This window comes from Capricornis sumatraensis, chromosome 15 (genome assembly GCF_032405125.1).
Source record: "Capricornis sumatraensis isolate serow.1 chromosome 15, serow.2, whole genome shotgun sequence".
NCBI classification, from domain to species: Eukaryota; Metazoa; Chordata; class Mammalia; order Artiodactyla; family Bovidae; genus Capricornis; species Capricornis sumatraensis.
Window position 1 is genome coordinate 4,198,627 of NC_091083.1, and position 144,179 is coordinate 4,342,805.

The window sequence follows — 144,179 nt, forward strand, 5'->3', positions numbered from 1 at the left end:
TCAGTGAAATTCTAACATTTATCAGGGTGGGTTTGACATTCTACCACTGATGCCTCAGCCCTTCCTTCCCTTTGTCCCATCTAGTCATGTCTCAAACCAGCACCAGGATTTCTTTTTTTCTTTTTTTTCTCTTTTTAATTTATTTTAATTGTAGGCTAATTACTTTACGATATTGTGGTGGTTTTTGCCATACATTCACATCAATCAGCCATGGGTGTACATGTGTTCCCCATCTTGACTCTCCCACGTCCCTTCCCATCCCATCCCTCAGGGTCATCCCAGTACTCCAGCCCTGAGCACCCTGTCTCATGCATGGAACCTTGACTGGCAATCTAATTCACATATGATAATATACATGTTTCAATGCTATTCTCTCAAATTATCCCACCCCCGCCTTCTCCCATAAAGTCCAAAAGACTGTTCTATACATCTGTGTTTCTTTTGCTGTCTTGCAGATAACACCACCCTTATGGCAGAAAGTGAAGAGGGACTAAAAAGCCTCTTGATGAACGTGAAAGAGGAGAGTAAAAAAGTTGGCTTAAGGCTCAACATTCAGAAAACGAAGATCATGGCATCCAGTCCCATCACTTCATGGGAAATAGATGGGGAAACAGTGCCAGACTTTATTTGAGGGGGCTCCAAAATCACTGCAGATGGTGACTACAGCCATGAAATCAAAAGACGCTTACTCCTTGGAAGAAAAGCTATGACCAACCTAGATCGTATATTCAAAAGCAGACACATTACTTTGCCGACTAAGGTCCATCTAGTCAAAGCTATGGTTTTTCCTGTGGTCATGTATGGATGTGAGAATTGGACTGTGAATAGGCTGAGTGCCAAAGAATTGATGCTTTTGAACTGTGGTGTTGGAAAAGACTCTTGAGAGTCCCTTGGACTGCAAGGAGATCTAACCAGTCCTTTCTGAAGGAGATCAGCCCTGGGATTTCTTTGGAAGCAATGATGCTAAAGCTGAAACTCCAGTACTTCGGCCACCTCATGCGAAGAGTTGACTCATTGGAAAAGACTCTGATGCTGGGAGGGATTGGGGGCAGGAGGAGAAGGGGACGACAGAGGATGAGATGGCTGGATGGCATCACTGACTCTATGGACGTGAATCTGAGTGAGCTCCAGGAGTTGGTGATGGACAGGGAGGCCTGGCATGCTGCGATTCATGGGGTCACAAAGAGTCAGACACGACTGAGCGACTGAACTGAACTGATGCATGGTTATCATTACCATCTTTCTAAATTTCATATATATTCGTTAGTATACTGTATTGGTGTGTTTCTTTCTGGCTTACTTCACTCTGTATAATAGGCTCCAGTTTCATCCACCTTACTAGAACTGATTCAAATGTATTCTTTTTAATGGCTGAGTAATACTCCATTGTGTATATGTACATCTTTCTTATCCATTTGTCTGCCGATGGATATCTAGGTTACTTTCATGTTCTTGCTATTGTAAACAGCAGCACCAGGATTTCTTATACTCAGATACCTCCTAGGTTGTGCAATTGCCTAAATATAAAGTCTAGACTCTCCAGCCAAACATTCAAACTTGCCTACTCTCCCATTCCCTCTCCAAAGGAAATCCTAACCTAATTTCCCAAGTATCTTTCCCGCTTATTCTTTATTTTAAAAGTCACATTGATTGTGTGTGTGTTTTTTTTTTTTTTAGATTACTACAGATGTGTTAATTGCCAGATCCCAAAGCATTGTCCAAGTTCTTATCTTCCTAAAGGCCTCTACATTGTTTGGCATCTGAAAACTACTCACCAGTCCTGGTTTCTTAAATGTTTCATTGCCTTTCCTCCTACCATTCTTGTTTGGGTTTTGTTTGTTTTGTTTTATTTTTGTCTGATTTTTTAACAGCTACACTCCATTCACCCTTTCCCTAGCTCTTCTTTCTTCTACCCATTTAATTCATATTTTATAATAATCATAATTGACACTATTAAGGGCCTTGTGGGGCCCCTGGGCACAAACACTTTGTGTCCCTCATTTCTTTGATTATAGCCCTTCATTCAGCCTCCATGACCTTCCTTGAGTTCCAGTGGGTAGATTCAAGAAGTTGTCAATTAGAGAAGAAGGAAACAGGAGACCATGAAGAAACAAACAATAAACAGCAGCCTTGAGGCAAGGTCCTATTTCCCCGAGAAAAGATACACACATAATCTTTGAGCTATTTTGCAGATACTGAAACTCCTTCTACGTGGGTGAAGTTAATGATTCATAAGGCGTGCTTGTCTATGTCCACAAGCATATAGACATAAAATTAGTTGGAAATGAAGGTTGACAATGTGGACCCCTACTTACCTCACCACTAACGCATCAGAATAATGTCCATGAGCTGATCATGCCCTCTTTTGAACAATTACTATAAAACTTATCAAACTTGTCATTATCTTCCCCAAATTGAGACACTTGGTTTTGAAGTCATTAGTCTGCTGGAGCCCACTTTGCCTGGAAAAGCAATAAAGCCATCCTTTTCTACTTAACGCAAACTCTTGTCTCTGAGATTTCATTTGGCATCGGTGTACAGAGAAGTAGCACTCCTTGTCTCTTTCCTACTGCCTTGTAAGGGTATGCCACCATAATGAGAAGTACCAGTTCAATACACTTCCTTCCAGGAAAACATCTGTGTATTTGCATTGCTGGGACAATGCAGGGAAATATGCTGGGTTTGAAAATGCTAATTTCGGTCCACTGGCAAAAAAAAAAAAAAAAAGTGCTCTCATCATGTGAAAGCTAGCATGTTTCATTCTAAAACACACTTCAGAAAATTCCTTGGGTTCTGATTCTCTCTGCAGTATAGTTAATGCCCTGTACAAGCTGGGAAATTCTCTGCAAGGAACACTGTGCTTGGATTCCTGACTAAGAGTGCATCTCCTAGAACTCCTTGATTCCTACTGCCTTGTATGGGTATGACACCACACTGAGAAGTACCACCTCACAACACTTCCTTCATGGAAAGCATCAGTTTGTCCCCATTTTGTAGTTTCACTGCTGGGACAGTGCAGGGGAATACGCTAGGTGTGAAAATGCTATGGAGACATTACTTTGCCAACAAAGGTCCATCTGGTCAAAGCTGCGGTTTTCCCAGTAGTCATGTATGGATGCGATTGAGAGTCGGAGCGTAAAAATAGCTGAGCCCCAAAGAATTGATGTTTTTGAACTGTGGTATTGGAGAAGACTCTTGACAGTCCCTTGGACTGCAGGGAGATCCAACCTGTCAATCCTAAAGGAAATCAGTCCTGAATATTCATTGGAAGGACTGAGGCTGAAGCTGAAACTCCAATATTTTGGCCACCTGAAGTGAAGAACTGACTCACTGGAAAAGACCCTGATGCTGGGAAAGACTTAAGATGGGAGGAGAAGGGGATGACAGAGGATGGGATGGTTGGATGGCATCACCGACTTGATGGACATGAGTTAGAGCAAGCTCCAGGCATTGGTAATGGACAGGGAAGCCTGCTGTATTGCAGCCCATGGGTGGCAAAGAGTCAGACACAACTGAATAAGTGAATGGAACTGAACTATGTCAAAGCTAGAATGTTTCACTCACAGACCCACCTTGGAGAACTTCTTGTGTTCTGATTCTCTCCACAATATAATACCAAGTGGAAGCAGTGGCCTTCTCCGAAAGAAATACTGTGTGTGGATCTCCTGCCCAAGAGCACATCTCCGAGAACACTTAGGTTCCTTGTATGGGTATGCTGCTCACCAACAGAGAACAACCAGTTCACAGCACTTCCTTCATCAAAAGCATCAGTAGTCCCAGTGTGTATTTTCAGTGCTGGGACACTGCAGGGAAATATGCTGGGTGTCTAAATGCTTATTTGTTGTTTTCTGGCAAAAACTGTTCATACAGTCTGAAAAGCTAGAACCTTTCAATCCCACCTAAGAAAGCCTCCTAGATTCCAATTGTCTCTTCACAAAGTTAATTCTCAGCACACGAGTTACTTTTCTAAAGGAAATCCAGTGCCTGGACGTCCTTACTAGGAGCTCATATCTTAGTACACCTAGCTTCAGAAGACATCATATGAGTATGCCAGGGGCCACATGGTGAATTACAAATTGACACCACTTCCCTCATGGAAAAGACCAGTTCCCCCCAAGTTTATATTTTTGTGCTGGAACACTGCAGGAATACAGGGTGGGTGTGAACCTTCTCATCGGGGTCTGCTGGACAAGAGAGTGTTCTAACTGTGTCAAAACGGGGTCCACTGGAGAAGGGAATGGCAAACCACTTCAGTATTCTTGCGCTGAGAACCCTATGAACAGTATGAAAAGGCAAAAAGATAGGACACTGAAAGATGAACTCCCCAGGTCAGTAGGTGCCCAGTATTGTACTGGAGATCAGTGGAGAAATAGCTCCAGAAAAAATGAAGGGATGGAGCCAAAGTGAAAACCAGGCCCAGTTGTGGATGTGACTGGTGATGGAAGTAAAGTCTGATGCTATAAAGAAAAATCTTGCATAGGAACCTGGAATGTTAGGTCCATGTAATCAAGGGAAATTGGAAGTGGTCAAACAGAAGAGGGCAAGAGTGAACATGGACATTTTAGGAATCAGTGAACTAAAATGGACTGGAATGGACAAATTTAATTCAGATGATCATTATATCTACTACTGTGGGCAAAACCCTTTAGAAAAAACGGAGTAGCCCTCAGTCAAGAGCCTGAAATGCAGTACTTGGGTGTAATCTCAAAAACAACAGAATGATCTCTGCTCGTTTCCAAGGCAAGCCATTCAATTTCAGGGTAATCCAAGTCTATGCCCCAATCAGTAATGCTGAAGAAGCTGAAGTTCAATGGTTCTATGAAAACTTACAAGACCTTCTAGAGCTAACACCAAAGAAAGATGTCCTTTTCATCATAGGGGACTAGAATGCAAAGTAAGAAGTCAAGAGATACCTGTAGTAACAGACAAATTTGGCCTTGGAGTGTAAAATGAAGCAGGGCAAAGGCTAATAGATTTGCCAAGAGAATGCACTGGTCATAGCAAACACCCTCTTCCAACAACATAAGAGGACACTACAAATGGACATCATCAGATGGTCAATACCAAAATCAGATTGATTATATTCTTTGCAGCCAAAGATGGAGAAGCACTATATAGACAGCTAAAACAAGACAGAGAGCTGACTGTGGATCAGATCATGAACTCCTTGCTGCAAAATTTAGACTTAAATTGAAGAAAGTAGGCAACACCGCTCAGAGAAAGTGATGGCACCCCACTCCAGTACTCTTGCCTGGAAAATCCTATGGATGGAGGAGGCTGCAGTCCATGGGGTCACGAAGAGTGGAAAACAACTGAGCGACTTCACTTTCACTTTTCACTTTCATGCACTGGAGAAGGAAATGGCAACCCACTCCAGTGTTCTTGCCTGGAGAATCCCAGGGACGGGAGAGCCTGGTGGGCTGATGTCTATGGGGTCGCACAGAGTCAGACACGACTGAAGCAACTTAGCAGCAGTAGCAGCAGGCAAAACCGCTAGACCATTCAGGTATAACCTAAATCAAACCCCTTACAACTATACAGTGGAAGTGACAAATAGATTCCAGGGATTATATCAGAAAGACAGAGTGCCTAAAGAACTATTGATGGAGGTTCATGACATTGTTCAGGAGACAGGGATCAAGACCATCCTCAATAAAAGAGATACAAAAAGGCAAAATGGCTATATGAGGAGGCCTTACAAAAAGAAGAGAAGGGAAAGGAAAGGAGAAAAGGAAAAATAAACCCCTTTGAATGCTGAGCTTCAAAGAAGAGCTACGAGAAATAAGAAAGCCTCAGTGATCAATGCAAAGAAATAGAGGAAAACCATAGAATGGGGAAAACCATAAGTCTCTTTAGAAAAGTTAGAGATACCAAGGGATCATTTCATGCAAAGATGGGCACAATAAAGGACAGAAACAGTATGAACCTAAAAGAAGAAGAAAATATTAAGATGAGGTGGCAAGAACACGCAGAAGAACTATACAGAAAAGATCTTCATGATGCAGATAATCACAATTATATGATCACTTATGATCACTCACCTAGATATCCTGGAATGCAAAGTCTAGTGAGCCATAGGAAGCATCACTATGAACAAAGCTAGTGGAGGTGATGGAATTCCAGTTGAGCTATTTCAAATCATGAAAGATGATGCTGTTAAAGTGCTGCACTCAATATGCCAGCCATGGCATATTGGAAATATGGAAATTTGGAAAATGCAGCCATGACCACCAGACAGGAAATGGTCAGTTTTCATTCCAATCCCAAGGAAAGGCAGTGCCAACGGATATTCAAACTACCACAGAATTACATTTGTCTCACAGGCTAGCAAAGCAATTCTCAAAATTCTCCAAGCCAGATTTTAAGAGTACATGAACCATGAACTTCACGGTGTTCAAGCTGGATTTAGAAAAGGCAGAGGGACCAGAGATCAAATTGCCAACATCCACTGGATCATACAAAAAGCAAGAGTTCCAGAAAAACATCTACATCTGCTTTATTGACTATGCCAAAGCCTTTGACTGTGTGGATCACAACAAACTGTGGAAAACTCTTCAAGAGATGGGAATACCAGATAACCTGACCTGTCTCCTGAGAAATCTGTATGCAAGTCAAGAAGCAATGGTTAGAACTGGACGTGTAACAACAGACAGGTTCCAGATTGGGAAAGGAATACGTCAGGGCTGTGTATTGTCATCCTGGTTATTTAACTTATATGCAGAGTACATCATGCAAAATGCCAGGCTGGATGAAGCACAAGGTGGAATCAAGATTGCCAGGAGAAATATCAGTTACTTCAGATATGCAGATGACACCACCCTTATGGCAGAAAGCAAAGAAGAACTAAAGATCCTCTTGATGAAAGTGAAAAAGGAGAGTGAAAAAGCTGGCTAAAAACTCAACATCAAAAAAATGAAGTTCATGTCATCTGGTCCCATCACTTCATGGCAAATAGATGGGGAAACAGTGACAGAATTTATCTTTTTGGGCTCCAAAATCACTGCAGGGGGTGACTGCAGCCATGAAATTAAAAGACACTTGATCCTTGCAAGAGATGCTATGACCAACCTGCTGCTAAGCTGCTGCTAAGTTACTTCTGTTGTGTCCGACTCTGTGCGACCCCATAGACAGCAGCCTGGCTCCCCCGTCACTGGGATTCTCCAGGCAAGAACACTGGAGTGGGTTGCCATTTCCTTCTCCAATGCATGAAACTGAAAAGTGAAAGTGAAGTCTCACAGTCGTGTCTGACTCTTAGCGACCCCATGGACTGCAGCCTACCAGGCTCCTCCATCCATAGGATTTTCCAGGCAAGAGTACTGGAGTGGGTTGCCATTGCCTTCTCCATGACCAACCTAGACAGCATATTAAAAAGGGGAATCATTACTTTGCTGACAAAAATTCATCTAGTCAAAGCTATGGTTTTCCAGTAGTCATGTGTGCATGTGAGTGAGAGCTGAACTGTAAAAAAAGCTGAGTCCCAAAGAATTGATGATTTTGAACTGTGGTGTTGAAGAAGACACTTGAGAGTCCCTTGGACTGCAGGGAGATCAAACCCATCAGTGCTCAAGGAATCAGTCGTGAATTTTCATTGGAAGGACTGATGTTGAAGCTGAAACTCCGATATTTTGGCCTCCTGAAGCAAAGAACTGGAAAAGACCCTGATGCTGGGAAAGACTGAAGGCAGGAAGAGAAGGGGATGACTGAGGATGAGATGGTTGAATGGCATCACCGACTTGATGGACATGAATTAGAACAAGCTCCGGGCACTGGTGATGGACAGTGAAGCCTGGTGTGCTGCAGTCCTGGGGTTGCAAAGAGTCAGACACGACTGAGCAAGTGAATGGAACTGAACTGTGTCCAAGCTAGAATGTTTCACACACAGATCCATCTCAGAAAACTCCTTGGGTTCTGCTTCCGTCAGCAATATAATTAATACTAAGTGGAAGAAGGGGCCTTCTGTGAAAGAAGCACAATGTTGGATCTCCTGCCTAAGAGTGCATCTCATAGAACACTTAGGTTCTTCATGCCTTGTAAGGGTATGCCGCCACCAACAGAGAAGTACCAATTCACAGCACTTCCTTCATCGAAAGCATCAGTTGGTCCCCGGCATGTATTTACAGTGCTGGTACACTGCAAGGAATATGCGGGGTGTGAAAATGCTAATTTGGTTCTGCAGTCCAAATGCCTATTCTCAACATGTGAAAGCTAGTGTGTTTCACTCTGAAACACACCTCTGAAAACTCCTTGGGTTCGGATTCTCTCTGCACTATAGTTAATGCTTGGTGCAAGCAGGGGAATTCTCTGTAATAAACACTGTGCTTGGATTCTTGCCTAAGAGCGCACCTCCTAGAACTCTTTGAGAAGTACCAGTTCACAACACTTCCTTCATGGAAAGCATCAGTTTGTCTCCCATGTGTAGTTGCACTCTTGGGACAATACAGGGAAATATGCTAGGTGTTAAATGCTAACTTGGGATCTCCTGACAAAAACGAAGTTCACCCCGTTTGAAAGCTAGAACGATTCACTCTCAAATACAGATAGGAAGACCTCCTAGGTTCTGATTTTCTCTTCATTATAGTTAATTCTTGGCCCATAAATGTCTTTTTAAAGGAAACATTGTGTCTGGAATTCCTTACTGGGAGCTCATCTCAAATAACATTTAGGTTCATAAGGTGTTGTATGGGTAGGCCACTGGCCACATAGTGAATTACCAGCTCACACCACTTACAGAAAAGACCAGTTCTTTCCAAGTGTGCATTTTTGTGCTGGAACACTGCAGTGAAACATGCTGGGTTTGAACCTTCTCATTGGGGTCTGCTGGCATTATGAGTGTTCTCATCGTGTCTCAGCTAGGATGTTTCCCTGTCAAACCCACCTTGGAAAACCCCTTGGGTTCTGATTGTCCCCACACTGTAGCTAATTCTTGGCAGAAGCAGGGGACTTCTCTGAACAAAACGCTGCCCTTGGATCGCCTGCCTAAGAGAGCATCTCCTAGAACTTGGGGATGCCACTCACTAACAGAGAACTACCAGTTCTCAGCACTTTCTTCACAGAAAGCATCAGTTTGTCCTTCAAGGGTCCTTTCAGTGCTGGGACACTGAAGGGAAATATGCTGGGTGAGAACCAGCCGATTTGGGTATGTTGGAATAAAGTGTTCTCACCCTGTCTGTGAAAGCGAGCATGGTTCACTCTCAAAAACACCTCGGAAAACTTCCTGGGTTCAGATGCTCTTCTTACTATAGTTAATGCTTAGCAGAAGCAGGGGAATTCTCTGCAAGTAACACTATGCTTGGATTCCTGCCCATAGAGCACGTCTCTTAGAATTCTTCCGTTCCTACTGCCTTGTATGGGTATGAAACTGTACAGAAGTACGAGTTCACAACACTTCCTGCATGGAAAACATCAGTTTGTCCCCAGTGTGTTTTTGCACCCCTGGGACAAGGTAGGGAAATATGCTGGGTGTAAATGCTAATTGGGATCTTCTGGCCAAATGAGTGTTCTCAATGTGTGAGAGCAAGCATGCTTCGGTGGCAAACATGCCTCAAAAAAGCCTTTGGGTACTGCTTCTCTCCACACTATAGTTAAGGTTTGGCACAGCAAGAGGATTCTATCAAAGAAACACTGTTCTTGGATTCCTGCCTAAGAGCATATCTCCTAGAACTCTTTGCTTCCTACCGCCTTGTATGGGTATGACACCACACTCAGAAGTACCAGTTTATAACACTGACTTCATGGAAAACATCAGTGTCTCCTCAGGGTGTATTTGCACTGCTGGGACAATGCAGGGAAGTAGGCTGGCTGTGAAAATGCTAATTTGGAGTCTTTGGACAAAAACATTGTTCACACCATCTGAAAGCTAGAATGTTTCACTTTCAAAGCCCATTAGGAAAACCTCCTAGGTTCTGATTCTCTCATCTCTGTAGTTCATTCTGGGTACAACAGAATGGCTTTTCTAAAGGAAATACTGTTCTTCATCTTACTGTGAGCTCATCTCAAAGAACATTTAGGCTCCTAAGGCGTCATATAGGTAGGCCACTGGCCAGATGGTCAATTACCAGCTCTCAACACTTCCCTCAAGGAAAAGAGCAGTTCCTCCCAACTGTGTATTATTGTGCTGGAACACTGCAGGGACATATGCTGTGTTTGAACATTCTCATTGGGCTCTCTTGGAAAATAGAGTGCTCTCACCATGTCAAAGCTGGAATGTTTCACTCTCAAACCTCCCTCAGAAAACTCCTTGGGTTCTGATTCTCTGCACTATAGTTAATTCTTGGCACAAGCATGGGACTTCTCTGATAGAAACACTGTGCTTGTATCTCCTGCCTAAGAGCGCATCTTCTGAACTCTTAAGTATGCCCCTCACTAACAGAGAACTACCAGTTATCAGCACTTCCTTCGTGGAACGCATCAGTTTGTCCCACACATGTAGTTTCAGTTCTGGGACACTGCAGGGAAATACACTGTGCATCAACCTGCCAATTCGCCCCTGTTGGCAAGACCAACATTCTCAGCCTATAAAAGTAAGAATATTTCACCCTCAAACCCACCTAGGAAAACACCTTGGGTGCTGATTCTCTCTTCACTACAATCCATTTCTGGTGAAGCAAATGACTTTTCTGAAGGAAACACTTTGCTTGCATCTTCTACTAGGAGCATATCTCATAAAACACGTAGGTTCTTACTGCCTTGAATGGGCATGCCATTCACTACAAAAGTAACTACCAGTTCACACCATTTCCTCCATGGATAAGATCGGTTTTTTCCAAGTGTGTATTTTCAGTGCCGTGACACTGCAGGGAAATACGCTGGGTGTGAACCTGTCAATTGGGGTCTGCTTGCCAAAACAGTGTTTTTGCCTTGTGTCAGCTAAAGTGTTTCACACCCAAAATATCTAGGAAAACACTCTGGATGAAGACTCTGTTCACCACAGTCAGTTTTTGCCCAAGCAACTCACTTTTCTGCAAAAAGAATCATTCAGGATCTCTTTCTTAGCAGTCATCTCATAGAACACTTAGGTTCATAATGCCTTGTACTATTCAGAAAATAAGTCTGAGAGACTATTCTGTACAAGTGGACAGCCATGCCTTTTGTTACCCTGATTGGGTGAAACTGTACTGTCAGATGTTTTCCCACCAAAATGTGGCAAGCAGCCTGTTTCTTACAGAAAACTAACAATTACTTCAAAATTTTTGTTGTAATTAAGAGAAAAAGAACCCATGTGTTTGTCTCACAGATTTGAGGCTGCCACTATCCACCTTTCACAGTTGGAAATACTTTTTGTCATCCAGCTACCATTCTCAGGTTCACAAAACATGTTTCCCTGACTTTTCAGAGCTTTGTAATGGCAAACCTAAGAAACTCTGTAACATTCCATGAGAAAAGTGGTTAGGGGAGAATACTTTTTGAATGTTGCCTGCCATACCTGACGTTACCCTGATTAGCTGAAATGGTAGTGTCAGATACTTGTTCCCAGAAAGAAGTAGGAAGCAGCATGTTTCTTTCAGAAAACTCAAAAACGTGACTAGAGTAGTTGTAATAAAGAGAAAATTGAAGCAGTGGGTTTTTCTGGCAGGTTTGAGGCTTTACAGGTGGAAAATATTGCTTTTACCATAAGGGCCCTATTCACAGTTTCTCAAAAGCATGTTTACTAGCTGTTTTAGAGTTGTACAAAGACACACCAAGGGCACAGTGGACAATTCTATGAGAAAAAATGTCAGAGGAGAGTGTTCTGTGAGCTTTGACTGCCATACTTATTGTTCCCCTGATTACGTGAAACTGTACTATCAGATCACTGTCAAGCCAGATGTAGGAAGCAGCCTTTTTATTTCAAAATCGTGACCACAGCTGTTGTTGTAATGCAGAGAAAGAAACACTATGTTTTTCTGGCAAGTTTAAGGCTGCAACTCTCCAGTTTTCACCTGGGAAAAATAATTCTTTTGCTATCAGGTCCCAATTCCCAGATTCAAACCTGTATGTTTCCCTGCAGTTTCAGACCTGTGTAAAGACACTCCTTGGACACATTGTACCATTCCATGAGAAAATATGTTAGGGGAGAGTGTTCTGACGACCACAACCTTTTTAACTCTGATTAGGTGAAGCTGTACTATAAGATGACTCCCCAGCAAGAAGTGGCAAGCAGCCTGTTGCATTCAGAAAACCAAAGACTTGGCCAAAGCTGTTGTTGTAATGAAGAGAAAAATGAACCCCCATGGTTTTGTCTGGTTTGAAGCTGCAATTATCCAGGATCCAAAAAGGTAAACTATTGGTTTTACCATAAGGGCCCAATTCCCAGGTTCACAAAAACATGTTTTCTGGCTGTTTCAAAGTTGTGTAAAGACATACCTAAGACATGCTGCACCATTCCATGAGAAAAAAAATGTCAGGGGAGAGTGTTCTGTGAATTTTGACACCATAACTGTTGTTACCCTCATCTGGTGAAACAGTACTGTTAGGTGACTTCACAGCAAGAAGTCAGAGACATCCTTTTTATTTCAGAAAACTCAAAATCATGACCAAAGCTGTTGTTGTCATGGAAAGAAAAATGAACCTGTGTGTTTTTCTGGCAAGTTTAATACTGCAACTATCCAGCTTTCAGTGGGAAATACTTTTTTTTGCCATCCAGCCACAATTCACAGGTTCACAAAAGCATGTTTCTCTTCAGTTTCATAGCTGTGCAAGACACTTCTAGGACACACTCTACCATTCCATGAGGCTTCCCAGCCAGAAGAAGGAAGCTGCCCATTACTTTCAGAAAGCTCAAAAACTTGATCAAAGCTGTTGTAATGAGGAGAAAAGTGAACCAGTGTGCTTTTCTTGCAGATTTGAGGTTGCAATAATCCAGCTTCCACAGGTGGAAAATATTGCTTTTACCATAAGGGCCCAATTCCCAGGTTCACATAATCATGTTTCCTGGTTGCTTCAGAGTTGTGTGAAGACACACCTAGCATACACTGTACCACTCTATATGAGAAAAAAGGTTACAGAACACTGTGAGTGTTGGCTGACATACCTCTCATTACAAGATTAGGTGAAACTGTAGTGTCAGATGACTTCCCAGCATGAAGTAGTAAGCAGCCTGTTTTTTCCAGAAAACTCAAAAAGCTGACTAAAGATGTTGTAATGCAGAGAAAAATGAACCGGTGTGTTCTTTCTGGCAGGTTTGAAGCTGCAATTACCTAGCTTCTACAGGTGGAAAATACTGCTTTTACCATAAGGGACCATTTCCCAGATTTACAAAATCATGTTTCCTGGCTGCTTCAGATTTATATAAAGACACACCTAGGATACACTGTACCATTTTATGAGAAAAGAAGTCTGGGGAGAGTGTACCACGAGTGTTGACTACCATACCTCTAGATTAGATGAAACTGTACTGTCAGATGACTTCCAGTGATAAGTAGCAGCCAGCCTGCTGCCTTCAGATAACTCAAAACTTGACCAAAGCTGTTATTACAATGGAGAGAAATGAACCAGTGTGTTTTCCCTCCAGGTTTAAAGCCACAAATATCCAGCTTTCACAGAAGGAAAATACCTCTTTTGCCATCAGGCCCCAATTTCAGGTTCACAAAACATGTTTCCTTGCACTTTCAAAACTGTGAAAAGAGACTCCTAGGACACATTGTTCCATTCCATGAGAAAAACAGTTCAGGGGAGGATTTTTTTGAGTGTTGACTGCCATATCTCTTGTTTCCTGATTAAGTGAAAGTATACTGTCAGACGTTTTCCCAGCAAGAAGTGGCAAGAAGCCTGTTTCTTTCGGAAACCTCAAATACTTGAACAAAGCTGTGATTGTAATGAAAAGAAAATGAACCAGAATCTCTTCAAGACAAACACAATATTGGTCAGGGATTTGAGTGTTTTGAAACAGGCTGCCTGCGACTTTTAGTTGGGATGGATGTCATCTGACAGTACACTTTCACCTAACCAGAGTAACCACATGTATGGCAGTCAGTACCCAAAGAACACTTTCCACTGGCCTCTTTTCTCATTGAGTGGTACAGGGTGTCCTAGGAGTGTCTTTACAAACCTCTGAAACTGTGAGTAAGATGATTTTTTGAACCTGGGAACTCAGGCCTAATGGCAAAAGCAATAATTTCTCCCTGTGTAAGCAGGATAGTTGCACCCTCAAACCTACTAGAAAGACACACTGTGTCATTTTTCTCTTCATTTCAACAACACATTTAGTCAAGTATCTGAGTTTTCTGGAGGAGAAATGCTGCATGCCACATCTTGCTTGGAATTCATCTGACAGGACAGTTTCTCCTGATCAGGGTAACAACAGGTATGCCAGTCACACTCACAGAAGACTCTCCCCTGACCTCTTTTCTCATGGAATAGTACAGGGTGTTTATGGGTGTGTTTACAAGGCACAGAAACCCCAGCGAAGCATGTTTTTGCAAACCTGGGAATTGAGGCCTGATGGCAAAAGAAGTATTTTCCCCTGTGAAAGCTGGATAATTGCCTCCTCAAACCTGCAAGGAAAACACACTATTTCATTTTTCTCTTTATTACAGCAACAGCTTTGGTCAAGCATTTGAGTTTTCTGAAAGTAACAGGCTGCTTGTCACTTCTTGCTGGGAAGTCATCTGAAAATACCGTTTCACCAGATCAAAGTAACAACAATTATGTCAGTCAACACTCACAGAACACGCTCCCCTGACCTTGCTGCTCCTGAGATGGTGCTGTGTGTCCCAGGAGTGTCTTTACACACTTTTGAAACTGCTGGGGAACATGATTTTGTGAACCTCGGAATTGGGGCCTGAGTGAAAAGACAGTATATTCCACCTGTGAAACCTGGATAGTTGTTGCCTCAAACCTGCCACAAAAACACTCTGGTTCATTTTTCTTTTCATAACAATGACAACTTTGGTCAAGTGTTGGAGTTTTCTAAAACAGGTTGCTGGGAAGTCATCTGACAGTATCTTTTCACCTAATCATGGTAACAATAGATAGGGCAATCAACGCTCATTGAACACTATCCCCTGTCTCTTTTCTTGGTGTCCTAGGAATGTCTTTACACAACTCTGATGCTGCAGGGAAATTTGCTTTTGTGAACCTTGGAATTGAAGTCTGATGGCAAAAACAGTATTTACCCCTGTGAAAGCTTTATAGGTGTGTCCTCAAACCTGCAAAAACACCCTTGTTAATTTTTCTCTTCAAAACAACTTTCTTCATGTATGAGTTTTCTGAAAGAAACAAGGATGCATGCAACTACTTGTGGGATGACATGACTATTATGTTTCATTTATTCAGGGTAACAATAAGTATGACAGTCAATACTCAAAAAACACCCTCCCCTCATCTATTTTCTCATGGAATGCTACTGAAATCCTAAGAGTATGTTTACATAGCTCTGAAATCACAGGGAAACATGTTTGTTTTTTTTTAACCTGGGAATTAGAGCCTCATGGCAAAAGCAGTATTTTCGCCCTGTGAAAGCTAGATAGTTGCAGCCTCAAGCCTGCCAGAAAAACAATCTGGTTCATTTCTCTCTTAATTACAACAACAAATTTGGACAAGTATTTGAGTTTTCTGAAGAAAGAGCCTGAATGTGATTCTTGCTGGGATGTCACCTGACCATAAGGTCTCACTTAATTAGGGTAGCTGCAGGTGTGGTAGTCAACACTTACAAAACACTCTCCCTTGACCATGGAATGGTACTGTGTTTCCCAGGTGTTGTTTTCCCAGCTCTGAAACTGCAGGGAAATGTTTTTATGAACCTGGAAATTGGGGCCTGATGGTAAAGCAATATTATACCCCTGTGAAAGCTGGAGAGTTGCACCCTCAAAGCTGTCAGAAAAACATCCTGATCAATTCTTCATTACAGCAAGAACTTTGGTCAAGTTTTGAGCTTTTGAGTCTTTTGAAATAATCTGCTTACTTGGAACTTCTTGCTGGGAAGTCATTTGACAGTACAGTTTCATCTTATCTGGTAACAATTATGGGAGTCAACACATACAGAACACACTCCTGTAACTGATTTTCTCTTGGAACTGTACAATTCCGTGTGCCCTAGGCATGTCTTTACACAGCTTGAAACTGCAGGGGAATATGTTTTTCTGAACCTGGGAATTAGGGCCTGATGGTAAAAGCAGTATTTTCCTTCTGTGAAAACCTGCAAGAAAAATACATTGATTCATTTTTCTTTTCATTACAACTTTTTTCAAGTATTTGATTTTCCTAAAAAACAGACTGCTAGCCACCTCTTACTGGGAAGTCATTTGACAGTATGGTTTCACCGAATTAGCATAACAAGAGGTACGGCAGCCAACACTCACAGAACACTCTCTCCTAACCTCTTTTCTCACTGAATACTACAGTTTATCCTAGGTGTGTTTTTTCACCACTCTGAGAATGTGAGAATCTATCACATGTTTTTGTGAACCTGGGAATTTGGGCCTCATAGTAAAAGCAGTATTTTTATCTGGTGAAATCTGGATAGTTGCAACCTCAACCCTGACAAAAAATATACTGGTTCATTTTTCTCTGTATTACAACCACAACTTTTATCACATAGTTTAGTGTTTTGAAAGAAACAAGCTGCTTCCACTTCTTGCTGGGACATCTGACATTGCAGTTTCACCTTATCAGGGTAACAACAGGTATGGTAGTCAACACTCCCAAAACACACTCATCTAACATCTTTTCTCATGGGGATACAATGCACAATTGTGTCACTGAGTGTCTTCACACAGTTCTAAAACTCCAGGGAAATATGTCTTTGTGAATTTAGGAATTGGGGCCTGATTGTAAAAGCAGTATTTTACTTCTGTGAAATCTGGATAGAGGAGAGTGAAAAAGCTGACTTGAAGCTCAACATTCAGAAAACTAAGATTATGGCATCTGGTCCCATCACTTCATGGGAAATAGATGGGGAAACAGTAGAAACAGTGCCAGACTTTATTTTTTGAGGCTCCAAAATCACTGCAGATGGTGACTGCAGCCATGAAATTAAAAGACGCTTACTCCTTGGAAGGAAAGTTATGACCAACCTAGATAGCATATTCAAAAGCAGAGACATTACTTTGCCAACAAAGGTCCATCTAGTCAAGGCTGTGGTTTTTCCAGTAGTCATTTATGGATATGAGAGTTGGACGGTGAAGAAAGCTGAGCACCAAAGAATTGATGCTTTTGAACTGTGGTACTGAAGAAGACTTTTGAGAGTCCCTTGGACTGCAAGAAGATCCAACCAGTCCATCCTAAAAGAGATCAGTCCTGGGTGTTCTTTGGAACGACTGATGTTGAAGCTGATATTCCAATACTTTGGCCACCTCGTGTGAAGAGTTGACTCACTGGAAGAGACCCTAATGATGGGAAGGATTGGGGGCAGGAGGAGAAGGGGACGACAGAGGATGAGATGGCTGGATGGCATCACCGACTCTATGGACATGGGTTTGGGTAGACTCCAGGAGTTGGTGATGGACAGGGAGACCTGTCGTGCTGTGATTCATGGCATCGCAAAGAGTTGGACACGACTGAGCCACTGAACTGAACTGAACTGAACTGAAGCCTCAAACCTGCCAGAAAAAGCACTGTGGTTCATTTTTATCCTCACTAAAAAAACAAATTTGGTCAACTATTAGAGTTTTCTGGAACAAACAGGCTGTTTCATACTTCTTGCTTGGAAGTCATCTGACATTTCAGTTTCACCTGAATATGGTAGCAACAGGTATGGCAGTCAGCACTCACAGAAAAGTCTCCCCTGACCTCTTTCCTCCTGGAATGGTTCAGTGTGACTTAGGAGTGTCTTTACACAGCTCTGAAACTGTACGGAAACCTGTTTTTGTGAACCTGGGACCTGGCACCTGTTGGTAAAAGCAGTGCTTTTCTCCTATAAAAAGTGAATAGTTGCAGCTTCAAAACTGGCAGGAGAAAGCACAGTGGTTCATTTTCCGCTTCATTTCAAAACAACTTTGGTAAAGTATTTGAGTTTCCTGAAAGAAATAACTGCTTACTATTCCTTGCTGTGACGTCGCCTGACATTGCAGTTTCACCTGATCATGGTAACAAGTATGGCAATCAGTACTCACAAAACACACTCCCTGGACATTTTTCCTCCTGGAATGGTAGAGTGTGTCCTAGGAGTGCCTTTACAGAGTCTGAAACTGTAAGCACACATGCTTTGGTGAAACTGTTAATTGGGGTCTGATGGCAAAATTAGGATATTAACCTGTGAAAGTTGGATAGATGCACCCTCAAATCTGCTTGAAAAACAGTGGTTCATTTTTCTCTTTATTACAACAACAACCGTGGTCAAGTATTTGAGTCTTCTGAAAGAAAGAGGGTGCTTGCCACTTCTTTTTGGGAAGTCATCTGACAGTAAAGTTTTACCTATTCATGGTAACAATAGGTATGGCAGTCAACGCACACAGAAATCTCTTCCCTAACCTCTTTTCTCATGGAATGTTACAGTGTGTCCTAGGATAGTCTTTACATAACTCTGAAACTTAAAGGAAACGTACTTGTAAATCTGGGAATTGGGGCCTAATGACAAAAGTCATATTTTCCCACTGTGAAAGCTGAATACATACAGCCTGAAACCAGCAATAAAAACACATTGGTTCATTTTCCTCTATATTACAATGAGAACTTTGTTCAAGTATTTGAGTTTTCTTTAAGAAATAGGTTGCTCTTTGCTGGAAAATCATCTGACATTACAGTTTCACCTTATCGGGGTAATAACAGGTAATGTAGTCAACACTCACAAAACACACTCCCCTGACATCTTTTCTCATGTAATGGCACAGTGTGCCCTAGAAGTGATTTTAAACAGTCTGATACTGCAGGTAAATAAGTTTTTGGAAACCTGAGAACTGGGGACTGGTGGTAATAACAGTATTTTCCTCCTGCAAAAACTAGATAGTTGCAGCCTCAAACTTGCCAAGGAAAAAAAATAAAAACAGTGGTTCAGTTTTCTCCTCATTACAACTACAACTTTGGTCAAGCATTTGAATTTTCTGAAAGAGACGGGCTGTTTTCCATTTCTTTGGGGATCTCATCTGATAGTATAGTTTCACTAAGCAGGATAACAACAGGTATGGCAGTCAATACTCACAGAACACTCTCCCTTCATTATTTTTTCCATGGAGTAGAACAATGTGTCCTAGGTGTGTATTTACACAGCTCTGAAAGTGCAGGGAAACACTTTTTTTGGATACTGGAAACTGTAACCTAACGGTAAAATCAGTATTTTCCTCCTCTGAAAGGTGGATAGCTGTAGTCTCAAACTTGCCAGAAAAACACACAGGTTCATTTTTCTCCTCATTACAACTACAATTTTGGTTAAGTGTTTGAGTTTTCTGAAAGAAACAGGTTCCTTGCCACTTACTGCTGGAACTCGTCTGACACTAGAGTTTCACTGATCAGGGTAACAATAGGTATGGTAGTAAACACTACAGAACACGCTCCTTGGCCTCTTTTCCCAAGGAAATGTACAGTGTGCCCTAGAACTGTTTTTAGACAGCTGTGAAACTTCAGAGACACTTTTTTTGGAACCTGAGAATTGTGGCCTGATGGCTAAATTAGTATAATATCCTTGTGAAAGCTGGAAAGTTGAATCCTCAAACCTGCCAGATAAACACATTGATTTATTTTTCTTTTCATTATAACAACTTTCATCAAGTATCTGATTTTTCTGAAAGAAACAAGCTACTTGACACATCTCCCTGAGAAGTCATCTGATAGAGTTTCACCTAATCAGGGCAACAACAATTATGGCAGTCAACACACAGAACACTCACCCATGATCTCTTTTATCACAGGATGAAACAGTGTGTCCTACTTGTGTCTTTACACAGCTCTGAAAGTCCAAACATGTTTTTGTGAAACTTGGAACTGAGCCTGATGGTAAAGGCAATATTTTTATTCCTGTGAATGCTAGATATTTGAAGACTTACTTGTGGGGAAAAAAAAAAAACACTGTCATTTATTTTTCTCTCCATTACAACAACTGTGGTCATGTATTTGAGTTTTCTAAAGTAGCAAGCTGCTTGCCACTTCTTACTGGAAATTCATCTGACACTAGTTTTACCTAATCAGTTGGTGACAAGGATGGCAGTCAACACTCACAGAACCCTCTCCTACTGTGAGGGAATGTTTAATAGGAGGATTCCTATGTGCTGTTTCTCATAAGTCCTCTGTTCCTTATCAGTTTCTGGCAACATAAATGAGTGGAATGGCATGCCACTCCCAGGACTGAGGTCATAGGATGAGACAGGCTTGAATCTCCTTCAGTAAACATTCTCCTTATGACAAAACTGTTTAGTCTCGATCCTCTTTCTTGAGATATGGATTGTCTCCTGACCCTGTGACCATTATTAATCCCTTGCTCCCTTGGTAATGGTTGCTGTATGTTTGGTTTTCTGATCTTTATCATTGTCGAAAGAAATTTCTTGTACAAAGGCCTATATATACTCACAGAAAGATCATTAAAGCACCTTTCCTCCACCAGAGGCTTGTGTCCCCATCTCTCTCTCTCTCTCTCTCTCTCTCTCTCTCTCTCTCTCTCTCTCTCTCTCCAGCTAATTCTCTGGAGCGTAGAAACCCGCCGAGCTCATTCTCCTGCCTGGGCTTCCAAGAGCTCCTCGAGAGGACACTCTGTGCCTTCATGAGTGGTGCAAGTCCTGTTCAAGGGTTTTATTGGTTCTCTGCATAAACAAAGAACCCCTTTGTTCTTTCTCTCTTTCGCTTTCTTATTGTTGACTCTGGACTGCCAGGTTCCAGTCCATTAAAGGACTGCAACATCCCACGACCACCTTTGTTATGAAATGATATAGTATATCCTAGGTGTGTCTCTACAATGCTGAGAAAGTGCAGGGAAGCATATTTTTTTGAACCTGGATTTGGGCCCTAATGGCAAAAGAAGTATTTTCCCACTGTGAAAGTTAAATAGTTGTAGCCACAAACCTGCCAGAAAAACATCCAGGTTCATTTTTCTCTTCATTACACTAATAACTTTGGTCAAGTTATTGAGTTTTTTAAAGATACAGGCTGCTAGCCACTTCTTGCTGTGTGTCATCTGACAGTATAGTTTCACCTAATTGGTTTAACAACATTACAGCAGTCAACACATCGAAAACTCTCCCCTGACCCCTTTGTTCATGGAATGGTTCAGTGGATCCCGGGAGTGTTTTTACAAAGCTCTGAAACTGCAGAGAAACGTGTTTTTGTGAACATGGGAATTGGGACCTGGTGACAAAAGCAGTGTTTTCACCTTATGAAAGTTGAATAGTTGCAGCCTAAAATCTGTCAGAAAAAAAAAAAAAAAACAATCGTTCACTTTACTCTTCATTACAACCATAACTTTGGTCAAGCATTTGAGTTTTCTTAAAGAAACTGGCAAGCGAGAGGTGCTCACCACCTGTTGCTGGGTAGTCATCTGATAATACAGTATCAGATGTTACCCTAATTAGGGTAACAACATGTATGGCATTCAACCCTCACAGAATACTCTCCCTGACCTTTTTTCTCATAAAATGGTACAGTGTGTACCTAGGAGTATCTTTACAGAACTCTGAAACTGCCAAGAGACATGCTTTTTTGAGTCTGGGAATTGGGCCTGATGGGAAAATTAGTATATTCCCCCTGTGAAAGGTGGATAGTTACACCCTTAAATCTGCCAGAAATGCACACTGGCTTATTTTCCTCCTCATTAAAACTACAACTTTGTTCATGTATTTTAGTTTTCTGAGACAAATTGGCTGCTTGATACTTCTTGCTGGGAACTCAAACAGTACAGTTTCTCTTAATCAGGGTAACAACAGGTATGGCAGTCAACCCTCACAGAACACTCTCCTCTGACCTCTTTTCTCATGGAATGGCACAGTGTGTTCTAGGTGCATTTTTACACAGCTCTGAGACTGTGTAAAACTTTTTTGGGGAATCTGGGAACTGTGTGTATTTTCCTCTTGTGAAAAGTGAATATTTGTAGCCTCAAGCCAGCCAGAAAAACACACTGATTTTTCTCTTCATCACAACAAAAATTTGGTCAAGTATTTGAGTTTTCTGACAGGAACAGGATGCTTGCCCCTTCTTGCTAGGAAGTCCTCTCACAGGACAGTTTCACCTAATCAGGGTAACAAGAGTTACTTGTACACAGGTACACTTTCCCCTGACTTCTTTCTCATGGGTTCTTACAGTGTATACTTGGTATATCATTAAGATCTCTGAAACTGCAGGTAGCACGTTTTTATGAACCTGTGACCTGGGCCTAATGGTAAAAGCAGTGTTCTCCCCCCCCATGAAAGCAGGATAGTTGCAGTGTCAAACCTGCCGTAAAAATATACTGGTTCATTTTTTTTCTCATTACAGCAAATACTTTGGTCAAGCATTTGACTTTTGTGAAAGAAACTAGCTGCTTGTCACTCCTTGCTGGAAAGTCATCTTTTATTACAGTTTCACTTTATCAGGTAACAACAGATGTGGTAGTCAAAGCTCACAAAACACACTCCCCTGACATAGTTTTCATGGAATGGTACAGGGTATTTTAAGAGTGTCTTTACACAGTCTAAAACTGCAGGAAAATATGCTTCTATTAATTGGGATCTAATGGCAAAATTAGTATATTCCCCCTGTGTAATCTGGATAGCTGCAGCCTCAAACTTGCCAGAAAACACACTAGTTCATTTTTCTCTTCATTACAACAACAGCTTTGGTCAAGTATTTGAGTTTTCTGAAAGAAACAGGCTGGTTGACACTTATCGCTAACAAGTCATCTGACAGTACAATTTCACCTAATCAGGGTAACAACAATTATGCCAGTCATCACTCACAGAACACTGTAACCTGACCTTTTTTTCCTCATGGAATGGTAGAGTGTGTCCTAGGTGTGTCTTTACACAGCTCTGAAACATCAGGGAAACACTTTTATTGTGAATAGGGAACTGGGGCCTGATGAAGGAAGCACCTATTTTCTTCTTGTGAGACCTGGATAGTTGCAGCCTTAAATCTGCCAGAAGAATACTCATGTTTAGTTTTCTCTTTATTACAACAACAATTTTGGTCTATTATTTGAGTGGTCTGAAATAAACAGGCTGCTTGCCATTTGCTGCTGGAAAGTCATCTGACAGTACAGTTTTACCTAATCAAGGTAACAACAGGTATGGCAGTCAACACTCTCAGAACACTCTCCCTTGATATATTTTCTCATGGAATAGTACAGTATTTCCTAGGAGTGTCTTTACACAGTTTGGAAACTGCAAGAAAACAAGTTTTTGTGAAACAGGTAATTGGGGCCTGATACCAAAATACTATGTCCCCCTTTGAAACCTAGATAGTTGCAGCTTTAACCCAGCCAGAAAAACACACTGGTTCATCTTTCTCTTCATTAAGCAACAATTTTGATCATGTATTTGAGTTTTCTGAAACAAACAGGCTGTTTGACTCTCACTTCATTCTGGGAGTCATCTGACAGTACAGTTTCACCTCATCAGGGTAACAACAGGTATGACAGTCAACACAGAGCACTCTCCACTGATCTCTTCTCTCATGCCATGGTACAGTATATCCTAAGATTATCTTTACACAGCTCTGAAATGGCAGGTAAACATGCTGTTGCGAACCTGCGAATTGGGGCCTGATGGCAAAATTAGTATTTCTGCTTTGGAAGCTAGATAATTGCACCCTCAGACCTACCAGAAAAATACATTGGTTCATTTTTATCTTCATTACAACAACTGGAGTCAAGTTTTAGAGGCTACTTGCCACTTACTACTGGGAAGTAAGCTGACAGTACAATTACACCTAATTAGGGTTACAACAGGTATGGCAGTCTGCACTTACAGAACATTTTTACTTAAAGGTTGTTGCTGAACCACGAAAGATGCTGGGATTCTTGGCCTCCAGAGGAGAAGAATTCAATCCAGGGCCAGTGACGAGGATTGATCACTTAGAGATTTTGTGTAATAAAATTTTCTTAAAGTATAAAAGAGATAATGCTTCTGACATAAACACCAGAAGGGCGTCCCCCTGCTCGTCTTTAGCTGGATGTTATATAGCTACTAGCAGTCTGCTAATTAGAGAAAGAAAATGTCTCAAAACTCAGAGACTGGCACCAGGCCCCTCATCCACAACATGCATCTTGAGATAACATTGGCACAAAGTGAGTTGTCCAGGGCCTTAATCTGATTGACATGAATCTTGAAGAAAAGCAGGTTGCCAAGCAAATACAGTCTCATTAACATAACTTAAGAGAATATTTGCGAGTAAAACATACTGGTTTGTCAAGTTGGTTCTGAGTCTTAGGGAAGAGACTTGAAGATGGAGTCTAGGGTAAATAACATAGGGTTCATTAACAAAGCTTAAGAAAAACATTGCCATAAGAAAAAATGCATTGGTTAGCTCAAGGTTTGAGAAAAGTTAAGTTCAGGTGGAGCCAGGTGGCAACACAGAATTTTTAAGAGAAATCTCCTTTTAAATTTGTATAGCGAAGGGGAATAAATCTTAACACTTGTCGTTTGTTTCCTCCTGCTGCTTAAGAGAGACATAAAAAATGTCTGACACTTAAGCCTATTTCCTCTGTTTGGAGACCCCTGGCCTTCCTGCTTGTTAACCTCTCATTACTTGATATTTTTTCTCATGGAATGGTACAGGGTCCTAGGGGTATATTTAAACAGCTTTGCAACTGCAGGGAAACATACTTTTATGAACCTAGGAACTGGGGCCTGATGGTAAAGCAGTAGTCTCCTCCTGTGAAAACTGGATAGTGGGTACTTCAAGTCTGCCAGAAAAACACCCTGGTTCATTGTTCTCTTCCCTTTCAACAACAGCTTTTGTCAAGTATTTGAGTTTTCTGAGTGAAACAGCTGCTTGCCACTCCTTTCTGGGAAGTCATCTGACATTCCATGTTCACATTTTTAGGGTAACAATATGTATGGTCATCAATGATTACAAAACACACTCCCCTCACATCTATTCTCATGGAATGGTACAGTGTGCCCTAGGAGTGTCTTTACACAGCTCTGAAACTGCAGGGGAAAAAAATGTGTTTTTGTGAACCTGGATAAAGGGGCATGATGTTAAAAGGCATATTTTCCTCCTGTGAAAGCTGGTTAGTTGCAGCCTCATACCTGCCCCCAAAATATCCTGGTTTATTTTTCTCTTCATTACAACAATTTTAGTCACGTATTTATGCTTTCTGAAAGAAACTGCCTGCTTGAAACTTATTGCTGGGAAGTTATCTGAAAGTACAGTTTCACCTAATCAGGGTAACAACAGGTATGGCAGTCAACGCTCACAGAACACTCTCCCTTGACATCTTTTCTCATGAAATAGTACATTGTATCCAAGTGTGTACTTACTTAGCTCTGAAACTGTAAGGAACCATGTTTTTGTAAACCTTGGATTTGGGGCCTGATGTAACAGGCAGTATTTTCCCCCTGTGAAAGCTGGATGGTTGCAGGCTCAAGCCTGCCAGGAAAACACAGTTTCATTTCTCTCTTCATTAAAACATCAACTTTGGTCAATATTTGAGCTTTCTAAACAGTTTTCTAAAGAAATAGGCTGCTTACCACTACTTGCTGGAAATTTTCTGACATTACAGTTTCACCTTATCAAGGTAAACAAAGTATGGTAGTCAACAATCACAAAACAACTATCCTGACAGAATTTCTCATTGACTGGCACAGTGTGTCCTAGGAGGATCTTTACACAGCTCTTAAACTACAGGGAGACATACTTTTGTGAGCCTGTGAATTGGGGTCTGATGGCAAAATTGGTATATTCCCCCTATGAAACCTGAAAAATCATACCCTCAAACTTGCCAGAAAAACACAATTTTGATTCATTAAAACAATAACTATGGTCAAGTATTTGAATTTCCTGAAGGAAACAGGCTGTCTGACACTTTTTGCTGGGATATCATCTGACCGTACAATTTCACCTAATCACAGTAAAAATAGGTATGGCAGTCAACACTCACAGAACACTCTCCCAACTTCTTTTCTCAAGACATGGTACAGTGGGTCCCAGGAGTGTCTTTATACCACTATGGAACTGCAGGGAAACATATCTTTGTGAACCGGGGAATTGAGGCCTGATACAAAAGCAGTTTTACCCCCTGTGAAAGCTGATAATTGTCTCCTCAAACCTGCCAGAAAAACACTCTATTTCATTTTTCTTTTCATTACAACAACTACTATGGTCAAGTATTTGAGTAGTCTGAAAGAAGCAGGCTGCTTGCCACTTCTTGTGGGAAGTCATCTGACAGTGGAGTTTCACCAAATCAAGGTAACAACAGGTATGGCAGTCAACACTCACAGAACACTCTCCCCTAACCTTTTTTCTCATGGAATGGTACAGTGTGTCCAAGATGTGTCTTTATGCAGCTCTGAAACTACAGGCTTGCTTTAGTGCTTGAAAATTGCTCAGTCATGTCTACCTCTTTGTGACCCCATGGACTATACAGACCATGGAATTCTCCAGGCTAGAATACTGGAGTAGGTAATTTTTCGCTTCTCCAGGGGATCTTCCCAAGTCAGGGGTCGAACCCAGGTTTCCTGTATTGCAGGTGGATTCTTTACCAGTTGAGCCACAAGAGAAGCCCTTCTCATTCTTATGGAATGGAACAGTGTCTGAAACTGCAGGAAAACATCTTTTTTTGTGAACCTGGGAAATGGGTCTGATTGTAAAAGCAGTATTTTTACTGGTGGTGAATTCTGGGGGATCTGGCTTCTGGCTGCTGTTGTGGGAGTTGACTTCAGAATTTTGAGCCACCAGAATAAAATAATTGCCCCCAGAACATTGTGAAATCTGTGGGAAATACCATGCCAAGGAAGGGTCAAGTGAAAAACATAGTTGTAATTTGACCATTCTACTAAAATGATACAAATATGCACAGACACAGAAATAGTGACATGCTATAACATCTAACATCTGACACCATGACTGACTTAGGAAGTCAGAAGCTATACAAGCTGCAATTAATGTAGAGTGGTTTTGTTTGAGGGGATGTGCCCATATGTGGCAGAAAGTATACCTAAGGTGGCCTGTCTGCCAAGGGTGATGGAATGAGGCTTGGCAAACCTCCTGGTTGGAACAATTAGGTGAGGGAGCAAAATTTGCTGGATTTTAATCTTAAAGCAAGAGCCTCATGAATTCTCTCTACTGGTGAAAGAGACCTAGGCTGAAGAGGATAAAGAAAGAATATTTATGGCCCTTAGGATCACCTAGCGGGGCTCATGCCAGAGGCCTGGAGTAGAATTAGGGAACTGGAAGTCACAGCAGGGATACTCCCTCTCATTGAAGTTTTCTCATGGAAGCATAAACAAAACCCAAGTCCCAGTCAGAGATCCTGAAAGACAGCTCTTCTCACAGGGTGGGCACTAACGTGCTTCCAATGCAGTAGTTTTCCAACAGCAAGTGGAAACCAGAAAGAAGTCAGCAGGGGTGAGTCCACGCAGGGCTCACCCTCCGCCTCTGTGGTTGGACCTGGAAGGCCGGGTGTGCCCACTGCCCCCATCCGCCATGGAGGAGAGGGGCATCTAGTGGGGCCTCTGCCTCGAGGAGGTTTGTCAAATGAATCAGACTTCCCTATCTGAAGAATGGGCACTGGAGAAGGGGGCCTGAGATTCTCTGGGGAGGCAAGGGGATTTGTTACTCAATCTTACATGTTTCTAGAAACTCCATTAGTGACTTTTCCCATTTTATGCCTCCAGTGATGAATGTTGGCAGAAGCTGCTGAATTTGACAGTGTCTCCTGACAGAGACCCCCTGACAGGGATTTTGATCTTCCTGGTATGAGCCAGGGAAGTTGTGGGCTGCAAATGGAAAGTGTAATCAGCACAGTTTCTTTTGACACATGACCTTGCATAGCCTCTCTCCCACTTCCCCTCACAATCAAGCAAAATTCTGGCAATGTCATTTTGGTATTTACAACTTTCCTGGACTACATGGCCTAACTGTACAGTGAAAAAAAACACTTAGGAGCTGAGATGGTGTATCTCTATCAGAAAGGATCTGTAGAAAAAGGATCTTTCTCCAGAAAGGGTAAGAAAGGAGAAATGGTAGGTGACAGGAAAGTGTAGGTGAGGTGAGATTGATTAATGCTCAGTCTTTGGGAATAGCAGAGAGAATTATTTGGGGATAGACTAGAGATTAAAAGGAGGGAATAATGTTGACTTGTGGAAGGGGATTGATTGCTTTGGGACTAAATGAGGCAGAGAAAGAAAGGAATATATGGAAATCAGAGTTTACTTTTGATTGCTAGATTATGGTCCTTTGAATGCAATAATCCACAGGGCTTTATGAGACGCAGGATTTATTTAGATCATGAAATCCTACCTCACAGCAAAGTGAAAAATGCAAGAGAGCTCTCCACTCTACTTAAGAGCTAAGTCATAACCAATTTCTTCCTCCAAGGATTTGCATTTGCCTCTGAGTCACAGCATTCTGTTTTCAGGAACTGGATAGACCAAGGCTGTGCCTGCTTCTAGTTCATTTCTGCTGTTCGTCCTTTCAGAGATCCAGCCCAAACGAGGGGATTAACAGGCCATCCTGTCTTTAGCCAGTCTCTGACTCCTCAGAGAGACTGCACTCTCAGAAAGATCACTCAGCTTCTTAACACACCTACCATCTCCACTTCTAGAAACAGCAAATGCCCTCAGTAGAAAGCTGTTTCTGTCTCCCTTAGATCGTGACCTGGGAATCCTTCATTAACTTATAAACTCTGATGCTTTTAAGCAAGATGTGTGTGTGTGGATGTAAAATGTTTCTTACTATCTGAACATTTACATACACATAAGAATGGAATGGCTGCCCCTCCATTATTCTTGCCTGGAGAATTCCAAGGACAGAGGAGCCTGGCAGGCTATGAAGGGGTCACAAAGAGTTGGACACAACTGAGTGACTAACACTTTCATATGTATTCATATGCATGTGTGTATATGTACATGTATATGTATATACAAAGCGACTTTTCTAGTTGTCCTCATTAGGATTGGTTAGAATTGTCTAGAATGTCATTAATGGATGTGAATGTCCCTTTACATACCCACTGTAATGATGAGGCACAGAAAAGTTAGATAACTTGCTTAAGTTCAAATCTTGGCAAATGGTGGACCTGGGATTCACCCCAGGAAGACCTGCTCCAGTATCTGCTGCCTGCAGGGGTAAAATACATTGCCTTTTGGTGACATAAGAACAAATCTTGGAAAATCATGAGGAAAATATTTCTGGTATTCATTCCAATATTTCTATCAAAGATAGTTGTTGTTGTTCAGATGCCCAGTCCTGTCTGACTCTTTGTGATCCCATGGATTGCAGCACACCAGGCCTCCCTGTCTCTCACCATCTCCCTGGAGTTTGCCCAAGTTCATGTTCATTGCATCGGTGATGCCATCCACCCATTTCATCCTCTGATGCCTTCTTCTCCTGCCCTTGATCTTTTCCAGCATCAGGGACTTTTCCAGTGAGTCATTTGTTTGCATCAGATGACCAAAATACTGGAGCTTCAGCTTCAACATCAGTCCTTCCAGTGAATATTCAGGATTGATCTCCCTTAAGATTAACTGGTTTGATCTCCTTGCTGTTCAAGGGACTTTCAGGAGTCTTCTCCAGCACCACAGTTCGAAGGCATAATTTCTTTGGTTGTTCTGCCTTCTTTACGGTCCAGCTATCACAACCGTACATGACCACTGGGAACACCGTAGCCTTGACAATTCAGACCTTTGTCGGCAGAGTAATGTGTCTGCTTTTCAACACACTGTCTAGGTTTGTCATCACTTTCCTGCCAAGAAGCAACTGTCTTCTGATTTCATGGCTGCAGTCACCGTCCCCAGTGATTTTAGAGCTCAAGAAGAGGAAATTTGTCACTACTTTTAAGCCTTTTCCCCTTCTATTTGCCATGTAGCAGTGGGGCTGGATGCCATGATTTAGCTTTCTTTAATATTTAGTCTTAAGCCAGCTCTTCCACTCTCCTCCTTCACCCTCATCAAGAGGTTCTTTGCTTTCTGCCATTAGGGTGGTGTCATCTGTCTATCTGAGGTTGTTGATGTTTCTCCTGCCTATCTTGATTCTGGCTTGTAGCTCATCCTGCCCAGCAGTTCTCGTGATGTGGTCAATGTATAGATTAAACAAACAGAGTGACGGCAGACAGCCCTGTCATATTTCTTTCTCATCCCTGTCATATTTCTTTCTCATCCCTGTCATATTCCTTTCTCAACTTTGAACCAACCAGTTGTTCCATACCGGGTTTTAACTGTTGCTTCTTGACCCTCATACAGGTTTCTCAGAAGACATAAGAACAAACCTTGGAAAATCCTGAGGAATATATTTCTGATATTCATTCCAATATTTCTACCAAAGATTACTATAATAGTAAAGTAATTCAGGAATATGTCATAGTCAGAAGATAACACGGGCCAGCCAAAAACTAGAAGTACTCTGCATGTCTGTTAACAGAAGAATAATATGTTGCATATTCATAAAATGAAATACTACACACCAATAAAAAGGATTGAATTATTGATACCTGCAGCGTGGATGAAACTAAAATACATTATTCTAAGGGGGGGAAAGTGCCCTCTTCTTTTATGCTTTAAAAGTTTAAAGTTTTTAATCTGATATTATCTCAGGGATTAGGGCAAATCTAATCCTTGTGTCTGGTGAAAAGTCTCCTTATGTAATTTGTAATTTTGAGTTGTGAATTAATCTTTAAGTGGGCTTTATCAATGAAATTTTTATGCCCGGTCAACAGTGATTTCAAGAGTACTTAGTTTTGTCCTCCTTTTACTAGTATACCCTCCTGCCCCCAATTTATGAAAATTTTTTGACTGGGGGCCTTTTGAGACTATGAAGCTTATGTAAATCTGAACTTAAATTTGTAAAAGTCAGGCCTGTGGTTATGATTTCCCAAGGAAAAGTACTGTTTTCTATACAGAGATGAGGCCAAGACAGATAAGCTTTCCCCATGTGCTAGTGAGTAGACTTTTTTGTTTCACTGAGGATGTAATTGGGAATTTTACAGTTTTGGTTCCAACTTCCCACCTTGGTACTGTCAAGACCTTGTATCCCATAGCTATGTGGTCAAAAAACCACACACTCTCTGGTTACCTAGGGCCACGGCTTCCAACACTAACATCACCCCCACACCACCACCGCTACTAGGGCAGTCCCAGTACCAGGCCGTGTTTATCGGCTTCATGGTTTTTGACCCCTGTGAATTTTCCCTTCTTTAGTGGCTAACTTTGCCTTAAAAAGATGTCAGCTACAGTTTAGCCAAGATTTCTAGTTTTTGTGGTGGGAGAGTTTTCAGATTTTCTGTTCCCTCAATGTTGTTCATCAAATAAGTTTTAGAAATGCTAAACTCACCTGTTCCTTGGAGATTTTTTCCCTTCTTGTTCCTTGGAGATTTGCGTCATTAACTTGCAAAGGACAACAATTTAAACCTTTTTTGAACAATGTATGCTAAAACTTCTCTTGTTGTGGGTTTGCCCCTGAATCACTGTGTTGTTTGCATAATATGAATGAGGCAGTCTATTTCATGAGAAAGCTCATAGACGGTCATGGGCTTAACTGTTTCTTGAGGTCACTACTTTAACCTGTCAATAGGATTGTGTTGTACTCACAGGATGGAGGTGGGTAGGGAGGTTGCTTTCTGCTATAGCATGAAAACAGGTAGCAGTTTTAAAACAAATGTCAACACTATTCATATGTGCTTGGAAGCACAGAAGAAAAAAATCGCCCTATTTTATGCCATTTAATAGGACAATTTGACTGTTAGGAGGTGACACTTTTCCAGAATCAGTGGAATAAAGGCTGTGAAGGAGGGTCAAAAACCCTGATGCCACAGTGTAACTATAGCTTTGCCCACAGCTGCTTCCCATCTAAGAAGGAATCAACGATGTGAAAAGTCTTAGAATATCCTGTACAATATTTTTATTAGTCAAAACAGTTGAAAGTCAATGCTTAATCCATAACCTGCTTGTTTCTAATGCTACTTATTAGATCAAGACTCATGCTCAGAATTTATTGCACAGAGAACTAGAGATTGAAGGACAATTCCATAAAGTGACAGCTCTGTAATCTTGTAAACTTGGCAGGTTGTTCCTCTGATTCTGGGTTTATCCTCTGAACTCTATCAAAGTAACTAATTATAATTTTAGGAATTATATGCCCCAACAGGGACAACAGAACACAAAGAACTTTGATGGTATAAAATTTTCCAAAGTATAATTTTTAAGGTTAACATGATTAATCAGACATCTATTAATTAGAAACCCATTTAGGAAGATTTGTAAGTTACTGATTAGGTATCAAAGATATAGAAATGGGAGAAAAATCTTATGCAAGGGTTAACAAGAAACTGTTCCTCTCTCATTCCCTAAAAAAAGGAAAATGAAATCCAGAATCCACTCTGAATACTTAAGAATCTCCCATTGAGATAAATGCTAATCCTGTTTTTCAATATTTGCAGCTTAAAAGTTGCTTGTGTTCATCAGAGGGGTTCCAAGTCCATATCTGCCTTAGAAACTCCTAATCTTTCCCTCCTGGTCACACATACCATTCAAACTCTCCACCCAGACTAGGTTCCTTTCTTATAAACTCACATAGCATCTCTTAATTCTTTTATTTGTCCTTCTTATTACACTCATTAATTTCCATCTCTCAAAACATGAACTCCATGAGAACATACCTCTAACATTCTGAAAACTCTGGTATCTTGAAGACCAATGATCAGAATGTTCAGAAGGAAGCCAGCCCTGGGCCTGCATGTGTTCTTCCCTCTCCGGTGACACTGACATTCATATTACTAACGTTTCTCATGAGCTTACCTTTCGTGAGGCACTTGAGTTACAGAGATAGGTAAGATAAGTCACTGTGGCAGAGATGCTGGCTCGCAATGCTCACTTTTCTTGAGCACATGGCAAGACGACACAGCCCAACCCCACTGCAAGTTGGCTGTGACCTCTCCCAGGACGTGTGCACAGAAGGGACTCAGCCCAGCTCTAACACCCCCTGGAAGCACTCCTTGTGCTCTCACCTCCACAGCAACTGGGGCAGAGTGAACACAGCTGCCTCAGAAGCCACACATTACACAGCCGGAGTATCCCTTGACCTCGGTCGTGCAGAGGAAAACCTGCATGACAGACTCTCCTGTCTGGGACGGCTGAACTCGGTGAAACAGTAATAAAATTCTCCTTGTTCTGAAAACCCCTGAGATTTGGGAGTCTGTTAACACAGGTTGTCTAGGATGGTCATAACTTTCCTTCCAAGGAGTAAGTGTCTTTTAATTTCTTGGTTGCAATCACCAACTGCAGTGATTTTGGAGCCCCCCAAAATAAAGTCAGCCACTGTTTCCACATCTATTTGCCATGAAGTGATGGGAACAGATGCCATGATCTTCGTTTTCTGAATGCTGAGCTTTAAGCAGACATTTTCACTCTCCTCTTTCACTTTCATCAAGAGGCTCTTTAGTTATTGTTTTTGCCATAAGGGTAGTGTCATCTGCATATCTGAGGTTACTGATATTTCTCCTGGAAATCTTGATTCCAGCTTGTGCTTCATCCAGCCCAGTGTTTCTCATGATGTACTCTGCATATAAGTTAAATAAGCAGGGTGACAATATACAGCCTTGATGTACTCCTTTTCCTACTTGGAACTAGTCTGTTGTTCCATGTGATTTTTCCAGTGGTCATGTATGGATGTGAGAGTTGGACTATAAAGAAAGCTGAGCACCAAAGAATTGATGCTTTTGAACTGTGGTTTTGGAGAAGACACCTCAGAGTCCCTTGGACTGCAAGGAGATCCAACCACTCCATCCTAAAGGAAATCAGTCCTGGGTGTTCATTGGAAGGACTGATGTTGAAGCTGAAACTCCAATACTTTGGCCACCTGATGGGAAGAGCTGACTCATTTGAAAAGATCCTGATGCTGGGAAGATTGAGGGCAGGAGAAGGGGATGACAGAGGATGAGATGGTTGGATGGCATCACTGACTCAATGGACATGAGTTTGGGTAGACTCCGGGAGTTGGTGATGGACAGGGAGGCCTGGCGTGCTGTAGTCCATGGGGTCGCAAAGAGTCAGACATGACTGAGCAACTGAACTGAACTAATACAGGCTAGACTGTCTAATCCTGTTCTAAGTTTCAAGAGGGTCACATGTCCTAAGAAGACATAACCTATTATTGTGGAATAGATTTCAAAGAACCTCGAAGACTGGAGCAAAGAAGTGGATTGCATCTCAGTGTTTGTTTCAAAAGCTGCAGGCTTTGCCCCAACCAAGCATGTATGACCAAGTTCAAGTAGGTCAAGATACCACATAGTGGATGTTCTTCCATTAGCATGCTGAGCGAGTTTCTCTAAGGACTTGGTCGTATGGAAGTTTAATTATTTTGTTCTTACTACACATCCCTGTGTGCTTAGTTGTTTAGTTGTGTCCAGCTCTTTGTGACTCCATGCAGCCCGCCAGGCTCCTCTGTTCATGGAATTCTCCAGGTAAGAATACTGAATGGTTTGCCATGCCCTCCTCCAGGGCAGCATCTTCCTAACCCAGGCATCGAATCCAGGTCTCCCACATTCCAAGTGGATTCTTTACCATCTGAGCCACCAGGAAAGCCCAAGAATACTGGGTAGCCTATGCCTTCTCCAGGAGATCTTCCTGACCCAGGAATTGAACCAGGGTCTCCTGCATTGCAGGCAGATTCTTTACCAGCTGAGCTACCAGGGAAGCCCACACATGTCCCAAACATCTTTCAAAAATGAAAACTCTAATTCCATTGTTTCACCCCAGTCTCTGAGGGAATCTGTCCTTTGGGCTTTTCCACTGCTACACTGACAGGAAGGGTCAGGTGCAGTATTCTGAATGGCCCAGGAGACCAGGTCAGCTCAGTGTCCCAAAGGGTTAGTAGCATCCCTTGCCATCTGCTCCAGTGCCGGCCACTTCCAAACCTCAGGAAAGAGGGGACCTGAGGGCAGTGAGTTTCCATAAGCAACACAACAACTGATGAGGAGAAAGCCTTGGATCTTTACACTCACTCCTGAGTTTTTGTGAACCTCTCAAAGAAGCTAAAGCAAGGGTTCGGGATTCATCAAGTCAAAGAGGAAGAGAGGAACAATGAACAGACAGGATGGAGGATGGACACATATTACTTTTAACAAAGTAATATTTTTCACTGCCTAGGCAAATGACTTCTGTGAATTTCTTGTATGAAAAATAACTTTTGTTTTCTTTTTACTTAGTTATCACCATCATTAGGTTTTGATGCAAGTGGAAATTTACAATAAAATGAAAACAAATAGCATCAAGGATCACATACAATTCTGTGATAAGGTGATCTGTAATTCAGGCAATGTACTGCTTGAGGCTCATATCTTGATCTCTTACTCCAGTTGCTGCTGATGCCATTTGAGGAAAATACAGATGAAGAGAAAAATAAGTATCACTAGGCTAAAAAATTAGACAATTACAAGAATATAAATAACAAATTTATAATGGATTGCAATACAAATAAATAGTATTTTTAGTATAAAGCTACATTTGCAGGAAGAAGCTACATTTGCACTGCTTAGTAACATATATGATTAAAATACACCAGAAACATGTTAAAGTTGTATGAGTCACATATATATGTCACAGTTCACATGAAGTTTCACTGAGAATAAGCCATCTGAAGGCCATGTGTCCTGATCTGAAACTATCAAAGGCCTTTCAACCAAACCTCATGGCTCAGAAAGATGTTCAAAAAGCTGCCCTATACAGATCGATCTGACTTGACTCCACTTTTAGTTTTCAAGATAAGCTATAATCTTCTAAAGGGGATCATAATGTAGACTGATGTAAACAGATACTGAACAAGAAGAAACTTTTCTGTTGGCACAGAAGATTTACATCACCATTTTCCCAAATGTTATTATTTGAAAGGATGGGTGAACCACACATTTATAATACTGGCAGAAATAACACTTTAACACTGAGATAAAAGACATAGGAACCTACTGATACACATTTTAAAAAGCACCAGTCTCCCCTTCCTTTTCTTACTTCACGCCAATTTAAGGTTTTAGTCTAAAAGCTCAAGTACGTCTTATTATCTCTACTCTTCTTTGGACTCTTTAATGTTTCTCATTCTGTAAATCAGGCTCCACTCTTAAAGGACTTGGTAATAAAAAGTCACATGCCAAGTACCTTAAAAGACACTTCTATCATCTACCCAAATCACACATACCCAAATCTTGTAGAAATACCACAGCTATCAACAAGGATTTGGGCCATAAAAGAGTCAAAATTTGGCTTCCTCCACCATCAGTGTCAGCCTGACCAAAGCTTGCTTGCTTTTTATCACAGTAGTAATTTTGGATTTCTTCTTGTAGTCAGAGAGGCTTGTGGCTAACTGGGACCTTGTGCCAAGATAAAGCAGCGGGTTTGTACTCACAGGTTCAAGCCATGTGAGTTGAATGAACCAGCTTCTCATCCATTCACACTTACAATTTAATGGGAAAGAAAGAAGTAGACTGCCTACATGTTGCTTCAGAATGAGAACTCTAAGCAAGCTGGGGTCATTTGCCAAGAGATAAATAATAAAAGGAAGAAATCAAGGAAACAATAACTTGGAGGTTTCAAACTTTCCCTCTAACCAGTGAACAGACAGTCTGCTCTCACTTCTCACACAGAAGGCTCTGCACCCATTCCCAAATGAAGTTTATTTAATTTACCTAACTTTGATATTCTATAACTAAGTAACTGATATTGCAATACAGGGAGGTATGATAATTTATTTTTTGAATCAAAATCATATTTCTATGCACTTGACTTCTGGATTAAATATATTACCTACAGGAAAAATCTATCAACTCCTATTGAAATGTTAATCTAATTTTAAATTATTTTGGGTTGATATTTTCCTTTAGTTTTATATTCAGGAGGAACTTAAAATGAACTTAAAAGTTGCAAGTGGAAAGAAATTAAATTTGATTGTGTACATCTCTCATCAGAATATTAAAAAAAAAAACAAAACTGTAAAAACAGTCCCCATAGCAAATACTTCAACTTTTAATGAATCCACATCTCCAAACTGTTTTCTCCTCTTCCTCTATTTTTTTAAAGTATTGTTGAGAAAGAAAATACATTTTTCTTATTATATAATTAAATACTATCAGAAGTCCAACTGGAAATTGGCCTTACATTTATAAAAAGCCAAAGTAGATTTTATTTCTTCATTCCGCCCCCTTTAGTAAAATACTTCACTTACAGAAAAAGAATTATTTCAATATGAGGGAGGGGGCTTGGGGCGAAGTATCATACAGAAAAGCCAAACTATGAAGCCTTTCTTATTCCATACTGTTGAACTTGAATTCAATTATCTTTGAAAAATTTTTTCAGCTGATTAGAAAAGAAACAGAATCCAGTGCCAGGAGGGCAGGTTCAGCTTGTCTCTGCTCCAGAAAGGCTTCCTGGTATCAGGGAGATGGAGCTGCCTCCCTGGAGGTACCATTGGAACTGGTGCTTTGGGTGAGGTGTCAGAGCCCCAGATGGTAGTCGGGCGAGAAGTGAGCACAAGTCAAGGTTTTCCCAGCCTGTGAGTTCTGTGATGGCCTCAAACTCGAGATTGTGTTGCTATCTAAAGAGAAAAATTATCAGCAACTTTTAATGTCATCACACTGGGGGATGAGACTATCAGGTGACTAAGTGGGAAAGATAAAAAATAACCAACTCTAAAAACTGGATTCTGTCAGAATAAAAACTCCCTTTGTGTGAGGCTTGCAATAGACTCATTCAGCCACATCAGGGCAGAGTTTCAGAACCTCCCCCTCCTCCAGTGAGCCCATGTTCAAAGTTAATACAAGGTAAGGGTTATCTAAACAGCAGATAGCAGTGTACTGCATATTTCTTCTTAAAGATGACAGAGTAACATGGAAATTTACATTATCATATGTAAACTAGATAGCCAACGGGGATTTTCTGTATAGCTCAGGAAACTCAAACAGGGGCTCTGAATCAACCTAGAGGGGTGGGATGGGCAGGGAGATGGGAGGGAGGTTGAAAAGGGAGGGGGTATATGTATACCCATGGCTGATTCATGTTGAGGTTTGACAGAAAACAACAAAATTCTGTAAAGCAATTATCCTTCAATAAAAAATCAAAAGAAAAAAAAATGACAGAAGCTTTTTGAATTCCATAAACCTGTACTATCTGGACTCAAAGGGTGTACAATAAACTTCAGACACCTTTCATAGCTTGGAATCTAATATTATGAAATTATTCTAAGACATAAATCAGATAGATGGATGGATTTTTTAAAGGACATGGGGCCCCCTGGGTACTTTTAGCAGACTAAGTATTGAGATTTATAGCAGTAAAATTCTTTACAAGATTAAGGAAGAAGGAAACGAAATCAAACCTTTCATTTTCAGATACACACTTTCGTTAGTTCTTTCATCAAAAGCATATCAGTGAAGGAAAATCAGAACTGTTTTTTCAGTTATTATTAAACTGGTTCAAGAGCCAGGGAACCCCTTGAAATGGAAGCAAAACAACACAGTATTCAAGTTTTCATCATAAGATTACCTTGTACTGGCAAGACATAGGAGATTTCCGGCTTCAAAGAATATTGCTAAAGGAGCTTTTGAAAAACGTTTTGGCTAAAAACAAGCAAACTCTCTCCTGTGAAACTGCTACTTCCTTTGGAATCCCCAAGCTTACATTGTGCTTGAGACGCTTGGCAGTCATGGCTTCATGGGCTGTGCCGCTTGATTCTCTAAACCCTTAAGGCAGACCAAATATAGCTAATATCGAGCTGACTGCTGCCCGAGTCCTCTCACTGAGGAGGTGTTGCTCAGAGGGTGAGGAGCCCACAGGCCCATGGTAGGAAAACTGGAAATGTTAAAGGTAAGAAATTAAACACAAGAAGGGAGGTTCAGAGTTAGGAACATTTCCAGGCTATTTTCTATAATAATCTCCAAGGCCCTCTCAACTTCTATTTCTAAAAAGTATCCCTGTATATGGCACCTGATGTTTCTTACAGTTTGACAAAAATCAATACTCAAACAAGAGGAAGCAAGATGTCTGCTACACTCAGGGTGCTCAGCTTGCCCTGCTCTCACAGTAAGGGCCTGCAGCCCTGTCTGTGCCCGTAACAGTGCTCCTGACGCTGGGGACCATGTTCTCTGGTCAGAGCTCTGTAGCCCCGAGTAAACAAATGTGTGCTCACCTCAGCCCCAAACAGACCCTAGCACCATGTTTGCTTTTCTGCATCCTGATTGTCATGCCTGAAAGATTCTCCCTAACATACACGAGGCTTAATGCCATGAGACAAATGGCTAAAGATTATTGTTTAAGAGAAGCTTGCTCATTCAAAAAGAAAATAAGAATTTGGTTTAAACGGCAGACAAAAGGGGAAGTTAACATATTCTTTTGGTCTGTATTCTTGGAAACAGTGTCCTTAGGCCGACGGTCCCTTATCAGCATGCTGACTTTTGCGCTGTCTCAATGAGTCTCCCAGCGCCTCTGTGCTAGCTGGGCAGGGCTGCTGCAGGCTGTCGTCTCCCACCTCCCCGGGCGCCTCGTCCTCCCGGGCCTCCCTCGGGGGCTCCGGGTCCTGGGCATCACTCTTCTCCACGTCCCCGCCAGCAGCCGGGCCGTCCTCCTCCTCCTCCTCTGCTTCCTCTTCGTAACCAAGGTCCTCTTTCTCGTCCTCGTCATCTACAAGGCCGTCCTTGTTCTCTTCTTCGTTTGAATCATCCTTTTCCTCCTCTACATCCTGCAACTGTCCAGTTAAATGAACCTCCTCTGACCTGAGATTCTGCTCTGCAGAAGAAAGAGACGGGAACATTCTCTGATTAAACAATGGGCATTCAAAATGCTTTCACTAGTACGTAGAATCTAAAAAAATAAAACGAATGAATATTATAAAACAGAAACAGACTCATACAAACTAATGCTTTGTACCGACTCAACAAACTAGTGGTTACCAACCAGAGGGGCAAGACAGGTGAAGGGGAAAAGAGGTACAAGCTACAAGGTATAAAATCTACAAGATACAAGGATGTAATATACAGCATAAAGATAACCAGTATGATAACTTAAAATGGAGTATAACCTATAAAAATAATGAATCAACTCTATTGTATATTTGAAACAAATACAACACTGGACACCAACTATACTTCAATTTTAAAAAGGTCATTCAGCAGTCGATTGCACTTTGCTGTGAAATGAAACAGTGAGGCACAGGATGGCTTTCTCCATCTTGAAACCATGTTACTGCAAAGGACAGGTCTCTGGATGGCATCCTAGCCCCACCCAGGGTGTCTCTACCTCTTTCTGGAGACTCTCTGACCAAGCTGACTTGGGCACAGCCCAGGGGCATGGAGGGCAAAGGTTCCTTTGTGCTCTGTGTTATGCACCTTGTAGAATGCTCAGCAGTTTTTAAACACTCACTGGTCATGGTGATTGGTTCAAACTCTGACTTAAGCAGAGCCAGTTGGGAGTCCTGTCCAGGAATTTTTGGCAGAGTGAGGAGGAAAACTTTCTCTCCTACAGGGATTGTTAAACTGATGAAATGTGAGTTGGGACTGTTGAAAGCCACTGAATCAGCTTCACAGAGATAGAAACCTATCATCTTTGGGCTGAGCATAAAACCAGAATATCCTTGGATTTTTCAGCTTTGTAAACTAATAGATGTTTCTTTTTTCCCCTAAGTTACTTTAAACTGGGATTCTGTTACTTTTAAGAATTCTAAGGAATATAACATAGTTTATAATTATATATGAAGTCTGAAAGCCTTAAAAACTTTAAGAATTAAAAAAGAAATATAAGCTTATTTAGTTAAACTCATGTAAAAGTCAACAATTACAAAGTCTTATTAGTCTTCAACAATTCCCTGGTGGTCCAATGGTTAGGACTCTGCACTTCCCCTTCAGGAAGTGCAGGTACAATCCTGGTCAGGAAAGAAAGATCCCACAGGACACAAGTATGGCCAAGAAAACAAAGTCTTCCTGCAAACAACAGGAATAAAAGCATGGAAATCCAGGGGTATTTGGTCCCAAAAACAGTGTGAAGTAGTGAAAGGATTTGGAAGACTGCTTTTATGGCTCAGAGTCATTATTGGTACACAGGAGAAACTCAGTGAGTGCCACTTCCCCACCTGCCTTGCTCATCCCAGTTTGAATGAAGGAAAACATGTCAACTGATTAATGAAGGGCATACAATTCAAGGGAAAAAGTAATGGCCAAAATAAAATGTTCTTTAATGGAAGAGAGGAAATAAAAGAATTCTTGCTCAAATCTATCTAGAGAACACATTTCAAGGAATTTGGTGGTGGTGATGGTTTGGTCACCAGCAAACCACAGGGAAATTCACTATGAGCACAGAAGGGCATACCACGGACTTCTAAAGATACTCTATCTCATAAACTTATCATACTTACCAGAATGTTCAGATATATTCCTTGGAAGTGGCAAGTAGAAACATTCAGATATTACTACCAAGACCTGGAGGGAAAACAGTGATTTTACAGTGAGTGAATAGGACATTTATTACCAAACAACCTTAAAGTTAGGCCTTGCTTCTATAACCAGATATTCATATATAAATACAGAGCAATTGGTCAAAAGTCCAAAAACAAGGCAAGGGCAAAATTAAGAATTTTCTATTTTTCAAATGTGGATATAATGCTGGAAAACACTATTAATTTCAAACAGAGGTCACAAAGTCAAATGTATACACACAGTCCACTAAAAACAGATGAATTAATAAGCAAGTATAAGAAAACAGACACTCTCAGCCAAGTCTGAAGTGATCCTTTAAAAAACCTTACTATGGCAAATGATACCACTGTCACGGCAGAAAGCAAAGAGGAACTAAAGAGCCTCTTGATGAGGGAAGATGGAGGAGGAGAGTGAAAGAGCCAGCTTAAAACTCCACATTCAGAAAACTAAGACCCTGGCATCTGGTCCCTTTGTGAAGTGAAGTGAAGTGAACTGAAGTCGCTCAGTCGTGTTCGACTCTTTGTGACCCTGGGGACTGTAGGCCGCCAGGGTCCTCCATCCATGGGATTCTCCAGGCAAGAATACTGGAGCAGGTTGCCATTTCCTTCTCCAGGGGATCTTCCCGACTCAGGGATTGAACCCAGGTCTCCCGCATTGTAGGCAGATGCTTTAACCTCTGAGCTGTCCCTTTACTACACAGCAAACAGAAGGGGAAAATGTGGAAGCGGTGACACGTTTCCTCTTCTTGGCTCTAAAACCACTGAGGACAGTGACTGCAGCCATGAAATCAGAAGACAACTACTTCTTGGCAGGGAAGCTATGACAAACCTAGATAATCGTGTTAAAAAGCAAAGACATCATTTTGCCAACAAAGGTGCATATAATCAAGGCTATGGTTTTTCCAGTAGTCATGTACTGATGTGAAAGCTGGGCAATAAAGAAGGCAGAGCACTGAAGAACTGAACTATGATGTTGGAGAAGACTCTTGAGAGTCCCTTGGACAGCAAGGAGGTCAAACCAGTCTGAACACTCTTTGGAAGGACTGATGCTGAAGGTGAAGCTCCAATACTGTGGCCATCCCATGAGAACAGCTGACTCACTGGAAAAGACCCTGATGCTGGGAAAGACTGAAGGCAGAAGGAGAAAAGGGCAACAGAAGATGAGATGGTTGGATAGCATCACTGAGTCAACGGACATGAACCTGGGAAACTGCAGGAGATGGTGAGGGACAGGGAAGCCTGGAGTGCCGCAGTCCATGGGGTCGTGTAGAGTCGGACATGACTTGGTGACTGAACAACAGTATGATAAATAAAATGAGTCTGTATATGGGTTGTCCCTCACCAGTGGGAAACTCCTGATTTTCTGGAAGTGTATTTCAGGGTGTAGAATTACTAAGAGTGTTGTAATAAATTACTAGAGGTGCACCGGCAGGACCCTGAGGGATGGGATGGGGAGGGAGGTGGGAGGGAGGGTCAGGATGGGGAACACATGTACACCCATGGCTGATTCATGTGAATGTATGGCAAAAACCACCAGAATACTGTAAAGTAATTAGCCTCCAATTAAAAAAAAAGCAGTGGGAAAATAATAATAATAAAAATAAACTACTAGAGAGACAAACTGTGAGAAAACACATCAATGATGTGAACTAGATCTTACTTTAAAGAGTGATTGACTGGCTTCACCTCCAACCTTGATTGCAGCATTGACTCACTTTCTACTTACTACTAATAAGCTGTTTCCCTTGATAAACTACAAGCTTCCTAGAGGAAGGTTCACTCTGGCTCATGTTCCACACCTGGACTGTGGGCTGCAATGATGAAACTGATGGGAAGATGTGTGAAACTGGGCTGAGGTAGTCAGGGTCCCTCGCTCCCTACACCCTCCACACAGCCTCCACACAGTAGCGCGCAGCAGAGAGAGACCAGCGCGGGAGGAAGCCGCCCGCTGAGAAGGGCGGCACTGGTCCTCCTGTACTGAACTAACTCCTCGGCTTCACCTTCACTGTGAACAACTGCCCAATGTTTAAAACAGAACAGTACTTCATAAATTTAAGGGGTTCAAAAATTTTTAAACTCCAAAGTCATGTCCTTTTGATTCAATTTTATAAACATCAAATGAGTAACTCACTTTGACTATTACCACCTACATATTCATTTATTACTTTACTTAATATTTGGTTCATTACATTTAAGATATCATGTTAAAATCTGGGGGGAAGGGTTCAGAAAAAGATAAAAAAAGGAAGTTGTAAAGCAATATGTAACAGGGAACTCATAAAAAATGAAGAAGGCTCTTTGATAGATACTTCAGAGATATAGAGACGACAACCAGTTCTGGGGTTGGGGAAGGATCCATCCAGAATTACCACTTGAGAAAGAGGGCCTTTGGGGCCCTGGATGTGGTTAGGAGAGGACGAGCACCACCAGCAGACTCGTGTAAGCAGCACCATGCTGCACACAGAGGCTCTTGGATACAGTTGCTGTTCAGTCGCTCACTCATGTCCGACTCTGTGACCCCATGGACTGCAGCACACCAGGCTTTCCTGTCCTTCACTATCTCCCGGAGTTTACTCAAACTCATGTCCACTGAGTCGGTGATGCCATTCAACCATCTCATCCTCTGTCGTCCCCTTCTCCTCCTGCCTTTAATCTTTCCCAGCATCAGGGTCTTTTCCAATTAGTCGTCTCTTTGCATCAGGCGGCCAAGTATTGGAGCTTGGATCCAGAGAAATGCCTAAATGACAGACAGAGGAAACCCATGTGCAGGGCAGTGGGATGCACGAAGCACCGAGGGTTGGAGAGGAGCAAGCTCCAAGCTGTTAAACTGATGTGAACAACAAAGAGGAAAACACTTCCACCTGAAAAGACAGAGTCTGAAAACCAAATGATAGCCACATGCTTACAGGAGCTATTCACTGAACATAATGCTTTTTTGTGACTTTCTTTTTCCTTTCTTAATACCAACTGAAGCGAAAATTTTTGGTTTGGTCACATTGCAAAGGAAAGAAACACCTGCCAGTGACAAATAATTGGCATTTACAACAAAGCCTGGAAGGGAGTAAGTCCCACCTGTGAGATACCTGGGCCATCTAGAATGCTACGTAAGGGGACCTACAAGAGACTTACAGGACACCAGCCTCAACCCTGTCAGCTGTATGACCCTGGGCAAGTCACTTAACTGTTTTCTCACTTGCACTCTACTCTCTCAAAAGGATAAGTCTGGGGTCAGTCTACCACTAAGGGCTGTTTCATGTCTCTAATACTACATAACGCCATTACACCGTCATCCTTCCCAGAAACTGGGAGGAAAATCCTCTCGTTCCATCAGTTCAGGATCTATTTTCCAGTCTAAAGAACCACTCTCTGGTGATGGGCCACTTTCTGAGCCACTAAACATGGCACTGTTTACAAAGAGGGCCTATACAGGAATGGTACCCTCCTCTCCTTCTTCCCTCCGACAGTTAGATTTTCCGGTTTCAGCTTAGCAGCCAGCCAGGCATCTAAAAGAGGAGAGCAGACAGATTTGCCATCTTTCATAGAGAGTGAGAGCTACACCTCCTCATACTGGAGACCCTCTCTGTGGAAGCTCTGTGCTAGGAAGCAGTCAGCAGCATATACTGGGTTGACCAAAAAAGTTCATTCCAGTTTTCCCACAAGATCTTGGGTAAAACCCAAATGAACTACTGGCCAACTCAATAGAAAAATGGTTCACCCAAGTTGCAAAATTCAGACAGTATCTACACCAACTGAAATGGAGACCAGATAAGAGATGCAAAAGTTTGCTGCCCGTATATTCCATGGCTTTTCTGCCTGTCCACAGCTTTGCTGTTTTCCATCCTTCAAAGCACAGCTGCTGACGTCAGAAAGTGACGCAACCAGAGCGATCTGATGTACACTTACGGGCCTTCCCCATGTTGGTTTAAAGTGCAGAATATAGACTTCATTTCCAAAACTGAGCCCTTGGGCTACATGCGAAAAATAATATGGAATTAGTATAGCCACTATGGAGAACAGTGTGAAGGTTCCTTAAAAAAACTGGAAATAGAACTGCCATATGACCCAGCAATTCCACTGCTGGGCATACACCCCGAGGAAACCAGAACTGAAAGAGACGCGTGTACCCCAGTGTTCATCACAGCACTGTTTATAATAGCCAGGACATGGAAACAACCTAGATGTCTATCAGCAGACAAATGGATAAGAAAGCTGTGGTACATATACACAATGGAATATTACTCAGCCATTAAAAAGACAACATTTGAATCAGTTCTAATCAGTTGGATGAAACGAACCTATTATACAAATTGAAGTAAGTCAGAAAGGAAAACACCAGTACAGTATAGTAACACATATATATGGACTTTAGAAAGATGGTAATGATGATGCTATTTGTGAGACAGCAAAACAGACACAGATGTAAAGAACAGACTTTTGGACTCTAGGAGAAGGTGAGGGTGGGGTGATTTGAGAGAATAGCATTGAAATATGTTTATTACCATATCTGAAATAGATCACCAGTCCAGGTTTGAGGCATGAGACAGGGCGTTCAGAGCTGGTGCACTGGGATGACCCTGAGGGATGGGGAGGAAGGTGGGACGGGGGTTCAGGATGGAGAATACATGTACACCCATGGCTGATTCATGTCAATGTATGTCAAAAACCACTACAATACTGTAAAGTAATTAGCCTCCATTTAAATTAATTAATTAAAAAAATAACACTTGATAAAATATTTTAGCCATTACTAGTCTCAATAAAGACAGCAAACAAAAACCAAATTAGCAGTCTTGCTTTGACTTCCCATCTTTTAAAATTATGGGAAAAAAAGAAAGACGTAATGGTGAGGCTTATGGGAAAGAAAGACTTGATCAGGAAATCACTTCTCTATGGGAAACGTCGTGCCCTTCCTGGCCAATGCACATATTAACATTTCATGAAAAGATTGGCACAATAAAGGACAAAAATGGTATGGGCCTAACAGAAGCAGAAGACATTAAGAAGAGGTGGCAAGAATACACAGAACTATACAAAAAAAATCTTCATGACCAAGATAACCATGATGGTGTGATCACTCACCTAGAGCCAGACATCCTGGAATGCAAAGTCAAGAGGGCCTTAGGAAGCATCACTACAAACAAAGCTAGTGGAGGTGATGAAATTCCAGTTGAGCTATTTCAAATCCTAAAAGATGCTGTGAAAGTGTTGCACTCTACGTTTCCCATAGAGAAGTGATTTCCTGATCAAGTCTTTCTTTCCCATAAGCCTCACCATTACATCTTTCTTTTTTTCCATAATTTTAAAAGATGGGAAGTCAAAGCAAGACTGCTAGTTTGGTTTTTGTTTGCTGTCTTTATTGAGACTAGTAATGGTTGAAATATTTTATCAAGTGTTATTTTTTTTTAATTAATTAATTTAAGGTTTCCAGCAACCTGGAAAACTCAGCAGTGGCCACAGGACTAGAAGTGGTCAGTTTTCATTCCAATCTCAAAGAAAGGCAATGTCAAAGAAGGTTCAAACTACCAGACAACTGCACTCATCTCACACACTAGCAGAGTAATGCTCAAAATTCTCCAAGCCAGCCTTCAACAGTACAGGAACCATGAAAATCCAGATGTTCAAGCTGGATTTTGAAAAGGCAGAGGAACCAGAGTTCAAATTGCCAACATCCATTGGATCATTGAAAAAGAGAATACCAGAAAAACATCTACTTCTGCTTTATTGATTATGTCAAAGCCTTTGACTGTGTGGATCACAATAAACTGTGGAAAATTCTGAAAGAGATGGGAAATACCAGACCACCTGAACTGCCTCCTGAGAAATCTGTATGCAGGTCAAGAAACAACAGCTAGAATCGGACGTGGAACAACAGACTGCCTCCAAATTGGGAAAGGAGTACATCAAGGCTGTGTATTGTCACCCTGCTTATTTAACTTACATGCAGAGTACATCACACAAAATGTTGGGCTGGATGAAGCACAAGCTGAAATCAAGATTGCCGGGAGAAATATCAATAACCTCAGGTATGCAGACGACACCACCCTCATGGCAGAAAGTGAAGAGGAACTAAAGAGCCTCTTGATGAAAGTGAAAGAAGAGAGTGAAAAAGCTGGCTTGAAACTCAACATTCAGAAAACGAAGATCATAGCATCCGGTCCCATCACTTCATGGCAAACAGATGGAGAAACAATGGAAACAGAGACAGAGTTTATTTTCTTGGGCTCCAAAATCACTGCAGATGGTGACTACAGCCATTAAATTAAAAGATGCTTGCTCCTTGTAAGAAAAGCTATGACCAATCTAGACAGCATATTAAAAAACAGAGACATTACTTGGCCAATAAAGGTCCTTCTAGTTAAAGCTATGGTTTTTCCAGTAGTCATGTATGGACGTGAGAATTGGACTACAAAGAAAACTGAGTGCCAAACAATTGATGCTTTTGAACTGTGGTGTTGGAGAAGACTCTTGAGAGTCCCTTGGACAGCAAGGAGATCAAACTAGTCCATCCTAAAGGAAATCATCCTGAATATTCATTAGAAGGACTGATGTTGAAGCTGAAACTCCAATACTTTCACCACTTGAAACAAAGAACTGTCTCATTAGAAAATCCCTTGAAGCTGGGAAAGATTGAGGGCAGGAGGAGAAGGGGATGACAGAGGATGAGATGTTTGGATGGATCACCGACTTGATGGATGTGAGTTTGAGTGAACTCTGGGAGTTGGTGATGGACAAGGAGGCCTGGCGTTCTGCAGTCCATGGGGTTGCAAAGAGTGGGACATGAGTGAGCGACTGAACTGAACTGAACTGATGACTCACAAAAGGAAGGAGACCCTCTGACGTCACCGAGATCAAGCTCCACATGACGACACCCATGCCTTGCTTTCAGTCCCCAGTTAAAGGCAAAGGTGACAGGGATCAGTGATCCTGAGACCTCACTGCAGGCAAAGCTTCTAGTTGTTCTGTCACTTTCAACACACATTACAGGTGCAGAAAATGCACGTTGAGCAGAGATCCATGCTTGCTGTTTTACGGAAATGTATTAATAGAAAATGTATGAATCTATTACTGCTTTAAAATTATTATTTCCTTAAATTACGTTCTCTTCCCAACTTCTTTAAAGGAACAGTATCACTTGGTCACTTGAATAGTCTAGAATCAACTCCCTTCTTCAGATCAAGTCTCTAATAACCTTCCTACACTGATAATTTGACTTAGTTTCCAAATAAACTTAGGGCCCAGACAGGCCTGACTTTTTCAACTTAAAGTCAACCTCAAAAATAAAATTCTAAACTATTTATGCTGAGAAGAGTTTTCAATGTTTGGACTTCCCTGGTGGCTTAAATGGGAAAGCGTCTGCCTATAATGTGGGAGACCCGGGTTCAAGCCCTGGGTCGGGAAGGTCTCCTGGAGAAGGAAATGGCAACCCACTCCAGTATTCTTGCTTGGAAAATCCCATGGACGGAGGAGCCTGGTAGGCTACAGTCCCTGGGGACACAAAGAGTCGGACACCACTGAGTGACTTCACTTTCACTTCCAATAGGCCCATACTCAACTACATCCAGGATAACTCAATCTCAGAATCACCCAGGATCTCATATTGTTTCCCCTACAGAAGCCACACACTCATGCAGCTCCAGAGTAGACAGCAGATGGGAGAAATACGTTGATATCCACAAAGTTATATCCAAAGTCAAATTATTTTAGGCCAGAGGACTAAGGACACGTTAATTAGCAATAAGATTAATACAGCAGAATGGAACATACTCAGGACTACTGAATTACCCAGGACTACTTAAGTTCTATCCCTACCCATGAAATTAACATCAGCAGTCAAATGACAAATACAAACCATATATGAGGTAAGCATACTCATGGCAAAATAAAATCAAGCCTCCTTGGCACCCTGGAATATGACTTTGTAGCATCAAGTTATGGCTTGCTATAAAGGTGACTGCTAATATTTTCCTTAAGTTTATTTTTTAAAAGACCATGCGAAAGAGCTAAAATACATTACAAAATGTAAGGACAGACTCTAAGACAAACTTACCTAAAGGGTGATCCTTTTTCTATAAATTTTTAGTCATTAATTATTCCTATTTATAATATAGTGTTTAAGAGCTATGTGATCAGTATATAGTATAATAACTTTTATGAACTTCTCGAGTTTAAAGCTCAAACTGATCAAGAGTAGGTAAAGAAAAAGATTTCAAAAATATATAACCAAGAGAAAAACACACTCCTATATAATCAAGTATAAAGTATAAAATTATTCCAAGCCCTATCTAAAAGTCTAGGAAGAAAGTATACAGATACCTGATGGATAGGGATTTTCAAATTCAAAGAAGACGTAGTGATATGGTTTGCATCTCATTTTTTCACGTAACAATGATTGTGATTTTTTTAAAATCCACACTATCTTACAAAATCTACCTTGGGAAAACTGGAGTATATGTATAAGAAGCTGGTCATATTTAGATTTTCAATTTGAGGATACAAATAGGAAAAATCATCTTGCTCACCCAAGGAACAAATTCACAGCTTTGGCCTTATCACAACAGTGTTCTAATCAAGTAGGCAATGTGTGAATTCACAGCTGACTCAGTTGTCTTGGAAACTAACTTATCAACTCAAGTTAAGTCTCTATTTCTCTCTTCAACACTGCCTATATTTTGGGTGGCACGTATCTTCAGAATATTTAAGGGGGGGATTGGGGGATAATAATTTAATGAATTTTCCATTATATCTCAAATCTCCATTGAAAGTAGTATCATACAAGCAAATGTTATTTAACTGCTTAGATTATACACAAAATGATGTTTGTTTATGTGCTTTTTCTTTCTTGGCTGCTTTCTAGTTTTGCATGAAACCAACTGGCTTTAAAGACAAGAAAAAAGATTCACGTTATCTCTTACCAGACCCATGAGAAGGCCAAAAATCAAGGTGGCTATCACAAAAAAGAAGTAAGAACACCAAGCAGGAACTCCAAGGGTCACTGTGAAATAGTTGTGAAGATGCTGTGAACAGAAGAAAAAAGTAAAAAAAAAAAAAAAAAAAAAAATTTATAAAGCGAACTAAAAATGTTTGAATCTCCCTCTTTACCACTTTACTCAAGTCTACAGTTCTGTTTATATGAGCTCCCACAAAGATCATCCAGCGGATTATACATCTATATTATTTTTCAAGAGCAAGTCAGATTTTATAACACTGAGAATCTGAGAGTAAAAATCAAGGTTGTATCTAGTAAGAGTTATAGTTCTTTGAAGTTAATGACCAAACAGAACTCTGGTAGGATTGTTTATCCTTCTTCCATCATGGGATTTTTTTTTTGGTCACTATCCCCTAACAACTTATATACCTTAATGTTTACTCATAATATGATATCCATAAAAAATTAAACTTTGTTTTTTAATTGGGCCTTTATAAATTTTTAAGTAGAACTAAATTACTGCTTATGGAACATCAACCATTTAAATGTTTCCAAACTTCCTTTTTCTAGTCATATTCTTATTGCTCAACATCCAGCCATCCTTTACAAATTTCCTAATCACCATAAAATTTAGACATTTTTCAGCTAATTCATTATGAGCAAATAAGATCTCATCAGTCTTTGAAGAAAGTGCACATTCCTTCTTGTTTACTATCCTCTGGGACTCTTATTTTTCACTCAAACAGTAAAAAATGAGTGAGGAGATACAATCTGAGCTAGAAGTATCACATGCTAAATCACTCAGGAATTACAGATATGAACTAGCTAGTGTGGAGTCAAAGCCCATTTAGACATGGACTTGAAGGAGCCATGTTGCCTCATGATGGCTTTGTGATCATCTACTTTAGGCCCTTTTAGCTTCAAAAAAAGTGTTCTTGCCTGGAGAATCCCAGGGACAGAGAAGCCTGGTGGGCTTCCATCTGTGGGGTCGCACAGAGTTGGACACGACGGACGTGACTTAGCAGCAGCAGCAGCAGCTTCAAAAAAATTCACTAAAAAGCCAATAGTTTTATGATATTTTTATGTCTATAGATATCTACAAAATTACGGGGCACAGGATGAAATGGCTCCAAACTAAATGCCACCAGCAAACAGAAATAATGACTTGCTCAGAACTGATGAGGTTAATGAAAACTAGTCCAAGAGTCTATTTAAATATTTTTCAAAACTGAAGTTACTCAAGTATCTCCCATTGGCTTCTCAGTTTGTAACTGTCAATACAATTAGATAATATATCTGTTTCTGGCTTAACTTAGAATAAACAAAACAGATTGTTAACTGGTCTAGAATAGTCTGAGATCTCTTTTCTCCAATTGTTTACTCAGCAATAGAGGCACATCTAAAGACTCAAGGTTTTAAATTCTGACACATGTAATTAAAGTGTTCAATAAATATTTATTGAATAAATAAAATACACTAGCAAATCCTTAAACTATTCACAGGAATGCACACAACTACTGACTTATAAAACTGTCATCTGTATTCTGTTGATGGCACTGGTCATTGCTCTATCTTCAGCCACGGCAACTATCTAAGAATAATCTAGTACTCTGCAGCCCAAGTAGGCAAAAGAGATATTTAGGATATAAAAGGTTGTTTTGCTCAAACTCTGTCAGTGGAAGTTTTAAGATGCATTGTACAGTTCTTTAGGAAATTTGGCATATTGAACATAGCTTATTTATGCTTGTCTTGATTATTCAATTTCATCATCAAAATTAAACTCTGAAATGTGCCAAGGTATTAGAAGACATGGAAAGCCAGTGTGCATTTGTGCTAACCCATGGACATATGAATTCTGTAACTTGCTTTATAAGTAGTATCTGCCCATATAGTTGGAATGAGTAACACATTATAAGTCCATCTGGACAGTGTCTTAAGCCCTTTTGCAAAATAAATCATTTAAGAAATGCTTAAGAAATTTTCTAAGTTATTTTCTAGAATTCAGTAAATGATACGCCTTTGAATCACTGCACTGAGTCATATTCTCAGTGCATTCAAAAACATCCTCTTACAGATTCCACTTCAATTTTCTTGTACTGCCATCCTCTAAGGAATTTGCTTGAGCTTCTTAGAAAAACTCTGCCATCTTGTGGTCTTTTTAGGTGATTACTAAAAAATTACTAAAGCCTCATTAATCAAGTTATGTTTTCAAAACTGTAGCCACAAATCATTATCGTTTACTTTGTCTGAGTCCACAACAGTTTCAGAATACCTTCAAGACTATTAGGGTTCCTGTACTAGGCACATGAAGTTTTTTGTATACATGTTTCCCAGTAATAACTGATTAAAACCGACCTATTTCAATTTTAGATTTCTGTTGTTTGTTTCTTTGCCAGGGAAAGTAACTTTTCACTTGTGGAAAATACTGACCCAAGTTCAATATTATATGTGCTCATTACAAGGAAGCATCATATTATTTCCTTAAAATGCATGCAAATGTCACCTGCTGGGCCCAATACCTCATATTATTATATTTTTGTAATAGGTGATTGAATTAGAGCTAATTTTTAGCTATAAACAGATCTGAATGAGAGGACTACATGAAGACACTGTTTACAGCAGAAAAAAAGGAGGACATTCCAACCAGTGGTCAGATGGATTTGAGGAATGGAGCCAGGATAAGGTGTCCATCATTCAGAGGTGGAGCTTTTTATAAGATTCACTCAAAACATAACAGAAAGGTTGAAAGTTGAAAAAACAATTCCAGGTAGGCACTAACCAGAAAAAAAAAATTATAGTATTAATATTAGAAAAAAATGACCTTATAGAATGTAAATGCAATTTCTGTGTCAAATTTTACTATTATAAACTTAAACTTTTTTTCGTTAAAAAAAATCTGCAAAGTCCAAATATACATATATATATATATACCATATATACTGTACTTCTCAATCACTAATAAGAATATATTAACTGGTTATTCAGAGATGAATCATGTTCTGTTCTTCAAACGGCCTTTTCTCTGCAGTCCAATGCATTCACACAGAATCCATCCATGCTGCCCAAGGCTGTGCCCTGTGCCTACAGAAGTGAAACATCAACTCCTGGCCTTGATGTGCTCCAAATGTCAAGCACAGAAATCATTTGCATGACATAATGAAAAATGGCAACTCCTTGTTATCAGTCAAGCTGTAAGTTCAGTTCAGTTGTTCAGTTGTGTCTGACTCTTTGTGACCCCATGAATCGCAGCACGCCAGGCCTCCCTGTCCATCACCAACTCCTGGAGTTCACTCAGATTCACATCCATCGAGTCAGTGATGCCATCCAGCCATCTCATCCTCTGTAGTCCCCTTCTCCTCCTGCCCCCAATCCCTCCCAGCATCAGAGTCTTTTCCAATGAGTCAGCTCTTCTCATGAGGAGGCCAAAGTACTGGAGTTTCAGCTTTAGCATCATTCCTTCCAAAGAACACCCAGGACTGATCTCCTTTAGAATGGACTGGTTGGATCTCCTTGCAGTCCAAGGGACTCTCAAGAGTCTTCTCAAGCCATAAGAGGTTTGAACAATTATTTATTTTCCCTGGTACTGTCTTTGAAAAGAAAACTACTTTATAACAATATGTGAGGGTCACAATTAATTTCCATCTAATCTCTTTTTAAGGCTTCCCTGATAGCTCAGTTGGTAAAGAATCCTCCTGCAGTGCGGGAGACCTCGGTTTGATTCCTGGGTCAGGACTATCCACTTGAGAAGGGGTTCCAGTATTCTTGGGCTTCCCATGTGGCTCAGCTGTTAAAGAATCCACCTGCAATGCTGGAGACCTGGATTTGATCCTTTGGTTGGGAAGATCCCCTGGAGAAGGGAAAGGCTACCCACTCCAGTATTCTGGTCTGGAGAATTCCACAGACTGTACAGTCCATGAGATTGCAAAGAGTCAGACACGACTGAGCAACTTTCACAATCTCTTCTTAACCCTCAGAACAAATTCTCTCCTGACCTGCAGTTGTAGCAGATTCTGTGCTAAGCTTCTAAAGATTCCTGACACCTATTACAATTATCCTGTTGGTTTAGAAAGTATATGTCTGTAAGGTTTTCAAATAGCTATCAAAATATATGACTCCTAAATATATTTAGTGTCAAAATATAGCAACAGGCTGAATCCGTACTCTCAGTTCCTGGTTTGCAATGCAAAATTCTCAACCTTTGAGTAAACGTCTCACCAATAAAAGAAAATATCAGAAGAAAACCAAATGAAACTCAAAACTATATGAAAAGAGGACAAATGCTAGTTATTTTTTAATATGATATACAAATGTCAAAAAAAGACAATTAACAGAATTTAAACAAAAAAGATTAAGTTCAAGTCACCAATTTATTTTGTTGCTAAAAGAAAAAAAAAAACCTAAAGTAGGTATATCTCAAAAAGCAAAAACTATAATACAACTGAAAAACTGAGATGCAAAAGTTTTGTTAAAATTTCTCTAAACATATACTAATATGCACAAAAAGCAGAGCTTTCATGAGCTCCATGAACTGTTGTTTTTCAGTCACTCAGTCGTGTCTGACTCTGTGACTCCATGAACTGTAGCACACCAAGCTTCTGTGTCTTTAACCCAGTCCTACAGCTTGCTCAAACTCATCTCTATTGAGTTTGTGATGCCGTCTCATCCTCTGTCATCCACTTCTCCTCATGCTTTCAAACCTCCCCAGCATCAGGGTCTTTTCTAATGAATCGGCTCTTCGCATCAGGTGGCCAAAGTATTGGATATTCACCTTCATCATGAGTTCTTCTAATGAACACCCAGGACTGATCTCCTTTAGGATGGACTGGTTGGGTCTCCTTGCAGTCCAAGGGACTCTCAAGTCTTTTCCAACACCACAGTTCAAAAGCATCAATTCTTCAGCACTCAGCTTTCTTTATAGTCCAACTCTCATATCTATACATGACTTTGTATGGAAATATCATAGGCTTGACTAGACAGACCTTTATTGGCAAAGTAATGTCTCTCCTTTTTAATATGCTAAGTTGGTCACAGCTTTTCTTCCAAGGAGCAAGTGTCTGTTAATTTCGTGGCTGCAGTCACCATCTGCAGTGATTTTGTAGTTGTTTGTATTCTTTCCCTGTCTATTTGCCATGAAGTGATGGGACCGGATGCCATGATCTTCATTTTTTGAATGTTAAGTTTTAAGCCAGCTTTTTCACTCTCCTCTTTCACCTTCATCAAGAGGCTCTTTAGTTCCTCTTTGCTTTCTGCCAAAAGGGTGGCATCATCTGCACATCTCAGGTTATTGATATTTAACCCAGCAATCTTTATTCTAGCTTGTGATTCATCCCGCCCGGCATTTTGCATGATGTACTCTGCATGTAAATTAAAGAAGCAGGGTGACAATATACAGCCTTGATGTACTCCTTTCCCAATTTGGAACCACTCTGTTGTTCCATGTCTGGATTTAACTGTTGCTTCTTGATCTACATACAGATTTCTTAGGAGGCAGGTAAGGTGATTTGGTATTCCCACCTCTTTAAGAATTTTCCCCAGTTTGCTGTGATCACACAGTTCAAGGTTTTAGTACAGTCAGTGAAGCAGAAGTAGATGTTTTTATGGAACTCTCTCGCTTTTTCTGTGACACAATGGATGTTAGCAATTTGATCTCTGGTTCTTCTGCCTTTTCTAAATCCAGCTTGAACATCTGGAAATTCTCGGTTCACTTACTGTTGAAGCCTGGCTTGGAGAATTTTGAGCATTACTTTGCTAGCATGTGAAATGAGTGCAATTGTGGGGTAGTTTGAACATTGTTTGGCACTGCCATTCTTTGGGATTGGAATGAAAACTGACCTTTTCCAGTCTTGTGGCCACCGCTGAGTTTTCCAAATTTGCTGGCATATTGAGTGCAGCACTTTCACAGCATCATCATTTAGGATTTGAAATAGCTCAGCTTGAATTCCATCACCTCCACTAGTTTTGTTTGCAGTGATGCTTCCTAAGTTCCACTTGACTTTGCAATCCAGGATGTCTGGCTGTAGGTGAGTGATCATACCATCATGGTTATCTGGGTCATTAAGATCTTCTTTGTATAGTTCTGTGTATTCTTGCCACGTCTTGTTAATATTTCCTTGAATATTAAGTTCCAAATATGACAAATGATGTATAATCATAACACAGAAAAGACAAATACAGGGAGGTAATCAGATCTAAAGATCTTTTGAAATACTTTAAAGATTTATATACTTAATTCCCTGGCAATTTTGTCAAATCTGGCAGGATTCAGATCACTGTGCATGTAGAAAGGAGCAAAGGTTATGTGATATATTCAATATTATGTAAAAGTTCAGCATTTGAACCTAAATAACAGTTCTAAGTTACTGAGAAGACTCAGTGAAATGATACAATCACACATAGCAGCTTCCCAGGTAATGCTAATGGTAAAGAACCCGCCTGCCAATGCAGGAGATGTGAGACATGTGTTCGATCCCTGGGTCAGGAAGATCCCCTGGAGGAGGAAATGGAACCCCACTCTAGTATTCTTGCTGGAAGAATCCCATGGAAAGAGAAGCCTGGTGGACTACAGCACATGGGGTCCCAAAGAGTCAGACATAACACTGAGCCACATAAAAGGGGCTTGCAAATTTTTCCTTAAAGGGTTACATCATGAATATTTAGGCTTGTGGGCCATATGATCTCTGCCACAACAACTCATCTCTATCACTGTACTGTGAAAGCAGTCACAGAAGATAGGTAATAAGTGAATGTGACTACGTTCCAACAAGACATTATTAAACAAAACAGGCAACCCAGCCTGCCCAACAAGCTGGTCTGCTGATCCCTAACAGATCTTTGATCTGTAGGGAGATTATGACAATGAGAAATAAGAGGAAGTGAAACCACAGAAGTCCTTTCAGCTTTGAGAAAGGGATTTACTACTGATCTATGAAAATGTGACTTTGGTCTTTTGGCCCCTGTCCAATTTAAGTCCTTCTTACACAAAGACACATTCCCACTATGACTCCAGGTAAGAGTAGTTGTGTGGCTTAAGAAGAAAAGTGAAATTATAAAACCATTTATAAGTATTTATTTTCCTACTATTTAGAAGCAACCTTCTCACTCTTAAAACCCCCTCTGCTGATATAATCATAAAGGGCCTTATTTACTCACCCATATCTTGCCAGAGATGCTAAAAAGACCAGCCATTCCAGACATCCTAAAAAAAAATAAAGGCAAGGAGAACCACTGGTGATGGATAGCATAATAAAAAACAAAAACAAACAAACAAAAAAACCTCAAGCCACAAGGATTCCTCCTCCACTTTGTGCAAGACATCATGCTCTGTCCTGGATTCTCTTCCGTTCTGACAGAGCTTAGACCCCAGGGCCAGGTTCTGGATTACTCAGGAGTAAACACAGTCAGGTCTGCTGGTCCTTTCTTGCTGCATAGTGCGTGCCTGGCAACATCCCTAACACTGAGCAGCTGCAGGTCTCAGGGGAAAAGTCGCACACTCTGCCCTCACGGTCACAAGCTCAGTGGGCACCTGAGAGGGCGCTGTCCGGCTGGAATCCTCTGGGCTCGTACCTGAGATGAGAGCTCATGACCTTTCTCTGCCTTCAAACTGCACACACCCTCTCCACCCTGTGCCCTCAGCTAACACACACTTATCTGTCACTGTACAACCAGCAGCTGTCAGGCGGCCTTTCTCACCGTCTCAGCAGCACGTCTAGCCTGGAGTTCACCTGCTTCTTCTGTTCCGATGGAGGAAACTACCCCACCAACCACAGTCCAAACTCTCCACTTGTGCCTTGGATCCCATCCCTTCTGTCTTGCTAAAGACTTGGTTTTTCCTTTCATCCCATTTTCTGCATCAGCAATTTCTCCCTCTCTGATGGATCATTTCTCTGCATGAAAACACGTTCTACTCTCACTCATCTTTTGAAAGGAGCATCACTGGACCGCAGATGGCCCTCCAACTCATCTTCTCAATCTCCAAAGAGGAGCCTACACTTGCTGCTCCTTCTTCCTCACCTTACCTTTAACCCACTCAGATCCGGCTTCTGCCCTCACTGCTGCACTCCCTGACTCCCTGTTAAGGCCACAATGACATCACATTGCTTCACTCGTCCTGTCTCAGACTTCATCTCCCCTAACCCCTTGTAGACATGAGACACAAGGGACTACTCTCTCCTTCGTGCACCTTCTACTTGCCTTTTAGGAAATCGCACACCCCTGCCTGCCCTCCTGCCTCCCTGGCACTCATTTCCAATTTCCTTCTGCTGACTCCTTCTCTACTCAGCTTCTTAACTTTGGAGTGTCGTGTGGCTCAGTCCCAAGCACTTTTCTTTTTCTCTCTCTCCAGGTGACCCCCTTCCTTCTAAAACTTAAAATACCATCCTTTTGTGTTCCTGAATTCTCCATGGAGACCTATCTCCATGCATCCAACCTGGAAGTTCTACAAAGAAGTCTGCATCTCAAACTCAATATGTCCAATGCTGAACCCTTGATTTTCTCTTGCTTAAATTAGACCATCAAGTTCTCAAACCAAAAACCCAGGAGTTGAGTTGTGTGTGTGAGTTGCATATTTGGAGTGTGTGTCTGTTTGTGTATGAATCTTCCCTTTCCTTCACCTTAGTGGAGTCTACCTTTAAAACCTATTTTATTTTTTAATAGTGAAACAATTATTAAAATATTTTAAACTACATTTATACCATATACAAATCTAAATTTCTTTTAAAAGTATCAACTGATGGTGGTGTTGGATTCACATTAGCAATCATTACATGATCAAAGAGACTGCTTTCTTGTGCTTTATTACAAAATTTATTTGTATTGAGTTAACTACTCAAGTTTCAGAATGCTTTAATTTTTTCCCTAGGTATATTCCTTTCTTTAGGGCTCCTAAAGCTTCAAACAATTGTTCCTTTCTATCTTTAAATTCAGTCCTGTCTCAGTTTAATTCAACATCTATTAAGAGACATTGATTTCAATTTTTTTCTTCTTAGCTGAAACAAAAGCCAACAAAGAGGCCTAACATTTATCAAGTATTTTTTTTTTTTTTTTTGGTAATTTGGGGCCATGATTAGCCCTGAATCTCAGTCTTCAGGAAAGAGCTGGGAAGGTGAGGACTATGATCTCATCTCCATATAGAGACTGAGAAGCCTGAGTGATGCTAAGTCACTTGGTTAACTAGTGATTGAGATAGACCTCTCCACTGGACGGTGGTTTTCCCTTGATAATGGCTAGGTCATTTGTGGGGTGATACACTGGCACCATGTGAATACCCCATTACTTCACAATCTTCTGGAGAAGGCAATGGCACCCCACTCCAGTACTCTTCCCTGGAAAGTCCCATGGATGAAGGAGCCTGGTGGGCTGCAGTCCACGGGGTTGTGAAGAGTCGGACACGACTGAGCGACTTCCCTTTCACTTTTGACTTTCATCCATTGGAGAAGGAAATGGCAACCCACTCCAGTGTTCTTGCCTGGAGAATCCCAGGGAAAGGGGAGCCTGGTGGGCTGCCGTCTATGGGGTCGCACAAAGTTGGACACGACTGAAGTGACTTAGCAGCAGCAACAGCCACAATCTTCTAAGAGTTTTACATCCATAATGTCAAAGGCCCTGGTCTGCCATCAGGCTACTCTTACGCATCCAATCCACACAGTTCCTGTAACACTGAATTGGAAAACTGTGCCTATATTCAGTATTCAGAAGGCATCTGAAGTCGTATGACATTTAACTTTAAAGGCCTGTTCAGCAGTCATTTGTTAACAGCAGAACTGTAGTTTTATTAGCAGGAGCTTGTTCAGCTGGTAAAGAATCTGCCTGCAATGCAGGAGACCTGGGTTCAATCCCTGAGTTGAGAGGATCCCCTGGAGAAGAGAATGGCTTACCCACTCCAGTATTCTGGCCTAGAGAATTCCAGGGACAGAGGAACCTGACAGGCTATAGCCCATAGGGTTTTAAAGAGTTGCAAACGACTGAGTGACTTTCACAGAAACACCTGAGGCTGCTTGACCAGTACCAGCGCAGTCTCTAGGACAGTAGCCATGTATGGGTAGTTTTCAAAAGTCCACAGGTGATTCCCCTGGGCAAGTGAGGATGCAAATCACTGCTCTCAATCATCGCAATGGCAATTCTTACCATTTCAAAAGGCCTGCCAGGTGGCACTAGTAATAAAGAACCTGCCTGCCAAGCAGGAGACATAAAAGACACAGATTTGATACCTGGGTTGAGCAGACCCCCTGGAGGAGGGCACAGCAACCCACTCCAGTATTTTCGCCTGGAGGACCCCATGAATAGAGGAACCTGGTGGGCTACAGTCCATAGGGTTGCAAAGACTGGGACACGACTGAAGTGACTTAGCATGTGCACACATGCACACCATTTCAAATTCAGAGAGGTAGAGTTTTGGTGAGTCAATAAGCTGACTTTACAGATTTCTGAAAGTGTGAAGAAAGTGCAACACTGTCAGTTTTCACTAGAAAACTAGTGCTCTTGATACTCATGCCTCCTTAAGAAGAATCCAATATCACAGATGTAAGCCATACTGTATGATTTCTGGGAAATCAGGTCCACAATAGGGTATATTTTCTGTCCAGTTCTCAAAGAGATCACACTCATATTGTATAAGTGAATAAGAAGGCCCCAGACCTAGAATCCATGACTAAGAAATAAAGCTGATTAGTTTGTGGAGGGAGCAGAGACAGCTCTAATTTGGCCTACAGGGTCTAAAACTAGCCTTAAGTAAACTTCCCTCAGAGAGAAAACTGACATCATCATGAAACACTAATGATACTCAGTTCAAATATATCCCTACACCATTTTTTTTTTTCAACCAGAAAAAAAAACATAAAATTTTCCAAACTATACAAATGTAAAAGTTTCAAATAAAAGCCCAAGCATTAGTCATGCCCATCTTTCTGGCCAATGTCAAACAAATATCTTTACAATAGTTGGGCATTTCAAAACCATACCACAAGGCTGTTACTAGAATTCTGTAAGACTCACTCCTTTAACTATTCCCGTGTTCTGCAGGTCCAGCCGGGAAGACTCTCGCCCAGCTGGCAGGTCACGTGCAAGAGTCAACACTCTGCACCCCCAACCTATTGATAACCGTCCCTGAGGCTGAGACGTGAGGCTGAGGTAAGAGGCGGGAGCAGACAAGGGCAGGGGCAGGGAAGTCTAGTTTGTTACAATAATGACAGTGACACTCACGACAGTGGGGCTGCTCATGTGAACCGTTTTGGTCTCAGCAAGATTAAAAACCCAGGAGTCTACCTGTGGGCCTGAGTGGGCAGCAGCTGGGAAGTGAGAGTGCCCTGGATCCCTCTCTACTCTTCTGCTCACAGCTCCCCACCCCAGCAGGGCCATCAGGAGGCAGGGTGGTGGGGAGACACTGGATCCAAGGGTTCAGAATGGCAGGGACACTGGGAGGGCACTGGAGCCGCACAGGGAGGCTCTGGGTGAGGAGTGAAAATGCAGAAGAGCCTCACAGGTGCTCTGACAAGAAGCTGTCAGAGGTCTCCAGGCCGAACCACAGGTACAAAGCCCTGAGAAGGGAAGCTGACCCCTTGAACACAGTCAGAGTGAGGACTAAAAACACTTAATCCCTCCATCCGAAAAAAGTCACTGTCTCTTCAGCCTCCATGACTAAGAAGGAGGCCCAGTATGTTACTGGATTCTCAGTACTGGAAAAGAAATGCACACTTTCCTGGTTAAATGCATGCCTTTCCAGTCGGAGAATGAAGCACACACGGGTGTAAGGCTTGCTCCTGGTATCTCAGTTTTGCAGGAAGAGCAGCAACTGTTCTGCGAGGAATCTCTCTCATTTCACCACCTGAAGCAAAGTTGCAACAGGGCCTCCATTAAGAGGCTCCCCTCATGCCTGAGGAAGCTCTCCTAAGTGTCACTAGTGCTGTGCAACAGAGTACTGCCACTGTTAAACTCAGCACCCACTCTGCACTGCCACCAGCAATGGCCCTGCTCAGCAGGCAGAACGCAAAGCCACTCTCACTGGGATAGGACAAGGCCAATCTGCATTACTGCCCTCAACCATGTCCCCGAGGAGGCAGCTAGAATCCTATTTCAGTCTAGTATTAGACTGTATATTAGTATTATAACCCACTCTAAACAGCTTAGTGAAAGTGAAAGTGAAGTAGCTCAGTCGTGTCCGGCTCTTTGCGACCCCACAGACTGTAGCCTACCAGGCTCCTCTGTCCATGAGATTTTCCAGGCAATAGTACTGGAGTGGATTGCCATTTTCTTCTCCAGCTAAGCAGCTTAAAGCAACCTCTAATCTTTGTTGTCATCACCAATAATCACAGGAAGAACTGATGGAGAAAAGCCACGCCCACTGCACGAGAGAGGCCACGCCCTTCCACCTGCAACACAGAGGGGCACAGGGCACTTCAGCTAGGTTTTGCAGCCCTCATTCCATTGGCGTGGGTAGGGTCAGATTGCATAATAATAGGGTATTATATTTATGATTTTTAAAAAGAGTTCTTACCTTTTATAGACAAATACCAAAATATAATAATAAAATGACACATTTGGTATTTGTTTCAAAACAATTGATAAAACAAGCTATAATTTGATGGTCATAATAGGTGTGTGATATGTATATGGAGGTTTACTGTACTATTTTCTGTATTTTTATGTATATTTGAAAGTTTCTGTAATAAAAATTGAAAAAAAATTTGAGTTCTTGTACAAAAATTTGGAACAAAGTGACTCATATCATGATTTTTGTATGATTTATATATATTACAAGCAAAATAACATGCTGCCTTAAAATACTACTGTAATAAGGAGAAAATGCAAATGGATGAATTTCTAAAATTTCCACACATCCACTAGTAGCTACAATTTCCAAATTCAATACATCACTCCCAAGATAAGTTAAAAGACAAACATTTTAAAAGGAATGCCTTAAAACCATACATTTTACAAGGGATCACCTGCAAGTTTAAGAATTAATTCTAAGTTCTTTGCATCCTCAGAATTCATAAAGTCTCAAAAATCCTGTGGATCAGTCCCTTTTCCAGCTCACTTTCCAACCTTCTGCGGTATGAAACCTGTACATCATCCAGTGACACCTCCAATTAACAGCTGGGTTGCCATGCTACACTTTTCAGCTGAAGGCCCAGATTCCTGTCCAAACACCTTGGGCCACCATGGCTGCTTTTCAGCAAGTTCTGCAAAATACAGTGACTCAAAATTTCCCTCATGGTTTAGGCGAGCTGGTCTCACGATGACCCCGTGGGGATCCAAGGTGGGAGACACAGAGTGGCCGGGGTCCAGCTAGAAGCTGCCTTCTAGCATGTGGGACTGAGGTTTAAACCTATTTTAAAACCACCCATGCTCTGCATCTCCACTGCCACCAGCCTGGTCCATATCACCATCCCTGGGCAAGGCCGCTCCACACAGTCCCCTTCAGCCTCTGCTCATGGCCTGCACTGCTCACACCCCGGCTTCTCACCAGCCACAGGCCTGACCATCTGCCCCTGCCCTCTCTGTCCTCTGTTTACACTGCTCCCCCTTTTCTTTCATTGTGCCTAACCCTGGCCACCTGACTCTTCCTCAATAAACCGAGCTCTTTCCAATGAGGGATGTGTGAGAATGCTACCTCCACTCCTGGAACGGTCCTCACCTGCTCCTCACCTGGCCAGGCCCTGCGGCCCTGCAGACCCCATCCGCAGTGACCCCTCAGAGCCAGCTCTCCTAGTACCGATCTAACAGAAGCCCGTGCTCCCACAGTCAAGCCCTGACTTAGTAAGGGTTTGTTTTGTTTTGTGATTCTCTACATCCCTAATTTTTTCGTCATCTTACTGTAAGTCACCCTAGGAGACCAGAGGGGTCACATCTGTCATGTTGACTGCTAAACATCTAGCACTGAGAATAGTATCTGCATAAAATCAATGCTCACTGATTTTAAAGAATGAAAATTGGTAGAATGAAATGTCAGAAGTGAGCTGCTTTTAGAATAAACCGTGTATTTCTTATAGATGCTATCAGATCACTTATTCCTAAAATGTAACATGATTTGATCCTATTTCAGCAGGAGTATTCCTTATGCTTATATATACCAACATAAAATCAATTACAAATACCACATTTCATTCCAAATGAAAACTGTGAACAAGGAATTATTGCTTGACCTTATCTGCCTCACCAAGCATTACAGTATTTACCATCATGGCCAAAGGTTACCCCTGCAGTATTCTGCTAAGCAGCCAAAGACACCATAGGTCTTACTCTCCACACAGATAGATACTTTAGCAATTCCTTCATGAACTCTAATTCAAGAAAAAGTTTCTCCTCTACCTTCTCAATAATTTGTAAGGAAGGAGGCATGGTAAATGGTGTTCAATACCATATTTAATAAAAAGAAAAGAGGTGATGGTGCAAAAGTTGGAGAGCTCTCTGTAACCCACCTGAATCTGGATACTAAACCCTAGCATCCTAACAACCAGCTGAAACACACGGGGTCACAAAACCAGAAACACAACATGGGCCAAGCAGGGGCATGTGTCATCTGGGAAATCAGAAGTGAATATGAAAAGAAATGTAGACTTTCAAGGTTTATGGGTTGTTAACTTGAGACTGTCTGTTCTATTAGTAACACTCTGTCATTAAAAAAACAAGTTACGTTAGAGAAGCTGGGGATTTCCAGCCAGTCAGAGGCTCCACAGATTGCCACTTCTTCTCCAAGATATAGTTCTGCAGGTCTTCGTAGACTCCTGGGCCACGGTAACGGCGGAATATCCCATCTTTTGCACTATAAATTATAAAAACAAAAAATGAACCAATTAAAATAACAAGTGTTACAGATAATAAAAACGAAAATAAGTACTGGTTTTACAGGTGAACTCCACTCTGAATTTTGATGTCACTCAAATAAAAAAAAAAGAAATATTATAGTTAGGCATAAATAAGAAAGCATGCACAAATACTTATTACAAATGACAAATTCCAAAGCAGAAAGAATTAAACATTCTATTTTATCACTACACAATTTGCAACTGTAAGCAAAGTCCTTGGCAGTGGCTAATCTGACAAGTTACTTTTTATTATTTTTGCTACAAATTATTTCAATTTTTCTCTTACATCAGCAAAATAGCAGTTGTTATTAAGTTTTAAAAAACTCTATCCACATTTCCAAATTGATATCATCCAAGTCCCTCCCCTGAAAACTGGGTCTCCCTGGTGGCTCCGTGGTAAAGAATTTGCCTGTCAAGGCAGGAGACCTGGATTTGATCCCTGGGTCGGGAAGATCCCCTGGAGAAAGAAATGGCAACCCACCCCAGTACTCTTGCCTGGAGAATTCCAGGGACAGAGGAGGCTGGCGGGCTACAGTCCATGGGGTTGCAGAAGAGTCAGACATGACTTAGTGACTAAACCACAAATGCTTTAGGTCTTCCCTCCCTCTCACCTTCCTAAGATTCCTAAGGGAGGAGTCTACACTTTTTCCTCTTATATTAACTCATTCACTACTCCTGCCATCGGGGGTCCTGTTTCCATGACTGCATGGAAACTGCTCATACTAGGGGTCTCCAATGACTCTTCAGTGCGGTGTCCCTGGAGCACTCTTCTGCCATTTCTCCTGTGTGTGTCCTGGACACTGTCCCTTCCTCCCTCCTTTCCCTCAGCTTTTCTGACATGAGCTCTCCAACTCTTCTCAGGTCCATGCTCCTTGTGTTCCTTCGCAGATGTCCTAATGGTGGTCACCGATCCTCAGCATGTTTCTTTTCCCACTGTGTCTATTCTCTCACTGTATGTATTTCAACTGTTATCTAATCCCTGGCATGTACCTCCAGTCCAGACCTTTCTTATGATCCTGAAATTAAACTATCACCTAAACTTCTCATTTGGAATTAGCATAAGCCCTTCACACTATCTTTTCCATTCTGGTCTCTATCTTCCAAACTGCACTTTATTCTAACAACTTCTCAATAGCTTTGCTAGTTAAACAGGCCTGTCAGTAAGTCAGCACAGGCTTTCCCTTTCTTATGGCTAACCAGTCACCAATGAGCCCACCTCCTCAGCATCTCTGGAAACCACCCCTGCCTGTCTCCTTCCCCCTCATGACCTGAGCCTCTCTAGCACCATCACCTGGGATGATCCACCTGTACCTCTCGGGCCACCCACAGAGAAATAGCTATAGTTCTCAGAAGGCATCTCCTTTTCTCCTGGGCTTTTCCATGATACATCGTCTATTTGGAAAGATCTTCTCTACCTTACCTGCTTCACATACTCCTGTTATCTATTAAGAATCATCCCATCTTTCATATCATCAAAAAACTCTCTTTGACCTCCTCACCTATTTGCTGCCTGAAATTAAATTCTCTGCAGCACCTGGACACCCCTCTCTTTTAATCACTATCATTCAGTGCAGACCAGTCTTTCTCCCTTCAAATGGTAAGCTGAACAAATGAAGGATATGGACAACAACTTAAGAATCCCGGGACACACTTTTTACACACATACCTACTAATTTCCAATCATTACAAGACCAGAAAATTATTTGAACTTACTGGAAAAATGCTGGGAGGGTAGTGACAAAGAAGCGGCCACTCAAACCTACAAGAAGCAGAAACAAAAAAATTATAAGCCAAACTCAGACTAACACAAGCATCTAACTTAGGTTGTAAGAACAAGCAGCCTTGATCTTGTTATTACAACCACATAAGTAAAATCGCTCCCATTACTGAATCACATTTACTATTTTTTAAAATAAAATTTTAACCATCTTTATTTACTCAATACTTTCCAGTCACTGACATAAAACTTGCTTATCTTCGCTGTGTTAAACTGGAGTTTTCTGGCTTATATAATACTAAGAACCATATGGTGGCTGAAAGGATAGGTTGTAAAGACATGCAACCTGGGTTAAATAACTAAATTCTCCACTTACTAGCTTTGTGTCCTTAGATAACTGACTTAATCTTTCTGATTATCAATTACCTCATATATAAAATGAAGATATAAAAGCCTAGCTGAATTGTTCTGAAGTTATCTTAGATCATTAAATTATTCAATAAATTATACATACTAAATCAGCCATATATTTAAAAATAATAATGAATGTGACATAAAATCATGTACAAAAATCTTTGCACATTCATAAATTTTGCAAGTACACTCAAGAAATTCTATGTACAGTTCAGCTCAGTTCAGTTCAGTTGCTCAGTTGTGTCTGACTTTTTGTGATCACATGGACTAGAGCATGCCAGGCTGCCCTGTCCATCACCACCTTCTGGAGCTTACTCAAACTCATGTCCATCGAGTCGGTGATGCCATTCAACCATCTCATCCTCTGTCGTCCCTTCTCCTACTGCCTTCAATCTTTCCCAGCATCAGGGTCTTTTCCAATGAGTCAGTTATTCATATCAGGTGGCCAAAGTATTGCAGTTTAGCTTCAGCAACAGTCCTTCCAATGAATACTCAGGACTGATTTCTTTTAGGATTGACTGGTTGGATATCCTTGCAGTCCAAGGGATTCTCAAGAGTCTTCTCCAACATCACAGTTCAAAAGCATCAATTCCTGGCACTCAGCTTTCTTCATGGTCCAACTCATACCCATTCATGACCTCTGGAAAAACCACAGCCTTGACTAGATGGACCTTTATTGACTAAGTAATGTCTCTGCTTTTGAATATGCTGTCTAGGTTGGTCATAGCTTTTCTTACAAGGAACAGCATCTTTTAATTTCAGGGCTGCAGTCACCATCTGCAGTGTTTTGGAGCCCAAGAAAATAAAGTCTGTCACTGTTTCCCCATCTATTTGCCATGAAGTGAAGGGATCGGATGCCACGATCATTTTTTGAATGTTGAGTTTTAAGTCACCTTTTTTATTCTCCTCTTTCACTTTTAGCAAGAGGCTCTATAGCTTCTCTTTGCTTTCTGCCATAAGGGTGGTGTCACTTGCGTATCTGAGGTTATTGATATTTCTACCAGCAATCTTGATTCCAGCTTGTGCTTCATCCAGCCCAGCAGTTTGCACAATGTACTCTGCATATTAGTTAAATAAGCAGGGTGGCAATATACAGCCTTGAAGTACTCCTTTCCCGATTTGGAACCAGTCTGTTGTTTCATCTCAAGTTCTCACTGTTGCTTCTTGACCTACTTACAGATTTCTCAGGAGGCAGGTCAGGTGGTCTGGTATTCCCATCTCTTTCAGAATTTTCCACAGTTTGTTGTGATCCACACAGTCAAAGGCTTTGGCATAGTCAATAAAGCAGAAGCAGGTGCTTTTCTGGATCTCTCTTGCTTTTTTGATGATCCGTTGGATGTTGGCAATTTAATCTCTGGTTCCTCTGCCTTTTCTCAATCCAGCTTGAACACCAGAAAGTTCTCAGTTCACGTACTGTTGACCTCACTTAAGAGAATTTTGAGCATTACTTTGATAGCATGTGAGATGAGTGCAATTGTGTGGTAGTTTGAACATTCCTTGGCATTGCCTTTCTTTGGGATTGGAATGAAAACTGACCTTTTCCAGTCCTGTGGCCACTGCTGAGTTTTCCAAATTTGCTGGTATATTCAGTGCAACATTTTCACAACATCATCTTTTATATTTTGAAATAGCTCTGCTGGAATTCCATCACCGCCACTAGCTTTGTTGGTAGTGATGCTTCCTAAGGCCCATTTGACTTTGCAATGCAGGATGTCTGGCTCTGGGTGAGTGATCATCGTTGTTACTTGGGGCATGAAGATCTTTTTTGTACAGTTCTTCTGTGTATTCTTACCACCTCTTCTGAATATCTTCTGATTCTATTAGGTCCATACCATTTCTGTCCTTTATTGTGCCCATCTTTGCACAAAAAGTTCCCTTGGTATATCTAATCTTCTTGAAGGATCTCTAGTCTTTCCCATTCTATTGTTTTCCTCTATATCTTTGCATTGATCACTTAGGAACGCTTTCTTATCTATCCTTGCTATTTTTGGAACTCTGCATTCAAATGGATACATCTTTCCTTGTCTCCTTTGCCTTTCACTTCTCTTCTTTTCTCAGCTAATTATAAGGCCTCCTCACATAATCATTTTGCCTTTTTGCATTTCTTTTTCTTGGGGTGGTCTTGATCACTGCCTCCTGTACAGTGTCACAAACCTCCATCCATACTTCTTCAGGCATTCTATCAAATCTAATACCTTGAATCTATTTCTCACTTCCACTGTATAATCTTAAGGGATTTGATTTAGGTCCTAACTGAATGGTCCAGTGGTTTTCACTACTTTCTTCATTTTAAGTCTGAATTTCACAATAAGGGGGCTTTCCTGATAGCTCAGCTGGTAAAGAATCCACCTGGGAGACCTGGGTTTGATCCCTGGGTTGGGAAAATCCCCTGGAGAAAGGAAAGGCTACCCACTCCAGTATTCTGCCCTGGAGAATTCCATGGACTGTAGAGTCCATGGGGTTGCAAAGAGTCGGACACAACTCTTTTGCACTAAGGAGTTCATGATCTGAGCCACAGTCAGCTTCCAATCTTGTTTTTGCTGACTGTATACAGCTTCTCCATCTTCAGCTGCAAAGAATATAATCAAGCTGATTTCAGTATTGACCATCTGGTGATGTCCATGTGTAGAGTCATCTCTTATGTTATTGGAAGATGGGGTTTGCTATGACCAATGCACTCTCTTGGCAAAACTCTGTTATCCTTTGCCCTGCTTCATTCTGTACTCCAAGGCCAAACTTGCCTGTTACTCCGGGTATCGCTTGACTTCCTACTTTTGCATTCCAGTCCCCTATGATGAAAAGGGCATGTTTTTTGGTGTTACTTCTAAAAGGTCTTGTAAGTCCTCATAGAACCAATCAACCTCAGCTTCTTCAGCATTAGTGGTTGGGGCATAGACTTGGATTACTGTGATACTGAATGGTTTGCCTTGGAAACGAACAGAGATCATTCTGTCATTTTTGACATTGTACCCAAGTACTGCATTTAGGACTTTTTGTTGACAATGAGGGCTACTCCATTTTTCCTAAAGGAATCTTGCCCTCAGTAGTAGATATAATGGTCATCTGAATTAAATTTGCCCATTCTGGTCCGTTTTAGTTCACTGATTCCTAAAATATCAGTGCTCACTCTTGCCATCTCCTGTTTGACCACTTCCAATTACCTTGATTCATGGACCTAACATTACAGGTTCCTATGCAATACTGCTCTTTATAGCATCGGACTTTACTTCCATCACCAGTCACATCTACAATTGGGTGTTTCTTTTCACTTTGATTCCATCTCTTCATTCTTTCTGGAGTTATTTCTCCACCCTTCTCCAGTAGCATATGGGCACTTGCTGCCTTGGGGAGCTCATCTTTCAGTGCCATATCTTCTTGTCTTTTCATACTGTTCCTGGGATTCTCAAGGCATGAATAATGAAGTGGCTTGCCATTCCCTTCTCCAGTGGACCACATTTTGTCAGAACTCTCCACCATGACCTGTCCACCTTGGGTGGCCCTACAGGGCATGACTCATAGTTTCATTGAGTTGACAAGGCTGTGGTCCATGTGATGAGTTTGATTAGTTTTCTGTGATTGTGGTTTTCATTCTGTCTGCCCTCTGGTGGATAAGGATAAGAGGCTCATGGAAGCCTCCTGATGAGAGGGGCTGACTGTGGGGGAACCTGGGTCTTGTTCTGATGGGCAGTGCCATGCTCAGTAAATCTTTAGCCCAATTTTCTTTCAATGGGCTGTGATCCCTCCTGGTTGCTTGGCTTGGGCCAAACTATGGTAAGGGCAGTGAAGATAATGGCAACCTCCTTCAAAGGATTTGTGCAGAAACTGTTGTATTCAGTGCCCCTGACACTGCAGCAGGCCACTGTCAACCCACACCTCAACTAGAGACTCCTGGACACTCACAGGTAAGTCAGGCTCAGGCTCTAGTGGGGACACTGCTCCTTTCTCCCAGCTCCTGGTACAGACAAGGTCTTCTCTGTGCCTTCCAAGAGTCTGTTTCCCCAGTCCTGTCAAAGTTCTGAATCTAATCCCACTGGCCTCCAAAGTCAAATCCCTGGGGGGTCTCAGTCCCTTTGCCAGATCCCTAGGTTGGGAAATCTGTTGTGGGTCCTAGAACTTTCTTAATAGTCTGAGAATTTCTATGATATAATTGTTCTAAGTTTGTGGGCCTCCTGCTTGGCAGCTCTATGGTTGAACTAATGGTGACCTCCTCCAAGACGGCTTATGCCACAGGCTGCATGATCCAGGTCTGCTGCAGTCCAGAGTCCCTGCCCCCGCACCAGGCTACAGATGACCCATGCCTCTCTGCAAGAGACATTCAAACACTCAAAAACAGGTCTGGCTCAGTCTCTGTGGGGTCTCTGGATCCTGGTGTGTACAAGGTTTTGTTTGAGCTATGTTTTGTCTATGTACATTAAACAGATTTTTTTTTTCAATTTATCTGAGTAAACCTTTACTGAACACTACTTACACATTCAGAAAACTAAGATCAAGGCATCTGGTCCCATCACTTCATGGGAAACAGATGGGGAAACAGTGTCAGACTTTATTTTTTGGGGCTCCAAAATCACTGCAGATGGTGACTGCAGCCATGAAATTAAAAGACGCTTACTCCTTGGAAGGAAAATTAAGACCAACCTAGACAGCATATTCAAAAGCAGAGACATTACTTTGCCAACAAAGGTCCATCTAGTCAAGGCTATGGTTTTTCCAGTGGTCATGTATGGATGTGAGAGTTGGACTGTGAAGAAAGCTGAGCACCGAAGAATTGATGCTTTTGAGCTGTGGTGTTGGAGAAGACTCTTGAGAGTCCTTTGGACTGCAACGAGATCCAACCAGTGCATTCTAAAGGAGATCAGTCCTGGGTGTTCTTTGGAAGGACTGATGCTAAAGCTGAAACTCCAATACTTTGGCCACCTCATGCGAAGAGTTGACTCATTGGAAAAGACTCTGATGCTGGGAGGGATTGGGGGCAGGAGGAGAAGGGGACGACAGAGGATGAGATGGCTGGATGGCATCACCGACTCGATGGACATGAATTTGGGTGAACTCTGGGAGTTGGTGATGGACAGGGACACCTGGCATGCTGCAGTTCATGGGGTCGCAAAGAGGTGGACACGACTGAACTGACTGACTGAACTGACTTACACATCAATTGTTATGCCAGATACACGCAAAGACAAAGACAAAGAAAACCCTTAGTCACTCAGGAAATATTTACCAAGCACTTTCTTTGTTCTGAGAACTGTGATAACTATTCAAGATACAGATAAGCAAAAACACATCTAGGCTTTGCTCTCACAGAGTGTGCAGTCCAATGGCAGAAGGAAAAACTTAAATAATCACAACTATGACTATAAATAGAGATCAATGGGATCAAGAAAAGAGGCATGCAACAAAAACCTGAATGAGACTAGAAGTAATGAGCAGAATGCTCTTTAAATGTTGAGAAGTAAACAAAACTTATGTGGGCACAAACAGTGAGTAAGCCTGGTTTTGGCAAAGTGAAGTAATGCTGAAAGATGGCCCTGACCAGCTCTAATCACTTATGCTTTTCCCATTGAAGAATTAGCTGGACAAAATCAAGAATCTATTCAAATAAAGTGGCTCAAATTTTACATCTCTCTGGTCTCACTTGCAATATGAAACACTGCAGCTTTACTTTTAATAAAATGGGAAATTTGCTTATACCCATTCTATTAGTTAAAGCCATGTTCAGTAAACAGCTTCCCTTATAGCTCAGTCGGTAAAGAATCTGCCTGCAATGCAGGAGACCCGGGTTCCATTCCTGGATCGGGAAGATCCCCTGGAGAAGGAAATGGCAATCCACTCCAGTATTCTGGCCGGGAAAATCCCATGGACAGAGGAGCATGGCAGGCTACAGTCCATGGGGTCACAAGAGTCAGAGACGATTGAGCAACTAAACCATATTCAGTAAAATAACTTATTAATTAATGATGAGTCTTCTGAAAATATTTTCTGATATCAAACTATGCAGAGTCTAAAACATCCCTAGGGCATTTAAAAGAAAATATTCTGAAGGTAATAAAAATCAATTTACAAAAAGAAACATTTACTACAAACTCCTCTCATGACATATCAGGAAAAAAATAAAGGTTGTACTGGCACTTACAAAACCTCAGGTGACCTGCGAAGTCCACTGAGGACTGTAACAAGCATGCTCATCTCAAATACCGTTTGGAAATCCAGCCCAGGAGGGGAACCAGGATATCTCTTAATGACTTTCCAACTCTAAATTACCAGGGGAAAAAGCATTGCTTTAAGCTTCAAATAATTATTCCAGTTTCATATCTCATTTCTCTCCTAGCTAGAGATTCTTACAAACATCCACATTTTTCTAAGGAATTACTGTATTAAGGAATTATGCTTTCTTCATATATGACCTTTTAAAACAGAATGAACAAATAGCATCCCCTCCCTACCTCATTTCTATTTCGATCTTTATAGAATAAACAGAATGTCTAAAAAATATCAGGTATTACTGAAAGAAATACTTTTAACTTGTTTTTTAAAATACTTCATGTACTCTTTGTCTTCACTGGCCATGACAATTAATAAAATACATATAAACTTTAAAATGTGTTCATCAGTTCAGTTCAGTCACTCATCGTGTCCAACTCTTTGCAACCCCATGAATCGCAGCACGCCAGGCCTCCCTGTCCATCACCAACTCCCGGAGTTCACTCAGATTCACGTCCATCGAGTCAGTGACGCCATCCAGCCATCTCATCCTCTGTCGTCCCCTTCTACTCCTGCCTCCAATCCCTCCCAGCATCAAAGTCTTTTCCAATGAGCCAACACTTCACATGAGGTGGCCAAAGTACTGGAGTTTCAGCTTTAGCATCATTCCTTCCAAAGAAATCCCAGTGCTGATCTCCTTCAGAATGGACTGGTTGGATCTCCTTACAGTCCAAGGGACTCTCAAGAGTCTTCTCCAACACCACAGCTCAAAAGCATCAATACTTTGGAGCTCAGCTTTCTTCACAGTCCAACTCTCACATCCATACATGACCACTGGAAAAACCATAGCCTTCACTAGACAGACCTTAGTCGGCAAAGTAATGTCTCTGCTTTTGAATATGCTATCTAGGTTGGTCATAACTTTTCTTCCAAGGATTAAGCGTCTTTTAATTTCATGGCTGCAGTCACCATCTGCAGTGATTTTGGAGACCCCAAAAATAAAGTCTGACACTGTTTCCCCATCTATTTTCCATGAAGTGATGGGACTGGATGCCATGATCTTCGTTTTCTGAATGTTGAGCTTTAAGCCAACTTTTTCACTCTCCTCTTTCACTTTCATCAAGAGGCTTTTTAGTTCCTCTTCACTTTTGGCCATAAGGGTGATGTCATCTGCATATCTCAGGTTATTGATATTTCTCCCAGCAATCTTGATTCCAGCTTGTGTTTCTTCCAGTCCAGTGTTTCTTATGATGTACTCTGCATGTAAGTTAAATAAGCAGGGTGACAATATACAGCCTTCACGTACTCCTTTTCCTATTTGGAACCAGTCTGTTGTTCTATGTCCAGTTCTAACTGCTGCTTCCTGACCTACAAACAGATTTCTCAAGAGGCAGGCCAGGTGGCCTGGTATTCCCATCTCTCTCAGAATTTTCCACAGTTTATTGTGATCTACACAGTCAAAGGCTTTGGCATAGTCAATAAAGCAGAAATAGATGTATTTCTGGAACTCTCTTGTTTTTTTGATGATCCAGCGGATGTTGGCAATTTGATCTCTGGTTTTTCTACCATTTCTAAAACCAGCTTGAACATCAGGAAGTTCACAGTTCACGTATTGCTAAAGCCTGGCTTGGAGAATTTTGAGCATTACTTTACTAGCATGTGAGATGAGTGCAATTGTGTGGTAGTTTGAACATTCTTTGGCATTGCCTTTCTTTGGGATTGGAATGAAAACTGACCTTTTCCAGTCCTGTGGTCACTGCTGAGTTTTCCAAACTTGCTGGCATATTGAGTATAGCATTTTCACAGCATCATCTTTCAGGATTTGAAATAGCTCAACTGGAATGCCATCACCTCCACTAGCTTTGTTCGTAGTGATGCTTTCTAAGGCCCACTTGACTTCACATTCCAGGATGTCTGGCTCTAGGTGAGTGATCACACCATTGTGATTATCCAGGTCGTGAAGATCTTTTTTGTACAATTCTTCTGTGTATTCTTGTCACCTCTTCTTAATATCTTCTGCTTCTGTTAGGTCCAGACCATTTCTGTCCTTTATCGAGCCCATCTTTGCATGAAATGTTCCCTTGGTATCTCTAATTTTCTTGAAGAGATCTCTAGTCTGTCCCATTCTGTTGTTTTCCTCTATTTCTTTGCACTGATCGCTGAAGAAGGCTTTCTTATCTCTTCTTGTTATTCTTTGGAACTCTGCATTCAGTTGCTTATATCTTTCCTTTTCTCCTTTGCTTTTCGCTTCCCTTCTTTTCACAGCTATTTGTAAGGCCTCCCCAGACAGCCATTTTGCTTTTTTGCATTTCTTTTCCATGGGGATGATCTTGATCCCTGTCTCCTGTACAATGTCACGAACCTCATTCCATAGTTTATCAGGCACTCTATCTATCAGATCTACGCCCTTATATCTATTTCTCACTTCCACTGTATAATCCTAAGGGATTTGATTTAGGTCATACCTGAATGGTCTAGCGGTTTTCCCTACTTTCTTCAATTTCAGTCTGAATTTGGTAATAAGGAGTGCATGAGCTGAGCCACAGTCAGCTCCTAGTCTTGTTATAGTTGACTGTATAGAGCTTCTCCATCTTTGGCTGCAAAGAATATAATCAATCTGATTTTGGTGTTGACCATCTGGTGATATCCATGTGTAGAGTCTTCTCTTGTGTTGTTGGAAGAGGGTGTTTGCTATGACCAGTGCATTTTCTTGGCAAAACTCTATTAGTCTTTGCCCTGCTTCATTCCACATTCCAAGACCAAATTTACTTGTTACTCCAGGTGTTTCTTGACTTCCTACTTTTGCATTCCAGTCCCCTATAATGAAAAGGACATATTTTTTAGGTGTTAGTTCTAAAAGGTCTTGTATGTCTTCATAGAACCATTCAATTTCAGCTTCTTCAGCATTATACTGGTTGGGGCATAGACCTGGATTACCATGATATTGAATGGTTTGCCTTGGAGACGAACAGAGATCATTCTGTCGTTTTTGAGATTGGATCCAAGTACTGCATTTCAGACTCTTTTGCTGACCATGATGGCTACTCCATTTCTTCTAAGGGATTCCTGCCCATAGTAGTAGATATAATGCTCATCTGAGTTAAATTCACCCACTCCAGTCCATTTTAGTTTGCTGATTCCTAGAATGTCGACGTTCACTCTTGCCATCTCTTGTTTGACCACTTCCAATTTGCCTTGATTCATGGACCTGACATTCCACGTTCCTATACAATATTGCTCTTTACAGCATCGGACCTTGCTTCTATCACCAGTCACAATAAATTATACAAAGTCTTATAAGTAGTTCATAAAACATTTAATTATACAACATGAATTTCCTAATTCACAAGCAGCTTGTGGCTTACCTTGGGCTAAACTCCACTTCTGCCTCTTATTAGTTTTTAATATGAGACAGTTAATTTAAACACTCTAGGCTTTAGTTTTATTATGAATGGGCATCACAATTTCTATATGCAGTACTGTAATATTAAGTGGTTTTTGGAGCGGGTTGCCTTTCCTCCTCCAGGGCATCTTCCTGACCCAGGGATCAAACCCAGGTTCCTTTGGCTCCTGCAATACAGGAGGATTCTTTACTACTGAGTCACCAGGGTAATCCATATAATAAGTACTAAATAAATGCTATTATTTTATTTAAATCTTTGATTCAAAGTTAGAATAAAACAAGAGGATATACAAACACTAATTTAGTTGAGTGCTTTGGACATTGTGTATTATTTTGAATAACATAACTTAAAACTTTATAAATAAATGCAGTCATGAAAATCAACAAGTACAGAGAAAATAAAAAAGAAACACAGTGATAGATGGTCTCTGAGATTTCTGAATCTTTCTCATTCAGGTTAGATGGTATAAGAGCACACTTGTTCCCCAAATGGCTAGACTAAAGATTATAAAAAATTTACAGTTTTTGACATGAATGTCTTCTATCTATTAATACTGTATTATGAAACATTAAGGGAGACTTTCCTCACCTGAAAAGTTAAACCATAACCACTCTGGAATAGAGAAGCACCCTGTCAGGTTGTAGCTTTAGGATTTGAAAACAAATATGATTTTAAAGAATTATAACAGGGAAGCAGCTCATTTCAAAGTATGCATAATGGTTCACTGAAACAAACTTCAGAAAGTATGGAAGAAACAAATGCACCTCTTAAATACTCAAAGAGATAAAGTCTGACCACAGGTGTCCCAAAACTTAGGCATATGTTTTATACCTTAAAGGCAACTTTTACCTTAAAATGAATACTAAACAATTAATTCCTTATTAGCAACCTTATTTTAAACACATAGAGCAAAAGAAAAAAAGGAATTAAAGATTAGGGAAGTAAAAACACAGCAGGGAACTTCACAGGTAAAGACATAACAGAAATTACCTAAATTCAATATGAAGAAAACTAGGACAGCTATTCAGTTTCAGTTCAGTTGCTCAGTCATGTCTGACTCTTTGCGACCCCATGAACTACAGCATGCAAGGCCTCCCTGTCCATCACCAACGCCCGGAGTTTACTCAAACTTCATGCCCATTAAGTTGATGATGCCATCCAACAATCTCATCCTTTTGTCATCCCCTTCTACTCCCACCTTCAATCTTTCCCAGCATCAGGGTCTTTTCTAATGAGTCAGTTCTTCACATTAGATGGCCAAAGTAACGGAGTTTCAGCTTCAGCATCAGTCTTTCCAATGAATATTCAGGACTAATTTCCTTTAGGATGGACTGGATGGATCTCCTTGCAGTCCAAGCAACTCTCAAGAGTTTTCTCCAACACCACAGTTCAAAAGCATCAATTCTCTGGCACTCAGCTTTCTTTATAGTCCAACTCTCACATCCATACATGACTACTGGAAAAAACACAGCTTTGACTAGACGGACCTTTGTTGGCAAAGGTCTCTGCTTTTTAATAAGCTCTCTAGGTTGATCATAACTTTTCTTCCAAGGAGCAGGTGTCTTTTAACATCATGGCTGTAGTCACCATCTGCAGTGATTTTGGAGTCCAAGAATATAAAATCTATCAATGTTTCCACTGCCATCTATGTGCCATGAAGTGAAACGAAGAGATGTTATGACCTTAGTTTTCTGAATGTTGAGTTTTAAGCCTTTTTCACTCTCCTCTTTCACTTTCCTCAAGAGACACTTTAGTTCTTCTTCGCTTTCTGCCATAAGGGTGGTGTCATCTGCATATCTGAGGTTACTGACATTTCTGCCAGCAATCTTGATTCCAGCTTGTGGTTCATCCAGTCCAGCATTTCTCATGATGTAATCTGCATATAAGTTAAATAAGCAGGGTGACAATATACAGCCTTGACTTACTCCTTTCCCAATTTGGAATCAGTCTGTTGTTCCATGTCCAGTTCTCACTGTTGCTTCCTGACCTGCATATAGGTTTCTCAAGAGGCAGGTCAGGTGGTCTGGTATTCCCATCTCTTGAAGAATTTTCCACAGTTTGTTATGATCCACACAGTCAACGGCTTTGGCATAGTCAATAAAACAGAAGTAGATGTTTTTCTGGAACTCTCTCATTTTTTCAATGGTCCAACTGATATTGGTACTTTGGTCTCTGGTTCCTCTGCCTTTTCTAAAACCAGCTTGAACATCTGGAATTTCACAGTTCATGTACTGTTGAAGCCTGGCTTGGAGAATTTTGAGCATTACTTTGCTAGCCTGTGAGATGAGTGCAATTGTGTGGTAATTTGAACATTCTTTGGCATTGCCTTTCTTTGGGATTGGAATGAAAACTGACCTTTTCCAGTCCTGTGGCCACTGCTGAGTTTTCCAAGTTTGCTGGCATATTGAATACATCACTTTCACCGCATCATCTTTTAGGATTTGAAATAGCTCTGCTGGAATTCCATCACCTCCACTAGCTTTGTTGGTAGTGATGCTTCCTAAGGCTCACCTGACTTCTCATTCCAGGATGAAAGACTCCAGGTGAGTGATCACACCTTCGTGATTATCTGTATCATGAAGATCTTTTTGCATATTTCTTCTGTGTTTTCTTGCCACCTCTTCTTAATATCTTCTGCTTCTGTTAGGTCCATACAATTTCTGTTCTTTATTGTGTCCATCTTTGCATGAAAATCTCCCTTGGTATCTCTGATTTTCTTGAAGAGATCTGTAGTCTTTCCCTTTCTATTGTTTTCCTCTATTTCTTTGCATTGATCACTGAGGAAGACTTTCTTATCTCTCCTTGCTCTTCTTTGGAACTCTGCATTCTAATGAGTATATCTTTCCTTGTCTCATTTGCCTTTTGCTTTTCTTCTTTTCACAGCTATTTATAAGCCTCCTCAAATAACCATTTTGCCTTTTTGCATTTGTTTTTCTTGCGGTGGACTTGATCACTGCCTCCTGTACAATGTCATAAACCTCTGTCCATAGCTCTTCAGGCACTCTATCTGATCTAATCCCTTCAATCTATTTGTCACTTGCATTGTATAATCATAAGGGATTTGATTTAGGTCATACCTGAATGGTCTAGCGGTTTTCCCTACTTTCTTCAATTTAAGTCTGAATTTGGCAATAAAGATTTCATGATCTGAGCCACATTCAGCTTCTGGTCTTGTTTTTGCTGACTGTATAGAGCTTTTCCATCTTTGGCTGCAAAGAATATAATCAATCTGATTTCGGTATTGACCACTTGTTGATGTCTATGTGTAGAGTCATCTCTTGTGTTGTTGCAAGAGGGTGTTTGCTATGACCCGTGCATTCTCTGGGCAAAACTCTGTTAGCCTTTGGCCTGCTTCATTCTGTATTGCAAGGCCAAAATTTCCTGTTACTCCAGTAGTTCTTGACTTCCTACTTTTGCATTCCAGTTCCCTATAATGAAAAGGACATATTTTCTAGGTGCTAGTTCTAGAAGGTCTTGTAGGTCTTCATAGAACCATTCAATTTCAGCTTCTTCACCATTACTGGTCAGGGCATAGACTTGGATTACTGTGATATTGAATGGTTTGTTTTGGAAATGAACAGAGATCATTCTATCGTTTTTGAGACTGCATCCAAGTACTGCATTTTGGACTGTTTTGTTGATTATGATGGCTACTCCATTTCTTCTAAATTATTCTTGCCCACAGTAGTAGATATAATGATCATCTGAGTTAAATTCACCCATTCCAGTCCATTTTAGTCTGCTGATTCCTAAAATGTCGATGATCACTCTTGCCATCTCCTGTTTGACCACTTCCAATTTGCCTTGATTCATGGACCTGACATTCCAGGTTCCTATGCAATATTGCTCTTTACAGCATCGGACCTTGCTTCTATCACCAGTCACATCCACAACTGGGTATTGTTTTTGCTTTGGCTCTGTCTCTTCATTCTTTCTGGAGTTATTTCTCCACTGATCTCCAGTAGCATATTGGGCACCTACCAACTGGCGAGTTCATCTTTCAGTGTCCTATCTTTTTGCCTTTTCATACTGTCATGGGGTTCTCAAGGCAAGAATATTGAAGTAGTTTGCCATTCCCTTCCCCAGTGGATCACATTTTACCAGAACTCTCCACCATGACCGTCCTTCTTGAGTGTCCCTACATGTTTCATTGAGTTAGAGAAGGCTGTTGTCCATGTGATTAGATTGGGGGAGCCATTAGCTTTTGTTAATTAACTTCGCTGAGCCTATTTCTGAGTAATATATAAATAGTTTGTTCTTCATAGGATTGTAATGATGCTAAAATGTAAGTGCTCAACACAATTACAGACTGAAGTAAATTCTTACTAAATGTTAGTCATTATCACCAAAGAGAGAATTAGAAGGAAAAAATCTTTTAAAGTAAAACTAATCTTACTTTCAAAACTGAAATGAAGTTGTCAATATAATAGAATATAAATAATTAAGTTTTATTATTATAAAACTAAAATGTCAACACTGACTAAATTGTAGTAAACTAAACTACTTTCTATAATAAATTAGTGACTTTAAGGACAATGCTTACTCTTGGCCATGGATTTACCTCTAATATAGTGCAACAGCCATGGATGTTTTCTGAGCAGCTGCTGTTTTCCTCTTGGACTACTAAGCTCATCCACATAAAACAGAAGGTTCATTAGACTCTCACTGAATTTAATTTTCCAAAGTCAACTCAACTGAAACATCACCTGGTCTACACAATATTAAACAGGCAGCATTAGGTAATCTAAGGCCTGTGCTCTCTTTGACTTCTACATCTCAGGTGTAAAAATGCAATGTGTTTATAATCTCCAGTCTTTATAACCCTGAAGTCTTACTTTCTACTTAAACTACCTAAAAAAACCTCTTATTAGAAACACTAACAGTTGAGTTACAGGCATAACTAAAGAGTATGCATAAACACTTCAAAAATTCTTGCTTTCCCTTCTTTTAAAAAAGAATGAAATTATCCCTTACTAGCATTCCTGCCCAGGGCAACCCTGGTGAAAGTTACAGTAATGCAGATTTGCATCCAAACCTTCAACTGTACACAGAAATATCCAATGAATATCTCAAATGTGGGAAAAATAATATCATTGCAATGGTTTCCCACTACTTATTCAGGAGATAAGATTTTGTAAAAATGAAGCAAATACTTGTTTCCAAGATACAGACAAGATGTCCCGGAGGTTTGCCCGTGAGTCAGTACCACATAAGACACTCTCTCTTCATTCGGCTACCAGGACTGCTACTTCTCTATCTCCTTCCTACCTTACTAGCCTCTCCTTTTCAACTTTTCTCCTTTCAGCTTCTAAATGTCAGAGTACCCCAACTCTCAATTCTGAAATCACTGCTCTGCACATATTCCCTGGTGTTGGTGTTTAGTCACTCAGTCGTGTCCAACTCTTTGCGATCCTATGGACTGTAGACCACCAGGCTGCTATGTTCATGGGATTTCCCAAGCAAGAATACTGGAGTGGGTTGTCATTTCCTTCTCCAGGGCCTCTTCCCTACCCAGGGATCAAACTCGAGTTTCCTTCTTTACCACTGAGCCACCAGGGAAGCACACATTCCTTAGGTAATCTCAATTTGTCCCTTTGCTTAAAATACCATCTACCTGGTAATTCTTAAATGTCTTTCTCTAGCTCACCTCTATTTGGATTTCTACTAAACATTTCAAAGCTAAACCCTGTTCCAAACCTGATTCTCTTTTAGTCTCTTCCATCTTCACTCTTTTCACAAGTGTTGCAACCAGACTATCAGGAAATCCTTCTGGATATTCCAGCCAAATGCATATTTTCAATCCACCCACTTAACACTGCTGCTTCCATCCAAGCCCTTATCCCTCCACTCTAGGCTACTGAACTGACCTCTGAACTTTTCTTCTAGCTTATACTTCCGACCTCTTACAGACAAATTTTCACATAGCAGCCAAATGAATACTTTTAAAAACATGAATCAAATCATGTAACTCCCCCACAAAAAACCTTCCAGTTAGCTTCCTTTCTATCATACTTGATATAAAACCTAAACACTTTGCCATGGCCAACAAGAGCCTACATGATCTGGCCTCTAGCACCTCTCCAGTCCCATTTGTCTCAAGCACCCCACTGGCTATATTGTTTCTCAAATAAGCCAAGTACCCCCACTTGCACACAGTTTGCTCCATCTGGAATGCTCCTCTCCTAAACCTCATTGAAATTCATTTCCTTAATCTGTCAAGACCTACAGTTAAAAAGTCCTTCCCTGGTCATCCTATTAAAACAGTGGCTCGCACCATTTTTTTACATTTTTACCTTGCTTTCTTTTTCATTACAGCCCTTACCACCCCCAGACATTATTTCCCATTTTACTTTTGTGACTGTTTATCCCCTTCACTAGAATGTAAACTCAATGCAGAATCACATTTTTCCTTCTTATTCATTTGCATCTTTATTTACCTGCATCATTGATCTTATCACGGGTATACAGAACAGGGCCTGGTGCATGATACCAACTCAAAAATTTGTTGAAGAAACACATTATTTCTAAACTCTATTAAAATATTATTTGAAAGCATTACATTTGTAATTTAAAGTACAATTACAAGCATAAAATAATATAATCTAAAGTGAAATATTCTCTAGGCTACACAGTCACGTGTGTGAATTTTTTATCCTAATTTTTTTTTTAATCAATTACAGGTTCAGTAGCTACCATTTAAAAAAATTCTAGAGTTTCTACTTTAAAAATCCTAAGACATAAAACAACCACATTTTGATTTTTTTGGTCTTTATTTCTTCCCTATTTTCATGGAACACTAGACCAGTGATTTTTTTCCTTCTCCAAAGATGCATCATATTTATATTAATACTATGAGTCAATGATGAATTTGCTTTTCAAACATTTTGTCATAGTCAATTTCTCTTATTTCATTATACATTTAATCCACTCACAAGGAAAAAATAGCTGTTAAGTCTGCATTTTAGAAGGAAAGACTATTTATTAATAATTATATTTTAGAACTATAAATTCATCACAAAGCTGTTTAATTTGTTTAATTCAAACTATGCTGTGAATTTCCAGCAGGTAACCCAAAAGGCTGAAATGAGAATATGCCAGATGCTGCATTTCTAAGAAACTCATCATAAAATGGGTCTGGTATTCACAAACTAATAAGACTTACACCTGACTTCACTGGACTCAAACTTTTAAAAACACAAAAACAAGTTTACAGCAGATATGTAATTGTAATGATTTGATCTCCAACTATAAAAACTCATTAAAATAGCAGAAAGTCAAAGTGAAAGTCATGTCCAACTCTTTGCGACCCCATAGATTATACAGTCCATGGAATTCTCCAGGCCAGAATACTGAAGTGGGTAGCCTTTCCCTTCTCCAGGGGATCTTCCTGACCCAGGAACGGAACGGGGGGATTCTTTACCAACTGAGCTATCAGGGAAGCCCATATAATAGCCCAAATCATCAACTAATAATGATAACTGTTAGAGAAGGCAATGGCAACCCACTCCAGTACTCTTGCCTAGAAAATCCCATGCGTGGAGGAGCCTGGAAGGCTGCAGTCCATGGGGTCGCGAAGAGTCTGACACGACTGAGCGTCTTCACTTTCACTTTTCACTTTCATGCAATGGAGAAGGAAATGGCAACCTACTCCAGTATTCTTGCCTGGAGAATCCCAGGGGTGGAGGAGCCTGGTGGGCTGCCGTCTATGGGGTCGCGCAGAATTGGACACGATTAAAGCGACTTAGCAGCAGCAGCAGCAGCAGTCCCTCAGTTGTGGCCGACTGTTTCCAAACCCATGAACTACAGCCTGCCAAGCTAATTTATCTAAGGAATTCTCCAGACAAGAATACTGGAGTGAGTAGCCATTCCCTCCTCCAGGGGATCTTCCTGGTCCAGGGATCAAACCCGTGTCTCCTGCCTTGCAGGCAGATTATTTACTGTCTGAGCCACCAGGGAAGCCCAAAAATGGTAATTGTCCATCTCTAAATAGCAGATAGACATTAGTGGTTTTGGCTTAAATGCTTAAAAATGTGGAGGCTTAAGGACTCACAGCTTGTAGCAGAAATCTCTCTCCATGGGTTTGTTAACACATAGATATTAACTGACACCATTCATTTTGTTGTCTATGTAACTGGTAATTCATTATTTTGTGATTGTTAGACTCACAGCTATTACAGAGAAGGAAGAGCTATATTTCCACATCTACTATCTTTTTCTTTCCTGTGAAAGGATGCAACAGGTAGAAATTAAATGTAGATAGGAAAAAAATTACTTATACAGTTTGAAAATTGTCAAATTTGAGATTTAAATCATAAAAACCCAACTTTTCTTAATTTACATATATTACAGTTATTTTTAAACAATAAATACAAATTTATTGTATTTTTTCAGAATTCAAGTCTCTATCTCCCTCTTTTGAAAATTGTATCACTATAATTTTTTCATTATTATTCATTTCCATTATTCATTCATTATTTCATTATTATTTAATTTTCATCATTAACAACTACTGAATGTAGATGGTGAAAGAATTAGAAATTTACCATTCTGGAACTCTTAATAAAACATCTTGTTCAAGTAAGATCATCACAGATCTTAAAACCCCAAAGTATCGCCCCATAGATTACCTGCAAGCTATAAAGTGTGGCCTTTCTTTATAACTGAGATGTGTAGTGTCATCACCTTAACCAAGTGCTCAAACTCAGCACCACTAATAGTGACAGCACATGTCTTCTGATGGGATACAATGTAAAGTCACAGCATCACTCCTCCGTAAGTGTTTAACTCAAATCATCCCTTTAGATAGAAGTTCAAGTTTACAGAATATGCAGAAAATATAAGAGCAAGTTAAATGTCACCATAAAGAAACATCTAGGAAAATCCCTAGCTTGTTCTCTTCAGAATAACAACGGCATGGAAAAAATGGAGTATTCTAGATTCATAGAGACTAAAAACACTTAACAACGAAATGTAACTGGTGAACCTTGACTAGATCCTGGTTTAGAAAACTATAAAAAGACATGGAAAATAATTAAGGATACATTAATATGCTGAAGTATTGAAGGGTGAAGTCTCATGATGTTTGCAACTTATATTCAAATGACTTAGCAAAAAAAAATCATAAAAATATATAGACACATCTGTATGTGTAAATATGAATACACAAACAGATACATAGATGCAAAAATATTACTTGTTGATTTTAGGTAGTCAGTTTATGGCAATCAATATTCTAGTCTTTAAACTTTTCTGCATGTGTGAAAAAATTCAAATTAAAAGCAACAAACTTTTATTTAATGTTCAACATTTACCGTACCTGGTTCTTGAATGACATCTACCTTCCCCACACTGATCTGAAGTATTTCACCATTCTTTGCAAATGTCTCCCATTCTGAATCAGTCTGCTGACAGGATGGACACCAAGGGGCATAACTATAAAAGAATAATAGCTATTCAATATACATAAAACATCAATAAAACAAAATAGAGAAATAGAGTATTTAAACTGACAAAATAAATTCTTAACTAAAAGGAGGCACAAAAGCAAATTTTTCCAAAGTTACTTGATACAGAAGTATATTTCCCCCCTAGAATTTAATGTTATGAATATCAACTTCTAGGGAAAAATTCACCAAGTTTAAGATTTTTCACAATTATTATACACGTAAAATACTTTATTTCAATGTTATTGCTATAATCAACACAAATTTTATCACTTTACAGATACTTTTTGATATTTGAGGGTGAACATTGTTTTGAAAATGCTACTAAAGAAGGATAATTAGAACTGGACATGGAACAACAGACTGGTTCCAAATAGGAAAAGGAGTACATCAAGGCTGTATATTGTCACCTGCTTATTTAACTTACATGCAGAGTACATCATGAGAAATGCAAGACTGGAAGAAACACAAGCTGGAATCAAGATTGCCGGGAGAAATATCAATAACCTCAGATATGCAGATGACACCACCCTTATGGCAGAAAGTAAAGAGGAACTAAAAAGCCTCTTGATGAAAGTGAAAGAGGGGAGTGAGAAAGTTGGCTTAAAGTTCAACATTCAGAAAACGAAGATCATGGCATCCGGTCCCATCACTTCATGGGAAATAGATGGGGAAACGGTGGAAACAGTGTCAGACTATTTTTTTGGGCTCCAAAATCACTGCAGATGGTGACTGCAGCCATGAAATTAAAAGACGCTTACTCCTTGGAAGAAAAGTTATGACCAACCTAGATAGCATATTCAAAAGCAGAGATATTACTTTGCCGACTAAGGTCCATCTAGTCAAGGCTATGGTTTTTTCAGTAGTCATGTATGTATGTGAGAGTGGGACTGTGAAGAAGGCTGAGCGCAGAAGAATTGATGCGTTTGAACTGTGGTGTTGGAGAAGACTCATGAGTCCCTTGGACTGCAAGGAGATCCAACCAGTCCATTCTGAAGGAGATCAGCCCTGGGTGTTCTTTGAAGGGAATGATACTAAAGCTGAAACTCCAATACTTTGGCCACCTCATGCGAAGAGTTGACTCACTGGAAAAGACTCTGATGCTGGGAGGGATTGGGGGCAGGAGGAGAAGGGGATGACAGAGGATGAGATGGCTGGATCGCATCACCGACTCGATGGACGTTGAGTCTGAGTGAACTCCAGGAGTTGGTAATGAACAGGGAAGCCTGGCGTGCTGCGATTCATGGGGTTGCAAAGAGTCGGACACGACTGAGTGACTGAACTGAACTGAACTGTAAACTAGCTAAACCAGTTTCAAATCCATCAAAGCTATAAATGTGATGAGCAAAGACCAGAAGACTTGTTGCTAGTGGGTCCCCAGAATGTGAGTCACTTCCAAAGCTCTGTGGCAGTTCTGAAAAGCATTTTGAGAAAGAAAGTATAAGCTATAGCTAAATCAACTCTGATACTAACGAGTTAGAGAAATACATGTCTTTAATTAGAACTCTGCTATTTACATTTATTTTTTTCATTCAATAAACATGAACCGAGCACCACCTTAGAAGCCGAGGCTACAACTCAAGAAGACTAATGCATCTCCTTTCCTTATGGATTTTACAGCCCAAAGAGGTAATTAGAATCCAAGAGGAAAATGTGAGTACAGAAAAGATGCTGTAGAGACCCTCAGAAGCTGGGTGATCTCAGAAGAGCCCAAAGAAAAAGAACATCTGTGCTAAAGTTAGCAGCCAGAGAGGGATCAAGAATGTCCTCATCTAAGCAGAGTAAACAATATACGTGAAAGTGCAGAGAAATGAGCATTTTAGAGTTGTGTAAGGGATCAGCACTCTATTTGAAGTTCTCTGGTTAGCCCTAAGGAGGTAAGAGAATTATGATCAGATTTACATTTTGCAAAACTCACCCAGCAGTTCTGTGGATAATGGATCAGGAAAGAATAAGATGGAAGCAAAGAGAAGAGGTAGAAGGCCAGCCCTGCCTATTTCCATCTTTAAAAAAAGACTAGTAGAGCCAAGTCCAAGATCATTCTAAAAAGTCACTAATCATGCTATTACAGTTCACTGTCCAAGCCCTCGTGTTTAGGCAACAGGGACCAGAGAACATAGTCCAAAGAACAATCTGCTGACAGGACATCTCTGAACGTGGATTTTTCTATAAGCACTTTTATCCCTACATTTCCAAGGCAAAATACATCCTGGCATACAGTCAGTGCTCAATAAATGTTTACAGAATAAGCAAATGAGCCAACTTTAAAGAAAGTTATATTCTTCACCTGAGAAACTTTGTTATTTTGTAAATATCCAAATGGCAGACTAGATTGGGGTAAACAACTGGTAAACTCTAGGTGATGATTCTCTTGGTGGTAAAACCATGACCACTAAAACTCTTTGTATCAGGTAGCTTTTGGTCTAAACTGCTATGTAACAAATTGCTCACATATCCCATAGCCTGCAATAGTAACATGTCTTTTTCTCAGTCACAGGTTGCTGAAGTGGCTTTAAGTCAGGCTGTGGGTTAATAGATCTTGGCTTCAGAGTATGGGGTTAGGTTTGGATCTGTTCTGTTTATTTCTTCTTTCTTTGACTAGCAGCTACTCTGGCATTTTCTTCTGATGGTGCATCAATCAAGTGCACCAGACTGCAAAGGCAAGCCAGACTGCAAAGGCAAACCAGACTGCAAAGTACATGGAAACCTCTGTTTGTGTCTTGTCATCCTGCCCAAAACAGATCGTGTGGTCAGATCCAGCATTAATGGTGCAGGGAAATATACTGTATCCATATCAGAAAAAAGAAAACTATAAATGTACAGGGGAAAGGGCATGGATGTATGATTTTTATGCAGAGATAGCATGAAGAATCATGAGGCATGGTTTAGTCCACCATACTCTGTTAGGTTCTGTAGGTCCATCCATCCATTCATCCGTCCGTCTGTCCTCCCTCCTTCTCTCTTTTTTTTTTTTTTTTTTGTGGTAAAATATATATAAATCTGGGCTTCCTGGGTAGCTCAACTTGTAAGAAACCCACCTGCAATGCAGGAGACCCCAATTGGACTCCTGGGTTGGAAAGTTCCCCTGGAGAAGGGATAGGCTACCCACTCCTGTATTCTTGGGCTTCCCTGGTGGCTCAGCCAGTAAAGAATCTGCCTGCCATGCGGGAGACCTGGGTTCCATCCCTGGGTTGGGAAGATCCCCTGGAGGAGGGCATGGCAACCCACTCCAGTATTCTTGCCTGGAGAGAGGAGCCTGATGGGCTACAGTCCACAGGGTCGCAAAGAGTCGGACACAACTGAGCGGCTAAGCACAGCACAACACATACATAAATCCATAGTTCTTTATGTGGCATTAACGACATTCATGTTTTTGTGAAGCCATCACTATCACCCAGAACTTTCCATCTTCCCCAAATGAAAGTCTGTGCCCATTAAACACCAACACCCCATTTCTTCTTTCCCCCAGCCCCTATCAACTTCCCTCTATATAATGTCTGTATGAATTTGATAATTCTAGGAACCTCATGTAAGTAAAATCACCTAATATTTGTTATTTTGTGACTTGGCATAATGTCTTCAAGATTCATTCATGTGGTAGCATGTGTCAAATTTTCCTTTCTTTTTCGTGCTGAATAATACACATATACCATATTTTATCTAATCATCTTTCAGTGGATACCTGGATTAATTTCATTTTTCTGATTCTTTGTCACTGATTTTCCATTTTTCCCTATGGCTGGAGTCATCTGACTTTGCCTAATAATCCTTTCCACTCCAGAACCTGTGTTCATTCTTGTTCATTCATTAATTCAACAAATATTAAGCACCAGTATGTGCCAGCAGTTTTCCTCAAGCACCCTAAAATTTCTCAATAGACAGAGTTGTGTTCTCCTTTTTGGTAGCCAATAGTTACATGTGGCTATTTAAATATAAATCAAAGTGAAACAAAATTTTAAAATGTGCTTCTTCACTTGCAGTAGCTGTCTTTCAAAGGATTAATAGCCATATGTGGTTAGTGACTACTGTATTGAATGATGCAGATATAAAACAGCTCTCTCCTTCTGGAAACTTTCTTCTTCTAAACTACAGACCTGTCAAAGTCACCTTCTGAGTGCAAGATGGCCATATTTTATTTGTCCAGATCTGAGCAACCAGCTAGCCAGTCAGAGCCCTTCCTCAGCATTTCGGAAAGTAAACTGAGCAAATAATTTAGATTTCTCTAGGTCAGTGACGGAGAAGGCAATGGTACCCCACTCCAGTACTCTTGCCTGGAAAATCCCATGGACGTAGGAGCCTGGTAGGCTGCAGTCCATGGGGTCGCTGAGAGTTGGACACGACTCAGTGACTTAACTTTCACTTTTCACTTTCATGCATTGGAGAAGGAAATGGCAGCCCACTCCAGTGTTCTTGCCAGGAGAATCCCAGGGACGGCGGAGCCTGGTGGGCTGCCATCTGTGGGGTCGCGCAGAGTCGGACGCAACTGAAGCGACGTAGCAGCAGGGTGAAAAGGAACATTTTTTTATTAAGTCCATTTCAAGAGGCATTTCAATATTTTGGATAAGAATTCTGCTGGAGGAATCAGAAAGACCAACTACAAATTAAGCATGTGACTTTGACAAGTTAATAATCCCTCCATGCCTCAGCTTTCTCAAATGTTAAATGAGATAGTGACAGCAGCTACCTTAGAAGGTTATTGAGAGATTAGATGATGCATGTAAAGCAAATACCTATGAAGAAAATCATTAGAGTAAATGACATCTGTAATAAACGGTTCGGTTTCAGAGACATTTTTATGGTGCATTAGCAAGCTCATCTGAACCTTACAATAAAAGGAGAAAGAGAAAAACAATAGAATGGGAAAGACTACAGATCTCGTCAAGAAAACTGAGACACGAACAGAACATTTCATGTAAAAATGGGCACAATAAAGGACAGAAATGGTATGGACCTAACAAAAATAGAAGATATTAAGAAGAGGTGGCAAGAATACACAGAAGAACTGTACAAAAAAGATCTTCATGACCCAGATAACCATGATGTTGTGATCACTCACCTAGAGCCAAACATCCTAGAATGTGAAGTCAACTGGGATTTAGGAAGCATCACTACGAACAAAGTTAGTGGAGGTGACAGAATTCCAGTTGAGCTATTTCAAATCCTGAAAAATAATGTGGTGAAAGTGCTGCACTCAATATGCCAGCAAATTTGGAAAACTCAGCAGTGGCCACAGGACTGGAAAAGGTCAGTTTTCATTCCAATCCCAAAGAAAGTCAATGCCAAAGAATGCTTAAACTACCACACAATTGCACTCATCTCACACGCTAGTAAAGTAATGCTCAAAATTCTCCAAGCTAGGCTTCAACAGTACATGAACCGTGAACTTCCAGATGTTCAAGCTGGATTTAGAAAATGCAGAGGGACCAGAAATTAAATTGCCAACATCCGCTAGATCATCGAAAAAGCAAGAGAGTTCCAGAAAAACATCTACTTCTGCTTTATTAATTACACCAAAGCCTTTGGCTGTGTAGATCACAACAAACTATGGAAAATTCTGAAAGGGATGGGAATACCACACCACCTGACCTGTCTCCTGAGAGATCTGTATGGAGGTCAAGAAGCAACAGTTAGAACCAGACATGGAACAACAGACTGGTTCCAAATAGGGAAAGGAGTACGTTAAGGCTGTATATTGTTACCCTGCTTGTTTAACTGATATACAGAGTACATCATGAGAACTGCCAGGCTGGATGAAGCACAAGCTGGAATTAAGATTGCCAGAAGAAATATCAATAACTTCAGATACACAGATGGTACCACCCTTATGACAGAAAGCAAAGAAATAAAGAGCCTCTTGATAAAAGTGAAAGAGATGAGGGAAAAAGCTGGCTGAAAACTCAACATTCAAAAAACTAAGATCATGTCATCTGGTCTCATCACTTCATGGCAAGTGGATGGGGAAACAAGGGAAACAGAGACAGACTTTATTTTGCGGGGCTCCAAAATCACTGTAGTGGCTGCAGACATGAAATTAAGAGATGCTTACTCCATGGAAGAAAAACTATGACCACCCTAGACAGCATATTAAAAAGCAGAGACGTTACTTTGCCAACAAAGGTCTGTCTAGTCAAAGCTATGGTTTTTCCAGTAGTCATGTAGGGATGTGAGAGTTGGACTATAGAGGTGGCTGAGGGCTGAAGAACTGATGTTTTTCAACTGTGGTGTTGGAGAAGACTCTTGAGAGTCCCTTGGACTACAAGGAGATCCAACCAGTCCATCCTAAAGGAAATCAGTCCTAGGTGTTCATTGGAGGGACTGATGTTGAAGCTGAAACTCCAATACTTTGGCCACCTGATGTGAAGGCCTGACTCACTGGAAAAGACCCTGATCCTGGTAAAGTTTGAAAGCAGGAGGAGAAGGGGATGACAGAGGATAAAATGGTTAGATGGCATCACCAACTCGATGTACATGAGTTTGAGCAAGCTCCGGGAGCTGTTGATGGACTCTGAAGCCTGGCATGCTGCAGTCCATGAGGTCGCAAAGAGTCAGACACGAATGAATGACTGAACTCACTGAACCTTACAACCTCACTACTGTAAGGCCACAAGACAGATTCAGAGAGACTTGTTGAAGGTCACTAAGACCACACAGAGCAAGAACCCAGATGGAGGTATTCCTGTGATAAAAGTGTTCAAGAAAAATAAGATCCAACAGAGAGACAGACACACAGACAACAGGAATAAGACATACCTGGTGGCTCAGACAGTAAAGAATCTGCCTGCAATGCAGGTGACCCAAGTTTGATTCCTGGGTTGGGAAGATCCCTTGGAGAAGAGAATGACTACCCAGTCCACTACTCTTGCTTGAGAAACTCCATTACAGAGGAGTCTGGCAGGCTACAGTCCATAGGGTCACAGAGTTGGACACGATTGAGCAACTAAGCATATGCATTTAAATATATACACATTATATATATATATATATATATATATATATATATATGAAATTCTGAAGTACAATTTAATGAATGCTAGATTTTTTTTTTGCTTTGTTTCCCTAGATCTGTTTTTGCATACAACTCATGGACACCTTTGCTATATCAGTAATCATTAAATGAAACAAATTTCATCATCTAATGAAATCCTAGTGCCTAATCTCCAGATAAATTATTATATAAATCAGGATTTGGGTGAAACTGACCCTCAAATATACAAATACCATTGAGATAATTTTAGATACTCCATTTTCTTTGTAGCTGCTACCCAGTGGTTTGTGGCACTTTAATGCTACTATTTCTTAGATTTAGTCAGTTTATTGTGTTGGAATTTCCCAAGGTCATCCATTAACCTAGTGTGTTCTTTGCTAATGGAGATAAACCATCCCTGAATCTTAGATGAGGGAATTGGTCTACTGTTGTTGCAACTTTTAAAGTTACTAATATTGTTTTGTATCTAAATGATCCCATTTAGAATCTGTTGTTCATTGTTCAGTTGCTAAGTCGTGTCCATCTCTTTGCCACCCCAAAGACCACAGTGCGGTCTACAGTACGCCAAGCTTCCCTGTCCTTCACTATCTCCCAGAGCTTGCTCAAACTCATGTCCACTGAGTCCATGATGCCATCCAACCATTTCATCCTCTGTCATCCCCTTCTCCTCATGCCCTCAGTCTTCCCCAGCATTAGGGTCTTTTCCAATGAGTCAGTTCTTCACATCAAGTGGCCAAAGTATTGGAGCTTCAACTTCAGCATCAGTCCTTCCAATGAATACTCAGGACTGATTTCCTTTAGAATTGACTGTTTTCATGTCCTTGCAGTCGAAGGGGCTCACAAGAGTCTCCTCTAGTGCAATTTCAAAGCACCAATTCTTTGGTGCTCGGCCTTCTTGATGGTCCAACTCTCAAATTCATACATGACTACTGGAAAAACCATAGCTTTGATTATACAGACGTTTGTTGGCAAAGTGATGTCTCTGCTTTTTAAGCTGCTGTCTAGGTTTGTCATAGCCAAGAGACTTTTAATTTCATGGCTGCAGTCACCATTTGTAGTGATTTTAGAGCCCAAGAAAGTAAAATCTGTCATTGTTTCCTCTTTTCCCTCTTCTATTTGCCGTGGAGTGATGAGGTTCAATGCTATTATCTTAGCTTTCTGAATGCTGAGTTTAGAATCTACTACAAGATTCTATAAGATTTTATTTTCTTGGGCTCTAAAATCACTGAAGATGGTGACTGCAGCCATGAAATTAAGAGGCTTGCTCCTTGGAAGAAAAGCTATGACGAACCTAGACAGCATATTAAAAAGCAGAGACATTACTTTGCCAACAAAGATGCATCTAGTCAAAGCTATGGTTGTTCCAGTAGTCATGTATGAATGTGATAGTTGGGCCATAAAGAAAGCTGAGCACCGAAGAATTGATGTTTTTGAACTGCGGTGTTGGAGAAGACTCTTGAGACTCCCTAGGACTGCAAGGAGATCCAACCAGTCAATCCTAAAGGAAATCAGTCCTGAATATTCATTAGCAGGACTGATGCTGAAGGTAAAACTCCATTACTTTGGCCACCTGCTGTGAAGAGCTGACTCATTGGAAAAGACTCTGATGCTGGGAAAGATTGAAAGCAGGAGGAGAAGGGGATGACAAGAGGATGAGATGGTTTGATGGCATCACCAACTCCATGGACTTGAGTTTGAGCAAGCTCTGGGAGTAGGTGATGGACAGGGAAGCCTGGCGTGCTGCAGTCCATGGAGTCGCAAAGAGCTGGACACGACTAAGTGATTGAGTGAGTGAGTGAAGTTGCTCAGTTGTGTCTGACTCTTTGCGTCCCCATGGACTGTAGCCTACCAGGCTCCTCTGTCCATGGGATTTTCCAGGCAATAGTCCTGGATTGGATTGCCATTTCCTTCTCCAGGGGATCTTCCCAACCCAGGGCTCGAACTCAGTCTTCCCTCATTGTAGACAGACGCTTTACCACCTGAGCCACCAGGGAAGTCCCAAGTGACTGAACTGAAGTATAAGTAAAATACCTCCAGGGCCCAGATGAATAAAAAGAAGGAAAAGCACATGATCCTAATGATGTTTCTCTTTTCTCTCCCTCTCCCTCTTCTCCCCTCCCCTCTTCTATGTCTCTTCCTCGTTCCCACCCTCCCTTCCTCTCCCTCATTATGCATAGATAAATGTAATTTGTTTAACTACATACACATGAATAAGACTAGTTACAATGGACTGAACACATTTATATTAAAAAACAGCTCATAGTGGCAGTCTTCTAAGAACTATAATAGAGTTGACCTGCTCTAATTTTGTCTTTTACATGTAACTTAATCCTTTGATTTAAAAATTTCCAAGAGGAATTAGCACCTTTATAGTCATGGAAACTGTAAAAGAGTATTTTTAAACTTTTTGAAGGTGACAGTGGCATGTAAAATTAGTACACTTCATAAAGACATTTGAAGTATTCTATTTTCCAGAAAGCAAAATATTGCTAAATCCATGAACTTAGGTGTTAGTCTAGTGTTTTTAACCATTACTGGGAAACAGAATTCAATAGCAAGCTTTTGTCTCTATACTGGTATTCACGTACAAATCACACGTGTACATCTGCTACATGTAAGGTGGCTGAAGGCCCCTAAGTCTCTGACTGCATGAACTCACTGAATTTTGTATGAGATTTCATTAAGCATACTAGAAAGAATTAAATATATTTTCTAGAAATAAAATTTCATGAAAAATAATTTTTATTCCCCAATAATGGTCAATTTTTTTGTCTTGACTTAAACTTTACCAGTGTTTCAAAGTACATTCTCGTATCTTATCCTTGCATACATGAGATGAACCATGACAGATACAGTTAACTTTCACTTAGAACTTACTTTGACCAACATACTCAGAAGAATCTGTAACAATGAAGACAACATCGGTATACTAGGTTCATCTTTCTATGACTTACTATATAAAACCAAATCACAATGTCAACAAATAATGCCTTAACTACAAGTGCTATTCTTCTTTCTGGAAAATCTGGATAAACTCTTATTACCCAAGAGTTGAAAGTATTATGCTCAATTCTCTTTCTTAGAAGATCATTTCTAAGACATGCTATCATAAAATGTAGAGAAAAAATAAAAATTGAGAGCTCTGTGAAAACCATGACACCTGCTAGAGAAATTTAATAATTTAACTAGAATTAATACTCCACAAAGGCAACAACTGGTGCCTTGCTTGTAACCTAGAACAGAGCCTGGCACATTCCAGGTCACAACAAATATGTATTATATCAATGAACAAAGGAAAGATGATAGTGAGTATCAAGGATACCAGGAAACCACTGTTTCTTCAGTGATACACTAGCTCTTGATTAAAGATTAAAGTATATTATTTGTTCATTCACAGAGTCAAAAGCATTTACTGAACACCTAGAATATGACAGTTATTAAGGTTTTGTAGATAAACAGGAAAAAGAAAAACTCTGTTCCTCTACTTAAAAGCTTATCATCTACAGGAGGAATAAGACAAAAATCAAGTACAAAAACATATAAATTAATTTATGAATTGTGAAACAAGGCCACAATAGATACAAACAAGGCACAGTGAGAAAGAAGTTTCCTATTGGTTGGGGTACAGGGAAGGCAGGAACCTGTCTGAATGGTGAGGTGTCAGAAATGAGCTCAAAGCAATGCTCTTCATTTGCAGAATTTAGAGAGATGGTAAATCCATAGGTGGGCCTCTGAATCCTTTAGGGAAAAGGCTTCCCTTTACATGGGTCAGGTACTGAGAGCCTAAGCACAAGTCAGCCAGGCTCTGTGCCTTCCTCCAGGTTTCCCCACGGCATAGCTACTCTCCTCTGCTTGTACCGGGGATTGCAAAGCTCAGGCGCACATTCTAGTCCTGGCCAGACCCACCACCTATCAAAGATATGGATTACAGCTTCAACCTTCCCAGTTTTAATTCCTTGGTTAATGAGAATGAGAATAATGATACTGCACCAGATTGCTGTAATGTTCCAATTCTGAGACAGGGCATTCTGAACATGTGATGTGAACAATGTAACTGTTTACTGTGATTGAAATGACAATCATGACAACAGACATGATGTGGAAACAATCTGAAATCAAATGCTGATACTTCTATGTTAGCCTATAAGCTTCTCTTTTGCATGTTTATCTGTAACAGTACTCAGGGCAGTGGTTACTAACCAGAAGCACTTAGAAGTGTGTATAGCAGATGGACTAAAACTTTGTTGATGTCACATGACTGCCAGGATATCATGGGATACCAGGGGTACCAAAGGTTTTGCAGTATGTGAGCCATCCTCACATATCAAACAGCTGTGCAAGCCAAAATGTCAATAGTACCTGGAGAGAATTGCTGAGGAACACTCAACAGAAAGGAAGCACCCATTAAATATTTGCTGAAGTGCTACCTATGCTACTTATCTCCTTCACACACAGTAGACTGACAGTCACCTGAAACTGAGAAATGTAATTCATTCCAAAGTCCCCAACTTTAAATCTGACACATAACAAGCATCTAATGACTGTCTCTTATACATTCAATCAACAAATCATGACAATTGATGAAACTGCAAGAAATTATAACTATCTAACATGGGTAAGTTAAGGCAACGATGTTCTGACCAAGTATAAGAAGGATACTGGAGAAACAACGGTAAATCCAAGTGATCCTAGGGAAACAAATGAGGGTTTCCTCCATCACCAGACTCACTAGTTTCCATTCTGAAACATGAACACAAATTAATCTAACAAAAAGACTCATTTCTCCTCTGGATATCCGTTTAAAGTAAATGGGTCAAAATTAAGCTTTACGGATGTCTATTGATGTCTTTGGGGAAAAAAGCCACCAGAAGAGTATACAAAATTCTATTATATTGCATACTTTCGTACTTCAAAAAAACAAAAGTAGTATTTTCAAGCACTTATATGATGGGGACGAAGCAAGTGTTTACAAGAGAACACACTGCTCATAGCAAACACCATTTTCCAACAACATGAGAGAAGACTCTACACATGGACATCACCAGATGGTCAACACTGAAATCAGACTGATTATATTCTTTGCAGCCAAAGATGGAGTACTGGCGACGGAATGAAACACCAACACTGCAGAGTGGTTTGAATCTTTATATTTTAACACTTGCTTCTTACAGCTGCTTTATTTTATATCCCTTGCACAACAACCTACAGGGCAAGTTGCCAAACACTATGATTCAGAGACTATACAGTGCGCAGGCGCAGGGCGAGATAACCTTTATCTTGACTTCTTTACTGCAGCTAAGACTTTGTTTTGGGGAACTTCCTTATTAACTTAAAATCCGTTTTGTCCCTGGGTCTGTTCCTTTTGAGGAATCAGAGAAACATCCTTGTGTGCAAGAAATGTTCTTTTCCCACGGGAACAAACAGGATTCTTAGCTGAACATCTCGTTTGCAAGAATGTTCAGCCCTGGTTGAGAGTCTCGTTTGCAAGCACTTCTCAACCTTCCTTATACCTAGTTCCCTACACTGGGCAGAACATCTCGTTTGCAAGAATGTTCAGCCCTGGTTGAGAGTCTCATTTGCAAGCACTTCTCAATCTTCCTTATACCTAGTTCCCTACAATGGAGAAGCTCTATACAGTCAGCAAAAACAAGACCAGTAGCTGACTGTGGCTCAGATCAAGAACTCCTGATTGCCAAATTCAGACCTAAATTGAAGAAAGTAGGGAAAACCACTAAACCATTCAGGTATGACCTAAATCAAATTCCTTAGGATTATACAGTGGAAGTGAGAAATAGATTGAAGGGACTAGAGCTGATAGAGTGCCTGATGAACTATGGACGGAGGTTCGTGACATTGTACAGGAGACAGTGATCACGACCATCCTCATGGAAAAGAAATGCAAAAAAAGCAAAATGGCTCACTGAGGAGGCCTTACAAATAGCTGTGAAAAGAAAAGAAGTGAAAAGCAAAGGAGAAAAGAAAAGATATAAGCATCTGAATGCAGAGTTCCAGAGAATAGCAAGAAGAGATAAGAAAGCCTTCCTCAGTGATCAATGCAAAGAAATAGAGGAAAACAACAGAATGGGAAAGACTAGAGATCTCTTCAAGAAAATTAGAGATACCAAGGGAACATTTCATGCAAAGATGGGCTCAATAAAGGACAGAAATGGTATGGACCTAACAGAAGCAGAAGATATTAAGAAGAGGTGGCAAGAATACACAAAAGAACTGTACAAAAAAGATCTTCACAACCCAGATAATCACGATGGTGTGATTTCTCACCTAGAGCCAGACATCCTGGAATGCAAAGTCAAGTGGGCCTTAGAAATCATCACTACAAACAAAGCTAGTGGAGGTGATGGCATTCCAGTTGAGCTATTTCAAATCCTGAAAGATGAGGTTGTAAAGTGCTGCACTCAATATTCTAGCAAATTTGGAAAACTCAGCAGTGGCCACAGGACTGGAAAAGGCCAGTTTTCATTTCAATCCCAAAGAAAGGCAATGCCAAAGAATGCTCAAACTACCACACAATTGCACTCTTCTCACACGCTAGTAAAGTAACGCTCAAAATTCTCCAAGCCAGGCTTCAGCAATACGTGAACCGTGAACTTCCAGATGTTCAAGCTGGTTTTAGAAAAGGCAGACGAACCAGAGATAAAACTGCCAACATCCGCTGGCTCATTGAAAAAGCAAGAGAGTTCCAGAAAAACATCTATTTCTGCTTTATTGACTATGCCAAAGCCTTTGACTGTGTGGATCACAATAAACTGTGGAAAATTCTGAAAGAGATGGGAATACCAGACCACCTGACCTGACTCTTGAGAAACCTATATGCAGGTCAGGAAGCAACAGTTACAACTGGACATGGAACAACAGACTGGTTCCAAACAGGAAAAGGAGTACGTCAAGGCTGTATATTGTTACCCTGCTTATTTAACTTATATGCAGAGTACATCAAGAAATGCAGGGCCGGAAGAAGCACAAGCTGGAATCAAAACTGCCAGGAGAAATATCAATAACTTCAGATATGCAGATGACACCACCCTTACAGCGGAAAGTGAAGAAGAACTGAAGAGCCTCTTGATTAAAGTGAAAGTGGAGAGTGAAAGAGTTGGCTCAAAGCTCAACATTCAGAAAACTAAGAACATGGCATCTGCTCCCGTCATTTCATGGGAAATAGATGCTGAAACAGTGGAAACAGTGTCACACTTTATTTTTTGGGCTCCAAAATCACTGCAGATGGTGACTGCAGCCCCGAAATTAAGACACTTACTCCTTGGAAGGCAAGTTATGACCAACCTAGATAGCATATTAAAAAGCAGAGATATTACTTTGCCAACAAAGGTCCTTCTAGTCAAGGCTATGGTTTTTCCAGTGGTCATGTATGGATGTGAGAGTTGGACTGTGAAGAAAGCTGAGCACCGAAGAATTGATTCTTTTGAGCTGTGGTGTTAGAGAAGACTCTTGAGAGTCCCCTGGACTGCAAGGAGATCCAACCAGTCCATCCTAAAGGAGATCAGTCCTGGGTGTTCATTGGAAGGACTGATGCTAAAGCTGAAACTCCAATACTTTGGCCACCTCATGCAAAGAGTTGACTCAGTGGAAAAGACCCTGATGTTGGGAGGGATTGGGGGCAGGAGGAGAAGGGGACGACAGAGGATGAGATGGCTGCATGGCATCACGGGCTTGATGGAAATGAGTTTGAGTTAACTCCGGGAGTTGGTGATGGACAGGGAGGCCTTGTGTGCTGTGATTCATTGGGTTGCAAAGAGTTGGACACGACTGAGCGACTGAACTGAACTGAACAAGGCAAATGATGGACAATATTATGAAACAATGGGAATAGAGATAAGAAAACATTAGAAGGCCATTTCAAGATTAGATAATCTTCCCTAACCCAAGAAAGAACAAACTCTTCAAAAGAGGTTAAGAGAAAGAGAGCACAGCAAGCCAGTCATAGAGACACAGCAGAAACAGGAGTGAAATGTTAAAAAAGAATACATAAAATTAAATACAAACAGAAAAACTAAATGTACAAAAAGTCCACAGCATTAAAGAAAATGTTAGTATACTATATTGGTGTTTTTCTTCCTGGCTTACTTTACTCTATAATAGGCTCCAGTTTCATCCACCTCATTAGAACTGATTCAGATGTATTCTTTTTAATGGCTGAGTAGTACTCCATTGTGTGTATGTACCACAGCTTTCTTATCCATTCATCTGCTGATGGACATCTAGGTTGCTTCCATGTCCTGCCTATTATAAACAGTGCTGCGATGAACACTGGGGTATATATGTCTCCTTCAATCCTGGTTTCCTCGGTGTGTATGCCCAGCAGTGGGATTGCTTGGTCGTATGGCAGTTCTATTTCCAGTTTTTTAAGGAATCTCCACAGTGTTCTCCATAGTAGCTGTACTAGTTTGCATTCCCACCAACAGTGTAAGAGGGTTCCATTTCCTCTACACCCTCTCCAGCATTTATTGCTTATAGACTTTTGGATTGCAGCCATTCTGACTGGCGTGAAATGGTACCTCACTGTGGTTTTGATTTGCATTTCTCTGATAATGAGTGATGTTGAGTATCTTTTCATGCATTGTTAGCCATCTGTAACACCAATACAGTATACTAACACATATATACGGAATTTAGAAAGATGGTAATGATACTCCTGTATGCAAGACAGCAAAAGAGACACAGATGTATAGAACAGTCTGTTGGATTCTGTGGGAGAGGGCAAGGGTGGGATGATTTGGGTGTGAAACGAATCACCAGACTAGGTTCGATGCATGATGCAGGATGCTCAGCGCTGATGCACTGGGATGACCAGTGCAGAGGAATGGTATAGGGAGGGAGGTGGAAGGGGGGTTCAGGATGGGGAACACATGTACACCCATGGCAGATTCATGTTGATGTATGGCAAAACCAATACAATATTGTAAAGTAAAAAAAAAAAAAAATTAATGGGAGAATTTTTTAGGTTTTAAAAAAGGTTTCAGAACAGAAATGGTAAATTACAACAAATATAGTTTTAGTTGATATTTTTCTTTAACAGAGAAGTGCTTTTTTAAAAACTGAAAATTCAACTGCAAGGATAGAAAAAATTGAATGTTTGAAAGACAAAGAAAACACAACCAATTAAATTTTACAATAGGGGGTTTTTGGGTCTTGGAGAAAAATAAATGCTAAGTTCTTAAAAATAAATTATTGACACTAATCTAACCAGGAATTGTGTTATAGGAGCTTGGTATGAATTGGGACAGAAAAGAAAAAATTCCCAGAGGAGAGGTAGCATATAAACAAATGAACAAACTGTCATTCAAAGTAATGTTAAAATTTTAATACTGGGTTGGGCCATTCTGAACAAACTTTTTCGCCATCCCAACATTATCAGAAAGCCTCCTAATTTTCTTCTTTAGAGATATTAAATATATCACCAGTGGATACTTAGCAATCTCCATTTATTATGACCAGTTCATCTAAACAAAGTGATAACTTATTGGATGTTTGAAAAAATTCCTAGAAATTTATAGTAGGTCTATAATAGTACTGAAGTTAAATTTTATTTTTTAAAGTGTTGAATTTTGTCAAAGGAATATCACAAAGAGCCAAATTTTCTTCAGGATGAGCACATAGATTCTTGAATTTGGATATACATAATGGTTTAAATCCTCTTTCCTTTATAGCCTCACTTTGTATTGACCTATTCTGAAGTGAACTTGATGGAAAGAGAACTTCTAAAAAGATCTCAAGTGTCCATATAGCTTACAAGTGTCATCCTGAATCAGAGCCCAAACATTCTCCATGTCCAGCTCTATCTGTTGCATCTTGACCTGCATACAGATTTCTCAGTAGGCAGGTCAAGTGGTCTGGTATTCCCATCTCTTGAAGAATTTTCCAGTTTGTTGTAATCCTCATAGTCAAAGGCTTTGGCATAGTCAATAAAGAAAAAGTAGATATATTTCTCAGAAAAGGCATTGGCACCCCACTCCAGTACTTTTGCCTAGAAAATCCCATGGACGGAGGAGCCTGGTAGGCTGCAGTCCATGGGGTCGCTAGAGTCGGGCACGACTGAGTGACTTCACATTCACTTTTCACTTTCATGCAATGGAGAAGGAAATGGCAACCCACTCCAGTGTTCTTGCCTGGAGAATCCCAGGGACGGCGGAGCCTGGTGGGCTGCCGTCTATGGGATCACACAGAGTCGGACACGACTGAAGCAACTTAGCAGCAGCGGCAGATATATTTCTGGAACTCTCTTGCTTTGATGAACCAACAGATGTTGATCTCTGCTTCCTCTGTCTTTTCTAAATCTAGCTTGAACATCTGGAAGTTCATGGTTCACGTACTGTTGAAGCCTGGCTTGGAGAATTTTGAGCATTACTTTGCTAGCATGTGAGATGAGTGCAACTGTGTGGTAGTTTGAACATTCTTTGGCACTGTCTTTCTTTGGGGTTGGAATCCTAAATGCCATTGGACTTTTCCAGTCCAGTGGCCACTGCTTAGTTTTCCAAGTTTGCTGGCATATTGAGTGTAGCACTTTAACAACGTCATCTTTTAGGACTTGAAATAGCTCAACTGGAATTCCATCACCTCCACAAGCTTTGTTCTTAGTGATGCTTAAGACCCTCTTGACTTCGCATTCCAGGATGTCTGGTTCTAAGTGAGTGATCACACCATTGTGGTTATCTGGGCCATGAACATCCTTTTTGTATAGTTCTTCTGTGTATTTTTGCCACCTCTTTTTAATATTTTCTGCTTCTGTTAGCTCCACACCTTGTCTGTCCTTTATTGTGACCATCTGTGTATGAAATGTTCCCTTGGTATCTCTAATTTTCTTGAAGAGATCTCTAGTCATTTCCTTTCTATTGTTTTCCTCTTTCTTTGCACTGATCATTGAGGAAGGCTTTCTTATCTCTCCTTGCTATCCTTTGGAACTCTGCGTTCTTAAAGGGGTTTATTTTTTCTCCTTTGTCTTTCACTTCTCTTCACATCTATTTGTAAGGCCTCCTCAGACACCTATTTTGCATCTCTTTTTCTTGGGGATGGGCTTGATCAGTGCTTCCTGTATAATGTCACAAACCTCCATCCATAGTTCTTCAGGTACTGTGGGCAAGAATCCCTAGAAGAACTGGAGTAGCCCTCATAGTCAACAAGAGTCCAAAAGGCAGTACTTGGATGCAATCTCAAAAATAAACAGAATGATCTCTGTTCATTTCCAAGGCAAACCATTCAATATCACAGTAATCCAAGACTATGCCCTGACAAGCTGAAGAAGCTAAAGTCAAACGGTTCTACGAAGACTTACAAGGCCTTCTAGAACTAACACCCAAAAAAGATGCCCTTTTCATTATAGAGGACTGGAAAATACAAAAGTAGGAAGTCAAGAAATACATGGAGTAACAGGCAAATTTAGCCTTGGAGTACAGAATGAAGCAGAGCAAAGTCTAATAGAGTTCTGCCAAGAATGCACTGGTCACAGCAAACACCTTCTTCCCAACAACACAAGAGAAGACTCTACACATGGACATCACCAGATGGTCAATACAGAAATCAGATTGCTTATATTCTCTGCAGCCAAAGATAGAGAAGCTCTATACAATCAGCAAAAACAAGACTGGGAGCTGACTGTGGCTCAGATCATGAACTCCTTAGTGCCAAATTCATACTTAAATTGAAGAAAGCAGGGAAAACCACTAGACAATTCAGGTAGGACCTAAATCCAATCCCTTAGGATTTCTGTTCCCCTTCATCCCCTGGGTAAACCGTTTACCCACCGCGGCCATAAAGCACTTCCTCCCAAAGCAGCGGAGAAGCCAGGCAGGGTGACGCCCTGCACCCAGGGGCCCTCATGGGGCAGGCCAGACAGGCCTGCGCGGCAGGGAGGTTGGGCTCAGCCAGGCCAGGCAAGTCCCTGGCCGCGCGGGTCTGAGCCCAGGTCGAGACCATGGGCAGTGCTGGCTTGGGAGCGGCGCCTGCAAGGACCGTGCGGCGGAGTCGGGCAGGTACACTCACAATTTCAGCATCCACTCGCCCTCCATCACCAGCGTCCAGTTGGAAGCTGTCATGGGCCGCACTAGGCTCTGCTCCGGCGGCCGCGCGGCCTGCTCCCGGTCGGCCTCCGCCTCTGCCACCGCCACGACCCAAGCGGCCAGGAGCGCCGCGAACAGCGGGCCGCGGCGCCCTCCCGCCATACCGGGACGAGGAGCCGGGCTCTTCCCGGGGCTACGGAGAAGGGCGCGGCAGGCCCGCCGACCCGGCCTTCCCAGGTGGTGCGCCAAAAGGCCTGCCCGGCCCGCTGCGCCGGCGGCGGCCCGCCTCTTACAGGCCGGGCCACCGAGGCCACGCCCCTTCCGCCTAGACTCTCCGTTGCCCGGGGCGTCGGTTGCCTCGGCAACGGCCGTCCTTCCTTCCAGACGGCAGTGTTGAAGATAAGCTGTGACCCAATGTTGCATAATCAGAGCCTGACAGGCTAGTGCCAAGTAACCACAAGTAACAGGTTGGCGCATGTGGTTTCTTTCTAAAGAGAAAAGTGGCCAGTAATTAAAATATGCATCCTCTATTCAATGATAGCAAAAATAGCAACAGTGGACTGCAAGTAAACTGTTTTACTGTAATGAAAAAAGAAGGGATGCGTTGGGCATCCCTTACTGAAAAGGAGAGGAAATTTTAAGTACTCTTTGCATGTGTATAATGAAGTAGCACTGCCTAATAGTAAATAATGAAACCAGACCATGCAGTTTTAATTTTTACAAATTGTTTAAAGCATGGATGCTAACAGATAAAATGAATCAGTTTATAGGAATAGTGCCAGTTGCAATAAAATGGACCTCGAGCTCCTCTTGGCTACACATTTGTCAGATCTAAAATGAGAGTAACCTTAAATTATTTGCAGATCTCTTTCCAGATAGACGTTTGATGCATCTGTACCTTGAGATTACCACACCCAAGAATGTATGACAATTACAATTAGAGTCCGGGCGTGCTTTTACATGGAGAAGGCAATGGCAAACCACTCCAGTACTCTTGCCTGGAAAATCCCATGGACAGAGGAGCCTGGTAGGCTGCAGTCCATGGGGTCGCTAAGAGTCAGACATGACTGTGCAACTTCACTTTCACTTTTCACTTTCATGCAGTGGAGAAGGAAATGGCAACCCACTCCAGTGTTCTTGCCTGGAGAATCCCAGGGACGGCGGAGCCTGGTGGGCTGCCGTCTATGGGGTCACACAGAGTCGGACACGACTGAAGCGACTTAGCAGCAGCAGCAGCAGTGCTTTTACAAAGTTTGGTTTAAAAGAATTTATTACATATGTAAAGCATAGTGTGGTCCACTTATTATGAAAACAGTAATTTCTGTCCTAGGCTTAAAGACAACAATAAGACTAAGAGTACTGCAAGGAACATGAGATCAGTATCCAATCTGTACTTACAGGTAAGAAAAAGAAAGGTGAATTTTGCCTGCAGAGACAATCATACTCTAGTTCAGTTCAGCTGAGTTATTCAATTGTGTCTGACTCTTTGCAACCCAATGGACTGCAGCATGCCAGGCTTCCCTGTCCATCACCAATTCCTGGAGCTTGCTCAAACTCATGTCCATCGAATCAGTGATGCCATCCAACCATATCATTCCCTGTCATCCCCTTCTCCTGCCTTCAATCTTTCCCAGCCTCAGAATCTTTTCCAATGAGTGAATTCTTCACATTAGGTGCCCAAAGTACTGGAGCTTCAGCTTCAACATTAGTCCTTCCAATGAATATTCAGGACTGATATAATTTAGGATGGACTGGTTTGATCTCCTTAGGACTCTCAAGAATCTTCTTCAACAGCATCCATTCTTCAGTGCTTAGCTTTATTTATAGTCCAACTCTCACATCCATACATGACTAGTGGAAAAACCAAAGCTTTGACTAGATGGACCTTTGTTGGTAAAGTAATGTCTGTTTTTTTAATATGCTGTCTATGTTGGTCATAGCTTTTCTTCCAAGGAGCAAGCATCTTCTAATTTCATGGCTGCAGTTACCATCTGCAGTGATTTTGGAGCCCAAGAAATAAAGTCTGTCACTGTTTCTGTTGTTTCCCCATCTATTTGCCATGAAGTGATGGGACTGGATGCCACTATCTTCATTTTTTGAATGTTGATTTTTAAGCCAGCTTTTTCACTCTCCTCTTTCACTTTTCATCAAGATGCTCTTCAGTTCCTCTTCACTTTCTGCCATAGGGTGGTGTCATCTGCATATCTGAGGTTATTGATATTTCTCCCAGAAATCTTGATTCCAGCTTGTGCTTCATCCTGCCCAGTGGTTCTCATGATGTACTCTGCATATAAGTTAAATAAGCAGGGTGACTGATAGGACCCACATGGGGTCTCATTGATAAAATAGGTCATTATGTCAACCTCGCAAACAAAGAATAAATCACAGTGTTCTGTGAGACTGACCAAATTACCCAAATGGCATCATGTTATCGCACTGGTGCCTAACTTCTCAAAGCTGCGAGAGCGCCAGATTCCAGACCTCCAGCTATGTGACCATTCCTTCAAAGAATTTTCATTGGTGGGGTATAAGAAGGACTCTGTCAGAAACGGAGAATGCTGGTTCTCCTTAAGAGCCAGTCACCCACTCTTTTCCCTCTAATAAATTTCCTTTTCTTGCCTGACTGCCCGACTCACTCTTTTTCTCTCTGCACTAATCTTACAGCAACAATACAGCCTTGATGTACTTCTTTCTCAATTTGGAACCAGTCCACTGTTCCATGTCTGGTTCTAACTGTTGCTTCTTGACTTGTATACAGATTTTTCAGGAGGCAGGTAAGGCTGTCTGGTATTCCCATCTTTTGAAGAATTTTCTGCACTTTATTGTGATCCACATGGTCAAAGTCTTTGGCGTAGTCAATAAAGGAGAAGTAGATGTCTTTCTGGAACTCTCTTGCATTTTCGATGATCCAATGGATGTTGGCAATTTAATCTCTAGTTCCTCTGCTTTCTCTAAATCCATCTTGAACATCTGGAAGTTTATGGTTTACAGACTTTTGAAGCCTCACTTGGAGAATTTTGAGAATTACTTTGCTATCATGTGAGATTGCTGCAGAAACCAGTACTATGAGAAACCAAGCACCACACTCGGAGAGTTAGAGATCTCAGGTTTATTATGCCGGCAGGCCCAGAGGAGTTCACACTCCAAGCTCTGAGCCCCAAACAAAGGAGTTATACAGTTTTTACACACGAACAGGCATAATTAAGCAGGCTTGTGGGTCTGCAGGGGCTGGGTGATTGCAAAGAGCAGGACAAGGGTGAGTGAAATAAGCTCTAGTTCCTGGTACTGTGAGTCCCCATTTTCTGAGACTTATGTGATCCAGGTTTTGCAAGGAGCAGGATGAGTTATAGAGGCAGAAGCAGCGAGAGGTTATATAAAATTTTAACTTTTCTTGATGAGTGCAATTGTGTGGTATTTAACTTGCTGATATATTGAGTGCAACACTTTCACAGCATTATCTTTTAGGATTTCAAAGAGCTCCACGGGAATTCCATCACCTCCACTAGCTTTGTTCCTAGTGATGTTTCCTAAGGCCCACTTGACTTCAGACTCCAGGATGTTTGGCATTAGGTAAGTGATCATACCATTGTGGTTATCTGGGTTATTTGGCCTTAGGCCAACAAACAGGGAGGAAACACAGCCCCACCCATCAAAGAAATTTGGATTTACTGAGTATGGTCCCACCCATCAGAACAACACCCAGTTTTCCCCACAGTTAGTTTCTCTCATTAGGAAGCTTCCATAAGCCTCATCTTTATTCATTACAGGGCAGACAGACTGAAAACCACAATCACAGAGAACTAGCCAAACTGATCAAATGTACCACAGCCTTGTCTAACTCAGTGAAACTCTGAATCATGCTGTGTAGGGCCACCCAAGACAGACGGGTCATGGTGGAGATTTCTGACAAAACGTGGTCCACTGGAGAAGGCAATGGAAAACCACTTCAGTATTCTTGTCTTGAGAACCCCATAAACAGTGTGAAAAGGCAAAAAGATAGGACCTGAAAGATGAATTCCCCAAGTCAGCAAGTGCCAATATGCTATTGGAGAAGGGTGGAGAAATAACTCCAGAAAGAATGAAGAGAAGGGCTGAAGTGAAAACAACACCCAGTTGTGGATGTGACTGGTAATGGAAATAAAGTCCGACGCTGTAAAGAGCAGTATTGCATAGGAACCTGGAATGTTAGATTCATGGGTCAAGGTAAATTAAAAGTGGTCAAACAGGAGTGGCAAGAGTGAACATCAACATTTTAGGAATCAGTGGACTAAAATGGACTGAAATGGGTGAATTTAATTCAGATGGCCATTATATCTACTACGGTGGGCAAGAATCCCTTAGAAGAAATGGAGTAGCCATCATAGTTAACAAAAAGTCCTAAATGCAGTATTTGGGTGCAATCTCAAAAATGACAGAATGATCTCTGTTTGTTTCCAAGGCAAACCATTCAATATCACAGTAATCCAAGTCTATGCCCCAACTACTAATGCCGAAGAAGCTGAAGTTGAATGGTTCTTTGAAGACTTATAAGACCTTCTAGAACTAACACCAAAGAAATGATGTCCTTTTCATCATAGGGGACTGGAATGCAAAAGTAGGAAGTCAAGAGATCATACCTGAACTAGGTGTTAATTGTAGTTGCTCAATTCTATGTGGAATCAGTCCTTATTCTCAAAATATAGGACCCAGTTTTACAAACCATTGTAAATTTGGATGAAGTCCTTGAAATAAATGTTACCAAAAATCAGCTATCTTTTACAGATCAATCCTATAAACTCAGTGGAAAATATTTTGTTTTTTAAAAAGAAATAGCATACACAGAAATTCTATTATTCTTTTCAGTGTCCCTTATATATGTAAGGGGCTTCATTGGTGTCTCAGATGGTAAAGAGTCTGCTTGCAGTGCAGGAGACCTGATTCAGTCCCTGGGTTGGGAAGATACCCTGGATAAGGAAATGGAACCCACTCCAGTACTCTTGCTGGAAAATCCACAAGACAGTGGAGCCTGGCAAGCTATAGTCCGTGGGGTCATAAAGAGTCAGACATGAGTGACTGATTTCACTTTCTTTCTTTTGTATATGTACATGATTGGCAAAATATTTTTTTTCTTAAAAAGATCTGATATTAGGAAATTACTATTAATTTTGTTGGGTGTGATAAGTGTTATGACTATATCTTATGAAGTCTTTATTAGTTACAGATAGTGAATTATTTATGAGTAAAATGATATGATGTCTAGAATTCACTTAAAAATATCCCATAAATAAAATTCAGGGGGTTGGAAGGAAGATGCATGAAACAAAAGTGGCATCACATCAATCAAAGCTGAATCTAAGTTCATTTTTGCTATTCTCTCTACCCTTGCGTAGGCTGGAAAATTTGCAAAATGAAAGAGAGTATCATGGCTAAAGTTCTTCCTTGTTAACACAAATGACCTTCAGACTAGAGTCAGTAGGAAGGTGTCTAGCAAGAATGTGTGGGCAAGTGAATGTGGTGGGGTGGCATAGATGAGAGATAGCACTGGCTTGACCCTTCTTACCTTTGTGACTTGGAGCTAAAATCATTTAACACCAATTTTCTGTTTAAATGCAGGTAATAATAGAGCCTACTGTAGATGGTGGCTGTAAGATTAAATGAGATAAATAAATGCCAGGGTTCAATCCTTCTTTGCATTTAAAGCATGGGATCACAGTTTATAGAAGATTGGTACATGGTAATGGGGAAAAGAGTTTTTGTCCCTAGGGTAGTTTCCAATGATGGCACTATGAGGCAGCTATGCTTATACAAAAACACATAGTTCCTAATAGGAAAAGAAAGTGAAGTAACAAATAGTCCAATAGTAGAAAGTTCAAATACATGGTAATGAACAAAGACCTTGGTAAAAGGTAAAATTGGTAATATAGGGCTTAATATTATGAAGATAATCAACGAGGGTTGAGGAGATTGTATTCAGATTGTAAACTCTGTAATAATAGGGCATAGAAGTAATGCACAATGGTTTTCATAAGAGGATGGGGAAACTGGCATGGAGATATTAAATAAGCTACACAGTGCTGTAAAAATTAGTCCATAAAGTGATAATAGCACAGGAATTTAATTACACAAACAGATTTGCTAAATGCTTTATAGGAACAAGAGGGAGAATTATTAAATAGGACACTTCCTAGAACAGATAGTAGAAGAAGCCATAGATGATTCAAATAAACTGAGTTGTCCCAAACTAGTGACTAGAAATGAACCCATAAGGAGCCTTGATAGACCTCTAAGAAACAGCAACTCTTGGATGACCTCTTGGGGAAATCAATTAATTTTTTTCAGAACTAATAAGTGACTTCAGGGAAAGCTGCATACAACAGAAATAGACACAGATCAATTCTCTTCTTCTATACCAGTAAGAATTAGTTTTAAAATGTAATATGGACAAACATCTCATCAACAAAATCTATAAAACTACCTAAAGAAAGAAGGAGAGAAACATGCAAGACATACAAAGAAAGCTAGAGGATTTTGTCGGAGAAGGCAATGGCAGCCCACTCCAGTACTCTTGCCTGGAAAATCCCATGGACAGAGGAGCCTGGGGCTGCAGTCCATGGGGTCGCGAAGAGTCTGACACGACTGAGCGTCTTCACTTTCACTTTTCACTTTCATGCATTGGAGGAGGAAATGGCAACCCACTCCAGTGTTCTTGCCTGGAGAATCCCAGGGACGGCGGAGCCTGGTGGGCTGCCGTCTATGGGGTCGCACAGAGTCAGACACGACTGAAGCGACTTAGCAGCAGCAGCAGCAGCAGCAGCAGTAGCAGAGGATTTTGTATGGTGATGTCAATTTTCCCAAATTAATCTATAAATCCAATGTAATAGGATTCAAAATGCAACCAAGTTCTTTTACATAGCATTCTAAAAATTTATATTAAAAAGCTAATGCTTAAGTCAAAGTAACAGAATTTTTTTTAAAAACTGATGTAGGTCTTGCCTGAGTATTAAATCTACTATAAAGTTACAGTAAAGCAGGGAGGTATTGGTATAAGAAAAAGCAAGCAGATAAATGGATCAGAGTAAAGACTCAAGAAATGAAACTGTATGTATATGGATATTTATATATGTTAAAGGTGGTATAGTTAACATGATAAGGTAGACTTGGGTTGCCTTAACAAACAACAAGCCTCCCAAATTTCGGAGGTTTGACTCAAAAAGCTCCTTTCTATGTCGTGTAAAATCCACTTATGTCTAAGAGACTCTGGGGAAACTGAACATTACGCAAGCTCTACACAATACAGGCTGCTTCACTCTCACAGCTCTGCCATCTCGATGCAAGGCCTTCTCCGTGATTACAGCAGGGAAAGGGAAAAGAGAAAGCTGCAAGGAGCTTCTGGCTTCCTTAGTCCAGAAGTAGCACATCCTGGTTCAGCTCATGATTCACTGGCCAGAATTAATTATCACTGCCTCACTTGTAGGATGTCCTTCCCAGGTGGTGCTAGTGGTAAAGAACCTGCCTGCCAATGCAAGACATGTAAGAGACTGCAAGTTCGATCCCTGGATCAGGAAGATGCCCTTGAGGAGGGCATGGTAACCCACTCCAGTATTCTTGCCTGGGGAACCCCACGGACAGAGGAGCCTTTTGGGCTATAGTCCGTAGGGTCACATAGAGTCAGACACGACTGAAGCATCTCAGCATGCACTTATACTATAAGGGTGGTCATGCATGAGAGTTTGAATATTGATGCACAGTAATAATGTCCAGAAATGGCATCTCAAATCTGTGGGAGCAATTGGATGAATTCACAATAGTGTTAGGACAATTTCCTCTCCTTCAAGAAAAAAATAAATACCTCTGACTAATTTTCAGATCCACTAGTAAAAAAGCATACTATAATAAATGTTCCTTGAAAAGTTTTGGGATGATATTTTATGATCATCTGATGGGGAAATCCTTCCTGATTAACAAAAGAAACACTGAATCCATAAAGGAATTCTGGTAAATTTGCTACCCAGTTAGACAATTTTAAGTAAAGCCAAACTGTAAATTGACCTGAAATATTTACAACACATAAAGGTTTAGTATCCCTGAAATTCAACAAATTCTACAAATAATTAAGAAAAGGATATATAGCTCAATAAGGAAAACAGAAAAGAATATAAATGCAGAGAAGAAATCCAAATGCCAGATGAATATGAAAAACGTAGATACATACTGCAGGTCAGAAAAAGAGTTGCGAATGCAGTTTATTTGATGATTTCCTGTGACTTCCCTTGGAGTACAGACTGCTGTGATGAAGACCAGCCACCCCAAAATTATTTAAAAAATCTTCAGTGAACTCTAAATACAATAGCTCCCTTTCTATAACTACTTGTCCCCTCACTGTATGAATATATTCTCTGATTACATGCTATTTTGGAACCTGGCAAGCATGTCAGTTTTAAAGTAAGGTTAAGTGGAAACTGGAAGAGCGGGGCATAAATTTTAGTCAAAGCAATTGTGTGCTACAAATCTGGCAAATTGTACATGAAAAGGAAAAACAAAACTGTCATGAATCAAGTTTAGATATTATGTGTGATGTTGGGTAGTCTCTAATAATAATCAGGCCCTAGATATTGGAGTATACCAGCTGATGTCTTCATTTCAGTCAACAAATTTTGTGGAGCATGTATTGTGTGCAGGCCTTGTGCTAGGTTCCATGAGATCAGTAAAAGTGTGCCACCACTCTTAAGGAGCGAGGTATTAATCACATTAAATGGTAATGATTGAAATAATGCTCAGAAAATATTAAATATTCAACAGTCTAGAGCATTTTGAGTATATCTTTCCTTTTCTCCTTTGCCTTTAGTGTCTCCTCTTTTCTCAGCTATTTGTAAGGCCTCCTCAGACAACCATTTTGCCTTTTTGCATTTCTTTTTCTTGAAGTCGGTCTTGATCACTGCCTCCTGTACAATGTCACAAACCTTTATCCATAGTTCTTCAGGTACCCTGTCTATCAGATCTAATGCCTTGAATCTATTCGTCACTTCCACTGTATAATCATAAGGGATTTGATTTAGGTCATACCTAGTGGCCTAGTGGTTTCCCTACTTTCTTTAAGTCTGAATTTGGCAATAAGGAGTTCATTATCTGGAGGTAGTCCTAAGATGGCAGAGAAATAGGATGGGGAGACCACTTTCTCCCCCACAAATTCATCGAAAGAACATATGAACACTGAGCAAATTCCACAAAACAACCTCTGAATGCTGGCAGAAGACAACAGGCACCCAGAAAGGCAGCCCATTGTCTTCAAAAGGAGGTAGGACAAAATATAAAAGATAAAAAGAGAGACAAAAGGGGTAGGGATGGAGATTCGTCCCGGGAAGGGAGTCTTAAAAGAGGAGAAGTTTCCAAACACCAGGAAACACACTCACCAGCGGGTCTGTGGAAGAGTTTTGGAATCTCAGAGGGCAACATAACAGGGAAGAAAAATAAATAAAACCCACAGATTACGTGCCTAACAGCAAATCCCAGAACTCGCAGCCACCACCAGCAAGCTGGGGCTGAACAGGAAGGTGTGGGCTGCATTGCTTAGGGTAAGGACTGGGCCCAAATGCCCTTAGGTCAATCTGAGGGAACTAATGTGAAATAGCAACCCAAATTGTGGGATAGCCAGAGAGAGAGAGGAATTCATGGTCTGAGCCACAGTCAGCTCCCAGTCTTGTTTTTGCTGACTCAATATAAACTTTTCCATCTTCAGATGCAAATATAATCAATCTGATTTTGATATTGACCATCTGGTGACATCCATGTGTAGAGTCATCTCTTGTGTTGCTGGAAGAGGGTGTTTGCTATGATCAGTGCCTTCTCTTGGCAAAACTCTGTTAGCCTTTGCCTTGCTTCATTTTGTTCTCCAAGACCAAACTTGCCTGTTACTCTAGGTATCACTTGACTTCCTACTTTTTGCATTTCAGTCCCCTATGATGAAAAGGACATCTTTGTTCGGTATTAGTTCTAGAAGGGCTTGTAGGTCATCATAGAACCGTTCAAATTCAGCTTCTTCAGCATTAGTGGTTGGAGCATATACTTGGATTACTATGATAGTGAATTACCTTGTGATTTACCTTGGAAACGAAGAGAGATCATTCTGTAGTTTTTGAGATTGCACCCAAGGACTGCATTTTGGACTCTTGTTGACTATGAGGACTACTCCATTTCTTCTAAGGGATTCTTGCCCATAGTAATAGATAAAATGATCATCTGAAATAAATTTGCCCATTCCAGTCCATTTTAGTTCACTGATTCCTAAAATGTTGATGTTCACTCTAGCCATCTTCTGACTGACCACGTCCAATTTACCTTGATCCATGGACCTAACATTCCAGGTTCCTATGCAATACTGCTCTTTACAGCATCAGACTTTACTTCCATCACCAGTCACATCCACAGCTGGGTGTTCTTTTCACTTTGATTCCATCTCTTCATTCTTTCTGGCATTATTTCTCTACCCTTCTCCAGTAGCATACTGGCACTTGCTGACTTGGGGAGTTCATCTTTCAGTGTCATATCTTCTTGACTTTTCATACTGTTCCTGGGGTTCTCAAGGCAAGAATACTGAAGTGGCTTTCCAGTGGACTACGTATTGTCAGAAATCTCCACCATGACCCGTCCTTACTGGGTGTCCCTACATGGCATGACTCATAGTTTCATTGAGTTAGAGAAGGCTTTGATTCATGTGATGAGTTTGGTTAGTTTTCTGTGATTATGGTTTTCATTCTGTCTGCCCTCTGATGTATAAGGACAAGAGGCTTATGGAAGCTTTCTGATGAGAGACTGATGGTAGGGGTCTTGTTCTGATGGGTGATGTCATGCTCAGTAAATCTTTAATCCAATATTCTGTTGGTGGGAGTTGGGGGAGGACTCTGTTCCTCTATGTTGTTTGTCCTGAGGCTTAACTGTGGTAGAGTTAATGTTGGTAATGGCGACCTCCTTCAAATGGGCTTATCCATTTGAATACAATGCACTGTTGTATTCAGTGCCCCTGACCTCACAGGAGGCCACAGTTGACACACACCTCCACTGGAGACTCTTGGAGTCTGGCTCACAGGCAAGTCTGGCTCAATCTCTTGTGGGGACACTGCTCCTTTCTTCCAGCTCCTGGTGCACACAAGATTTTCTTTGTGCCCTCCAAGAGTCTGTTTCCCCAGTCCTGTCTAAATTCTGTAATCAAATCCCCCTGGCTTCCAAAGTCAAATCCCTGGGGGTTCTCAGTCCCTTTTCTGGATCCCAGGGTTTGGAAATCTGTTGTGGGACCTATAAATTTCTGAACAGTGTGAGAATTTCTTTGGTATAATTGTTCAGCAGTTAGTGGGTCATCTGCTTAGCAGCTCTGTGGAGGGGCTAATGGCTACCTTCTGCAAGAAGGTTTATGCCACACTGTGTGTACCAGGTCTGCTACAGCCAGAGGCTCTGTCCCTGTAGCAGACCACTGCTGATCCATGCCTCTGCAGGAAACATTCAAACACTCAAAGGCAGGTCTGGCTCAGTCTCTGTGGGGTCTCTGGGTAATGGTGCACACAAGGCTTTTGTTTTTTTTAAGCCCCCTGAGCATCTCTGGAGGGAATGGGATTAGATTCTAAAGGTGATTTTGCCCCTGTCAATGGTTTTTCAGCAGAGAGCTGCAATTTTGGAGTTCTCCCAAGAGGAGATGAGTGCAAGTCTTTCTTCTCAGAAATGGCGTGGACCTAAAAAAGCAGAAGATATTAAGAAGAGGGGCAAGAATAAACAGACGAACTATACAAAAAAAGATCTTATCAGTTCAGTCACTTAGTTGTGTCTGACTCTTTGCAACCACATGGGCTGTGGCAAACCAGGCTTCCCTGTTCATCATCAACCCCCAGAGCTTACACAAACTCATGTCCATTGAGTCAGTGATGCCATCCAATGATCTCATCCTCTGCTAACCAAACTTCTCCTCCTGCCTTCAATCTTTCCCAGCATCAGTGTCTTTTTCAATGATTCAGTTCTTCATATCAGGTGGCCAAATTATTGGAGCTTCAGCTTCAGCATCAGTCCCTCCAATGAATATTCCGCACTGATTTCCCTTAGAATTGACTGGTTGGATCTCCTTGCAGTCCAAGGAACTCTCAAGAGTCTTCTCCAACACCACAGGTCAAAAGCATCAATTCTTCAGAGCTCAGCTTTCTTTATAGTCCAATTCTCACTTCCATACATGACTACTGGAAAAAACCATGGCTTTGACTAGACAGACATTTGTTGGCAAAATAATGTCTCTTTTTTTAAAAAAATATGCTGTCTAAGTTGATCATACCTTTTCATTGAAGGAGCAAGCAACTTTTAATTTCATGGCTGCAGTCACCATCTGCAATGATTATGGATCATTGCAGAGTGAGAAAGAGGAGAGTGAGAAAGCTGGCTTAAAAATCAACATTCAATTTTCCCAAGAAAATAAAAGCTGTCAGAGTTTCCATTGTTTCCCCATCTATTTGCCATGAACTGATGGGGCTAGATGCCATGATCTTTGTTTTTTTTAATTTGAGTTTTAAGTCAGCTTTTTCACTCTCCTCTCTAATGACCCAGACAACCATGATGATGTGATCCATCACCTAGAGCCAGACATCCTGACATGTGAGATCTAGTAGGACTTAGGAAGCATCAGTACAAACAAAGCTAGTGGAGGTAATGGAACTTCAATTGAGCTATTTCAAATCCTAAAAGATGATGCTGTGAAAGTGTTACATTCAATATGCCAGCAAATATGGAAAACTCAGCAGTGGCCACAGGACTGGAAAAGGTCAGTTTTCATTCCAATCCCAAAGAAAGGTAATGCCAAAGAATGTTCAAACTACCACACAAATGCACTCATCTCACACGCTAGCAAAGTAATGTTCAAAATCCTCCAAGACAGGCTTCAACAGTATGTAAGCCAAGAACTTCCAGATGTTCAAGCTGGATTTAGAAAAGGCAGAGGAACCAGAGATCAAACTGCCAACACCCACTGGATCATTGAAAATGCAAGGGAGTTCCAGAAAAACACCTACTTCTGCTTTATTGACCACGCCAAAGCTTTTGACTGTCTAGATCACAACAAAGTGGAAAATTCTTAAAGAGATGGGAATACCAGGCCACCTTACCTGCCTCCTGAGAAATTTGTATGGGGGTCAAGAAGCAGCAGTTAGAACCAGATATGGAACAATGAACTGGTTTCAAATTGGGAAAGGAGTACATCAAGTCTGTATATTGCCACCTTGCTTTTTTTTTTTTCCTTTATTTTAATTTACAATACTGTATTGGTTTTGCCATACATTGACATGAATCAACCACGGGTGTACATGCGTTCCCAAACATGAACCCCCCACCCACCTCCCTCCCCATAACGACTCTCTGGGTCATCACCGTCCACCAGCTCCAAGTATGCTGTATCCTGCGTCGGACATAGACTGGCAATTCGATTCTTACATGATAGTATACATGTTACAATGCCATTCACCCAAATCATCCCACCCTCTCCCTCTCCCTGTGAGTCCAAAAGTCCGTTATACACATCTGTGTCTTTTTTGCCGTCTTGCATACAGGATCTTCATTGCCATCTTTCTAAATTCCATATATATGTGTTAGTATACTATATTGGTGTTTTTCTTTCTGGCTTACTTCACTCTGTATAATCGGCTCCAGTTTCATCCATCTCATCAGAACTGATTCAAATGTATTCTTTTTAATGGCTGAGTAATACTCCATTGTGTATATGTACCACAGCTTTCTTATCCATTCATCTGCTGATGGACATCTAGGTTGTTTCCATGTCCTGGCTATTATAAACAGTGCTGCGATGAATATTGGGGTACATGTGTCTCTTTCAATTCTGGTTTCCTTGGTGTGGATGCCCAGCAGTGGGATTGCTGAGTCATAAGGTAGTTCTATTTGCAATTTTTTAAGGAATCTCCACACTGTTCTCCAAAGTGGCTGTACTAGTTTGCATTCCCACCAACAGTGTAGGAGGGTTCCCTTTTCTCCACACCCTCTCCAGCATTCATTGCTTGCAGATTTTTGGATCGCAGCCATTCTGACTGGTGTGAAGTGGTACCTCATTGTGGTTTTGATTTGCATTTCTCTAATAATGAGTGATGTTGAGCATCTTTTCATGTGTTTGTTAGCCATCCGTATGTCTTCTTTGGAGAAATGTCTATTTAGATCTTTGGTCCATTTTTTGATTGGGTCCTTTATTTTTCTGGAATTGAGCTGCATAAGTTGCTTGTATATTTTTGAGATTAGTTGTCAGTTGCTTCATTTGCTATTATTTTCTCCCATTCAGAAGGCTGTCTTTTCACTTTGCTTATATTTTCCTTTATTGTGCAGAAGCTTTTAATTTTAATTAGATCCCATTTGCTTATTTTTGCTTTTATTTCCAGAATTCTGGGAGGTGGATCATAGAGGATCCTGCTGTGATTTATGTTTGAGAGTGTTTTGCCTATGTTCTCCTCTAGGAGTTTTATAGTTTCTGGTCTTACATTTAGATCTTTACTCCATTTTGAGTTTATTTTTGTGTATGGTGTTAGAAAGTGATCTAGTTTCATTCTTTTACAAGTGGTTGACCAGTTTTCCCAGCACCACTTGTTAAAGAGATTGTCTTTACTCCATTGTATATTCTTGCCTCCTTTGTCAAAGATAAGCTGTCCATATGTGTGTGGATTTATCTCTGGGCTTTCTATTTTGTTCATTGATCTATATTTCTGTCTTTGTGCCAGTACCATACTGTCTAGATGACTGTGGCTCTGTAGTAGAGCCTGAAGTCAGGCAAGTTGATTCCTCCAGTTCCATTCTTCTTTCTCAAGATTGCTTTGGCTATTCGAGGTTTTTTGTATTTCCATACAAATCTTGAAATTATTTGTTCTAGTTCTGTGAAAAATATGGCTGGTAGCTTAATAGGGATTGCGTTGAATTTGTAAATTGCTTTGGGTAGTATACTCATTTTCACTATATTGATTCTTCCAATCCATGAACATGATATATTTCTCCATCTATTAGTGTCCTCTTTGATTTCTTTCACCAGTGTTTTATAGTTTTCTATATATAGGTCTTTAGTTTCTTTAGGTAGATATATTCCTAAGTATTTTATTCTTTTCATTGCAATGGTGAATGGAATTGTTTCCTTAATTTCTTTTTCTACTTTCTCATTATTAGTGTATAGGAATGCAAGGGATTTCTGTGTGTTGATTTTATATCCTGAAACTTTACTATATTCATTGATTAGCTCTAGTAATTTTCTGATGGAGTCTTTAGGGTTTTCTATGTAGAGGATCATGTCATCTGCAAACAGTGAAAGTTTTACTTCTTCTTTTCCAATTTGGATTCCTTTTATTTCTTTTTCTGCTCTGATTGCTGTGGCCAAAACTTCCAAAACTATGTTGAATTGTAGCGGTGAAAGTGGGCACCCTTGTCTTGTTCCTGACTTTAGGGGAAATGCTTTCAATTTTTCACCATTGAGGATAATGTTTGCTGTGGGTTTGTCATATATAGCTTTTATTATGTTGAGGTATGTTCCTTCTATTCCTGCTTTCTGAAGAGTTTTTATCATAAATGGATGTTGAATTTTGTCAAAGGTCTTCTCTGCATCTATTGAGATAATCATATGGTTTTTATTTTTCAATTTGTTAATGTGGTGAATTACATTGATTGATTTGCGGATATTGAAGAATCCTTGCATCCCTGGGATAAAGCCCACTTCATCATGGTGTATGATCTTTTTAATGTGTTGTTGGATTCTGATTGCTAGAATTTTGTTGAGGATTTTTGCATCTATGTTCATCAGTGATATTGGCCTGTAGTTTTCTTTTTTTGTAGTATCTTTGTCAGGTTTTGGTATTAGGGTGATGGTGGCCTATAGAATGAGTTTGGAAGTTTACCTTCCTCTGCAATTTTCTGGAAGAGTTTGAGGAGGATAGGTGTTAGCTCTTCTCGAAATTTTTGGTAGAATTCAGCTGTGAAGCCGTCTGGACCTGGGCTTTTGTTTGCTGGAAGATTTCTGATTACAGTTTCAATTTCTGTGCTTGTGATGGGTCTGTTAAGATTTTCTATTTCTTCCTGGTTCAGTTTTGGAAAATTGTACTTTTCTAAGAATTTGTCCATTTCTTCCACGTTGTCCATTTTATTGGCATATAATTGCTGATAGTAGTCTCTTATGATCCTTTGTATTTCTGTGTTGTCTGTTGTGATCTCTCCATTTTCATTTCTAATTTTATTGATTTGATTTTTCTCTCTTTGCTTCTTGATGAGTCTGGCTAATCGTCTGTCAATTTTATTTATCCTTTCAAAGAACCAGCTTTTGGCTTTGTTGATTTTTGCTATGATCTCTTTTGTTTCTTTTGCATTTATTTCTGCCCTAATTTTTAAGATTTCTTTCCTTCTACTAACTCTGGGGTTCTCCAATCCTTCCTTTTCTAGTTGCTTTAGGTGTAGAGTTAGGTTATTTATTTGACTTTTTTCTTATTTCTTGAGGTATGCCTGTATTGCGGCATACCTTTCCTCTTAGCACTGCTTTTATAGTGTCCCACAGGTTTTGGGTTGTTGTGTTTTCATTTTCATTAGTTTCTATGCATATTTTGATTTCTTTCTTGATTTCTTCTGTGATTTGTTGGTTATTCAGAAATGTGTTGTTCAACCTCCGTATGTTGGAATTTTAAATAGTTTTTCTCCTGTAATTGAGATCTAATCTTAATGCATTATGGTCAGAAAAGATGCTTGGAATGATTTCAATTTTTTTGAATTTAGCAAGTTTAGATTTATGGCCCAGGGTGTGATCCATCCTGGAGAATGTTCCATGAGCACTTGAGAAAAAGGTGAAATTCATTGTTTTGGGGTGAAATGTCCTATAGATATCAATTAGGTCTAACTGGTCTAATGTATCATTTAAAGTTTGCATTTCTTTGTTGATTTTCTGTTTAGTTGATCTGTCCATAGGTGTGAGTGGGGTATTAAAGTCTCCCACTATTATTGTGTTATTGTTGATTTCCCCTTTCATACTTGTTAGCATTTGTCTTACATATTGCGGTGCTCCTATATTGGGTGCATATATATTTATAATTGTTATATCTTCTTCTTGGATTGATCCTTTGATCATTATGTAGTGGCCTTCTTTGTCTCTTTTCACAGCCTTTGTTTTAAAGTCTATATTATCAGAAATGAGTATTGCCACTCCTGCTTTCTTTTGGTCTCTATTTGCATGGTATATCTTTTTCCAGCCCTTCACTTTCAGTCTGTATGTGTCCCTTGTTTTGAGGTGGGTCTCTTGTAAGCAGCATATAGAGGGGTCTTGTTTTTGTATCCATTCGGCCAATCTTTGTCTTTTGGTTGGGGCATTCAACCCATTTACGTTTAAGGTAATTATTGATAAGTATGATCCTGTTACCATTTACTTTATTGTTTTGGGTTCAGGTTTATACACCCTTTTTGTGTTTCCTATCTAGAGAATATCCTTTAGAATTTGTTGGAGAGCTGGTTTGGTGGTGCTGAATTCTCTCAGCTTTTGCTTGTCTGTAAAGCTTTTGATTTCTCCTTCGTATTTGAATGAGATCCTTGCTGGGTACAGTAATCTGGGCTGTAGGTTATTGTCTTTCATCACTTTAAGTATGTCTTGCCATTCCCTCCTGGCCTGAAGAGTTTCTATTGAAAGATCAGCTGTTATCCTTATGGGAATCCCCTTGTGTGTTATTTGTTTTTTTTCCCTTGCTGCTTTTAATATTTGTTCTTTGTGTTTGATCTTTGTTAATTTGATTAATATGCATCTTGGGGTGTTTCACCTTGGGTTTATCCTATTTGGAACTCTCTATGTTTCTTGGACTTGGGTGATTATTTCCTTTCCCATTTTAGGGAAGTTTTCAACTATTATCTCCTCAAGGATTTTCTCATGGTCTTTCTTTTTTCTTCTTCTTCTGGGACTCCTATAATTCGAATGTTGGAGTGTTTCATATCATCCTGGAGGTTTCTGAGATTGTCCTCATTTCTTTTAATTAGTTTTTCTTGTTTCCTCTCTGATTCATTTATTTCTACCATTCTATCTTCTATTTCACTAATCCTATCTTCTGCCTCCGTTATTCTGCTATTTGTTGCTTCCAGAGTGTTTCTGATCTCATTTATTGCGTTATTCATTATATATTGACTCTTTTTTATTTCTTCTAGGTCCTTGTTAAACCTTTCTTGCATCTTCTCAATCCTTGTCTCTAGGCTATTTATCTGTGATTCCATTTTGATTTCAAGATTTTGGATCATTTTCACTATCAATATTCAGAATTCTTTCTCAGGTAGATTCCCTACCTCTTCCTCTTTTGTTTGGTTTGGTGGGCAACCCTCCTGTTCCTTTACCTGCTGAGTATTCCTCTGTCTCTTCATCTTGATTATATTGCTGCGTTTGGGGTGGCCTTTTTATATTCTGGTAATTTGTGGAGTTCTCTTTATTATGGAGCTCCCTCACTGTGGGTGGGATTCTATCAGTGGCTTGTCTAGGTTTCCTGGTTAGGGAGGGTTGTGTTGGAGTTCTGGTGGGTGGAGCTGGGTTTCTTCTCTCTGGAGTGCAGTGGAGTGATCAGTAATGGGTTATGAGACATAAAAGGTTTTGGAGTAACTTTGAGCTGCCTGTATATTGAAGCTCAGGGGAGTGTTCCTGTGTTGCTGGAGAATTTGTGTGGTATGTCTTGTTCTGGAACTTCTTGGTCCTTGAGTGGAGCTTGGTTTCAGTGTAGGTATGGAGGCATTTGATGAGCTCCTATTGCTTAATGTTCCCTAAATTCTGGAGTTCTCTGATGTTTTCAGGCTTTGGACTTAAGCCTCCTGATTCTGGTTTTCAGTTTTATTTTTACAGTAGCCTCTAGACTTCTCCATCTATATAGCACTGATGATAAAACATCTAGGTTAAAGATGAAACGTTTCTCCACCTTGAGGGACACCCAGAGAAGTTCACTGAGTTACAAGGAGAAGAGAAGAGGGAGGGGGTAGTTAGAGGTGACTGGAATGAGATGTGGTGAGATCAAAAGAGGAGAGAGCAAGCTAGCCAGTAGTCACTTCCTTATGTGTGCTCCATAGTTTGGACCGCTCAGAGGTATTTATGGAGTTATACAGGGAAGAGGAGTGGGAGGAAGTAGACAGAGGTGGCCAGGGATATAAGAGAGAGGAATGAGAAGGAGAGAGACAAATCCTGCCAGTAACCAGTTCCTTAGGTTTTCTCCACCATCTGGAACACACAGAGATTCACAGAGTTGGATAGAGAAGAGATGGGGGAGAAAAGAGACAGAGGCCACCTGGTGGAGAAAAAGGAGAGTCCAAAGGAGGAGAGAGTGGTCAAGCCTGTAATCTTGTTCTCAGGTAAAATTGGGTAGTGAAGTTTGGGTTTTTAAATGTACAAAATTGACAACAAAAACCGAAGAGCAAAGATTAAAAATCTAGAGAAGAGGTTGGATTTTCAAAAATACAATATTAAAGAAAAGAAGCAGAAGGAAAAGGAAAAAAGAAAAAAAAAGCCATAAGAATTATTTAAAAAAAAAAAAAAAAAACACCAATAACCACCCAGAGACTATATATGGTGTTTGCCTTAAAAAAAAAAAAAGTCTTTTTTTTTGAATATTAATAATAGGTTATAGAAATAAAAATTAGAGGAGAAATAGAAGACTTAACTATTTTTTTAAAAAGTCAGAAAAAGAAAAAAAAGGAATGATTTTAAAAATAGTAAAAATATATCTGGCCCTTCTCTGATGTTGTGGGCATTGTGGGGTCACTTCCAAGGCGGTTCCCTCTGTTTAACTTCTTCTTTATGCTGGTTTTTTAGGCTCACTAGTTCAGTCGCGCTGTGGGGAGGGGGGATGCTGCAAACAAATAGCGCTGTCATGTGCACACAGTGTCTCAGCCCCGCTGGACCTGTCCCTTCTCACGGCGTACAAACCACTCCGGCTCTATGATGCTCAGCCGGGAACCGTCTGAGGCTGGCCCTGGGCTGCGTGCACTTCCCCGGTCTAAGCCGCTCAGGTTCGGTGCTCAGGTAGCCCTCAGAGGCACAGATTCAGTTGGGACTGCGTTTTGTGCCCTTCCCGGGTCCGAGTAGCTCAGGAGTTTGGCGAGCGCGATACTGCAACTTGTCGCCTTTTCTGCCTCTGCTGCTCAGTTTTCTGGGTGGACCGCTGGCGCCCCTTGTGAGGCAGATGATGACTGTCCAGCACCCCTAGAAGTCTTAGCAAAGAAGCCTGCTTGCAGTTTGGTAAGTGAAGTCTCTCCGGGTCTGTAATTGCCCCTTTCCAGCCCTTATGGCTCTGGCTGCATGTCCCCGGCGGGGGATGGTCTGCAGCCGGCTTTTTCCACTCCGTCCTTTGTTCTGTGCTCGGTCCTGGAGGTGTCTTTTGTTCAAGCTTTTCGCATGGTAGCTATCCCACAGTCTGGTTAGCTAGCCCCAGTTAGATCATTCTGGCTGCACGTGGGGCGTTCCTGCCCGATTCTTACAAAGCACTGCAGCCCGCACCTCCCACGCTTCCCTGCCCTGCCCCCACTTCCCAGTGGTGGATGCAGGCGTCTGTGCTGCTTTTCCGCTGGGAGAGTTACTGTTGGGCTTGTAATCTCTTGGTTTTAATTATTTCTTCATTTTTCCCTTCCTGTTATGTTGCCCTCTGTGTTTCCAAGGCTCGCCACAGACTTGGCAGGGAGAGTGTTTCCTGGTGTTTGGAAACCTCTCTTCTTAAAATTCCCTTCCCGGGACGGGTTTCCCTTCCCGGGACGGAGCTCCCTCCCCACCTCCTTTGTCTCCCCTTTTGTCTTTTATATTTTTTCCTACTTGTTTTTGACGACAATGGTCTGCTTTTCTGGTTGCCCGATGTCCTCTGCCAGCCTACAGAAGTTGTTTTGTGGAGTCTGCTCAGTGTTGAAATGTTCCTTTGAGGAATTTGTGAGGGAGAAAGTGGTCTTCACGTCCTATTCCTCCGCCATCTTAGGACCACCCCTCGCCACCTTGCTTTTTAAATTCTACGCAGAACACATCATGAGAACTGCCGGGCTGGATGAAGCACAAGCTGGAATCAAGATTGCTGGGAGAAATATCAATAACCTAAAATGTGCAGATGACACCACCTTATGGTAGAAAGCAAAGAGGAACTGAAGAGCATCTTGATGAAAGTGAAAGAGGAGAGTGAGAAAACCGGCTTAAAACTCAACATTCAAGAAACGAATATCATTGCATCTTCTCCCATCACTTCATGGCAGATGTGGAAACAATGGAAACAGTGGGAGACTTTATTTTGGGGGCTCCAAAATCACTGTAGATGGTGATTGCAGCCAGGAAATGAAAAGACGCTCTCTCCTTGAAGGAAAAGCTATGACCAACCTAGACTGCATATTAAAAAGCAAAGCTGTTACTTTGCTGACAAACGTCTGTCTAGTCAAAACTATGGTTTTTCCAGTAATCATGAATGCATGTGAGGGTTGGAGCATAAAGAAGGCTGAGTGCCAAAGAATTGGTGCTTTTAAACTATGTTGTTGGAGAAGACTTTTAAAAGTCCCTTTCACTGCAGGGAGATCCAACCAATCAATCTTAAATGAAATCAGTCCTGAATATTCACTGGAAGGAAGCTGAACTTTCAATACTTTGGCCACCTCATGCAAATAACTGACTCATTGGAAAAGACCCAGATGCTGGGAAAGATTGAAGGCAGGAAGAGAAGGGGACGATAGAGGATGAGATGGTTGGATGTCATCACCAACCTGATTAACATGAGTTGGAGCAAGCTCCAGGAATTGGTGATGGACAGGGAAACCTGGTGTGCTGCAGACCATGGGGTCACAAAGAGTCAGACACAATTGAGTGGCTGAACTGAATTGGGAGCATTTTGTAATAGGAAGACTTAAGAATATGCCATATTGCACTTTAGAGCTACTCGGATACGAAGACAGGAATAGAACAGATAAAGAAGAGAAACAGAAAATCCCAGATGGAGATAATGTCCTGATAATAAGAAAATATTAGAACCTCCAAACTCTCAACCTTAAAGAGAAAAGCTAAAAATCTAAGCCATGTTTATTATGAACAAATATCTGTTGTCTTTTGTATTTGAAACCTGGGAAATCAGGAACTAATTATATGCATGCACTTAACACATTTAGTCAAGATGTGTTTTTTTTTTTTTTTCTAAAGAAGAAATTGTAAAGCAGCAAAGATGTCCTTTGAGTTTATTTTTTGGCCCCAAGGCAAGAAAACCTGTTAACTAAATCATCAGTTCTTGGTATCGATACAAGAATTCACTTTACGGATTTAATTTTGGTGAATATTTTTGATATTTGAACCAGATATTTCCCAAAGGCTTAATTCATGTATTTAGAAAGTGTTTCCTTTTGTTTTGTTTACATTTCAGTGATGGTAAAGAGACAACTGCTCACCATTTAATAAACTTTATATTCCTAAGCATAATTTTTGCCCTTATTTCAAACTCCTCTCTGTCTGTCATTATGCACAATTTCAAAATCCAAAATTAAAAACAGATAGGGACTTTCCTGGTCATCTAGAGTCCAGCTCCAGTCCCTGGTCAGGGAAAGAGATCCCATGTGCCACAACTAAAATCAGTTCAGTTCAGTTCAACTCATTCACTCAGTCGTGTCCAACTCTGCAACCCCCTGAATCACAGCACACCAGGCCTCCCTGTCCATCACCAACTCCTGGAGTTCACTCAAACTCTCATCCATTGAGTCAGTGATGCCATCCAGCCACCTCATCCTCTGTCGTCCCCTTCTCCTCCTGCCCCCAACCCCTCCCAGCATCAGAGTCTTTTCCAATGAGTCAACTCTTCGCATGAGGTGGCCAAAGTATTGGAGTTTCAGCTTCAGCATCATTCCCTCCAAAGAAATCCCAGAGCTGATCTCCTTCAGAATGGACTGGTTGGATCTCCTTGCAGTCCAAGGGACTCTCATGAGTCTTCTCCAACACCACAGTTCAAAAGCATCAATTCTTTGGCTTTCAGCTTTCTTCACAGTCCAACTCTCACATCCATACATGACCACAGGAAAAACTATAGCCTTGACTAGACGGACCTTGACTAGACGGCAAAGTAATGTCTCTGCTTTTCAACATGCTATCTAGGTTGGTCATAACTTTTCTTCCAAGGAGTAAGCATCTTTTAATTTCATGGCTGCAGTCACCATCTGCAGTGATTTTGGAGCCTCAAAAAAATAAAGTCTGACACGGTTTCCACTGTTGCCCCCACTGTTTCCCATGAAGTGATGGGACCAGATGCCATGATTTTCGTTTTCTGAATGTTGAGCTTTAAGCCAACTTTTTCACTCTCCTCTTTCACGTTCATCAAGAGACTTTTTAGTTCCCCTTCACTTTCTGCCATAAGGGTGGTGTCATCTGCATATCTGAGATTATTGGTATTTCTCCCGCAATCTGATTCCAGCTTGTGCTTCTTCCAGCCCAGCGTTTCTCATGATGTACTCTGCATAGAAGTTAAATAAGCAGGGTGACAATATACAGCCTTCACGTACTCCTTTTCCTATTTGGAACCAATCTGTTGTTCCATGTCCAGTTCTAACTGTTGCTTCCTGACCTGCATACAGATTTCTCAAGAGGCAGGTCAGGTGGTCTGGTATTCTCATCTCTTGAAGAATTTTTCACAGTTTATTGTGATCTTATCCGCAACTAAGATCAGGTACAGCTAAATAAATTACTAAATATTTTTAAAATTAGATACAGACAGGCATTAAAGTATTAGATAATGCAGGCCAAGTGTTGAATGTTTTGCTTTTTACCTAACAAAATAATCTAGGATATTTGAAAGATGATAGTGAAAGTCACTCAGTCGTGTCTGACTCTTTGCATCCCCATGGAATATACAGTCTATGGAGTTCTCCAGGCCAGAATACTGGAGTGGGTAGCCTTTCCCTTTTCCAGGGAAACTTCCCAACCCCAGAATCGAACTGACGTCTCCTGCACTGCAGGCAGATTCTTTACCAACTGAGCTATCACGGAAGCCCCTAGGATATTTACTAGGCAGTAATTTATATGTTACTGATAAGAGCTGAGAAAACAGGGTACATTCTATAAAGGAGAAAATACAACTAAAATTTGACTGAAGCAAAAGTTCACATTTCACAAAAATTAGTAGCAGTACCACTAAAGCATTAACATAAAGAAAGAAAGTGAAGTCGTTCAGTCATGTCTGACTCTTTTTGACCCCATGGACTGTAGCCTTCCAGACTTCACCATCCATGGAATTTTCCAGGCAATGATACTGGAGAAGGTTGCCATTTCCTTCACCAGGGGCTCTTCCCAACCCAGGGACCACATTGCAGGCAGACTTTTTGCTGTCTGATCCACCAGGGGAGCACAAAAAAAAGATCCTAATGACCCAGATAACTATTGTGGTGTTATCACTCACCTAGTGCCAGACATCCTGGAATGCATCACTACGAACAAAGCTAGTGGAGGTGATGGAATTCCAGTTGAGCTAGTTCAAATCCTAAAAGATGATGCTCTACAAGTGCTGTACTCAATATGCCAGCAAATTTGGAAAACTCAGCAGTGGCCACAGGACTGGAAAAGGTCAGTTTTCATTCCAATCCCAAATAAGAGCAATGCCAAAGAATATTCTAAGTACCATAGAATTGCACTCATCTCACACGCTAGCAATGTAATGCTCAAAATTCTCCAAGCCAGGCTTCAACAGTACATGAACTGTGAAATTCCAGATGTTCAAGCTGGATTTAGAAAAGGCAGAGGAACCAGAGATCAAATTGCCAACATCCAATGGATCATCAAAAAAGCAAGCAAGTTCCGGAAAAGCATCTACTTCTGCTTTATTGACTATGTCAAAAACTTTGACTGTGTAGATCACAAAAAACTGTGGAAAATTCTTAAAGAGATGGGAAAACCAGACCTCCTTACCTGCCTTCTGAGAAATCTGTATGCAGGTCAAGAAGCAACAGTTAAATCCAGACATGGAACAACAGACTTGTTCTCAATCAGGAAAGGAGTATATCAAGGCTGTATATTTTCACCCTGCTTATTTAACTTATATGCAGAGTACATCATGCGAAATGCCAGGCTGGATGAAACACAAGCTGGAATCAAGATTGACAGGAGAAATATCAATAACCTCAGATATGCAGATGACACCAGCCTTATGGCAGAAACTGAAGAGGAACTAAAGAGCCTCTTAATGAAAGTGAAAGAGGAAAGGCAAAAAGCTGGCTTAAAACTCAACATTCAGAAAATGGGCTGGTGCACTGGGACGACCCAGAGGGATGGTATGGGGAGGGAGAAGGGAGGGGGGTTCAGGATAAGGAACATGTGTATACCTGTGGTGGATTCATGTTGATGTATGGCAAAACCAATACAATATTGCAAAGTAATTAATCTCCAATTAAAATAAATAAATTTATATTTTAAAAAATAAAAGCACACATCTAGACATTAACTTCATACTGTATTTTATATTTCAAATATAAGCTTGATATTTAAAGTTATCTATTCTTTTTAAAAGAATGTCTTTATCATCTAAGCTTCTAATTATATCTTACATAAATCTGAAAAAAATAAATGAAGATCATGGTATCTGTTCCCATCACTCCATGGCAAGTAAATGAAGAAACAATAGAAATAGTGACAGACTTTATATTCTTGGGCTCCAAAATCACTGCAGACGGTGACTACATCCATGAAATTAAGACATTTGTTCCTTGGAAGAAAAGTTATGATCAACCTAGACAGCATATTAAAAAACAGAGGCATTGCTTTGCTGACAGAGGCCTGCTCTAGTCAAACCTATGGTTTTTCCGGTAGTCATGTATGAACGGGAGAGGTAGACTATAAAGAAAGCTGACCCCTGAAGAATTGATGCTTTTCAACTATGGTGTTGGGAGAAGACTCTTGATAGTCCCTTGGACTGCAACGAGATCAAACCAGTCAATCCTAAAGGAAATGAGTACTGAATATTCATCAGAAAGACTGATGCTGAAGCTGAAACTCCAATACTTTGGCCACCTGATGCCAAGAACTGACTCACTGGAAAAGATCCTGATGCTGGGAAAGATTGAAGCCAGGAGGAGAAGGGGAAGACAGGATGAGATGGTTGGATGGCATCACTGACTCGATGGACATGAGATTGAGCAAGGTCTGGGAACTGGTGATAGACAGGGAAGCCTGGAGTGCTGCAGTCCATAGAATTACAAAGAGTAAAGGACCGAATGAGTGATTGAACTGATACAGTGGACTATTAGCTATATAAAAAGAACAAAATAATACCATTTATAACAACAAGGATGGACCTAGAGATTGTCATGTAGATTGGAGTAAGTCAAACAGAGAAAGACAAATATCATGTGATATCACTTATATGTCAGCTCTGAATAAGATACACCTATGCGGTACTGGGAGCCCCAGCAGTTTGTTGGTGAGGACAGGGCCAAGCACAAAGGCACCTCCCGCCTGAGACAGAGTCATGCCAGATGATGCCCACATCAATCCTCAAATCAAACTGTGCAGCAGTCACAGCGCTTTCCAACCCCCCGACCTCGGCCTGCCAGCGTTCAGATGTTACCCACCAGCGAGCAGGAGGGAGATACTTCAAAATTACAGACTTGGTATGATAGATTCTGTGTAACACCATTTAGCTCAATTGTCAGTGATTTGCTGGATCACTGACACTGTTAATCACTTGTGGGATTAACAACCCACATTCCTGAGGCTGGGAAGCTCAGATTAGTTGAGTTTGCCAATTTCTGTGTGGTATGATTGAAATCACATGATTGATTTCAAATTGCCAACTTGATGCCCAAGAACTAGTCGCATTTTGGAAAATTGATCAATTGGCTCTTACAATCTCGTGCAAGATGCCTTCAGAAGCCCACTACAAGCACTGATAATACTATGCTACCACTTAATACAATGCTTATCCTTTGTTGTTCTGAATACTATAGAGGTGGATGTAAATGAATATAGGTATGTGAATGTGCGAACACATGAATATATGTTTTGCAGATTTGTGAACTTAAAATACTACACAGGATTCAAGTCTGTGCTTTGGAGCATTTACTAAATTTGTTTTTTCAGTTATTTTAAAACATAACTAAAGAACACATGTTTTTAGGTGAACTGTGAAAGCTCTTAAAAAAAGTTTTTAAGTGAACTCTTCAGTTCAGTTCAGTCATCAGTCATGTCCAACTCTTTGCGACCCCATGAATCACAGCACGCCAGGCCTCTCTGCTCATCACCAACACCCGGAGTTCACCTAAACTCATGTGCATCGAGTCGGTGATGCCATCCAGCCATCTCATCCTTTGTCGTCCCCTTCTCCTCCTGCCTCCAATCTCTCCCAGCATCAGGGTCTTTTCCAATGAGTCAACACTTCTCATGAGGTGGCCAAAGTATTGGAGTTTCACCTTCAGCATCAGTCCTTCCAATGAACATCCAGGACTGGTCTCCTTTAGGATGGACTATTTGCATCTCCTTGCAGTCCAAGAGACTCTCAAGAGTCTTCTCCAACACCACAGTTCAAAAGCATCAATTCTTTGGCTCTCAGCTTTCTTCATAGTCCAACTCTCACATCCATACATGACCACTGGAAAAACCATAGCCTTGACTAGATGGAACTTTGATGGCAAAGTAATATCTCTGCTTTTCAATATGCTATCTAGGTTTGTCATAACTTTCCTTCCAAGGAGTAAGCATCTTTTAATTTCATTGCTGCAATCACCATCTGCAGTGATTTTGGAGCCCCCCAAAATAAAGTCTGACACTGTTTCCACTGCTTCCCCAACTGTTTCCCATGAAGTGATGGGACCAGATGTCATGATCTTAGTTTTCTGAATGTTGAACTTTGAGCCAAATTTTTCACTCTCCTCTTTCACGTTCATCAAGAGACTTTTTAGTTCCCCTTCACTTTCTGCCATAAGGGTGGTGTCATCTGCATATCTGAGATTATTGGTATTTCTCCCGCAATCTGATTCCAGCTTGTGCTTCTTCCAGCCCAGCATTTCTCATGATGTACTCTGCATAGAAGTTAAATAAGCAGGGTGACAATATACAGCCTTGACATACTCCTTTTTCTATTTGAAACCAGTCTGTTGTTCCATGTCAAGTTCTAACTGTTGCTTCCTGACCTGCATATAGGTTTCTCAAGAGGCAGGTCAGGTGGTCTGATATGCCCATCTCTTTCAGAATTTTTCACAGTTTATTGTGATCCACACAGTCAAAGCCTTTGGCACAGTTAATAAAGCAGAAATAGATGTTTTTCTGGAACTCTCTTGCTTTTTCAATGATCCAGCAGATGTTGGCAATTTGATCTCTGGTTCCTCTGCCTTTTCTAAAACCAGCTTCAACACCTGGAAATTCACGGTTCACGTATTGCTGAAGCCTGACTTGGAGAATTTTGAACATTACTTTACTAGAGTGTGAGATGAGTGCAATTGTGCTGTAGTCTGAGCGTTCTTCTTTTCACAGGTATTTGTAAGGCCTCCCCAGACAGCCATTTTGCTTTTTTGCATTTCTTTTCCATGGGGATGGTCTTGATCACTGTCTCCTGTACAATGTCATGAATCACAGTCCATAGTTCATCAAGCACTATATCTATCAGATCTAGTCCCTTCAATCTATTTCTCACTTCCACTGTGTAATCATAAGGGATTTGATTTAGGTCATACCTGAATGCTCTAGTGGTTTTCCCTACTTTCTTCAATTTAAGTCTGAATTTGGCAATAAGGAGTTCATGATCTGAGCCACAGTCAGCTCCCAGTCTTTTTTTCTCTGACTGTATAGAGCTTCTCCATCTTTGGCTGCAAATAATATAATCAGTCTGATTTCAGTGTTGACCATCTGGTGACGTCCATGTGTAGTGTTTTCTCTTGTGTTTTTGGATGAGGGTGTTTGCTACAAGCAGTGTGTTCTCTTGGCAAAACTCTATTATCCTTTGCTGTGCTTCATTCCATATTCCAAGTCCAAATTTGCCTGTTACTCCAGGTGTTTCTTGACTTCCTACTTTTGCATTCCAGTCCCTTATAATGAAAAGGACATCTTTTGGGTGTTAGTTCTAAAAGGTCTTGTAGATCTTCATAGAACCATTCAACTTCCGCTTCTTCAGCATTACTGGTTGGGGCATAGACTTGGATTACTGTGATATTGAATGGTTTGCATTGAAAACGAACAGAGATCATTCTGTCATTTTTGAGACTGCATCCAGGTACTGCATTTCGGACTCTTTTGTTGACCATGATGGCGACTCCATTTCTTCTAAGGGATTCTTGCCTGCAGTAGTAGATATAATGGTCATCTGAGTTAAATTCACCCATTTTAGTTCACTGATTCCTAGAATGTAGACGTGAAAAGAAGAGAAGCGAAAGAAAAGGAGAAAAGGAAAGATACAAGCATCTGAATGCAGAGTTCCAAAGAATAGCAAGAAGAGATAAGAAAGCCTTCTTCAGCGATCAATGCAAAGAAATAGAGGAAAACAACAGAATGGGACAGACTAGAGATCTCTTCAAGAAAATTAGAGATACCAAGGGAACATTTCATGCAAAGATGGGCTTGATAAAGGACAGAAATGGTATGGACCTAACAGAAGCAAAATATATTAAGAGGTGGCAAGAATACAAAGAAGAACTGTACAAAAAAGATCTTCACGACCAAGATAATCACGATGGTGTGATCACTCTCCTAGAGCCAGACATCGTGGAATGTGAAGTCAAGTGGACCTTAGAAATCATCACTACAAAGCTAGTGGAGGTGATGGAATTCCAAGAGCTATTTCAAATCCTGAAAGATGATGCTGTGAAAGTGCTACACTCAATATGCTAGCAAATTTGGAAAACTCAGCAGTGGCCACAGGACTGGAAAAGTCAGTTTTCATTCCAATCCCAAAGAAAGGCGGTGCCAAAGAATGCTCAAACTACCACACAATTGCACTCATCTCACATGCTAGTAAAGTAATGCTCAAAATTCTCCAAGCCAGGCTTCAGCAATACCTGAACTGTGAACTTCCAGATGTTCAAGCTGGTTTTGGAAATGGTAGAAAAACCAGAGATCAAATTGCCAACATCCGCTGGATCATCAAAAAAACAAGAGAGTTCCAGAAATACATCTATTTCTGCTTTATTGACTATGCCAAAGCCTTTGACTGTGTAGATCACAATAAACTGTGGAAAATTCTTCAAGAGATGGGAATACCAGACCACCTGACCTGCCTCTTGAGAAACCTATATGCAGGTCAGGAAGCAACAGTTAGAACTGGACATGGAACAACAGACTGGTTCCATATAGGAAAAGGAGTCCATCAAGTCTGTATATTGTCACCCTGCTTATTTAACTTATATGCAGAGTACATCATGAGAAACACTGGACTGGAAGAAGCACAAGCTGGAATCAAGATTGCCAGGAGAAATATCAATAACCTCAGATATGCAGATGACACCATCCTTATGGCAGAAAGTGAAGAGGACCTTAAAAGCCTCTTAATGTAAGTGAAAGAAGAGAGTGAAAAAGTTGGCTTAAAGCTCAACATTCAGAAAACAAAGATCATGGCATCTGGTCCAATCACTTCATGGGAAACAGATAGGGAAACAGTGGAAACAGTGTCAGACTTTATCTTTTGAGGCTCCAAAATCACTGCAGATGGTGATTGCAGCAATGAAATTAAAAGATGCTTACTCCTTGGAAGGAAAGTTATGACCAGCCTAGATAGCGTATTCAAAAGCAGAGACATTACTTTGCCAACAACGGTCTGTCTAGTCAAGGCTATGGTTTTTCTAGTGGTTATGTATGGATGTGAGAGTTGGGCTGTGAACAAAGGTGAGCACCGAAGAATTGATGCTTTTGAACTGTGGAGTTGGAGAAGACTCTTGAGAGTCCCGTGGACTGCAAGGAGATCCAACCAGTCCATCCGAAAGGATATCAGTCCTGGGTTTTCTTTGGAAGGAATGATGCTAAAGCTGAAACTCCAGTACTCTGGCCACTTCATGTGAAGAGTTGACTCATTGGAAAAGACCCTGATGCTGGAAGGGATTGGGGGCAGGAGGAGAAGAGGACGACAGAGGATGAGATGGCTAGATGGAATCACGTAATCAATGGACGTGAGTTTAACTGAACTCTGGGAGTTGGTGATGGACAGGGAGGCCTGGTGTGCTGCAATTCATGGGGTTGCAAACAGTCGGACATGACTGAGGTACTGAACTGAACTGAACTGAACTGAACTTGAGCATTCTTTGGCACTGCCTTTCTTTGGGATTGGAATGAAAACTGACTTTTCCAGTCCTGTGGCCACTGCTGAGTTTTCCAAACTTGCTGGCATATTGAGTATAGCATTTTCACAGCATCATCTTTCAGGATTTCAAATAGCTCAACTGGAATTCCATCACCTCCATTAGCTTTGTTTGTAGTGATGCTTTCTAAAGCCCACTTGACTTCACATTCCAGGATGTCTGGCTCTAGGTGGGTAATCACACCATCATGTTTGTCTGGGTTGTGAAGCTCTTTTTTGTACAGTTCTGTGTATTCTTGCCACCTCTTCTTAATATCTTCTGCTTCTGTTAGGTCCATACCATTTCTGTCCTTTATCGAGCCCATCTTTGCATGAAATGTTCCCTTGCTATCTCTAATTTTCTTAAAGAAATCTCTAGTTTTTTCCATTCTGTTGTTTTCCTCTATTTCTTTGCATTGATCACTGAGGACGGCTTTCTTATCTCTTCTTGCTATTCTTTGGAGCTCTGCATTCAGATGCTTATATCTTTCTTTTTTCCTTTGCTTTTGTCTTCTCTTCTTTTTATAGCTATTTGTAAGGCCTCCTCAGACAGCCATTTTTCCTTTTTATGTTTCTTTTCTATGGGGATGATCTTGATCCCTGTCTCATGTACAATGTCACGAACCACAGTCCATAGTTCTTCAGGCACTCTGTCTATCAGATCTAGCCCCTTCAATCTATTTCTCACTTCCACTGTATAATCATAAGGGATTTGATGTAGGTCATACCTGAATGGTCTAGTGGTTTTCCCTACTTTCTTCAATTTAAGTCTGAATTTGGCAATAAGGAGTTCATGATCTGAGCCACAGTCAACTACCGGTCTTGTTTTTGCTGAGTTTATAGAGCTTCTCCATCTTTGGCTGCAAAGAATATAATCAATCTGATTTCAGTGCTCACCATCTGGTGATATCCATGTGTAGAGTCTTCTCTTTGTTGTTGGAAGAGGGTGTTTGCTTCCTCTCTTCCTTCAACAAGAGCCCCTCCAGTTACAGATTCAGTCGCAGATGAGAAGGAAAGTGAGACTGAAGGAGACATGGCTGACTTCACAGAGCAAAAAAAGGGGAGGAAAATAGAAAGTCAGTGATAAACTGTGAGCTTTCTGATATGTGTTGAGAGACCCTCTCATTTTAAAAGCCAATGACAATCTGCTAACAAGAGCAACTATATGTACATATGTAGTAATTTTAATTTACATTTTTGAAATTTTCTAAGAAAAATTTCCTGTTTGATTTGTTTTCTTTCAGTGGTATACCTCTCAGTTTTCTATGGAGTACTTTTCTATGGAATTTTTTCAAAATATACTGGTTTTTAAAAGTATAATTTAGTATTTAAATACCTTTCTTATATATATATTTTTTTTTTTTTCAATCACCACCTTTGAGTGACTTACAGGTGTCCTTGCCTGTTGTTGTTATTTATCAGAGGCCAAGTCCTGTCGGACTCCTTGTGACTGACTCCATGGACTGCAGCACCCCAGGCTTCCCTGTCCTTCACCATCTCCCAGAGTTTGCTCAAACTCATGTCCATTGAGTCGTTGATGCCTTCCAATCATCTCATCCTCTGTCATCCACTTCTCTTTCCCTCGGTCTTTTCCAGTATCAGGGTCTTGTCCATTGAGACATCCCTTTGCATAACGTGGCCAAAGTATTGGAGCTTCAGCTTCTGCATCAGTCTTTTCAATGAATATTCAGGGTTGATTTTCTTTAGGATTGACTAGTTTGATACCCTTGTAGTCCAAGGGACTGTTGAGAATTTTCTCCAGCACTGTAATTTGAAGGCATCAATTCTTTGGCACTCAGTCTCCTTTATGGTCCAATTCTCACATACATACATGACTACTGGAAAAACCATAGCTTTGACTATATGTAACTTTGTCAGGTAAGTGATATCTGCTTTTTAATACTCTGTTTTGGTTTGTCATAGTTTTTCTTCTAAAGAGCAAGCTTCTTTTAATTTCATGGTTGCAGTCATTGTCTGCAGTGATTTTGGAGGCCAAGAAAATAATCTGTCACTGCTTCCACTTTTTCCTCATCTATTAGCCATGAAATGATGGGACTGGATGCCATGATCTTAGTTTTTTGAAAGTTGTTTTAAGCCAGCTTTTTCACTGTCCTCTTTCACCCTCTGCTAAGAGTGGTATCATCTGCATATCTGAGGTTGTTGATATTTCTCCTGGCAGTGTTGATTTCAGCTGATGATTCAGCCAGCCCATCATTTGTCATGATGGACTCTGCATATAAGCTTAATAAACAGGGTGACCATATGTAGCCATGTCATATTTCTTTCCCACTTTTGAATCAGTCCATTGTTCCATGTAAGGTTCTCACTGTTGTTTCTTGACCCACATACAGGTTTCTCAGGAGACAGGTAAGTTGGTCTGTTATTCCCATGTCTTTAATAATTTTCCATATTTTATTGTGATCCACACAATCAAAGGCTTTAGTGTAGTCAGTGAAGCAGAAGTAGATGTATTTCTGGAATTCCCTTGCTTTCTCTATTATCCAACAAATGTTGGCAATTTTATTTCTGGTTCCTCTGCTTTTTCTAAGTCCACCTTGAACATCTTGAAGTTTCAATTCATGTAGTGCTGAAGCCTAGCTTGAAGGATTTTGAGCATAACCTTACTAACATGCAAAATGAGAGCAACTATACATAGTTTGAACATTTTTTCACATTGCTCGTCTTTGGTACTGGAATGAAAACTGAACTTTTCCAGTCCTGTGGCCACTTCTGAGTTTTCTAAATTTACTGGAATATTGAGTGTGTAACCTTAACAGCATCATCTTTTAGAATTTGAAAGAGCTCAGCTGGAATTATATCACTTCCCTTAGGCTTAGAGCTATTACTGCTTCCTAAGGCTCTCTTGACTTCAGACTCCAGTATGCCAAGCTTTAAGTGAGTGATCACACTATCATGATTATCTGGGTCATTAAGATCTTTCTCGTATTGTGCTTTTGAGTATTCTTGACATCTCTGTTTAATCTCTCTGCTTCTGTTAGGTCCTTTCAATTTCTGTCCTCTATCATGCTCATCTTTGCATCAAATGTTCCCTTGGTATCTCCAATTTTCTTGAAGAGATCTCTAAGTTTTCCTATTCTATTATTTTACTCTATTTCTTTGCACTGTTTAAGAAGACCTTCTTATCTCTCCTTGCTGTCTCTGGAACTCTGCATTCATTTGGGTGTATCTTTCCCTTTCTCCCTTGCTTTTTGCTTCTCTTCTTTGCTCAGCTATGTGTAAAGCCTCCTCAGACAACCACTTGCATTTCTTTTTCATTGGCATGGTTTTCATCACTGACTTCTGTATAATGTTATGAAGCTCTGTTCATATTTCTTTAATATCTTGAATCTATTTGTCACATCTACTGTATAATCATAAGGGATTTTATTTAGGTCATACTGGAATGGCCTAGTGATTTTGCCTGCTTTCTTCGCTTAAGCCTGAATTTTACAATAAGGAGTTCATGCTCTGAGCCACAGTCAGCTCCATGTCTTGATTTTGCTGTATGAGCTTCTTCATCTTCAGGTACAAAGAATATAATCAATCTGTTTTTAATATTTACAATTTGGTGTTGTTCATGTGTACAGTAGTCTCATGTGCTGTTGGGAAATGGTGTTTTCTGTGAGTGGTATGTTCTCATGACAAAACTCTTTGCCCTGAGTCATTTTGTACTCCGAGGCCAAACCTGCCTGTTACTCCAGGTATCCCTTGACTTCCTGCTTTTCCATTCCAGTTCCCTATGATGAAAAGGATATCTGTTTTTGGTATTAGTTCTAGAAGATCTTGTAGGTCTTCATAGAACCATTCAACTTCAGCTTCTTCAGCATCAGTGGTTGGGGTATAGACCTGGATTATTGTGATGTTGAACGGTTTGCCTTGGAAACAAACTACAATCATTCATTTTTGAAATTGCACTTATTTAACTTCTATGCAGAGTACATCATGAGAAACGCTGGACTGGAAGAAACACAAGCGGGAATCAAGATTGCCGGGAGAAATATCAATAACCTCAGATATGCAGATGATACTACCCTTATGGCAGAAAGTGAAGAGGAGCTAAAAAGCCTCTTGGTGAAAGTGAAAGAGGAGAGCGAAAAAGTTGGTTCAAAGCTCAACATTCAGAAAACGAAGATCATGGCATCTGGTCCCATCACTTCATGGGAAATAGATGGGGAAACAGTGGAAACAGTGTCAGACTTTATTTTTGGGGGCTCCAAAATCACTGCAGATGGTGATTACAGCCATGAAATTAAAAGACGCTTACTCCTTGGAAGAAAAGTTATGACCAACCTAGATAGTATATTCAAAAGCAGAGACATTATTTTGCCAACTAAGGTCCATCTAATCAAGGCTATGGTTTTTCCTGTGGTCATATATGGATGTGAGAGTTGGACTGTGAAGAAGGCTGAGCGCCGAAGAATTGATGCTTTTGAACTTTGATGTTGGAGAAGACTCTTGAGAGTCCCTTGGACTGCAAGGAGATCCAACCAGTCCATTCTAAAGGAGATCAACCCTGGGATTTCTTTGGAAGGAATGATGCTAAAGCTGAAACTCCAGTACTTTGGCCACCTCATGCAAAGAGTTGACTCATTGGAAAAGACTCTGATGCTGGTAGGGATTGGGGGCAGGAGGAGAAGGGGGTGACCGAGGATGAGATGGCTGGATGGCATCACGGACTCGATGGACGTGAGTCTGAATGAACTCTGGGAGATGGTGATGAACAGGGAGGCCTGGAGTGCTGCGATTCATGGAGTCGCAAAGAGTCGGACATGACTGAGTGACTGAACTGAACTAAAGTGCATTTCAGACTCTTTTGTTGACTATAGGAGCTTCTCCATTTCTTCCTAAGGATTCTTGCCCACAGTAGTAAATATAAAGGTCATCTGAATTAAATTCTCCCATTCCTGTCCATTTTAGTTCACTGATTCCTATGATGTTGATGTTCATTCTTGCCATCTCCTGCTTGACCATGTCCATTTTACCTTGATTCATGGAGCTAACATTCCAGGTTCCTGTGAAATACTGTTTTTTACAGCATCAGACTTTACTTTAACCACCAGAGACATCCACAACTGAGCATTGTTTCCACTTTGGCCCAGCTGCTTTATTTTTCTGGAGCTGTTAGTAGCTGCCCTCAGCTCTTCCCCAGTAGTATATTAGACACTTTTGGACCTGGAAGGCAGATCTTCTGGTGCCATATATTTTTGCCTTATCATACTTTCATGGCGTTCTCAAGGCAAGAATGCTGGGGTGACTTTCCATTCCCTCCCCCAGTAGACCACATTTTGTCAGAACTCTTAACTATGACCTATCCATCTTGGGTGGCTCTGCAAGGCATGGCTCATAGTTTCATTGAGTTACGAAACTATGACAAACTATTATAAACTTCACTTTGCCATGACAAGACTGTGTTCCATGAAGGGCATGTTCTTGTTTAAACTGTACTAAATACTAAAATCAGTAGGTGTGGCATATAGCCTGTTGTCAACCATCTGAAAGACACTTAGAAACAGTTTGTGGCTTTAATTTATTAGAGGCCATTGTCACATTGAGCCATGTGCATTTATAGAATAGTTTCAACCTCACACATATTACATTATAAACCCTTCACAAGCTCAGATTTGTAAGTGAGCAGCTGATGTTTTAGTAAGAAAGACACAGTGAAGTAATTTTCAGTTAATTTGTTATCAGAAAGTTATCCCTGACCCTATATTGCAGATGGGAAATATTTTTGAATATTTAAAATACAAAATTTGTAACATGTACAAATACTTCTATTTGTTAAAATGGGATTTTATTCCAGAATGACCAACTGTGAATTCATAAGCAAGTCAGGAGAAAGGATGTAGAGATTCCCACAGGCTTTGTAAAGTGAGTTTGTTCATTTTGTGATAATTCATTGGGTTATACTCTTCTGTTTCATGTGCTGTATATATATATATATTTGTTGCATTGTTGTTGTTGTTGTTGTTTTATTTATTTGTTTGTTTATTTTTAGGCCATGCCATGTGGCATGCAGGATATCAATTTCCTGACCAGGAATCAAACTCATGCTCCTGCATTGGAAATGCAGGAACTTAACCACTGGACCTCCAGGGAAGTCCTTGTATACTTTTATATATGCATGTATTACTGTACCTGAAGTATAGGAAATTTTCATATTCTTGAGTTTGTTTAACATATAACAATGTTGATCATGTTGGAAAATCAACACATTAGGTAGGTTATAAAATACCAGAGTCGTATAGTACCATGTTGGAAAAATACACAAGCATGTTCGTGCACTCATAAAAAACTGAATATATATTCACCAATGATTTTCTAGCTGTTAGTGACTAGTGTGTAGCTACAACTAGTCTAGTTATAGATAGTGCTACATTAGTATATAGGAACAATCAAGAGTTCCTTGATTTTTTACCACTTCAGTATTTATGTATAGTTTCAGTTTTCTGTTGATGACATTTAGTTTATTTCTAAATTTTACCCTCTTAACACTGTTGCAATGAATAATCTTTTACACATAATGTATTGCCTGAGTGTAAGTCTATCTATAGAAGGGTTTCCTAGAAATAGAATTACTGACTTAAGGATATATGAATTTGTATCTTTAACAGCCATGGCCCAATAGTCTTTCAAAGAGATAGTTTCAATTTTATGCTCCCATAAGCGATACACAATCACACTATGTATGAAAGTACTTTCCTGTCAGTGCCATTTGTTTGTATTCTGTTCTCCACTTCCCCAAATTTGCTTAATGCAGAAAATATTAAAGCTACACAACAAATAAATTCTTTGGATGGTATTATAAATGATCACCTACCCCCCATTTTTTGCTTTGCTTTTTTCTTAGATTTTCAAATTAACAAGAAAAAAATCAAGCTACAGAAGAGTATGCATAATATACTACCATGTGAATAAAAATATTAAAAAATGATATTAGTATGTATTTGTGCATGTTCAGAGAAGTTCTCTAGAAGTTGAAATAGTTCATAAATTCCCATGAATCAAAGAGTTATTTCCTAGTCCTGAGCTTTGTTAAGTATGTCAAGGGCATATACAACCGAAATGCTGAGATGAAGCAGACAGAGGTCTGTGAAGTTACAGAGCCTCCCCTTCTACTTCACATCAGCTGGAGCTTCATTCTCACTGTGGGATCCCCTCCCACAGTGGGAGCATTTAATTAGAAAGCATCTCCATTTTATACCTAGATATAGCCCACCTGACATTCTCCCTAAATGCTCATCTCTATGAAGCTGGGTTACATTTACTATAGGCTTTCCTTAGCCAGGACCATTCACCAAGGGCCTTTAAGAAACAGTGCCTCTGCCTTCCAATAGGAATCAGTAACTCTGCTTACATGGAGTTCCAGGAAAGTAGGTCCCTTATCTGCCTTTCCCATGGGGGTAAATCCTCTGTAAAGGCATGAGCAGATCTCAGGCAATTGATTTTACTCTTTCTTCCTGAAGGATACAGTACCGTGCCTTAAAAAGTTGAATAGCTGGGAATAGGAGGTTTTAAAATGAATATCTTTTTGGTCCATATAAATGTATTACCTATTAAATGATCATATAAATACAAATAGCAAAAATAGTAAATTAGAAACATCCAGTTTATAACCATGAGA

General features: G+C 40.7%; 1 protein-coding gene across 1 annotated transcript; it reads right to left on the reverse strand.

Moving 5' to 3' along the window:
- Positions 1 to 35,208: 35,208 nt before the first annotated feature.
- TMX4 (thioredoxin related transmembrane protein 4) lies at positions 35,209 to 105,497 on the reverse strand. The gene is made up of 8 exons (XM_068986719.1): positions 105,319 to 105,497; positions 86,195 to 86,310; positions 66,859 to 66,904; positions 64,974 to 65,102; positions 57,494 to 57,539; positions 50,331 to 50,432; positions 41,359 to 41,422; positions 35,209 to 39,737 (listed from the first exon to the last, which is right to left on the reverse strand). The coding sequence occupies exons 1-8, from the start codon at positions 105,495 to 105,497 to the stop codon at positions 39,373 to 39,375; spliced, it is 1,047 nt and encodes a 348-aa protein (XP_068842820.1). The 3' UTR covers positions 35,209 to 39,372.
- Positions 105,498 to 144,179: the final 38,682 nt, after the last annotated feature.

Bases quoted from the DNA above. Each gene is read 5' to 3' on its own strand.
- TMX4 (XM_068986719.1), bottom strand. From the start codon at position 105,497: ATGGCGGGAGGGCGCCGCGGCCCGCTGTTCGCGGCGCTCCTGGCCGCT. The intron at 65,103-66,858 runs GTAAGTTCAAAT...TATAATTTATAG, and splicing joins ACCCTCCCAGCATTTTTCCA to TGCAAAAGATGGGATATTCC. The intron at 50,433-57,493 runs GTGAGTAAATAA...TTCTGTTCACAG, and splicing joins GCATCTCTGGCAAGATATGG to CATCTTCACAACTATTTCAC.